The sequence below is a fragment of the Pelecanus crispus genome, chromosome 7 (assembly GCF_030463565.1).
Source record: "Pelecanus crispus isolate bPelCri1 chromosome 7, bPelCri1.pri, whole genome shotgun sequence".
NCBI lineage: Eukaryota > Metazoa > Chordata > Aves > Pelecaniformes > Pelecanidae > Pelecanus > Pelecanus crispus.
In genome coordinates, this window is record NC_134649.1 from 30,365,956 (window position 1) to 30,510,134 (window position 144,179).

At 38.8% G+C, this 144,179-nt stretch overlaps 1 protein-coding gene and 1 non-coding gene across 2 annotated transcripts; both read right to left on the reverse strand.

The window, feature by feature from the left end:
- Positions 1–1,697: 1,697 nt before the first annotated feature.
- IARS1 (isoleucyl-tRNA synthetase 1) lies at positions 1,698–110,547 on the reverse strand. Its single transcript, XM_075713572.1, has 35 exons — positions 110,441–110,547; positions 107,700–107,790; positions 104,766–104,885; positions 104,071–104,227; positions 103,473–103,592; positions 100,523–100,605; positions 90,538–90,655; positions 87,634–87,781; positions 85,696–85,783; positions 81,930–81,990; positions 80,240–80,335; positions 75,577–75,699; positions 74,033–74,124; positions 70,050–70,148; positions 58,565–58,691; positions 53,665–53,738; positions 53,115–53,309; positions 48,369–48,455; positions 47,572–47,655; positions 43,222–43,369; positions 40,184–40,304; positions 35,590–35,681; positions 35,157–35,234; positions 34,556–34,677; positions 30,744–30,846; positions 30,472–30,555; positions 22,767–22,941; positions 21,275–21,387; positions 20,870–20,965; positions 18,634–18,810; positions 14,863–14,974; positions 13,754–13,879; positions 8,389–8,532; positions 7,274–7,426; positions 1,698–2,206 (listed from the first exon to the last, which is right to left on the reverse strand). Exons 3-35 carry the CDS (start codon positions 104,882–104,884, stop codon positions 2,124–2,126), a joined length of 3,798 nt encoding a protein of 1,265 aa, XP_075569687.1. The 5' UTR covers position 104,885; positions 107,700–107,790; positions 110,441–110,547; the 3' UTR covers positions 1,698–2,123.
- Positions 106,997–107,131, reverse strand: LOC142594034 (small nucleolar RNA SNORA84). The gene has a single exon (XR_012831236.1). It is a non-coding gene; the product is annotated as a small nucleolar RNA SNORA84 (small nucleolar RNA).
- Positions 110,548–144,179: the final 33,632 nt, after the last annotated feature.

The following is a 144,179-nucleotide window of genomic DNA, read 5'->3' on the forward strand; positions in this document are numbered from 1 at the left end:
CTTTCCTGTGAGTAAATAATTTAAGCCCTTTACCTCTGACAGTAAGTTTTATCAGCATGCCTTCATCTATTTTAACAGTGCATCACAGGCAGTGTTATTCTTCAGAACACCTTCACAGAGAAAGGTCATGTATAAAGTCAAGGGAAAGGCCAGTTTTAACTTTCAGCGTAAAGTAGTCATTTACTTAAAGAAAATCCAGGAAACCCAATTCAACTATACCTGTGAAATATGAGATTATTGGACTAAGGTCACAAGAAATATTTCTTCTCTTAAGAACAGATTATTTTTTACATTAAACAGCTATAAATATATTTGAGAAAGAAAAAACGTTCTGTTGAAGATCATCTTTTTCTGTTTGTAACTCACTCAGAGTGAATTCATAAATCTTGGCTGGGCCTTTAATTCACTGGAAAGCATATACATACACATATCATCTAGTCCAGTCCTTCCACAGAACTTGGCCAGCCAACATCCTTAGAATGAAAAAGAATTACACATACAAAATGTTAAATCCCAAATAACTCTTTAAAAATGCAAGTAATGTTGTCCCCTTAGATTGTCTCATTAAGAATGAGGTTAGATTGCAATCATTTGCCATCTTCATTTATTCTCCATAAATAATAAAGTTACTCAGCTTAGGAACAGCAATCTTACCTTTGCAGAAGACATAATCTGGACATTTTTAATGTGACCCCCCCCCAAAAAAAATCAATACCAATTTGATTTCCATGTCACTACATCAATAAAAATATAAGCAAGCTGACTTACAGGGAAAGGTAGAGGGCATATATCCAATATTCATTAAACTGAACAGGCCAGTGATTCAGTAGGTTCTGGCACTGACATTTTTAATACTGATAAAAATAATTTTATGTGAACTGAATGCCAGAGACTTGATTTACTTCAAATGAGTCCTTACAGTTTTGGTATGGTCCACTAGAGCACAGTATTTACACAGAACATTTATTTATAGTTATTCCCACTAACATAGTGTTATCACAGAAAGCTTTGGTTTATATTCATAGTGTAAAGGTGAAAAACATAGAGCAATGGAAAAACATGCTAAGCAAGACTTTGTTATTCTTACAAAATGTTACTGTGTTAATACTCTTGTTCGCAGTGTAATGTACTCTTGTTCTCAGGAAGCTAATAAAGGCACAGCAGCGAGGGCAGCTGCATGCACGTATACCTTCTCACGTTCAGTATGCTGTACAATAGCAAGTTTCAACACTGATTAACAACTCTATTGAAATGCAGTGAAACTTAAGTGTGCTTCAGTTTCTAGTTTAAGTTAACTAGCCAAAAAACATCCTCAAACTGAAAACCAGTTGCCTGCTATTTCACTTGCCTACAGATATACAAGTTAACACTAAAACATTTGGTAAGTTGGATTGACTATTGTAAAAACTAGAAACCCAACACTAATTTCAATCTAAAACCGCTTTTAAATCTCAAACCCTCCCCAGAAACCCTAACCAAACCAAATCCCCCAAACCTGACAGTATCACAATCCATACAGTCATTAGCATTCATATACAAAAATGTATAGACATTTTTGGATTTCAATTTTCTCTACGTTTTCCTGATCTATATGGTGTGCTAAGCATTACCATCTTTGGAAAAATGTAAGGAAGCAAAGTACTTGAACTCAGGGAAACAAGAGTTTGGAGATGAAGCAAATTTATTGTTTAGGGAGTATTTTAAATCAACAGCCACACACTATTGTAACATGGTACAGATACCGTAGAGCCTTGTAGGTAACCCATGGTTTAGAAAATGAAAGATGCGCCCTGCATAAAGGACAGGCAGAGAACAGCATCACTGAGGTACTAGTCCCATTTCTTTCAGGCAAATTACTGCATAGATATCCAAGGTTAAGGAGTTCTGACATTTTTCTGAACAGCTTTTACAGTTTCATAACATAACATAATGAAAATACATTGTATTTGAAACCAAAGAGCAGCATATTAGACATGCACCAGTAGAAAACATCCTGTGTACAATTTGAGATGTTAAAAGTACCATACACAACTTGGATGTTAATCTAAAAGCATACTAATTTAATTTGACTTCATTTTTTGTGGAAAAGAGTCTACATGGTTTTATTCATAAAAATGGAATTCTCAACATTCAGCTGTGGTGGGTATAACATGAACGTACACAGTCTTCATGTTCAGGTTCTTCATGGAGATGTCCTTTGTGATCTCTGAACCAAAAAAACAAGAAACAGAACCCGGTTAGTGCTCTTGCTTACAAGTGAAACTATCAACACTTGGTGGTTTGGTTTTTTCCTTCTTTTTATTCAGACAGTTCTACTGGTTTGATCAAAACAGGACTTGGGCAGAAACTGCTCAGCTCAAAATTCCCTCCTGTTAAAGCCCCGTGCATTAAAGGAAGGGTCACCACGTCAGGATTGCCACTGCAGGAGTTGAAGATACTGTTCTAGGTTACAAAGCAGAATTTTTTGAAAGCCTGTGTCAGCCCACAGCTCCCAGCTTCACACCCACCCAAAACAATATCTAGTTCAGAAAGTTATTTTATAATGCAACGAAGTCAATATTAACAATACAACACAATGCACTGAAAACCAGAATCCCCTATAAACATTATATAAGAATGGCCATACAGAGATCCATCTCCTCTAGTATCCCATCTCTGACAGAAGATAAAGCAACATTTTACGGAGTACAAGAATAAGAACATGCATACATTAACTTGAGTTCTATACATAAAGCAAGGATTGTAGTAGTATCTGCTGAAAAACTAATGTTGCAATCTTGTCGAGTACGCCTGAAGAATTTCATACCATACCAGATCAATTCCTTAAGTCTTTTCATAGCTATATGCACATAGTTTGGAACAGTAATAGGATAAAGTCTCACCAACAAACCTCTTTTAAGGATATAGCATAGTTTCGACAAATCTGTATTTGATTCAGGGTTTATAATTATTTATGAAATTTTGTGGCTACAGAAAACGTCACCTGCAAAGCTGGCAGGAGCTAGAAATCTCTTTCACTATTCTTGCCACCTTACAGAGCATTTTTCCCAAGAAGCTAGCTCAATGCTTCCCAACACCCATCAGCTGTAGCAACCTACCCCAATAACAGAACAGATTGTTTTGAATACTGGGAGGTACAGCTTTGGAACAAAAGTAATCTGAATAACAAGTATATCAGAGGTCTCTTTACTAAGGAACTTCAAAGTAGTAAACACAAATACATCCACTGAAACCAAAGCAAAAGTGTTATCGGGGTTATGGTGTTACTCTGCACACTAGAATCCCTATAGACAACACAAGCAAATAAAAGATAATTTTAAATTTTTGGCACTAGTGTTAGCACAAATGGCAGATTGGTAACATTCAGAATGGCTGGGTGTTTATTCAGTAGAAACAATTTTGTAGTGTACTCCACTGTATCACGGGACTGACATCTGATATTCACACTGCTCTGACTTGAGCTCACCTCCAGCTGACAGCAACCAAGGCAGTGTGTGTGCTGGGGGGAGGCAAGTCTGTGAAGTGAATCCATGGAGATAAGGTAAAAGCTGTTTAGTTTTCAGTAACATGATGTCCAAGTGAAAACTGATTCTAGAAATGGCACCAAGGAGTTCTGTTTCTATGTAACAGTATGCATGCTCCTTCTAACTTTAAGGTCCCCATCTTTCTTTGAAAAATATTTCATTTTTAGACTGAGCAAATAGTCTGCATCGAAGTTTAAAAGCCATCTATTAATTAAAGAATTAAGGAGTCCTTATGGATCATGATGGTACTGTTTTTAAGGAGTTCTCTTCCAATGTAGCGCTCTGCTTTAAGCAGCAGAGTACCCATTTACAGAACTACAAGAGTGGAGGTATCCACTCTTGTATCCACTCATTGCTGAATCCAATTCAGCAATTAGGGCTTTATTCCCTCATTAACCTTCCTTCCCTCCCCATGAAAATGTTACATGAGTATGTAAAAAAGTTATTTTGGTCTGCAGAAGCAGCCAAACAAACTACAAAATTGGTCTCAAAGTATTTTTTTTTATTATTTTTTTAAAATCCTGACAAATTAGGAACTACACGAAGCTACTATTTTCAACAGCATTTAATACAATAATTACTTTTAGAAATTGGAAACTTGATTTATCAACAAAATGTAAGGACATCCTCCTTTCTGTGCCAACTCCTCCAAAGGTAGACTTTGAAGTTAGCACATTAACAAGTATTGCCTTCATCCCAAATGTGTCTCTGAATCAGCTACTTGTAGCACGTGTTTCAATCTCATGAATAAGCACTGCTCACCACTTTGACATTTATTTATAGAATGTTTTTCCAATATTCCGAAGGGAGGGAGGGCAAAAACCACATTTGTTTCTGAAAAGCTGGTAAGCTTTTGCGCAATGGACAGCAGATGCCCAACAGCCTGTACCTGACAACATTTATAAAAATAATGTTTTCAAAACTGATACTCATTTCCCACCAAGTGATTTTTTTTTTTTAATAAAACAGGCATCAACCTTCCAATTCATGGGTTATTTTCATCAAATGCTTCAAAAGGTTAACAGCAAATAATTGGTTATTTTTAGAATTGTCGTGGTTTAACCCTAGCCAGCAACTAAGCACCATGCAGCCGCTCGCTCACTCCCCCTGCCCCAGTGGGATAGGGAGAGAATCGGAAGACTAAGAATGAGAAAACTCGTGGATTGAGATAAAACAGTTTAATAATTGAAATAAAGTAAAATAGTAGTAGTAGTAGTAATAATAATAATAATATTAGTACTAATACTAATATACAAAGCAAGTGATGCACAATGCAATTGCTCACCACCCGCTGACTGATACCCAGCCAGTCCCCGAGCAGCAATTGCTGCCCCCCGGCCAACTCCCTGCAGCTTCTATACTGACCATGACGTCATATGGTATGGAATAGCCCTTTGGCCAGGTTGGGTCAGCTGTCCTGGCTGTGCCCCCTCCCAGTTTCTCGCTGGCAGGGCATGGGAAGCTGAAAAGTCCTTGACTAGTGTAAGCAGTACTTAGCAACAACTAAAACATCAGTGTGTTATCAACATTCTTCTCCTACTAAATCCAAAACACAGCACTATACCAGCTACTAGGAAGAAAATGAACTCTATCCCAGCCAAAACCAGGACAAGAATAAACCATAAAAAAAACCTAATGAAGAGACTGAACTTTTTTTGTTTTGAAGGTAGGACCCTTGAAATACATTGATAAAAGGATGAATAGCAGATTACAAAGTTGCAACAATACACATAACCATTAATTGAACTCATGTTTTCCAGAGGCATAAAAGTATTTTATATGCAGCACTTATCACGTAAAGAGATCAGAAGATAAAATACAGCCATTTCAGTGTTTACACCATAAAAAAAAGTTATTAATGTATGGTGAGAATTACATCTGAGATAGCAGAAGCATAGCTATATGGCATGAGCATGTGTTAGCTACATAAATAAACGTCCAGGACCAAGTGCTCTACATTCTGAGTCTCAAAAAGACCAAATTAATCGGTTTAGTCTTCCAGGAGTTATTAAATCTGATCTTTCACATCATCATGGATTGTCACTTCATACACTTTATTTAATACTTCTGGAGAATTCATACTACAAATATGTTATAGAAGCGTCCCTCTTACGTAAAGGCATTTTAAAAATCTTAAATTGAGACTTAGAGGCTATAAATTTTCCTGTTTTGTCAGTTACTTCCCTCTTTCAAAGCTCAAAAGTTTTCTGCAATACTTCTTTTAGTATCTCAACTAAGTCATATGCTGCTGTGAGCCCTTTTGCCCTGTAACAATGATAGAAGCCAAAAAAGAAAAATGTGCAACATAAATTGCTCCTGAATGGCTACATTCCTAGTCAGCAAGGTTTTGCACATAAATACATTTTTTGTTTATGCAAATGAAGTGCGGTTGATATACTTGGTTCTTACACCTTGTGCTGTTTCTAAACACTACAGTCTCTAGTTCTCTGTGTTTGTTAACACCATTCAGCACCTTATTTTTAGCATTAGCTCAAACTACCACTGGAAAGTCTCATCAACATTTGAGATCCATTTTACTTACAAAAATGGCTTTTGAATAAACAGGGTTCAGGTCACATGAAATTAAAAAAAAACCAAACAAACAAACCAAAAAACCCAAGCAAAAATCCACAACAAAACCACCCACACCTTACTTGCTTTGTTTCTAATCTATCTGACTTGAATCCTTTCAACCCAGGTAGATAGCTAGGTGATCCCAGTTTTAGACAGCTACACTAGAGAGCTACACTCCTCCTCCCATCATCAGCTGACAGGCAGCTCCCAAGGAAATTCATCGCATCTTAGGATTAGATAACTAATTTAAACAAGATGTCTAACTTCTGGACAGGTAACCTAACATGCGGTAAGTTAAGTGTCATGTACCCTTCCCAAAGTGCTTGTAAATCATGCCATTATGATAAACTGCAGTCAGGATCCTTTACATCATTTCATTCGAAGAGTTGAATTTTTCTGAATACACAGAAATATCTGGGTTTTTTACCACGTGGTTTCCAATCCATTCTTCCTGTCAAATAAAGTCCCAAATCTTTCTCAGGGACAACTTCTTAGCACTACAGGTGGCTACATCTTTAGTCCTATTTTTCTCATGAATCAGAAATTTTTGTTTCTAAGGCTCACCATCTGTCTATGGAAGATATATGTTGTTTTGGAAGATTCTTTAACATTTCAGACAAGCGACTATGTGATGAAGCTTCCTACTTCCCAGGTATTCTGAATGAACTGCAGCTGCTGTACCTTACCAAATCTGACCTACTCACACAACTCTAAAATAGATCTGATACTCTTTTCCACTCACTTCCATTCTCCAAGAAAAAATAGTATCTGCAACAATATGAATGTTACAGGAGTAATTTGAACAGGTTCTTAAAATAGTCACACTTTAGACTCACTCACTTCTAGGAGAAGATTCACTCTCTCTGCTTAGTCACAGCAGCATGTAACCACCATTTACATGGCTGGCTGACCGTTCTACTTCAAAACGAAGAAACTTTCACAGAACTTGTCTTGGCCATTTCATGAAGGGAATGCATTAGGGCTTTCAATTTCTAAATGTATATGTGCGCTTAAAGGATTTTATTAAATAAATATTGAATTACTGGGTAAAACTAGCAACCAATGTGTAAATAATGTGCATTTAGTAATTAAACTAAATCTCAGGCTATACTAGCTGCTCCTCAAAAAAAATTTCCAAGTATCCTTGGACAAGGAAACCAAAAGTTGGTGCTTACCCTGAGTTTGCGCTTCATCCAGGAACAATTTTAGCCTCCTGCTTCTGAGCCCGAAAACTTTTGCTGTTTCATGTAGAAGACCTTGGTATGTTAATCCATTCTGACCAACAGGGTTTTCCATTAGAAGAGTTCCCACTGTTCCTTTCTGACATTCTGAACAAGATAAACAGTTCAATCACTATTGGTGAGGAATGATATTTCTTCATTTCATCTCCGTTTCTTCATAGTGCTGAGTAATTGCCAATACCAACCTACTCACAGATATTCACTAAATAAGTTCATGAATTATAGTATCAGAAATATAGATGATTATTAACAGCTTGACAAACAAAAGAAAACTTCGCAGAATTCTTTACATGGGTCAACAGGATAACCTAGAGACTGGGAAACATGAAATATTTCAACAGGACACACAAACCACTAAGAACTACAGAAGCTCACAAAGCACCTTCTGATGATCAAATCCCCAGTTAAAAACACATTTTTGGCCCAAGTAGATTCCCAGCAATATCAGTAAGATTCCACATGGACAGTCCGGAAAGGACTCATACCAGGGCAGAGATTAAGAGCAAGTTACTAACAACACAGCTGTTCCAACATGAGGTTTCAGAGTAGAAGTTACAAGAGTGGAAGTTACAAGATTAGCAGCTGTGAAACAGAATTACATACACATATCAATACTCCAGATCAGGTTAATAATACAATTCATTTGGCTTTTAAATAGCACTAAGAAATGTTTCAAAGGCTGTTTATGATGTCTTGGTAAAGAGCTGGTTCCTCCTTCATTTTTGGTCAGTTTTAGACTCAGCCTTTTAAAAAAAAAGGCTGCACATTTCAGCTGATGGTCAGAAATAGGAAAACAATGCTGAAGGGCTCATGTTTAAATGCTGTCCCTTATCTCAAACTGGCTCTCCTTTTTCTTTTATGAAAAGAGGGAGAAAAGCTAAATATAAACATCGTGTTTATTAGAAAGCAAATACTAGGAAAAAATAAACCAAATCACCATCTACCAGTGAAAACATATGTACTTCTCTTCATCAGTAAGCGACGGTGTCCAAAACTTGTATCACAAAAAGCTCAGCCTGTAAATGAGGAGAGATCAGTATCCTACATACCTTGTGGTTTTGCGTTCATTAACTGCAAGTTGATATACTGGCAGAGCAGAGCATCAGGAGAGTTGATCAGAGCAGGTGCTGACCCTGTTGTCACATGAAGAGTCTTTCCGCTGAGACTAAGCAAGTCAGTTTTACTTATCAGTTCTGAAAAAGAAAATGAGACCAGTCAGGCCATTACAGGGAAGCAGAGGTCTAGTTCTCACTCGATTAGCTGACAATGAGTCTTTCTAACTACTGATTCCACTGTGGAAGTGTTTCCCTCTTCGCAATTCCTTCCTCAAGAAAGAGCATTTCTCCATTTTGAAAAATGACATATGTGCAGAAATATTTTGTTTTCTTAACAGAGTACTTCATCTGCTGTGGAAATTAGCTCCTATGTAACATTTTTTATGCACATAAATATGCAACGTGATTACTTATGTAATAGAAATAATTAAATAACTTAAAACAAGCAAGATATTATTCACTTAAGCCAACCATTTCCATCTCATTAAATTAAGACCTATGATCTTTGCCTCTACCCCGACTTCCCTAGCCGAAGCAGCACTGGATATGTGTTACTATGCAACATCAGGGCATTTCCCTCATCAAACTCCAGATGACAATAAATGTAAAAATCAGTGGCTGGTTAGCTCATGAATAATGCCCTCTGCATTAATATTTGTGTTTAATGTCAACAATAGCTGATGATTCAGCATGTGACTCCAGCCATGCATATTTAGAAAATGGTGGAAGATCAGACCCAAAATAGGACCCATGCCTCAAAGGATTTTAGAAGTAATCCCAGCGCCCTCAAAGCACTCAGACGAGAAACCGATGAGGTTTCTGTAATACAAATTAAGTATGTAAGGCTGCATTCTGCACTACCTACATAAGCAGTTGCCTGCCCATCACAGAGGCAAAAAAAGCTGCTGATAGCCACAACATTAAAGATACAGAAAAATAACATCACTCTGCTACAAAGCTTTTGCAGCTACAGAAGAACTCCAAAGACTAAATCCAGGAAGAATTAATAAATTTAATTTCTTGTAAGAATTGTGCATTGCCTGTACATACAGAACAGGCATATCTGTCATCTCTTTCCAACAGGTTTTCATTCCATATCCGCCCTATTCATGGAGCCTAAGCTTTACAAAGCTTATTTTCCATCAGTTTATCTGAATGAATTTCAAAAGGGCAGAAGTGGCACTCCTTTTCCAAACGATGTTTGTAAACTTAAAAATGAAAAAACAAGAAAAAACCCTGCAAACCAAACAAAACAAGAACACCCCCCAAAACCAAAAAACAAAACAAAACAAACCCCCCCAAAAGGTGAAAAGTAATCACAGGCTACAAGCTCTCAAAATTTTGCCAACTGCCAGAGAACATCAAAGCACGATGCGATGTGGAAGGCTTATGAGGCTTCCCTGAGGAAGGATGAAGACCTCAGACTACATCTAAGATTCTAAATTGCTATCTTTTAAAAATCAAATTTTATATATATGTGTGTGTGTATATATATATATACACACATGTATATATAAAACAAAATAAAATGAAGCTTTAAAGAAAAAGGCAAAACTTCATTGCTGCTTCTAAAATTCAGTTTTCAAGAATGAAGATTTTACAATGATGGTGGCCATCCACCAACTACCCAAACACTTCTTTGGTATGTTTGAGGTGCAAGGCACATGCTCAAGCACAGGAGGGGGCTTTGCTTTTGGTTTTACTTACAGGAAAGCAAGAAAACAACTGAATTAATAAGTGGAAAGGAATTAACAAGATTTCATCACAGGAAATTTCATCATATGAGTCAGCAGCAGGATTTTCCTAGCATAACCCTAAAGCAGCATTGCTTGCCATTTACATACAATTCACAGGTCATGGGTCGGAGACAGCACCAGTGAGCTTGGTGCTTTACGGAGCAAGAAACAACACAGAGCTCAAGCAACTTCAAGTTTGACATTACCCAGTTGCCAGGATCTGTGCAGATCTATGCAGGGCAACAGGGCATGAGCTCCAGCAATGGTGATTTGCGTATTTAACAAATCTAGCATTTTGCATTATAGGACTGCTGATACTTTCACAAGGAAGAGCTCATGTACAGTGCTGTCAATGGAGTCAGTTCATATAACCCACTAAAAAAGAGCAAGAAAGAGAAAAAAGTGGATAATTTTTTCCACATATAACAATACACTTGAAAATAAGCAGATATGACAAGTGCTCATCAATATTAAAATCACTTTTAAAGTCAGTTCTCCCTGCAACTGAGATTTAAGTGGTAATGCTCTCCTAAGGTGCCTTACAGCCTCATGGCCTTTTAAAAATTAAAGATTTAAAAAAAAATTTTTTGTACTACTGTTCAGAAAACAGTGCTAAGAAGAGAACTAAAAAAAATTAGCCATCTGATAATCATAAAGTTGAAATAAGACATGGACTAAGATGTTTGTAGGGGGATTTTTGCTTCACCTTCCCTTTCCCCCTTTTTTAAGCTCTACATGACTTACAGCCTCATTTATTCCCCTAAAACAAACAAATTGAAATTTTTTTAAATAGGTCTTTTTCAATATGGGCTACTTCCATGAAAGCTGAGAACGAGTCAAAAAGCATTCCCAATAAGTTTAGAACGTTTTCAGCTTTCCAGCAATCTAGAGCAAAAAGGAAGTCACGGACAACTGTTTTTACCATCTGACTTGAGCCCAGCCGCTTTCCTTTAAATGATTAATTTTTTTTTTTTTTTTTAATGTAAAAAGAGACAAATTCTATTCTTGGTTTCCAAAGGTCAGGACAAATCCCAGAGCCTTGTTCTGTGTTTGTGCAGTTACTCAAAAGACATTGATACACTATTGGGGAGGAAACGTTTATCCCATTATTTCAATGTTGCACTGAAAAACAGGGACATGACATATATTAGCCTGCCTTAATACAAGGAACTGCCTGGTTCTGTGCCATTATGCAACCCTAAGTAAATCTTCATTATAACTAGAAAACAAGATAATAAATTACTGCAAGTAAAGTGGACAGCCCTAAAAACCACAGGAAGGAAAATAAGGAGCCAGAAATATGTTTTTACTGGGTCACAATTTTATTAACACACATGGGAACAATTCAGCAACAATTTGTCCGGAGTGAGTGACCTTTCTTTGCAATTCCTCTCAGATAGAGTGGCTAATACCAACCCCCTGCCTTACCTGAAGAGGCTCTGGAATCACCATTAGGCCTCACCTAACATTACCTGTGTGAAGGCTGGGCAGATAAAGCAAAGGGATTGTATCCAAAGCAAACATCAGGAATTTCAGTTCTATTCTCTAACATCTTTAAGAGCTATTTTCTTTGTAGATGCTTTCAACCCTGACTCCTCAGGGAGCCATATTTTCTGCTGATCAAGACTTATTCAAGATCTCTGCCAAATTACAACAAAAGTGAATTTGATAATCTAATCTTTCCAAGGGAATTTTCATGTTGTTAATAAGCGGGCAGGGAAAAAAAAATGCGCTCTGCCCAGAGCACTTACAAAGAGTGGAAGTTTGAAATCAGCATGCCAAGATGGAAAGTCCCAAAATGATACCTACACAGCAAAAGCAACATGGAAAGGAAAGAAATAAAGCCTTTGTTACTCCTGCAGAAAAGAACCTTTGAGGAAGAGGGAAGGTTTAGATTTTCTTTACTGCTTCCTTTAGGAATTCAGCATTAGTAGATTGATGCTGCATCCTTTTGTCCTGTTAGTGGCAGAAAACAAACCAAATAAGGAATCAAACGGCTTATAATCTTAGTATGAGAGTTTCCCAACTCTTCTTGGCCTTTTGCAGGTCACCTCTTAATAACTGTACTGAATGAATTGTAATAATTCTACTGTAATGAATTGTACTAGTATATGCCCATCTCTGTATGCACATACCACACTGCTATGACATATATCACTAATATTTGGAAAATGATTTCAAGGAAAACTATTTCCGCCTTTAAAACATAACTGAAACTTGAGGAAGATACTGAGGGATCCAGAATTTCCTATATATCATCTACAACTGAAAGGTGAGAAGAATCATTTTGTATGATAGAACTATTCAGTTCAGCTGAACACAACTTGGAAAGAGGTTTTATCACAGTAAGGAGAGGTTTTATCACAGTAAGGTAAGTGCATTACATCTGATACAAAACCCCCCAAACATTCTTCTAGAAATACTTTCAGAAAAAGACAAGTAAGAAAACTAAAGATCAAGATGGTACCAGTGACATTACAGACTCAAGTTAAGACTATTCCCCTTCTGATGTCACAGGTAGACAGGAACTGGTGATCCTTAGCAGTCCTGTGGGCACCCCAAAACAGTCTTTCACAACCGCCAATTAAAGTATCTCCCTCTTAGATGTTGCTTCAGTAGTATTTCTATGAAAACACACTAGCAAAAGTTTCTGTAGCTGTCCAGTTATAATTTTGCAGTATTTTATCATGTGTCACTCATTTTAGACTTAATACAAATGGTGTGGAAACAGACAAAGTTTGAACTTCAAGATGTACCTGTAAACAACCCTAAGAACATATGAAGAGCTTACTATTACTGTTCAAACATCACGGCATGGCCACTACAATACTCTACTTTCTGTATTCATTCACTAAGTGTTTGGTTACTAGTGTAATCTTGTTCCCAGTGTGCCAATTTTTAAGTTGTAACTTTTCCTGATGTATTGAAATATTATACATAATGTAATAATAAAACAGCACCTTTATCTCAGGGGAGAGAATGCCAGTTTGCTGGTAGGGTCTCAGAGTCACTAATTCTAACATCTTTCATAGTTTTTTTCTTCTCTGTTGCAGCTATATTATCTTTGTAATGAATAAAACTATGATATAGCCTGTAACGTTACATATAATCCATAGACGATATTTTACATTCTTATGCCTTAACAGAGGCCAAGTTCAAGCTGCAAAAATATTCCATAGATTTTTCTAAAAAGAAGAAATGCAGAGATCCTCAAGTTTCTCTAGGGTGAAAAAACAACATCTTTTTCCTCTACAGACAGCAGTTTGCATTCAATTTAAATTCTCACCCTGCCTACTGAGGCATTAGGGAAAAAAAAAAAAGCATGCAAAAGCTGACGGCAGCCTGCCATCAACATGTAGCATTGCCTGGACCTGATGGAAACACTTTCTGAAATAAATCAGATTTTATCCTGATGAGAACTGCAATGGAAATAAGATAACAGAAGAGATGAGCATCATTTAGCAGTAGCTTTTGGAAACATTTTGATATGACTATAAATACAGTCTCATAAGCTAAGTACTATCAATTTTGTATATATATATATATATAAAAAAATTATACAGTAAATAACTCCTAGCTTCTGCTAGAAGGACTTTCAGTTTTCCTTGTCATACTCCATTTACCTGTTTTTCCATTAAAAACTGTCAGTTTTGAATTTTTAAGACCAAAAATGCAGGAGACAGCATCTACAAGTCCAGTGAAGTTCAACGTATTATCTCCTTTTGGATTTTCCAGCAGCAACACACCATCTAAAACCAAAATTAAGAAATTAAAATGCAGTTTGGAAGCAACATCCAAATTTCAATTATTTTGTAATGGCTTTTTCTAATTACTTCCAGGAGTTTCTAAGCTGAGTTCAACCTGGCAACACTGCATCTTCCAGAATTTTTTTTAGTAAGAAAGGGAAAGAGGAAAGAAAACAGGGAAACATACTCAAGTGCACTTCAGATTTAGAGTATGGAAGTTATATTTGTTTTTATTAGCAAAACAGTCAAATTTTTATGTCACTGAATTATAATCCAGTAGAATATTGATTAAAAACTGACAGACTGTGTGCCCTCTGACATGTTCACTAGCTTACATAGTTATGTTCATTATTATTCAGTAAGTAGCTTTGTAACCATGTTAAACAAGGCACGCTTACTTTGATGCATAAAGTGTAAACACATGTAGGAAAAAAAAAAATTCCAGAGAGTGCATTTAGTTTTCTCTCCTTTTGATACATAACTCAACCTTGTAATACTTCTAACAATACAACTGCACTCATCTTTTGATTATAGTTAAGACATAGTTATTGTATTCTCTAGTTTAAATACTCCTTTCAGTTCTATACTTAATATTTAAGTTTTTCAAAAACAGTATCTCCTCCACAGAAAGGCATCACCTATATTTACAGTACTACCATCAAGAATTAAAAATTCTGAAGGTACACACTCTGAGCATGGGTGAATGTACGCCTCCATATAGATATTCACATACAAACCCTTCTGAAGAATATAAGTAATTCATATGCACACCTGAGTATTTACTTCAGGTCCACATCAGAAGACATCATGGACAACATCTGGTTTTGCTTTTAATAAACTCACTTTCAAGAATTATTTAAAGCTACTATTGGAAGGGAGTTTGCACCATCTTTCAAACAAATTCAATGGCTCCAACTTTCATCACACTGTTTTCCAAACAATCTTTTAACATCACCATTGATAAATCAAACCCCGTACATTCCTACCTTGCTCTGTCCCATTAACACAAACTTTGAGGTTGACGTAGGCACAGGCTGGACCAACACACTGACACAAACCACCTCTGACGAGTGTAATTTCTAGCTCTGATCCCTTCAACTGAAGGAAGAAGAATATTATTATCTGAATATTGTTTTATTAAAGACAACAAAATATTTTCCTTAAATAAACAACATTAAGATCTTATCATCTTATACTAAACATGACTTAGAATAAAATAGCAACTTTTGCCACATCTTCCTTCAGAGACAGAGAGCTTCAAATATTAATTTGTCTTTTATAGTTGAAGATATAGCAGTATTTAGCACATAGGAAAAACAGAGTGGAATAAACAGCCTGATCTTCACAAGTGATGAGCAGTGATGACAGTCTCCCAAAAATATAATCCAAAAGTGAATACACATAAATGAGAAAGATTCTTCCAGAGGTAAATTCGGAGTATCTGAAGACAGGACGCTGCTCTCAGTTGCTGTCTGGAGAAGCCTTCATCTGTCTCCAAGGGGCTACGGAGAACAGCCAGGGGTAGTAGCTGCCTTGATATCAAGTCAGCCTTTGTGAATATCTCCCCATTAGCAACTAGTGAACCAATTAAAACTTCAAACACCCCAACAAGAAATGGAACAAGTATCTTCCTTTGCAAATGAGAGACCGGATGAAGAGGCTTGAGAATCTGTAGCAATACTACAGAAACAGACTTAGCTTTAAGACTGTGCTTTTTCAAGCACAAGTCTCTTCCTGAACTAAGTACAGGTTGGAGTTACTCCTGCACCTATACCAATTTTCATGAGAATCACACTTTAACAGATCTCTTAATTAAATTTTTTAATTAAACAAATATTATACAGAAATCACTTATATGAACAACTGGTACTAAGTAGCCATTTAAGCCAATTTTTTTGTAAATTCAGAGACGGTCTTTGGTAAGAGTCAGAGTCCAAAGGGTGAACAGACAAACTTGGAAGTGCCACTCTTTGCTGAGCTCCTATTACAAAGTAGGAAAAGACACTTATGGAGCAGCAAATCCTATTTTGTGTTTATCCTATTCTACCAGCAATTAAAAATTCATTTTTCAAGTAGCTGCTTTTCCTTCCCAGTATTTTCTGAGCAACTGCTGATTTTTTTTTTTTTGTTGTCTTCCTTTGGGAGAAGAGTTTAAAGCCTTGTATCAAAAACTGATCCAGGATAATTTCACAGAAATACTGATTCTGAATGTAATCAAAATACTTGTAGAACAGACAGACTGCATTTCATTTTTGTCCCAGTCTTCACATATATTCAACATCATGCATACCTGTTATTCCTTTTAATATCTTCCAGAAATTTGGTGCAATGGTACTGTCACAGTTGACTTAACTTATGAACTCATGTGTGGAATTGCACACTTCATTCTTTTAACTTGCACCTGCTTTTATATCTGAAAAATCTATATAATCGTCTATATAATCATCACTGTAAAGCATTTTCCATGTCAATGCTGCTTATCAACACCCCCAACAGATGACAGTTGATGTATAATTCAATTTGAATTCACATCTTCATAGTCTCTGTGCCTGAAACTGCTAGTACAAAATGCAATGCAGTTACGACTAATACAGATGACTAACCATAGCCATGTCTGCTGCAAACTACAAATTCACTGCACACAGCTGCAGCAATCCTCAACTCTCCACAAAGAGCCAAGCTTCTACACTGAAAGGATTTCTAAAGATGGGCTTTTCCATTTCAGATATTTTTATTCACTGTTCTTAATGTGACAAGCTAGTTGCAGCAGGACACAAAGTACAGAGTCAAACATCTGCCCTAAGCAATCCATCTCCACAGCCCCAGGAAGCGTGACTTCCAAGGAAGACTTAACATTTGCACTAAGATCTCAGTCACCTGTTTCTCTCTGCAATCTCTATTTTAAAGTCTGTGACTAACAGTTCAGAGGCACAGCAAGTCTGTAAGCACAGTAACCATTTAAACGTGCAGAAGGCAACCGACATGGCAAAGACCACAGATTAACTCTGTAGTGACTGGGACCCCTTAAAGTAAAATAATAACAAACAGCTCTGCATTTACTTACAAAGCTTTTCTTTGCCTCCCTTTACCATACATAAACTATATAGTTTCGGTACACAGAACTTGCAATAACTCCCTGCTAATGCTTTTGTTTGAAAAAACCTCCACGCCCCACATTATAAGCTGACAGGTAAGCACTCTCAGCTGTATGGCCATTACAAGATTATTACATTTCTATAAACTTAGTTATCAATTGCAATAGCAACACAGAACTGTCTATTGTATATAGTCTTATTTCAGCTATAATTTTTTAGATTTACACAGTCTGAAATCTGACATTTGTGCAAATGCATAGCCTGACCCACAAACATCCTATCTCCGGTGTACATACTAGCTCATAATTTCCCAAACTGAACAGATGTCTGTTTTTTGCTGACATCCAGACAACAGCTATGAATTGTATGCATAATAACCAGCACCTTCTGTCAGGGCAAGACTTCATCTTTACATAGACAGCATTATATAAAACTAATCCAATAGACTCATCTTTCAGCTTTCCACGACGTTTTTCTTTACTACAGTCTGCTAAATTAAGATCAGAAACCAGAAGACTAATAGTGGGGAGGAACCACACTTGCACAGGCATGAAAGCTTTCGTGGAAAAACACAGCGACCAACATTAAAGCTCATGTACTCGGCAATTTCAGAGGCCGGCATTCAGACAAGTGTTCCCCAGCACTATACATTTTTTCCAACTGCTTTTACATTCTAATTCAGATTTGATGTTTACTTAACATCAAACTGTCCATCAGCAGTATCCCAATCAAATAAGTACCTAGAAGAAGTAGCAAAATATTTTCACCGATTTCTTAACCATAAAACTCTCTATTTTCACATAGTGTTTTTCCCTGTTTGTCACTAGGTTAAACTAATAGTTTTGAAAAAGGCCGAACAAAGCTTTGTTTCAAATGTGTCCAACTTTAGAAGTGTAATTAATAAGCATAAAACATTTCCTTACGCACATTAAGATGGATAAAATACGCACTTTCCTTTCAGCTATTCGCAGACCCCCAAGCCATTCTGTAAATCAAATTTTAAGTCTGATATATCGTAAGTTCTTGTCTTTCTGGTCTAGCATGACATTTAGATTGAAGAATATTTAATCCAAAATTCTGCTAGGAATGCCTTTTGAATGCAAAAGCGTTCTCAAAACACATCAAAAGAAACAGTTAAAGAAAACAAAGGAAATAGTTCAAATCTGCTGCTGAAAGTATAAGCCAGCCTGCAAAACTGCATTGTTACAAACAACTGAACTTCAGCAATATGGGGGCGAAAAAACAAGCATCATCAAACATTAATAACTGAAGTTGGTCTGAGGCTAAATTTTGCCTTTTTGCTTAGAAGGAGAACATTTCTAATACAAAAGCATATTAACTTAATTAAATCAGAACAACAACATTCTTGCTGTCTAAGCAATGAACAAATAACTGTGTGTATTAAGCTTACACAAATGACTACCGAAGATATTTATTTTGGTAGCCAAGCAGCTTCATTTTCAAAAACACTACATGTACAGGGCCCAACTATTTTCTTTTTTAAACCAAAAAGACTAATTTGGAAATCTGTAAATATGAAACAATATCCACTATATCCCACAAATAAATATTGACATACAATTTCTCTGCAATTGAAGCACTTCATTCAGTTAAAAGCAGATAACAAAATGAACTATGCAGTCAATGCTTTTTCCTTCTTACTTGGGTTGTTTCCTGGATGAGAACTTCTTTTGAGGTAGGCACTGGGTAAGGCTTCAGGGCAGCCTTTATTGTTGCAAAAATGAAATCCATATGTTCCTTAATAACAGTATCCAGGTAGTCACCTTCTGGATGTGATCTGTAGTACACTGTAATCTCATCTGTAGGAACCAGATTTCGCTGTAGGATACACCAAAGATACTATTAATGACAGCAAGATGATTTTCACATATACAAATTAAAAGGATACTTGTTAAGTTAAAGAAAAAAAGTATCTTAGAAAGATACCAGACATTTGTTAGAAGTTTCCACAAAATATTTAGAATAAAACAATTATTTTGTCAGAAGGGCAAGAAAGAGACTTGAAACATGGTGAGTTTTCTTCAAAAGATAATGATCAAATACTGTACCTTACTCAAAATGTCTCACTTCCAAACTAGTTTACCAACTCTTCCCCTTAGTGAACTGAAAGCCTACCAAATTTATTAAAAAGCTTCTCTTGATGCATGAGAGAATTTTATTAGCAGTTACACATCCTGTTAGCCTGAAATTAAACCCTCAGCTCTTTATTGAACAACTGCTCAATCAGTGACATTTTCTCAAACCCAATAGTCTCCAAGACACTTGGGGATTATTTTGGAAGGTGGTGACCAGGCTTTTAAGTTTTCATGCTAGCTCTGCCACATCTCACATACTAACATATACTTCAGAAAAAGAGCAATTAATTTGAGTGGTACGCTTATTAAAGCTGAACTAGAGCAAAATTCTGATTCAGCAAGAAAATGGTTTCAAGGAAAAAAAAATAGCAGCACCAAGAAAACTTTATTTCTAAAATCTGCTAAAAATAATGACCATCCCAACACCAGTAATAGTTACTGTGGATCCAGAATCCATGTTTTTTATTACATGTACACTTTTATAACAGGAGTGGGAATGAAAGAATGACAGAATAAATGCACATTAGCATCATGTTAATTATTAGGCAAGATTCAGTGTTTGATATTCATTTAAGAGAAAATAAATTATGACCTTATGTCCTTACAGAAGTAAATTCAAATAATCCAATAACTTATGAGAGTTTTCTTTTCATGGCCACAATCCTTCCTGGTTTTATTTTATACAGATATAAATCCATATAGGGTTTTTTATATATATGTGTGTGTGTGTGCATAACTAACTACTTTGGTACAAATCTGCCATTTTTCAGTCTTATACTGAAGATTCATGCAGTCTTAACTGTACAGATATCTTTTCCCAAAAACATGTCCCATGAAATTTTTCTCTACACATCATTTAGAGCTCTTGCAGGATTTCTTCAGGCATAAGTCTGAAAAAGATAGAAATTCTAGCGCACTGCCACCAAGTTAGTCAAGTAGGAAAACCCTACATATATCATAGAACAACACATTCCACACCTGCAATGTCTATGTGCATGAAGGGACAGGGGATTGTTTTGGTTTGTGAGTTTTTTTTTTTTTTTTTAACTTGCAGGTTCTGAAACCTTTAGAATCCTTTATACCAAGCTAAATATTACTTAATGTCCTCTCCAGATTAAAGGCTTTTTTGACTTATCATCACCTCCATGGTGACCATGCTCTCTTGGCACAAAATGGAGATACTGAGTGCAGCTCTTTCTGAATTAGTACTGTAGAGAGAAGGAAGTTACATTGGTTCAAAGTGCTTTAACATAAGTTCAGACAGCATCATTTGTACCTACAGTAAGAACAATTTAGAACAGAATCATTAATGTAGGTATACAAATCGGTGCCAGAAACGCCTCCTGCAATTTGTTAAGACATGAGTTTGCTTCTTTTAGCAGTCCTAGGCTCAGATGTCTCGGCTCTCACCAGCCCAGCTGACGGGACCAGAACCGAGACAGAACAGAACGTAATACTCAGCAGGAGGCAGGCAGGCCTGAGAGCTGCTTAACCAGGACTGAACCACTGCTATGTGGCTGAAGATAGAAAACAAGAGGGGCTCAGTAAAATAAATAAATTAGTTAATTCACTATGGATGATGTACAGCAAGCTCATTGTTCAACTTTAGCTACGAAGTAGTATGAAATGCAAAATGAAAATAATTATTTGTAATCACTTACATCCAATCAGAAACCTATATATTAGGAGTAAATGATACAGGGCTTCATGTTTAATTACAAAGGCCAGTTTCTGCTGCATTTTGCCCAAAGATTGCTTAAAAGTAAATTAAAATGTCTTGTTCCAAACCATTGCTTCCTAACCTTTTTGCGAAGCTTCTGGACGCGATTAATCACTTCCCGGGCAACTCCTTCATCCACCATGGACTGGTCTGGGGTAACATCTAGCAGAACTAAAACCTGAGGTGATGCACAGAAGACAGTTGAATAGATAACAAACTTGAAACAAGCTAGTATTAACTCACTCAGGAGCTCAGGTACATTTTTATAGAGCTCCTCACTTACAAAATACCTTGCTGAATGGAGTACTTTAACATCTCCAAAATTCAGAAGATAGGCTCCTGGAATTTGTTGAACTAACTGACTGAACAAAACCACCCCAGCTTTCACCTCACCATTTTCATATTACTTCTGAAGGAACTCTTTCTTTAATAAAAAAAACCAACAACACCAAAAACAAAACCAAAAAAAACCCAACCAATAAAATACCTGAGCATCGGAATGTGCCTCAAACTGGACAGATCCTCCTGCAATCTGATCAAAGGTATACATGAGACGAAGATCTTCCCCATGGAGTTCATGTCCTTCTACAACAATGGTGCCTGCAGAATTGGCAGATGAAGAGCATCTCTTACAATCAGAGCAAAAAAAAATTTTTTTAATTCAAAAAGGTTAAGGCAAGTATCAATCTTCAAATATTTGAAATGCAATATATTTGCAATACATTTAAACAGCCGTTAAGCACCAGCAAGGAACACTGAACTCTCCCACATTCAAAGTTTTCATACAAGCACTTCTACAGGCAGCAGAACTCACTCAAGTGCAGATGCTTCAGCAACTGTTTGTGTACCATTTGAATGAAATGGAATAAAACTTAAAAATAACCTTTATACTCAACTACATCAAAATTTACATTCAAGCAGTTAACTAAACAGACAGAGCTGGAAACTTTACACCCACCAGTACATCTGGAATTGAAGCAATGCTTTTAGCATAGAAACTACTGCACATATACTCAGTTCAAATTTGATTCTGTCTTACAGAACAGTTTATTCTCTACTTCATTTTGGCCATACAATAGCACTTAAACAGGACAACAGTGTAAGATTAGTATACATGGCCTCTTCTAATCTACTGTCTGCAAAATAATACAAACAACTTTTCTCTTATTCTCATTATGTCCTGGTTTCCGCTGGGATAGAGTTAATTTTCTTCCTAGTAGCTGGCACAGTGTTGTGTTTTGGATTTAGCATGGGAATAATCCTGATAACACAGTTGTTGCTAAGTACTGCTTACACTAGTCAAGGACTTTTCAGCTTCCCATGCTCTGCCAGGTGCACAAGAAACTGGGAGGGGGCACAGCCAGAATAGTTGATCCAAACTGATTAGTTGATCCAAACTGACCAAAGGGCTATTCCATACCATATGACGTCATGCTCAGTATATAAACTGGGGGGAGTTGGCCAGGGGGCAGCGATCGCTGCTCGGGAACTGGCTGGGTATCGGTCGGTGGGTGGCGAGCAATTGCATTGTGCATCACTTGCTTTGTATATTAGTATTACTATTATTATTATTATATTGTTACTATTACTACTACTATTTTACTTTATTTTATTTCAATTAGTAAACTGTTCTTACCTCAATGCAGGAGTGTTTCTCACCCTTATTCTTCCGATTCTCTCCCCCATCCCACCAGGGCAGGGGGAGTGAGTGAGCATCTGCGTGGTGCTTAGCTGCTGGTTGGAGCTAAACCACGACACATTAACATAAAATTAAATACTAATAAAAACTGGGAAGTAGGCCTTAAGTTTCCCTAAGCCCACAGAAGGATACTTTTGCATCTGTTCCTGCAAATGCTTGATTAATATACGCAAATCAAGTGCAATTGCTTGATTTTTTTTTTTTCTGATGAGCCAAAGGATCTTGGATCTCTCTTTTTGGTTAACATTGCCATCGTTCAGTGGTTTGTGCCACTATGTACCTGTCTCCTGGAATTCCTCCAGCTGCTCACTCTTCAGCTCTTTGATTGCAGCCATGACAAGCTTAAATGCACCTTTCAAACGCTTCCCAAGCACCATGTGATCGGGTTCTGCTCTCAGCTGGACTCCGTATTTATCTTTATTAGTAGATAATGTCACTTGACGTACATTAAGCTCCTATATAAATACACCAAGAAGAAAAAATGAAGCTACAGAACAGCCATCTCTGACAACTGTGGAAAGAGTACAAAACCAGGGGCCACAGCACTAGGAAAGTCGTAAGTCTCAAGCTGCAAATTTGTTATATGGTTGTCTCTGTGAACTAAGTAATTTGCCAACACTGCAAGAGCAAATAAACCCAACCAATACCGAAACTATCCTTCAGCAGAAGAGCCCATCCTCCTCCTCAGCCTTTACATAGACATTTCTCTGTTATTAATAGACACCAGTCAGCTCTCAACTCAAGTCAGATCCCTATTCAACAACCTTTTTTACTTTACTCTTACAACTGCCTGAAAAGATAAAACTATTACCTATGTGTGCAATGCCCTGGCAAAATTCTGGAAGAAAAATTTTGCTGAAATACTCCTTTCAGTATGCATTTAGCCAGAAAACTATAACTGATAATTTTGTGTTTTAAGTTGTACAGATGCTACTGCCTCATTTTGTCTCTTTCCTTATCTGTTTGTTCTAGGTCCTTACTGTACAGAAAAACACATTGCTCAGAAACACTTCTATGCTTTGCAGCACAACGAGTCTGAAGATCAGTGTGCAGGGGCAGCCAAAAGCTTATAAAGGTTGCATGAAGTTCAGGAGGGGCCCTAGACCAAGGATGTTATTTTACCACTACAGAAACTGGGGTGTGCCCATGTTTTATGAGTAATGCATGCAGTTTTTGTCCTTGTATCTGAAGGGGAATAGAGTGGTGCTGTAGAAGGTTTCAGAGAACAACCGATTTAAGAGAACAATGTTACCACCATATGAGGAAAGATCAAGGCTGGAACTCTTTGGAAGGAAGAAAGTGGAAGAGGGGTATGATTGAAATTTAAAAGGTTATGAAGGAGGTGGGTAAGGAATGTAAAACTGTTATTGACCAAATCCCCAAATAACCCCTCTCAAGTAAGAGAGCACTCAGTGAAAATAGTAAGAGATTAGTTCAAGAGAGATAAACAAGTAGTTAGCCCTTGGAACTTAATGCCACCAGAGGAGGTAAGCAGGAGTGTACCACCAAGTTCAAAAAGGAATTAAGCTCATAATAGTAGGCACATGAAAAGATGTTAAAGGGAATAGGCAGGCATGTGCCCTTGAGTATCTTTAATAAAATAGCTGCAGATGGCTGACTATGACAGGAGTCTACTGCAAGAAGTGGCCAGATGCTCGTGCTTTCTCTAAATGGACTCTGCCATTGCAGAAGACAGCACAATGTGCTAGATGACCTATGAGTTTAAACCACTAAGTAATTTCTTACTTTCTTAATTACAAATATTTTCCTCATCACATAAGCACATTAAAAACCACCATTTAAAAAAAAAACTCCTTTGTTGCAAACCCTGACCACCATACAATGACAAACTTGAAAATACACAGCAAACCTCTCTGCTCTACCCTTAATTCTGTCCAACAAACAAATGCATTACACATGTTATTAATAACACCAAGAAATAATGGCCTGGTATACCTCCTGTAAATAAGAGAACTGTATCCCAGTGTTACTTTATGTCTTCAAGAGAGTCTAGTTTTTCCCTGCTTTGTAAAGCTAAGTAAGAAACACACACAAGGCAGGACTTGATACCTACCTAAATTTCCAGTTTTGCACAGTCTCTCTCTTTTTGGTGCAAAGTACCAGGGACAGATCTTGGAGAATTTTAATTGCCAACACACAACTCTTCTACAGGTACAAACCTGCACATATCTGGAGCACATTTCACTAGAATTTGGCAGGTTTTGTCCATCAGACTGCCCAATACTTGAGCATTTTGTGTTTAAATCTCCACTAGAAGGCTGTTAGAGTTCACATCAACGTCATACAGAATCACCAAGTGCATTTGGCAAGGGAGCTACTCCAAATCATTTAGGGAGCAGAAGTAAATAGTAGCATCAACGTGACAGGACTAGCAAGTAGCCAGACATTTAGACTGAGAAGTAGTGCTTAGATACAACCTCTGAGCTACAGTCTAATTCCCTGGGAAGTCCTACTGACATGAGAAGCCAAGAATACAGCTGAATCTAATTTTATTTAATACATCTTTTAGGATTTCTAATGAAAATTATGTGCTTCAGAAATTCAGTTTTAATGGGGTGCTGTTGGAAATGAGCCCACAAGTGGTAAATGACAACCTCATGGGGAAAAAGAAATTATAATCCAAAAAATAGCACAAATTGAAAGATGACTTTGGGCCTGATTAGATAAATTACATACAAGCCAACTGCATCAGGACAAGTTTTCTATACTAATTAGATTAGGAAACCATTCTTCTGTATACATTATCAATTAAAAAACCAGAATGAGTCTTCAAAAAAAGACAAGTCTGTATCTTAGATCTGTTTATATCTGCCTCAATATAGTGCTTTGACTTAAAATAGTTCTTAATTTTATCTTCCCAGTAAACCAAAATTAGGTCCTTAACCCATCTTTCAAGTCTGATACACATGAACTGAAGCAACCAGTCCTTCCCATCACCAGAAGGAAGACCTGTACATTCAGGCTTTTGTATGTACAAGGGCCTTTAGTTGGTACCATGTGCCAGACATGATCAGATTGACCGGTAACACAACTACATCCAATTCTCAGAACAGAGAAATGCCAGTGCTGTGCTTCAGCTGGGCTGGGCTCTCTAGGCGAACATCCTAAACCAGAAAATAAATATTGATTATGCAATACTGTAAGAAACAAAATACTGAAGGACCACATGCTGCCACAGTTCATGCATCAGCTAATTCAGCCCATTCATGTACTCAGTCTGCTACATTACTGTAACACCATTAGCATTATGAAATACTGGTAGACCTTGGGTTTGATGAAGAAGTCAATTTTCTCTGTTTTATTATAGCCATATATAGGGGTGGGGGTTGAAGGATATACAAAGTTGGATGCAGACAAGATTCTGATTGTACTTAGAGTAAAGCTTACTCAGATAAAACCTTTCACTTGAAGTAGTTAGAAAGAGAAGTCCTGAACTAGGCTTGTAAGAGGCCTCAAATTCTAATGAATAAAATGCAACTGTATTCAGCTGCTAAAAGCCTTCTGGATTTATTTCATTTTGTGAGCTTGGCCATTTTTGTATGACAACTCTAACATTAGAACTGTCCAGAGTATAAAATCCATTTATTAAAATGATGTGCTATGTTCTGATGAGGAGAAAATAAGACTGCAAATCAAAGACTACAGCCTTCTGAAAAAGTGATGAACGAAATTTTTGAAGAATTGACAAGTGTATTTTTCAAATTCTTTTGTCAGCAACTGCATGAAATCAAATGGTGTAATTTTTCTTACAGATTACCTCTGGCACCTGCAAATTTACTAGAAACACACTTCTGGCAATAACTAAAGGTTCTAAAGTTCTGAATATGTAGGAGGGTCATGAACAAAGATGCAAATACAGCCCAAGTAATACCACCCAGTCTGCCTGTATTCATTGACCTCTTTAGCTCTGAACCATCCTAGTAAACAACTAGATTGATTGCTATGCAATACAGTAAAACACATCAAGCATCAGCTTGTGGAATTTTAAGATACATAATAAAAATAGGACAATAGACAGTATTTTGTATTTGTGCTTCCATTAAGGTATTTGAGAGTTTGTTGAAACTCATCTCCCCATACAACATACCTTAACTTTGTTTGCAGTAGCCAATGAATATAAATTAAAGCATGCTTCTGTACAAACCAATTACGTAATAATTTATCAAATTGTTAGGTTCCTTTGTTACTTTTTGCTAGCTGTAGATGTTCACAGCAAATTTTGTCAGCTACCTTTTTGGAAGTAATTTGAGTAAGCAAACCTCAGCTCCCTTAAAATTGGATTCTGTAAAATCCACAAATCCAGTTTTCAGATCAAGAAAATGTGACAGACACTAACCTAAATTTCACAAAGTTCTGCTATTGAAAAGATCCAGGTATTGAAATGATTAATAATAGCAGCAATTCTGAAGTGAAGCATCCTAAATGCCAAGTCTAAGAGAAATAATCAATAAGCTAACATGACAGAAAAGCCTCACAATCCCACTTGTAAATCAATTAAGATTTTTAAATTAAAATTCCTTTAGTGCGCAATTCTTAAGAATTTAAGTCCCACGGTAACTAAAAGCAAGAAGCATACAACACTGATCTAGAAGTCTTGTGCATTGAGCCATGACTCCCTTAGCCAGTGCTCTTAAGTTGCCCCCGGCAGAATTTTTAGAAGCCTTCCTTAGATGTATATTTAGGCTTGGGGAGAGATGGTATTGCTGGAGTAATACATAATTAGAAGTTTAAGAGGTCCTCTGCTGCTTCAGCCATCTCTTGGATTCTTTGACTGACATGGTTGCTCTCACCAAGACAAGCGAGGTGAGTTGATCTTGCTTGGGTAGATGCAGATTTTTTTTCTCTTTGTCAAAGCAAAGCAGCTGATCTTGACAATGACAACTTGAACTAAAAAAGTTCCATCACATTTTAAGCATGTGACTAGATCTTCTGTTACAGAGCCCTCTGAAGATACCTTATTGAAAGGAAGAAAGAATCCTTAACCTACCAAGGACAGGCATATGATAAGAGCCATGCCATTTCTGGACGAGGGAAAAAATTCTTAGATACTGTACTGCCAGTGGTTATTATAACAGAAAAAGAACTTATCTCACTTATCTTTGAAGACCCATTTCACTGGCTTTAAAGAATGCAAAATGTTACAAGTACTTATGGAAGAAAAAAAATCCATTAAATGTAAAGCATCATAACCTTATGCTTCGTGTACTACCAGCATGCCTTAGTACAGCCATTGGAATTGACTCTGTCATGAACATATATAAACTGATCTGGAAAGTGACAGATCCTGACAAATGAAAGATGACAGGAAGGTCAAAGGTCAATTATTAGTAGAAATACATTTTACTTAATAATCCAGAGGACATTAAACAGAAACACAAACTGAAGACAGATTGCTGAACCCACCAGTCCTGTATTATATCAGGTCTAAGAAGTACAGAGGTCCTAAGGTGATACAACACAGTAAGAATTTCCTGAAGACAGAAATGAGACAAAGTTCCTCTGCAATGTCAGCTTCAAAGCTTCAGTGCTGTGGATGGAGCTGAAGGAACTGAACCACTCTGAACTGTGGAGAATCCCTACATTTCCCACCCAATTACTACACTTGGACACATAGAAGCCATACAGTAATATGACAGTAGCTTGGGAAGTACACTGGAGGTAAAATAGAACAAAGAATTAAGTTGTAACAGTAATCTGTTTTTAGTATATCCGCTACAAGCACTTTGAATACAGAAAGAAGGCAGACTTCAGAGGATAATGAAAAGTACACCCTATGGCTCACCTTTCCAGATGTGACGCTATCACAGGAGGGAAGGGAAGGAAGTCTTTCATAAACTGTGCAGTGTACAACTATAATGCTGTTCAAAATTTTTTTCTTCTGGTTTTTGCTCATTTAAACAGAGATTGTTTCAAACGCATAGATGTGAGAGGGCAAAACATGAGAAGGCTAAGCTTGCAGTTCACAGGCATTCAGAAACTGTATTAAGACTTCTATATGAAATCTCTTGTAATAGTAAAGGAATTCAACACTTTGGGGGGTTGTTAGTTTTTGTATTACATTGTACTTAACTTCCCTAACAAGGACCTTGCATTGAGGCTAGCATCCGTTCCTCAGAAACCTTTTTATCTGGAGGTCTTGAATGGGGAAGATCATCTGAACTACCTAGGTGATTTTGTTTTGCAAGACTACTCCCTCAGTTTTCATCTGAAAGAAAAGCTGGCGTGTTTTCTGCCTTGCTGAATCACAAGGAGTCAAGTGAAAATCCAGACAGATTAATACACAGGAATTATTGTCATGAAGTAACCCTCAATTTATATTCAAGTCTAATGCATGCATTCTGCCCAATATCAACACCAAATCAGTTCCTTTAGAATTCAGCTGTCTTAGAAAAGAGCTGCTATTCAAAATGCAATTCTTTCTCCTCAAAACATGCAGAGTTACAAAGATGAAGTTATGGCATATCTCCCCAGGCAACACAATGAAACATCTGGGTGAAAAGTGATCATCTATCCCAACAAGAGACTACTGCAGCAAAAGGAAATTAAAACTGTTCAGAAAGAACAGCATTGCTTAACAAGTCTTCCTTCTTCCCTCACTGCCTTCCAGAGTGGTTCTGAAAGGCCTCCAGTCTTACAACGGAGATATTATTACCCTAACAACCTGTTCAGCAAAGCAATTATAAAGGCTCTCGGCTGCTAACACTGAGAAATTACACATAGCATAGCTCACAATATCAAATGCATGATCACGACAGATTTAAGTATTAAGAACCACTGGTTTGCAAGATGTTTTGAAGGCTCCAGCACCTAGAAAACAGTTCAAAGGCATAATGGCATGGTAGCTTCCCCCCCCCCCCCCCCCTTTTCTTTTTGAATCAAAACACCATGGCTCATTGAAATTCATCACTGTAACTGAAACACTCTTCCTTCTCACTATTCCCTCTTACTGTTTGATTTCTCTTGTACATCACAGATGTAAAAAGAAGATGCATATAAAGTCTGTTGTAATGAACTTTAATTGAACATAAAGACTAAAAAAAGTCCACTCTACAAACAGTCTTTTAAGCAATCAAAAAGTAATATGCTTTGTGCCTTCACTAGAACTTCTGAAATGCATTACTGAAGTTTAAAAGATTTATTTATAGTATAAACAAATAAATAAATGATGTTTATTTATAAACAAACTCCTTTTTCATTTAACTTCTTAAAATACTATGGATTTTTACATGACTGACTAAAAGCAGAAAGTGCAGCCAATTTCAGGAAGTTACACTCAAAAAACCAAGAAGGGTTACTTTTCTTTTGAATGCTGGGGATTTTATCCAAACAAAGATTTAGAAGTAGGGCAGACTGCATTTCTCTAATAGACACACATTAAGAGAGTATTGCAGTGGCAAACAGGAGCAGATGAGTGTAAGAAATTGTACAGACTAACATCTTATTTATTTGACATTTTACATCCTAAACAACATCCTGCTAAAATCTTGACTGGTCCCCTACTCTCCCTTACATGGAACTCCTTCTCTCCATCAACCCTTCCACTTACTGTCAAACTGTTTTTAATGCCCTTTAACTGAAGGAGGTCACAAATTTTGCAGTCCATGTCTTTGACAACATGTAGTTGAATATTGTCTTATTTTCATTCAGAAAATGTTTTTTTCCTTTCACTGATCAAGAAAAAGAATAATTCTAATAGCTTCTTACTTATACATTAAAGAAGTCTTCTGTGGTCAGTTTGAGCAATTAAGTGTTTCTCAATACAACTGACTACCTAAGGATCATCACCCATTTACCTTCATTTCTGTATACAGTACCCAGTGATATCCTCTTTCATTACAATTCTCTTTTAGATTAGCTTTACCTAGTGAGTTATTAATATCGTCAACATGGAAGGTTAGGGTTTTGTTTATTTAGGTAACTGATATACACAATCCAGTTAAGTATCATGTTGATGATGTTCTTACCTCGAGTATGTACTTCTCTAAACTTCTGATGTTTTCCAGAGCCTCTGGATCCTGATGGATAACAACTACTTCTTTCAAAGGATACTGGGGAGAAGAAGAAAATAAGCTGAAAATAAAGAACTTCAGAAATTATTTATCATTTGAAGTATTTTATTGTTGAACTCTGTTTGCTATTCCAAACTTAATTATTCAATTTTCCCAGGCTCATCCCAAAGTTAGAAAGCTATTGCACATTCCTAGGGTATTGATAAGAGGTGTTAAAGATTTCTAACCTTTACTGGAATGGTTTTTCTGTCTCTGATCACTCGTCCAAGCTCAATAACAGACTGCAAACAAGAAACGGCACTTTCAATTTTTCTGTCGATGAGATCCTCCCTAGATTAAAAAGGAAACATTATATTGCTTCATTTTCATTGTATCTGTTTGAGCAGATTGAAAACATTTTACCCCCTTCTCTGAAATTTCCTATTAGAGACTCAATTATGCGCTATTTGGGGCAATTTGAAAAAAGAACAAACAGGTTTTTCTTCTCTCTTTTTGTACAGAAGATGACGAGGAAATAACTTGCTGAAAACAAAAAACAGAGCTATTTGTAAATCATCTTTTGTTAGCACCTATCACAAGATGAAGATGATGGATTGAGTCATACTACCTATTCTATTAATATACAATAAAAAGTAAAATTTACATTAGTATCATCATAAGAAGATGCAAAAAGTTATTATAAATAGGATACTTACAATGACAATGAAACACCTATAATGCAACCAACTCACTGGATCTCAATTTATAACCTTTTCCAGGAATTTTAGATATTTTAGCTCGATGTTTTAGACAGTCTTGTCATCTTTCCCAGCTTCATCATTTCTCCTGGCTTCATCATTTTAACACCCTTCCATTTTGAGGCAAGGCAGGGTTGGGGTTTGTGGGGTTTTTTTTGCCTTTTTTGGGGGGGAGGGGTGCTGTTTGATTTTTTTGAGTAAGCTGACATTCACATCTTGTTTCAAGTGTACTAGCAGCCAACAATTCTGAAAGTGTGGTTTTCTTGATTTCTTGAGTAGCTGCATAAATTGAGCAGCTCCTTTAAAACCGCACAAGTGACATATCAAGACCAGAGGTACTGGTTCAAAAGAGAGTAGTGAATAAAACGAACAATGTTGCTTGCTGTGATATATGTAGCAGAAGTACTGGGATGAAAACTATGCATCCAATAAGGATTGTCCAGAAAAACAGAACTGGTAAAGCAAAACTTAAAACTGAATTACCTCCACCTCCATCTTCTGCAATTAGGGCTTTGATTAAGATGTTAACTACCTATTTTGAAGCATTTTTTCTTCCAAAACCCAGTCATTCAGGATGGTCCTCCAAAAACTTAGAAATGTGTAAATTGTGAGATAGAAGATTTTGCTCCCAGAAAGATTCATATAGTATAATGTGGCAGTATTTCAGTGTTACTTGCCATTACTTAACAACATTGGGGAACCACAAAATGAGAATAGTCTTCACAGATTGCATGCACATCCACAAAATTTAATGCAACCAATCTGTTCAGACACTAAGCAACAAAGTAATAGCTCAGTGGGGTTTGTAACACAGGTATTGAGTCAAGTTCAGCTGTGAAAGTGGCCAAGTCCCTTAGCTTTATCTGTACATACCCATCATATTGCTAAAATAGTATTTTCTTTAACTGCATCAAAAAATTCTTCTTATTAACTGACAATATTGTCCTTATGCAGTCATCAGAAAAAGATTCAAAGAAAAATGTGATGATGTCCTTAGCAAGTGAAGGTGAAACTCTAAAACTTCAACAATAATTTAGTTCTGAAAACATGTCTTTTTATCTGACGAAGGGAACAATTGATATGTAGGGCATCCAGTAAGTTACATAAACTAGTAGCAGACAAAAATCCAAACAAAGTACAAGACAGGAAAGCCATGCAAGCCACTCAAATACATCATATGTTTGCATGATGCAGCAGCAAGTCAGTTAACACTAACAGGAATAAAAAGGGACTAAGCCACTTTTAAACGCTCATGCTAAGCCCATGCCTGAACTGCATTCCTGCAAATAGCTCACTATCCTTCCATTACTCCATTCTACAGGAGCTCAAAACCATTTCTGATAGCTCACTGATGAGTTTTGCATTCTTTGATTACATATTCTTTACAGCACTTTCCCAGGAAACAGAAAATCAGCACCATCATTATGTCAATCTCAAACTCCTTGTTGCAGTAACCCTCACTATTAAAGCTATCAGAAAGAACACGCACTTTCCTCAAAGGATATAGTATCCATAAAAGAAACACCATTACTAGAAGGTCTAGATTTTTAAACTGGCACATAAAGTATCAAGGTCAGCTCCCTTGTCCTTGAGGGTTTTCAAACTGAGCTGCAATGCAAAAGGAAAGTTTGCTTCTCTTACATTTAGTGACTAACAGCAGACTGCAATGCAGGCACTAAATTAATCCACTAAGGTAGCATCAAGGCACTGACGAGCAACTAATTACTGTAATACTAGTGTCTCCCTCAGCTCGATTAAAAAAAAAACAAAACAAAACAAAACAACAAAAACAACCCCAACCAAACCAGCTTCAGTTGTCAAGGTCTACATGGGTTGAGCTGATGCTATGGATAACCCAGAGCATATGTCCAGTGCAACTATCACGGACCCAAATCTTTTTGAGACACACTGGCACTTACAAAAAAACCTCACCCATCAGCATCCAAAGAAAGGATCTGTCTGGAAAGTGCTCGCTCTCATACGATTACAAGGAAGTAGCAATCTCTGAGCAATGGCCTAAATTCTTGATCTGAAGCCAAAAGAACTCACTCTGCTGGCTCCCTATGCGGTCCACACAAAGTAGTAACTCCAATCCACATGGGATCTGGCATCAGCGTTCACTAAGAAAGGCCCAGAGATGGGGGGATGCGCATGTTCTTGCAAGCGTAGGGCCCACAAGGAAGTTTTATAATCCTTTTGGGCCCTTCACAGATAGGCATTATAGCTTCTAGTCAGCACACATTTTGAAGGGTAAAAAGGATATTCCTTGCCCACCATAAGAAGAAAACATTATGAGTTAGGAACATGCATTCCTTCTAATTGTTTTCCTTCCTATCTACAATCCTTTAACCTAGCACAAGTCTACTGCCTAAATATGTGTCCTGGTTTCAGCTGGAATAGAGTTAATTTTCTTCCTAGTAGCTGGCATAGTGCTGTGTTTTGGATTTAGCATGAGAATATTGTTGATAACACACTGATGTTTTAGCTGTTGCTAAGTACTGCTGATGCTAGTCAAGGACTTTTCAGCTTCCCATGCTCTGCCAGCTGCACAAGAAACTGGGAGGGGGCACAGCCAGAATAGTTGATCCAAACTGGCCAAAGGGCTATTCCATACCATATGACGTCATGCTCAGTACATAAACTGGGGGTAGCTGGCTGAGGGGCAGAGATCACTGCTTGGGAACTGGCTGGGTATCGGTCAGCGGGCGGTGAGCAATTGCATTGTGTATCACTTATTTTGCATATTACTATTATTATTTTCCCTTCCTTTCCTGTCCTATTAAACTATCTTTATCTCAACCACGAATTTTACTTTTTTTTTTTTTGCTTTTTCTGATTCTCTCCCCCATCCCACTGGGGAGGGGGAGAGTGAGCAAACAGCCGTGTGGTGTTTAGTTGCCTGCCAGGTTAAACTGCAATAATGTGGAGGGAAAAGAAAATTCCCAGCTAACATTGAGAGTGGGGTGTGAAGTGTACTGCTAGTGAAATGTTTTCCTGCAGCAGAGACTAACATTAATCAGAGCTTAATCAAAACTTAAACAGTTTTTGCTTAGAGAAAAGAACATGTTAACTATCATTCTAAAATTCTGAGGCAAAAAAAATATTCACATTATTAAAGCAGCTTGTTTTCTTGTCACGCAAAACACTTTTAAACACAAGTAAGTGAAGGAGCACTGTTCTGTGAAAAGACAAAAAAAAACCAAACCAAACCCCAAACCCAAAACAAACCCAAAAAACCCAACAGCCAACCAAAACCTGACCAACCCAAATCCCCATTTTGCCACATAACAGCTGTCTCTTACCTCACTTGGGGAAGCATGAGGTAGTGGATGCTTTCAGTATTCTTTTCCTGAACCGAGGCCGGATCAATAAGTGTCTTCAGATTCTGGTACATCAGCTCAGTGATAAATGGAGTATATGGTGCCTGCAATGTTGCATTCAATCATCATCTTTTCTTTATTGTTTGTACGTTATGAGTCAGTAATACTTAGGAATTGCATAAGGACAGTTCAGCAAAAACAATGCTTACACAGTGTCTTCAGTGCAGAACTGTGATGTTATTCAAAATACAGACTGAAATAAATTATGAAATTGCTACTACTTATTCACCTCCTTCCTGATATTTACATGTTACTTTTGGGCATCACATAAGAAGTCATAATGTCTCTTGATCAGTCAGTTGATATTTGTCATCTTTATAGTACCATGGGGCAGATAAGCAAATAAAAGGGGGAGGTGGAAAATTAACTGTGCTGCACAAATCGGTAGCAATATGGTTTTCTCCCCATGTGTTCAGTCTCTGTACCCGTAGTTTCTATGGTCAACTTAGACACAAAGATGCATGCTTTTAGATTAACTACATAAAAAATGTCAAATAGTTATAGTGGGCTGTAATTCCCTTACCATAAGTCTGCACATGGAGAACAACACACTGAACAAGGTTTCCAAGGCCATAATGCAATCTTCAGTCCCATTCTCGCCCTATTTGAAGAATTCACCAAGAAAAAAAAACCAACAACTGCAATTTTAGGATCAGTAAGTGCACTTCAATAACCTTCAAAAATTTCCTATGTTAATGCAATAAACTGGTTTTCCAGACTGTATTAATTTTGCTCAACTGAAACAGAATTACTGGGCATTTTGTTTGTTTGGTTTTCCTCATAAAGCAAAGAGGAGGAAGAAAATGTTAACTTCTCATTCCCACTATCAGGTACAAACTGATATATAATTTAAAATGCAGTACAAAGATTTTGTGTAACACCATGAAGCTACTATCCATTAACATAGACTACTAGGATTTTGTTTACAGTACAAGAATGCAGAAGTAGATACCTACCTTTAGTCTTCTACGATTCATTCTAACATACCAGTTGGTCAGAATATCAACAAACTTCACTAATCGAGGGACTACGGTGTACAGCCTGTAAGCTAGAAGGAAAAATGTTTACTGTAGTTAATATTTGCCCTCTGCATCAAGCTCCTCACTTAAAGAAACACATTATCATTTGTAGCTCTGTTGTTAAAGATAAAACTTGAGCAGAAACACATGTGTTAGTATGATCAAAGAAGCGATTAGACATATTATTATGTTAAAACCATATTTTGAAATTGCACGTCATCAATTCTCATGCTTCAAGACAAACACATCTACCTCCAAATTGTTTCCCTAACCCTACACAAACACGCATTATGGAAGCCTTATGCTTTTATCTGACTCGTAAAGAGGATAGTGGATAAAAGACTATTAATCACAAAGGATTTGCCAAATCCTAGATTTGCACATGCTGTAAATATAGCCAAGTCACTAGAAGTTTAACAGAAATTATTGTAGAATCATACAATAAAATTTTATTAATTACTGCCAACATTTTCTGTTTGCCAGATTTAAAATGAGACACCTATTTCAATGAATTCTCCCTGAATTAATTGCAATTTTAAAATTATTTTTCTAAGTAACAGTAGGCTAAAAGAATGTAAAGTAGCAGCAAGCCTAACAAGGTAAGAAGATAAACATAGCTGTATTTTCAAGTTCTGTGTAACTTAAAAGCATGGAGGACTGCCAGCATGAAATAAAGGTCATCACAAGCATTACTATGCAACTGGGAAAACAAATTCAGCTGTTCACAAGAGAATTAGGGGGGTGGGGATGGACCTTAAATATGACTCAGTTTTCTAAGGAAAATCTTGTATATAACGTCTCTAAAAGCAAAGACCTTTTTGATCTCAATTCTGAATCAGTTTCATTAATCAAGCAGCTACTGAATAAAACAGATCTTAGCTTTAAAAGCTCCACCACACTTTTCATTGCATTTTCTAAAATAGGAGTGTTTTTAAAGGCAGAGTACTGGTATTTAAACCTAAAAAGGAAATGCTCAGAAGACTCATGCCATGGTGGGGAAGACATTATTTATGTGGGAATTTGTATTCCTAAAAAATTCCCAGTACTCTTCTAGCTATGCGTTATCTAGTTAGGAGACTGGTTAAAAACAAACACAAAAACTCAAAAAAACCCCACCCTTCAGGGATAGTGTATCTTTAACAAGAGATTCAAGTTAGCCTGGAAACATGCATTTCTGCCCTCAATAGCTCAACAACTCGCCCAGTTCATAAACCAAATCATGAAATCTTACTTTTTCATGACTCAAGAAAAAGGCATGCATATACATGGAAATACATGCACACACACATGCACAGACACACACACACTTCTTTCAATTTCAGTCATCAGGAGAAAAGTTGGTTTGTAAAATAATTTCTTGTATTGGGCACTTAAGTAAGAAAAAAAGAGCATAATAAGGCTTACTGGTTTTCAATATAAAATTTTAAACCCCCCTTAAGACACAAAGGATTGTTTGCTCTATCACTTTCAACAATATCTTCCCAATATCTTACTACTTGCCCTATTTATCAAAGGGCCCAAACCCAGAAGTTTCCATCATAAAAGATGAGGTTTAGTGGAGAAACTATACTACTATTCAATAGCTGATAATTAATTTGGATAAGCATGTTGTTATCAAAGTACAGCTAAGTCAGCTACACCAGCTGCTGCTAAAGAGGTTATGGGCACACATCTACCTAACTCACAGCACTTCTGAAGAGACCACGTCTACAGCTCCAGTTTTGGGCACCTATTAAACCAGAGATAACACACAACAGCAAATACCCTCTTACAAACACACGTGTATGGTTTCAACACATTTAACTTTTGCCAATTTTCCATGAACAATTGATATGATGCTGCTTTCTGACACGTGTTATCTTTTCTCCAATTGCACACGTTCTAGGAATTCAAAAGCTCTCCCCAAGCAGAAGGTTGTTAGACCCTTCCAAAGTTTTTCTAGGCTCTCCTAAAGCATCCCAAAGTTGGAGTGTGCACAGGTATGTTCCCCTTCCCACCCTCAATCCATTCAAGTGAGGTCATTACTAAGTTGACAGGGACTCCTTTTAGGCTGAAATACTGCAGGCTATTCAAGCTACTAGTAGAAACTGGGGCAGAATTAACAGAAGTTTTTACTTAATGTAAACATTTTTCTAGAGGCAGGCAATCGGTGTAAGATTTAGCTCCACTAAAAAATACACCTGATTAAATGGAAGAAGCTAAGCTCAATTGCAACATTTTTCTGGTTAGTGCTGCCTCCTTGCCGTTTAGAGTTTCAGGCCTGTATGTTCTTCACACAATCACACGCACAGTTGCAGGAACATGTTACAGTGCAGATTGGGCCATTTCTTTGACAGATAGTGCCCAAATATGATGTCAGCACCACTGCCTCAGCTATGTTTTAGACATGGCAGAGACAACAAATTTTTTTATGCATCTTGCAGGTAACAGAGTTGTATGGCATTAGTTGGTGAACACAATCATTTATTTTTGCTCACATCATGCCACATCTACAACAGCTTCTGCATTTGGGTTTTTTTTTTCCTTAGTATTATTTTCAAAATCTTGGGTTCTAAAATAAAGCTTGTGTAGTGTATTTATCTCCTTTATGTAGCATTTGAGGTTATCAGTCACCATTATAACCTTCCCTTGCCTCTTCCTGACATTCTTCCTACTTCAAGTCATATGAAGTAGAAAATCTTTTAAAAAAACCCCACCAAACTAGATTTTTAAAAAAGATTAGCACAAGAGTATTCTGTCACAGTACACAAATTTACTGCATCGCATTAATATCTGTCTGACTGAATTCAGAGTTTATGCAGAAAAATAAATTGGAAAAAAAAAATTGGTGTTCATTAATCACTTCCAGATGAGATGTGTCACTCGTGATGAGCACATCATGTTATCTTCATCTAACCCAAGACAATAGCATTTAATATCAACACTGCAGTCTTGAAAGTCTTTACATTGTCATTTTCCAACAGGAATTTTCTTCTCCTGCTTGGAAGGATCTTCTTGCTTCATAAAGATGTCAGTTGACACATCCCTTTTTCTTAGCTTCATCTTCCTCTTCGAAATCCAGAGCAGGGAATTCAAGTTTCTACCCCCACGCTCATCTTCCTGCAAATACTATATTTCTGTTTAAACCATGCACTAATCCTACATCCCAGGTACACATTCACAAATGAATTTTCCACTGTCCCTCAAAGTATTTTCCTCTTTACAAGCAGCACGTAAACTTGCATAGGCTCTGCATATTTCTGTTTGGCAACACACAAAACTCACACACCACCATCAAATTTCAAGGACAAAACTTCTAGGAAGAAGCCACATTTTTGTCAACAACAGACAGCTTTGATATTCCCAGTTTTGGTAGCTTGAGGATTCTTTCTTCCTTTAATGAAATGTTCTTAGATGATCTCACCTGAATTTTGTTATTACCAAAATGACCTGCATTATCTACTGTAGCAAGATAAACTCATCTTACTTGTTTTGGTGAGTGAACATCGTGCCAGTTTAAGAGGGGGGAATACAAGAGATGACTGAGGCAGAGGAGGACTGTCCTGTGTCCTCATAAACTCAGATCTGGCATTTAGCGGTTTCCTCATTATCTATTATCCCACTAATACCTTCCTTCCCCAAGCACACCCACGGAAGGCTTCTACAAATCTTCTGAGGGCAACTTAAGATCACGGGCATTGGATTGCTTGTTTATTCATAAACAGTAACTACAATGGCAAGCCACCTTCTTTCCGATATCTAGGTTTCTAGTGCCCTTAAAAGGCATCAAAAGATCTTCAAATCCCATTGTGACTTTATCTGCAAGTTTGTAAGCTTACTGGATCAGACCAACTACTTCAGGGGGCTCTTGCAGCACCTTCTCTTTGCAATTAATATTGTCTTAATAGAATGTGAGCATTGAGAGGTATGGGATGATGGAAAAGACAACATGCAGGAAGAAAAACCAAGAGAGTATCTTCTTACAGCTATGCAGTATCCTAATGCTATTCTGTCCTACTGCACACACTCCCAATATGATTACAAAGAAACCCTTTGTAATAGTAAGTAAGAAACCCTTTGTAAGTTCCATGGAACTATTCAGGGGAAAATTTATTCCCCATGCTCATGTACCTCTCAAAATTATTTTATTTAGCTAACTTGAGCACTGCTCATTTTATCCTTTTTTTAAAGCTTCCCCAAATTCTATTTGGCTTCCTTTTCACTGCTTTCAGTTACTATTATAATGTTATTAATTGCTCCAAGCACTGCAGAAGATCTTGTTGCAGCAACAATCTACATCACTGAGCTCATAGGATTAGCTGTGACAAAAAAAAGCCTCATCACTTCTTGAAATCTCATGAACAAGCATAGCAAAATCTGTATTAACACCCATGAAAGCAGCATTCCATGTATTATGGTAGCTGGTTAAAGATTTCCTTCCTTTTATCTGAACAGTAAGTCTCATGTGGAATCTGGAAATCTCTGGATGAAATGGTTAGTTCTCTAATCAAAAATTAAACACCCATACACACACCCGACCAAATGTGCATACCTGCCATTTCAGCTTTGAAGAACTGAATGAGTGATTGGGTGAAAGAAAGAATCCATTTATCCATGATGTTATTGCTCTCCTTAACTGTGTTCTCATTGTAAAGGAATTCTCTTCCCTCATCCTATCATCAACATAAAAACACACAACACATTTTCAAGACATAAGGGTATATATTCAAACCTCTATATCGAGTCACCTGTCAGCCACTAGTATTTTGTCACCTTCACTGTGTTACACTGGTTTCCTAAGAGAGGACATTAAATTCCAGAAACACGTATGTAAGAGAAATAGCTAAGGAAAACCTGACTCCCACTGCTACTGATTTCACCACACCATACCTTCAACTACAAAGGAGGCCAGTTATTTTGATCTGTTAAACCAGATAAAAAGTAGTACAGCACACAACAGTATGCAGTCATTCTTTCCCTGTTTGCAGCGTAAGTCATAGCTTCCAGACACAGGGTAGGACTCTTGAATTTATATAACTCCTTCATCTAGGAGGATCTGAAGCATTTATAAGAAACGTAGTATGAAGATGAATTCTATTTGGGGAAAGGGCATATCATATAAACAATATAATTATTTTTTCAGAGCATGTGACAATTTCAACAGATTAAAACATAGAAGAATGTAACAACCTGAAAAAACAGGTGGAATTTTTAGGCATCCAACATGCATATAGTGCATTTTGCTGCTTTCCAGAATACTGATATGTGCGCTCATCTGAGAAATTTCATAACAATTTACTGATTCTGTAGGGCATTGCAAGCAAGACCACAAGTAAGCACACTTGTCCATGCCTACAGTCTTCTTCCATGTGAACATTCTTATGACTGGTTGAGAACAGGGTTTGTTTCTTTTTTTTTTTTTCAGATTTCAAACAGTATTTAACATCTGGTTTTAAGAGTCTTTTGACTTTCCCTTCCCTCAGAGCCCAGACGAAAAAATCTGTTTAGATTATTCGACCCAGTAATTATGCATCCACTTATATAGTATAAAGGAGAAGATTCTTAGAAAAAAAAAATGCATCTGCACACCCAGAAGTGCAGCAATCCCAGTGTGAGGTCAGCAATCATTTAACCAACTACAATTACCGTGGTAACTACGGTAAGTATAAAATTATTATTAGACTTCATCCAGAACACTGGGATTGTAGTTCCTCTCTTGCAGGAGGCAGAATACAACGAAAAAGTTGTTTAAGCCTGTGCATGAAATCTAATTTAAGCACTATCACCTCCAATAGCACATTCTTTTGCCTAATATGGTGAATAGGAATGGTTTCACTATCTATTTAGAAAGAAAAATTACATCTGCTGAATTACCAAAACTATCTGCTTAAGCACCTGGATTTTCCACTGGGGTCTTCAATCCCCAATTTAGCTGATCTTGCAAGATTTATGTGATCACAGCAAAAAAACTGCAAAGCACACTTTAGATAACTCAAGGGTCAAACAGGAAAAGCTGAAGTATATTTTTGGGGCAACACGTTAGTTTGTCTGATGAATGCTGTCTAGGGATCCTAAGAAAAGATTTGTTAAATACTCGGATCTGAAGTTACCAGACTTTCTTCCCAAAAGGGGTTGTTAAAAAGACAAAACCGTTTATCTGTCTGCTATTTACTGTACTATTTATTGAAGTCAGCTGCCTTTATTGCTTCAAATGGCAGCTCTCCACAGTGATTAGGCTGCTACTGTAGTTTCACGCATAGTACAGGGTTTGAACTTTTTCGCTTAGTTCCCACTGTCCCATAAAAGTCCGCACTAACAAGTGGTAACCTTCTATCATTAATCGCAGCTGAAAGATTAAAATCTGTTTCAACAGAAACTATACAATATATACATAAAATCTTCAATTTAAATGAAAAATTACTGTAAGAAGTTTTAATTTTACTTTCATTCTGAAAGTGTAGAAACTCATGTCACTCATCCAGCATTTTTTAGTAGACTTCGAATGTAATCTACAAGTCTAAAGCATGCTTTTATGATGATATACCTTTCTTTCCAATCCATTTCTTCATTTTTTTTCTAAGTTGTATTTAAATTTAACTTCTAAAAAAAAGTTCACTGTCATGTTACAGAAGGCAATCTTCTTGCTACAGCTAATGTATTCAGTATTGAGTATTCCCGAGTTAAACATTTTTATGCAGATTCATAATTAAAGTTAGAGTAAATGAGTTAGCTCAAGAAACTGTCACAACAGCCACTACTGAAAATAACTTTTGTTTTCATTACTTACTTGCAGTTATATTTGTCTTAAATCTGTATGCTATTAAGCAATGTTCTCAGTGCAGAGAAACTTGCAGTCCAGATGCCATCCTCCAACAGCATCCTTCCTGCAATGTAGCCATGCCCGACTACATGACATGGGGTAACAGCAAAGAAAAAGCAGCAGCAGCACTCAAGGCAGTATTAGTGACACCTACTGACTCCAAGCTTCTACACAAACACGGATAAGACAATTACTAGAAAACCAGCAAGGCTTAGCATGGACATTTCAGAAGGATTTCTTCAACCACATGTGGTACCTGGCTTTTAACTGGTGTTCCCAGCAAGGTGGCTAGCAGCAGATAATTGCTTAGTATGTATTAACCCCACAAACTGAAAGTCACTATCTTGTTCTCTAATTTCAAGAGTATGAATGCAATAGTATCACATTTATCTCAAATAAAAGGGAATCAAGAGCACCATAATCTGAGAAATGATAGCTGTTATGTCTTGACAGTCCCCTACCTTCCACTCCTCCTTTCTATAATAATAATAGCCTTGGTCAAGAAGAGAAAGATGCAGGGTGATTGCAGCTTTATAAAACAGGGTAAAAACAGCAAATAACATACAAATTAACAGCAAGTATATACAAGTATATTCTAACTTTGAAGCCAGTCTTGCTTTGAACAAGGAGGTAAAGATCAGATGACCTCCAGAGTCAGAGCCCAGACCTCCCTTCCAATCCAAATATCTCTATGATGCTAATTCACTCTAACAGTGGAAAAAGCACAAAGCCCCTTCCACTTTGCTTTTCCATGCTTGATAGATCTGTACCTTATGTTGCAGGATCTGAACATTCTGAACAAGAAAGCGATATGCATTGTACCAGGGCAGGAAGACATCCTTCAGTATATCCCTTACTCCTTCCTCCTTAAATCTCAGATTTTCTGCTCTTACCACAGGAGAATTGATCAGGTATAACCTGCAAGATAAGAACACAATACTGAAAAGCTTAAAGCTGCATATACTGATAGAAATGCACTTAAATGTACAGTAAACCCCAGAGAGCTGCATAGCAAGAGAAAGGTACCCAAGGGAACAGATTCACACTAAGAACTCTAAGGAAGACAGCATTGTAAGCATGTAACATATTGAACATATGACAATTTACTTCCTAGTACTACAGGATTATTTTTATGATACTGCATATGGAATTTGAATTGGAATTTAAATTTTCTTTTTTACTCTAGAAGTTAATTGAAGTGATAACACATGCTCAGATGCTATCACGGTATAAAACAAGCAGTGGATGCATGGAATTAGTGTTCACCTTTAGAATGGCAGCTATTGTTTCACTAATCTTTTGAATTCCTTAACAATGACACCGTACCTTTCTACTCAGTCTAGTTAATTTCCTCAATTATAAACAGCTTTGGGCCCATTGCAAACACAGGACTGAGGAGCAAGGCAAAAGAGGCAAATCCAAGTAAAAGAGCAGAAATTAGTGTTTTCAAGAAAAACAGCCCCAAAAGAGGACACAAAGGATGTACCTCCTGCCAATACAAATGTGCCTCAGCTCCAGAAACAGCTCTGAAAGAGCAAAGCAGAGGATTCAGGTGACGCTGACTACTTATATCAGAAGCAGCCCCTCACAGAATCATGCCCACCTTGGCCAAGGAGGTCCATCTATATGTGAAGTCCACCCTGTCTAGGGAGATCCTCCTTGGATCAGTCTCTTTCAAGCTAACAGTTCCTCATTTCGGAGAGATAAACATGTGCCCCAGCTTCCTTGCTGACTGTGAGTTCACAAAAAATCATCTTTATACTTTATCCCATCTTCTTCCCTAAACAAATAGTCCATCTATGAAGACAAACTGGTATCTATCAAGTAAACTCAAAAGGAAACCAGGTCTTAACTCAGGTATCAAAAAAACCTGAATACAAACTTGATTTAGATATGCTTCATTTAATTTTCCAAATATGAAAAACAAACCAAACATTTTTTTATTTTAAAGATTGTGGCATTTCTCAATAGAAATTTATTAACTCATTTTCTCAACTTTAAAAACCATGATTCTAAACTAATATATCTTTATAGGCACTTCCTTTAGGAGTCTTTAAAATCTTAATGGGATTTGACACAGCACATTCAAGAATACCAGTCTTCAGGACAGGGCTTCTTGCATAAAAATGAATACATAAAAATAGAGCTGCCAGAGTAAACAGACAGTAATGCAGCACAGAAATGGGCATACATTGGCTTGTCAAGCACTGGAACAGGCTTCCCAGGGAAGTGGTTATGTCGCCATCCCTGGAGGTATTTAAAAGATGTATGGACGTGGCACTTAGGGACATGGTTTAGTGGTGGACTTGGCAGTGTTAGGTTGGACTTGATAATCTTAAAGGTCTTTTCCAACCTAAACAATTCTATGAGTGTATGATTTTCAGTACTGTATTGTGGGGGGAAGTATTTTTATACATGATATCTCAATTCAAATTAAAAATTTACAAAAGTACAGAACAATTAAGCATGATAATGAACTACTAAGTCCTTAAGTGAAACTAGAATTTATAAGCATGTATTTAAACCAAACCTCCCATCGCACTTATTTATGTGCTTATTACTCATTATTTGATTCAGAAGTCAAACATAACTTTTGCTCCAAATACGAGAGCTAGTCTGGCCCTAAGGTACACCAGGATACTCCAGGCCTTTTACCAGTTTGGGCCTTACCTAGAATAACGACCATTTCAAATTGCCTCCACTGCTTTCCTCCTGAGGAGGCAGCAATGCAAACTAAGCAGAACTATGAAGGATCCACTAAATTGCTCCTTTGCACCCACCTCAGCAGCACTCGCTGCAGAATCTATCTGAAGTCTTCTTAAAATAGCTCTTAGCATGAGAAAGTAAAGAAAATGTAGCTCTCTAAGGCTACAGGTTTGGTTTTGGTGGTTTTTGGTTTTGTTTTTTAACATAGCAGCCCTACACTGCCTTACAATATGTAAATGTTACTAATTTCCTAAATTATTCCAATGCAGAGATACTTACATCTATTATATGGAAAGAGATATAAGGCACCTGATAAAGGAAGAGTTCTATCAATTCAGTTACACCTAGTGATATTACCCATTGGGCAGAAAATCAAAATCAAACCAGTATTATCAAGTTTTCTAACAAGGTATGAGAAACAATAAAGTAACCTCCTTTTCACCTCTCTCAAACAGTAGTCTGTGGCATTATGTTATTTCTTCTGCATTTTAAGAAGAGATTTCTGAGAAGAGAATGCAACACATCACTTCTAACAGCAATACTTACCTCGGGATACATGAAAGCAAAGGGCTTGTAAATACTATGACCAGCAAATTCTCTTTCTGACGTACTTCAACTTTGGCAGCTATCCAACCCAAGTCATAGGTCTTAGGAATATTGAGATATAACTGATTTTTACAATTCCTACAGATTCACACAGGATTCAAGTTTCAGGAAGTCTAAAGTTGGGTTGTTAAATTTACTGTGCTGTTATTTCTTCTGTTTGCCATTTCTATTCAATTCCATATTTACTCAAACAACTTAATGTGTATTTTCTGCTGATCTATTTATCAAGCTACTGCTAGGAATACTTTGAAGCTGTAGTTAAAGAAAAATATATATATGTACTGCAAAAGCTAAAGTAACTCCGCGGGGAAACAGTGCCAAGGAAAAAAAAAAATCAGCTGTAGCTTTTTCTATAAACAGAACACATCAAGCGCTTCAGTGAATAAGCAGAGACAACTGAATTGCAGAGCTCCTTCCATAAATGAACCTAGTCTGCAATGCTTTGTACTCTCTATGTAGGTGTATGTATAAATAAATGTGACATTAAAGAATGAGTACACAGGCAGAAAAATGAATTAGCTTTTTAGAAATAAAAAAAAAAACCATGAATAATGGAGGTGTAACTTCTGGTGTTTGAGATTTTTGTTTTGTTTTATAAAAAAGGCAGATTTTTTCAACAGAAACTTCACCTGCGATTTAAAAAAACTCCAATATGAGTAACTCCAACCTTTTTCACTCATATTGTTCCAGCTACCTATTCACTGATATTCTGCTAATACACCCTGATTATTTGTAAAGAACAATCTTGATCAAATTTAAGAAATCCACCCAAGTCTCCGTTGTAAACACATACGAGAAGATAATTTACTAGGTCTTTTAAATGCTAAAGCTTGAAACAATAAGGAACTTCACATCTATGTGTATAAATTATCTAGAACAAGCAACAACCATCTTTCTCAAATAAACAAAAAACCATGGTACACTAAACTTTTCATTCAGCCCATTCATTACCATGTATAGTTGTAACATACAATTCAATGTGTGTGATAGTTTAATGTTTTCTTATATATGGCAAGAATTACAGGGCTCTTGAGAAATGTGTAAGTAGTGTACTCCCACAGTTATTAAAATGTCTGCATTGTACCTTTACCTCAAGGCACCACTTCATGCATGTAGTTAGTGCATCTAGCCAAAGTACCAGGTGACTGCATAATTATGTTTGTACATTAGTATAATTTTAATGAAACACTTGAACTGTGTTTCATCTCTGTTTGACCAGGACAATTTACATATACACATTAGGCTGCTCCACTTCTGCTTTTCTGGTTTCACTACTATTAGGTACATACTGTATATTTACATCAACAGAAAAGAAATGCTTTCTCTTTAGAAAATGTATAGTGTAAGCAGCAAACAAACATTTCTGTGCATTATACAGTAATCCTTCCCTAAAATAACGACTTAAAAGTAAACTAGTAGTATTGTTCTCAAAGATTTTATTCAAATTTTCCCTGGGTCAACTCAGACTATTAGCTGCAATAGCAGACAGTGCTGGCTTGAGTGGAAGGATTCTGTACAAACCGAACACACATTTTCTGAAAAAAGGCTTCCAGTCAGCATGTCACCTTTGGTTGTTACCAGCCTTGAGGGAGATAAGACAAGGGTATAGAAAGTCCAGGCACTGTAACTGTTCTTTTGAGTCATCCAGTCTTTCAGCTATTTGGCTGCCATAGTGCTCTAGAAGTTCCTAAAATTAACTTTCTTCCTACTGCTACTTGTCAAAAACCCATAAGTAGCCCTCCTGGTAGATGTCTGCTATGAACAGAAAGCTAACATATCAGATTGTACATATATTAAAGAAATCCTACCTTAGTGCATCGGCTCCATAACTATTTACAATACTCATTGGATCAGGATAATTCTTCTTCCTTTTGCTCATTTTTTGGCCATCACTAGAAAATATTAGAACGTAAGCATAAATTCCCAGAATTCTTGTAATACATTAATAAAGAAAAAAGGCCCTTCAAATCCAGCTTAATTTTTCTGTCCTATTATGTTCTTGGTAGCACAGACATAATTATATATTAACACATCATTTCAGTATGATGGCTGAACCCATGAGAACAACTGGGGAACAAACAAAACAACCAACAAACAAAACCCAAAAACACCCCCAAACAACCCAAGAGGCTCTCAAGTTACAAATCTAAGCAGAAAATCTCTCTTTCCTACCAAAGCTGAGGGAAGATGCACTTGTTTTGAATCAATCCCTCCAGCCCACTGGCAAAGCTTTATTTGAAAATAAAAAGGAAACAAATAGAATTAATTTATTTAAAATTGCATCTAAACTACATTTATAATCCCCTTTACTCTGCATAACAGGTACCATTTATTTCCTATTCTTTTCTATTCTGCCTTGTTACTCATTTTCTCTCTCTCTAGAAAGGACTAATCCTGCTGGAAAGAACCTAGCGCAACAGATAGCTGGGATGTGTAAACCTCACACTCTCAAGGTGCCTCTTACCTCCAGCAACACCGATATCTCCCTGACAAGCCTTAACAGCTCCAAAGCCCATTTCAGATTTAATTTACAATTCGCATGGACTTATCTGAAATATTCTTTGACTAAAAATCTGTTCAGGAAAGAACTGACTGACATACCAACCTGGCAAGAACAAGGCCATTCACAATTACATTCTTGAAAGGAGGCCTTCCAAAAAGAGCAGTAGACAGCACCAGCAAAGTGTAGAACCTGAAACAAGAGACAATGTAAGCGTGACTTTCTAAATATGCCAAGCTAAAATCTGCATGTCCTATATTACTAAAGAAATTTTTCATTACGTTGTTTTACTCTAGCAAAGTTAAAATTTAAGTATGTAGAATATTTATGTGACAAAGACTCAGAAGAGGAGGTTACTGTAAGCAGACCTTTTTCTTCTTTGCAGCATATCATGCTGTTTGCTCAGCTGTGACCTACTAGTCCAAGATGGCTTAAAAATTGTAATAGTAAGCATTAGGAAGGTCATGAAGAAGAAAGTTGTAGCATCTTCCCCTTTAATATAGAAAGGGGAACTCTGTCCCTGAACAAGTTCCCTGTTTTCTCACTGTAAACCTCTGAACACAGGATCAGCTAGGAACAAACACAGCAGACAGGACTGGTCCAGAGAGAGAGAGGGAGGGATAGAGTGAGGGGTTTTGTTTGAATGTGTGTATGCTTCAACCTAGCAGACAACAGAACAGTTACTGCTGGGAGCATAAAAGCAAGTTAGCAAAAGTGAGCAGAGCCTCCTTCCGATCAAACAAACCTAGCTGGTTAAATTAGCTATCACTAGAAAATACAAGAATGTAGGCATTCCCCACAAGAAAGGGCAGTAGGGGGTTCCCCCCCACACCATTTGATGTGTTTACAATGCCTGTATAAACTATCTAGGACACTTAAGAAATCAGCGTTGGAGCAAACAGAGGCACCTAACGTTCGATATGTCGATATATGATTATATCTGAGAAATGGAGGTGCAAGATGACGTGATAATTTCATACTCAGGAGTCAGAACCTTCACCAAAGGAGGTATCTATGAGCTTCTATAACTGCACTGCTGGTAATTACTTTTAAGAAAATAACTGGATGGTGGGCTACAGCTTTCCTGCTTAAAAAAGAGTATCACGCTGACGATTGCTTAGCAACCTTAAAACAGCCGATGATTATACAAAAGCTAATTAATTTAGAATAAGGCACAGGAGGTTATGCCTCACAACTATGCATTTGCATAAAGATTTAGTGGAGAAACACTTTTTTTTTTGGGGGGGGGGGGGGGAGTCTATCTGCCTATTCTAAAGTAGTTTTCATCAAAAAGCTGCCTAAAACTGCAAAAGCATTATTCTGACACTTCAGGGCCCAAAGCTCTGTAAAGGCTGCTGTGTGCGTTACTGCATTTACTAAGTGGCTTACATGACAATTCTGATGCTTATCTCTCAGACAGGTTTTTAACTCTCAAAATCACCTCAATTCACACTGCAGGAGACAAATTCTCTTTATTAAATTGCATTGTAATTTCATGAATTTTAACCAACACTCCTCCACCTGCACACAAATACATGCACTCAAAATCCCTGTTTTTAGTTTTAACCTTCTTAAGGAACCCCCTAAACACAAATGTCTGAGCTCTTACTCAGATGATCAACACCTCAAACCTACAAGACTGACAGTTCATTACAAACATAGCAGTACTTCTTTAGTATTTAGTATGAAGGTACCTCATTGACAAGCTCCCATAGCTTTCTGCAAACTGGTTGCAGACTCACATTAGAGCAGGTGCATTTGCAATTAAAAAGAACAAAGCAGAACCAACTAGAAGACATTTCAATACTGTTTGTATTAGGAAAATTGTACAGACTGACTGTGGGCTTTGCACAAATTTTGTTATTTGCATTGTCAAAGCCGGTGAGCCTCAGCAATGAGGTACCTTAGTTGATGACAGTTATAAGTGTCTTTGAGCTCCTGTGATCCACTGGTTTACACACCGTTCTGATATAATCTGAGAAAGAATGAGAAGAGTTATCCTTTTAAAAGAATTCACCTCATTAACTCTGAATATTTTAAAGGTGTGTCTCTCTGCACCTTATTTTTGAAATATCTTGGCCACAGACACATTTGTTTCTGATGACTTCCTCAACTTATCTCTGCTGGTTCATCTTCTATTCACCAAAGCTCAGACTGCTTCTAGTTATGTCCTTGCAGATATATAGCTATCAGCCAAAACAATAGCAGAAAACCCCTTAACACCACAGAGAGAGAGAGAGGTCCACTTCTTTGCTCTTCTTCGCTCCTCTTCCACTCCCCCAAAAAGGGAGAAGGTGCTCCCTCCCCATTTTCTCCTTTCTTGAATAATTGTGGGTACATTCATAATCCTGTGGTTCAAGCCAAAAACCTTCTGCTGTGAAATCCCCATAGGCCACCACATTCTGACCATGACTATAAATCTTCTTGCATCTGCCTATATACAGAGATAGAGCCTTTCCTACCAATCTGTCTGGACTGCCACTCTTCCAACCCAACTACTGTAAGATTTTTTTCCCCTCTCGCTTTAACAAATATGATTCAGCTCTTTCTCACATCCATGCAGAAAGTCATAAAAAAAAAATCACTAAGGCCTAACCATTTTAGAATGAGAACCATTCTTAAGAACAGCCTGAGACAGTTTTACCTTTTACCAAAAAACACCCCACCACCTCACACCTTAATTCCTTCTTTCTTTCACAAGACTATAAGGCTCTTTTGCAAATCACAGAACACTAGCTGTTATCAAAGCACCAGCTTATTAACAGACATGAGCACTGTGGGAAAGATATAAGCATCATCTATCAAGGCAAGTGTTTTGATATTCCACCCACAAACAGATGAGACAGACTTGGATATGGCGAAGACTTACAGTAACTCTTATGCTGTTTTTAAAACCAAAAAGTAATCTACTCCAGATTGCAGTGTGAAAGTCTCCATTTGCACACTGCCTACAGTACACCACACAAGTGTGTGGGCTCTAACTGAAGCACAGTGGGTGTATGTCTACAACCACAGAGTCACCGCTGGCATTACCACCAGCTTGGACTTCTTGTTATTTTTCCAGGGCCAATCAGTTGAATTAGCAAGATGATTCAGTTCAGCCTACTAAGGAAAGGGAAAGAAGCTGCTTATCCACAGGTTACATTTACTATTTAAAAAAGAAAAGAATGTTAGAAGCTGGAAACATGATAGTGGATCTGGATGTTGCACTGCACTCAAGTTTAGATTAATACCATACTATAAAAAGGCCAACTTGCGTAAAAATTACAAATGCATTCTTTAACGGCACTAGAGAGCTTTATCAGACACATATGAGATCAGACTTATCTTTTCATCTGTCATGTCTCCCACACGTGCTTCAAAGGATAGCACTAAAAGAAACACTGCAGTGTGTGTGACATACTAATCCACTGTGACATCCCAATCTCAAATAGCTAAACCCTGAAACCTAAAATTTATCATTCCTCCTATATTTTTACTGGAATTATAACTATCAGGAATAGATTTTGTATCCACATAAAAATCCCAAACCATTTTTTAATTCTGTTGAGCTTTTACAATTCAGTAGCTCCCTTGCACAGTGTAAGAACGATTACATGTTGTCGAATTTTTTTAATTTGTTTTCAGTTTTTGGCATCTAAATTACAATTAATGCACCCATTAAAAACATTATGCATAGCAGTCACTAGGTAAGGTGCAGTTATATTCTGAAAAGTATTTAATATGCCATGAGGAGTCCATGTTTCACTAAGTGAGACTTAAGTGGTCCCTCCCTAACTGCCAAACTTGCAAATGTAACTTCCATTTTGAGGACCTAGATAATTTTTTGCATCACAAGTAAGGGGTTGCAAAGTGAAGACACCTTTTGCTATATTCATGAACCTTATTTTTATTTAGCATCATGCCTCAAATGCTTCCTTGTTCGAGCCTCTTGGCTTTGAGAGTATTTATCAACCTTGCCCTCAACTTCACAAACATGCAAAAACCCAACTCTTACTGCTTTGTTTGGGTTGGTTGGTTGGGAGAGTAGAGGAGTGGGCAAAGGGAGGTACCAACCATGCTCCAGAGGAATTTAGTTTATTTAATTCTAATAACTCAAGTTACTGGAGTACTTGTTCTACTTGTACATAGTCAAATGTACTAATCTAGAAAACACAAAAATTCATCTTAAAAAAATCTGTCAGTTTTCACAGCCAACCTCAAGCTTCAAAAATAGAATAAACACTTAAAAATGCCAAAACTAAAACTGTATGTATGCATGCATGAATGTATGTATGAGAAACTACCCAGAGAAAATTGGAAATTAGAGAAAAATTTTCATCAATGATTGAACAGCATTTATCTAGAGAGGAATCAAATAAGCAGATGAAGTTTACAGTTAGAAAATTTGATTTTTGTACACTATAAGATCTTAACAACATAAGGTTTAACTTAATTTGTTTCTTCCCTACTCATATAAACCCAAAATTCAAATTTAATCTAGGGGGCAAAAATTACTAGCCTACACAGTGGCCTGAAATCCTCAAAACATTGACTTCCATTTCAACTGACTCAATTACTGTTCTGTTTCTAGTCAATAACTCAAGTTCTATGATAATTCAGCTGCTGAGATTCTTCCTTACCAGGCTAAAGATCTGCCCCATTACCTAATTATGTTTTCCACAAGAGCTGGGAAGATTGCTTGCTAACATGTCTTTCTGCAACATTTTTGTCACCAAGCGTTAGAATACCTTGCATTTTACTGAAAAAAAGAAATCATACGCTTCTCTATACAACATTAAAGGATCATCCAGATGTAATAGTGTTAGACACAGGGAAATAATATCACATAAGAAAGTGGCAGAAAATTACCATCCTCGGGTTTGGTCAATGCCTTCAGCAATGAAGTCAGCAGGGAAAGCATCTTCAAGTTCTTTTTTGTTTTCAAATGGATAATGGACTTGTGCATAAGGCATGCTTCCACTCTCAAACCAGCAATCAAAAACTTCAGGGACCCGGTGCAGTAAGCCCTTACCACAGCGTGAAGGGATAGTTAGGTGATCAATACTATGGGAAAGAAAGATTGACAAATTCTAAACAAAACCAAGAATTAGCACAAAAAGTTAACGTTATGCTTGCACACTAGGTATGACAGGAGTTTTGGTTTTAATTTTAATGATTCTTCAAAAAGGTCAGCACTTCCTTTGAAAATTTTTATAATTTAAAGCTATTTTAGAGACTTTTTTGCATGAACAGCATCCGAAACAGAAGAAAGGAAAATTTATTCATGTTATTCACAAAACCTCTTACTACTTTTCTATTTTCCCTGAATCTATTTCTGAGGGTTTGGGCAAAGAAAACCAGTATTTTTTATGTCTGTTCAACTGTTTTTAGTAACTAGTTAACAGTCTCTGTGACTGACCTTTCTCGATGGAGATCAGTGACTTTCACTCCAGATAGCTCTTCCAATTCTGCTATTGAACCAATACAAACTACCTGTAAGGAGACATGCAAGAAATTTAGTCAGTTATTTCCACAGAGTAGCAATTTTTTTAACATTAGACAGGAGCGTTGTAGGTCAGTCAGTATTGTCTGAAGTAGTTGATAGAGCTGAAACGCCAACAAAAATTTTGTATAAGGTCCCCTTCTTCAATCTAAGAAAGCAACAAATCGTATTAGAGACCACTACCCTGATTTAATACAATTATTGTCAGAATAATTGGAGACTTTTAAGAACAATCATGTCATCAGATACCAAAAAAGGTGGGTTTGTTTTTCGTTTCCACCCCCCCCCCCGCCCCCAAACAACCCACAACACAATCACCTCTGAAAATTCAATGATCCTGACTTTTATACAAATAGGAGTTTCAGATCCCAGGTTCCTCTTCCAAAGCTAAGGTAAAAGGCTAAATTGCTCATAATTGAGTATAAGTGTTCCATCACAGGCATACTAAACTGTTTGCATTAATTGCATCTTACTTAAAGTGAAAAAAAGTGTCACAGCTAACAAAGGGGTTGTTAAGAAAGGTACAGGCTTTTCTTGGTTTTATTGCATCAACACACTATCTAAGAAAAAAGCAAAAAGTTTCAGCAACAAACTTGCATCGACATCATGAAATGTTGATGAAACAAATGATTCTGAAAAACTGGATGTAGGAGAGAAGGAGAAAAGCAAAGCTTTCTTTGCTTTATGTTTTAACCCTCCCAGAGCCTTGTGGCACTCTCTCATCTGGCAGGATTCACAAGCCACTGGATTTTGGAAATCCAGTCCCACGTGCTATCAGTCCAATTTAGAATTGCCATGGAAAAAAAATGGTTTTTGACAGATCTGACAGGGAAGGAGTTAAATGTACCAACATAAAGAAGCTGTAACTAGGCTAGACATTTTTCACATAAGATAATTTTCTAAGTTGCTCTTAAGATACAATAAGTCAGAGTACTGCTCAATTCCTATAGCTAGTCTTAAATACATGCATATATGTACACACAGAAATTGTGACTAACAAAAAGGTTTTGGTGTATTTAATTCCAAAAAACTGTCATGAATTACAGGAGATAGAAACTCAGTCTGATTTGGTTTTTAAGCCATGATTTTCCTAGTCTGATTCAACTGCTGATCCACATTACTAATCACCATCTTTTATTGTTAAAGTACTTTTGAAATGTAATTTTTTCATTACTTATCTATTTGTCTTATTTTTCCATAAGAAGTGAAACATTACAATGATTACGATAATCAAGTACAACAGTCTGCAGTTTGCATAGCAAACCAGACCAGGGGATTGATCCCAGTTAAAAATACTACTTTATCAACAAACTATTTTTAACCCAGATCTGTTCTTCATTCTCTGTGTGGCCCCATAAGCAATTGTACAAGCTCAAGTGAGCAGGCAGCAGGTGCTTAGTTCAGCACTGCTGGCGGAAGAAAAGGTTTTAATAGCAGCATGGTTAAAAAAATACCCTTGAATACACCAATTACATCATCTTCACCAACCTTAATATTTGAACATACTTTCACACTATGCTCTGGGTTAAAAGCTGCCCACTAGTTGTTGCTTTTTGAACTTTGGTTCAATACTTAAGTAAAATTTCAATACTTAAGTAAAATTCTGAATATTGGATGCATCTGCAGAACTGCACCCAGCAGAACATATTCATAGAAGAAATAACCCCAAGTCCACATGAAAAATCCAACAACCACCAGAGGAACACAGATATCACCATAGTGAACAAGACTGCCTCTGTCTTATGGAAGGATGGATCTACTCTATCCCAAGGGTAGATCATTAGATACTTGAAGGCAAGAGAACAATACAGCAAGCAGATGCTAATCAAATCTGATTCCTCATTAGGCCATACCCACTCGTTTCTGCAAGGAACAAACTGCTTTATGCTCTCAAATTAAAGCTATTGCTTTGGATACATTTCTTCAACAGCAATGTCTACTTTAGTAGCCTGGCCCCTTTCCCTACCAGTCACTTGTTCCTCCTCTATTTTATTTTTTGGCCACATCAACTACAAAACCAGCTATATCAACATTTAATAGCAGACAGTAAAGACTGAAATAAATAGGCTGGGACTGGGGGCTGTTCAACCGTTTCAGCATTACTGCGACCTAACGTGAAATCAGAGATCAAGGTTAAATACTTCTAATGAAATGAACTTTAGCATTATATCCGGGATTATCCATGTAAATAGGAAGAATAAAGCCATCCGGCAGCATTTGTGGACCTCAATGTTCCTGTGACATAGTTCTGCATAGTTCCCTATTAAATAAAAATGTTTGCTTTTATTGGTTTGTCATTTCAGCTCTATTAAGACTTATAAATCGAAGAATAAGGAGTGTTCATGGGAAGAAAGAAGTCCATGTAGTGTATCAGTATATCAGCAAGACATTCTGGGATCTTTAGAAAGCATCTTCTGAATAGTAATTAGTAAAAGAAATAACAGCTAAGGTCAGCTAAAAGTGTCATTCTTAATGCAGCCTCAAAGCAGACCAGAAACAGACCTAAAGAAATTCCTTCACCCTTCAGGAGAGCATAGCCAGAGTCCTCTCATTCCAAATCCGTTATGCAAGACCAAGTGCACCAAAACTAGTTTACGTGAGTGACAACCAGTGAAAAAATCAGAGCATTTCCATAACATCACTGAATATTTAATACTATAATTCGTATGCAAATCCTATAAAATTAGCCTATGTCCGCTTTATCAACTTGGGTACCATATTAAAAAATTTTATTATCTAATCCAAATGAGATGTGTTCCACCACTGAGGAAATATTGAGATTTGAGAGCTTAAAATGATAAACTGTCTGCAAAAATGTGGTAATAAACACAAGCTTCAAAATTTAACTTCCATTATGTGTCTCTACATTATAATTATGCTAAAATAAAATGAACATAAAAGCTAAAATAAAACTGTGGGAAACCAGATACTGATTTGTAATAAAATTCACTTTAATACCAATTAATTCACCTTACTGTATATTAAATAAGGAATTGTTATTACTTCTCCAGGATTTAATATGCACAGCATAATTGCATGCGACAAAGTGTTCTTTTGAGAACAAGACATGAAGAGGCGGCTCTGCAATCTCACATGGCACTAGGCTGAAGCAAAACTGAAGTCAGGAAATTTTGAGTGAATATTATTTCTATATGAGAGCAGATGTCACTTAGGCCTTAAGATCCACATCAGTTCCAATGCTATTTAGTTTTTAAGCTATATCCTACATGCATAAAAAGAGAGTGAATATTAAAAAAACCCCTAACTTGAAATTTAGCATGGTCCAGAAGCCATACTCAACTATTGAAGCATGACATTCAGACTCTAGAGCAAACAGAAATGTATAGCATCTATGGATAAAAATAATAGATCTATTGGTATTTCTATCATTATTCCGAATGCTAAGCCCTGAGGAATATTTGCAGCTAATTTCAAAGGAAAGGTCAATCTTCTAAGGTAGACATTACATTGTTATGAAAACCAAACAAATCAAACCTAAAAAAGCAAAAAAAATCTGTACACACAGTAATACAGACATTGGGAGACTGTACAGAAAATGAAATATTATTAGAGGCAAGGAGTGGGAGTAATATATAACCTTTACACAATCTTTTTCAGCTGTAGAATGAAGTCTTGAATACTTTAGCATAAAACTGAAAGCCTCTTCTCTATCTAAAAAAATCCTGTTATACCAAACAAGGGACTTAAAGTTTAGTTTGAAGACTGACAGTTTATACCTGAAAATTTTGAATAAATGTTAAAAATTAACTGTTATATGAGACACAGAAGCACTTGGTTTACCAGTAATTTACAAACAAGCTCACAGCATAAATAGAATTCAAATGCCAAGCCTTTCTTAGATACATCGTAATTGCAAGAAGTAACTTCCTCCCTCCCCCAATATCTCCCTGATCAGCAAGATTTCCAATGAAGAGGAAATAAAATATGCTTTATGGTGCACATCTAAGCAATAGTGCAGTTTAAAACAACAAAAATACTTTTCCGGCATACGTTTTCCTATTTGAGGTCTTCCACGTCTAAAACTTTTTTAAATCAAGGGAGATAAAAACAAAGCCTTGGGATCATTAGTATTTACCTTCCATGGACATCCTGACATTGATCAGCATTTCCTATTTCCAGCATGAGGAATGACTTACACGCCTAACCCACACTTTATCTTCAGAAACATTTTCAAAACTTGGTGTTTTGACACTTAGAAAACAGCAATCATCAAAACTGTGTGAAGTATTTACTTGTGTAGTTATCTTTATGCTACCAACTGAGGGGTACCTTACAACTTCAAAAAACTCGTTTCTGGAATTCCCATTACACTCTTTCATCATTTCACTAGATTCACATTTTTATAGTCTGTTATATTCACATTTGTAGCACTACAAATACATATTTTCACTGGTCTACTATGGTGGACTTGCTTTTACACCTTCAGCAATTCATTTGGCTTAAAGTAACCAAGCATCACAATTTCAAAAAGAGACTGAAAGGACCGAGTGAAAAAAACCGCTTCCTTGACATTTTGTCACTGCATTTGTTATTTCCATTAGATTTACCATCACTGCAAATTCTTCCAGGAAAGATAAGATTAATTCTAATATAAAAAACAAGAAAAATTGCTTGCAGTTTTCAAGCAAAAGCAAACATGTATGGCCACACAAATGCATGCATACATATACTGTTAAGACACATTAATAGAACTTAAGACTGCAGCAGCTGAAGATGTAGCAGTCTATTAAAATAAGCAAACAACGTATACAGATAGGCTTTTCTGTCAACTGGAAACCTTTGTTTTCTTACTCACCTCTTCAAAATCGTCACTGACCCACAAAGGGATGGGTGTTCCCCAGTACCGGTTTCTAGATATAGCCCAATCTCGTGCATCTTTAAGCCAGTTCCCAAAACGCTTCTCCCTCACAAAATCCGGAACCCTGTTCCAAAAATAACAGAAGTTATCACTATGTTCCACTTAAAAGAAAGCTAATAAGAACGCTTATATTTGATTTCACCCACAAAACAAGTTAATTTCAGCATATCGCTCAAATTGGAGCACATTCATATTACTGCACTGGCTATTGCAAGGCCTATAGACTTGCTGCCAAAAAAGTAACACCATTTCTTCTGCCTTTCTTTGATCTTCAAGTAAGCTATATAAGTGAAAAATACCATGTTTATTTTACTGTCAAATAACTCAGTAAAAATGTGTGCAACATCCAATAGATTCATTAAGGATGAAACAATGACCAAAAATCCTCAAGATAGTCTAAAACTGGAGGATTATGGCTCAGGGTGGATAACAATACTACTGTGTTTTATTTTACATACAGAAAAAAATACCAGTTACTGATTTTGGTGGTGAACGAAATTATAAAGTTTCAAAAGCCTGGAGTAATAGCATCAAAAGGCACCTTGCATTATGCATGAGCATCCAGGTATCTGCACATTACTTTTAGACTTTGAGAATAAAGAAATCCCAGGTTGACATATCCCACAAAAAAGCCTTTTCACATTATTATCATCTCCACTTTTAATTCCCCAATTACAAACTAAAGCACCCTCCCCCAACCCAAAAAAACATATTGATGCTTGCTAAAAACTCATTTTGAGCACTAACGGGCTGAGGGATGTTAAAGACAAATTTGCATCATATGAAAGCATCTTGGAGCCCAAAGGTTAACATCAGAATCTGATGCCTAACCAGTTTCCTGGATATGCTAAATGGCCTGATGGTTTGATTAGGAACCAATTGTTTTCTCTTATGATGTCAAGAAATAATTAAATATTTATACAATTATTATATAGTAGATGAGGAAAAGCAATGAGTTTTGTAGTCAACAATATGCCTAAATGTGCATTTAAAAAGACCAACCTCAAATGAAACTCACAGGAAGAATAACCTTAAGACAGTGTCACAGATGCACAGAAGCTGTGAATGAACAGCTAACAATAATACAAATAACTCTAGAATTCAGTTATTGAGCAAAGCATGGTAAGTTTCTCTGGGTTTGTTTTTCCAGTGTAACTAGAAGGTCCCTTCCTGAAGTATGAGCTGGACTTAAGAGACCCAGAGTATCTAAAGAAAGAAGCAGCCAAACTACAGAAAACATACAGTCTCTTCTACCTTTTTTTTTTTTTGAAGCTCTTGGTCCTCTATGAATTTTTTTTTTTTAAGAAGAAGAATGATTTTTAATCACAAATCAGCCCCAAGAGTAACAAAAATGAAAGAATGAAAGAGGAAAAATTAAAAGAATGGATTCACATGATGCACTATGGTAGGATTTGGCCCAGCAGCAGATTTATGAAATAAGCATGAGCATCCCTCAAAAATCTACTAATGAAAATTAAAGCTACTGTCTTTTAAAAGTTTTACCCATGACGATGCCATGCAGAGATCTGAAGACTTCTTGGTGTTAATGTTGTCTTGGGTGGATAAAAACTACCGTTAAAAGACTCACTATGCATCAACCTGAAGTTCCACAGCTTCACTAGTCATTTCAAGATTTACCTTTGGCTGCAAAGCCAACAATTCTTAAACAAAAATGCAATATAAAAAAATTTTAAACAAACTCAGTGACTAATGTTTCACATGACATCTATATCCCTGCTTTGAAATTTAGAAATGTATACAGACTTTTGCAATTTGTTTTAGAGTGAGGGACTCATTACTATTAACTTTTTGTGGTGACCTTAAGAGACCCTCTCTCCAAACACAAGTGGAAACTGTACGAAGATCATTAGCATTTGCCCAACATTCCACTAATGTGGAAAACTTCTCTTTACATCACTCCTAAACTAGTTTCCATTTTTCAGAAGTTGTTAGACACTGATTAGCTGAAATTATTAGTCCCATTTAACATAGCTAGAGGCTGCAACAATCCCCTAATGACATTAAAATGCTAAGAGTTTCAACTCTGCCTCCTCAAAACGTGCATGAAAAATTAATTTTATCTCCAAAGTGGACATTAACCACAAAAATGTATGTGGTGTGATACCTCTCTCTCTCTCTGAGCCAAGAAAGCATATAATTTACCTCTTCTGGTAAAATTGTCTGACCCTGCTGCCAGTTTTTAGTGGAACATAAAACACAAACCACTTCATCTACTATGAACCACATTTGCAACAACGATTTGTGGCACTTCAGAGGTACAATACAGAAATATCACTGACACAGGCATCAAATAAAATAAAAAAGCCTGTATCTCAAAAGCATTTTGAGCCCATCACTCAAAGAAAGTGTTACTTAAAGCAATTGGTTCTTACCACCACACAGATGCTGCCCATGCATGCTACCCAGATACCGAACAGCAGATACAGCTTCCAGCTGGGAACAAGCTAGAGAAGGTATCTGTAGCAGAGAACAGCCTTGCCAGTCATGCAGTTCTTCAAGACTACAGCCTATTCCTTTTATTTAGTCTCACTAGATTCAGCTACAGATATCTCAGTCTGACCCTCTTGACTTACCTACATATCATAAGAATTTAAAAAAAAAAAAAAAAAATCAAAGTACCTTCTATTTAAATATTTCACCAGGCTGGGAAGACAGAACAGTATTCTCAGCAATGTTATTACTAACACCTGATTATTATGTTACACCAACTCTAGGTTAGTGTTTCTATAGGGTTTTTTCCATTCCTTTTTCATCCTCGTCTTAGATATTTTCTTGGTATATTTCTCTTGTTAAATTTTAATAAAGATAACTAATAATATATACCTGTGACAGGATGTTAAGGAAGCATTTTTTTATTCTTCCATCTACACAGAGCAATGATTTCTTAAATTTGCAAAAAGATTGATTGTTTTACTCAAGTAAGGAGACTGAGAGCAGCCTGAGGAATGCTGCCCTCTGGCGAATTCTGCTCCCTTTTCTCCCATGCAGTAACTGAAGAAACTTGGCCTCACCCTGAGACTACACTGTACTGTGTTTAATCTTTCAGTCCACAGTCTTCCTCATAATTCCCAGTTATTTTTTCCATCTGTATCCCAAGTACATTGCAAACAGAATTGTGACTTTGATAAGACCATGATAAAACCATAAATTGCTACTGACACTGGTCCTTAGCTTTCAGGAAATTTTGGGCTGTGCTAAACACTGCTTACCTAAATGCAAAAGCTGAAACGGTCCCCTGAAAGTTAACGGCTGCACAATTTGGAAAGTACAAACACTGATCCCTGTGCATCAAAACTTTCCTCATAGCATGGATATTCAGAAGCTTTAAAAAGAATAGACAGAAACAAAAGCAAGGCCACCCACATAAATATTCCTATTTTACAGCACAGATATATGAAAAACAGCCCTTTCCCATATGCTAACATGTATAGTTTTCATGTTTAACCAGGTATCTGTCACAAACCCCCTTCAGCTAGAAAGCACAAATTTCAGTTTTATGCTGGCGACTCCACTGAATTTACAGTTGGGTATGACAAGCAAGGTGACTAGTGCTACAGCGCGTTTAGAGCAACCCACTGCTAATGGCACTGCACTGATTCAGATCTCAGAAAAGGTCAAGCTCCAGCATCAAATAGTTCCACAAGTTTGCAACTGAAATCAAAGCAGCGACTTCTCTATGAACACACTCCTGCTGCAGCTCCTAAAACTGTGCTGGTAGAAACAGGGATTCCCCCCCCCCCCCAACTGGTCTACAATTTGTGTTGGTTTTGCCCTTCAAATTTCTCTGTAAAATGACACACATAGGATTTTGTACTTCTCTCTCAAACATTTAGCAAGGTTAAGGAGACTGCTGTCTCAGGGGGTCATGAAGTTCTTGATTCATGCCTGTAGAATAGTGTGGGATAATAGCTATTTCTACTTTCTTGGCACCCAGAATAGTGTGCTAAACTAACTTCAGGATGTAGACATTTCAGCAGTTGAAAAGTTCAGGGAACTGAACTCCACAACACAAAGGAGTAAATATTGATTTGTCAAATCATAAACTAGAAAGATTTTGAATCAAAGTACATCAGTTTCAACCTGTTGGAATGCTAATTTCTATCTTACTCTCCCAACATCAAAACCCCATCTTAACAAGTTAGAGATGATGAAAATTAATAATCTGCTCCAGATTTGTATGTCCATTTTTGACTGTTTGTTCCTATTTTTGAAGCAGATTTGGGGTTTTGCTAAATTCATACATTGCTAAGTCCTCTGCACAGTGAACTCCCACATCCTTTCTTGGTAACTACTCATTTTCTTAGTGCCTAAAAAAAACTCCATTTGACAAGCAAAAAAAACCCCATGAAGAACAAAACAAAATCTAGTCCTTTAGCAACATTTATTAGCTTATCACAACAGAAACCTTTTTCTTTGCCTTCAAAGTTTATGTACTACCCAGCATCCAAGTCACACAAGCAAAGTGGGCATGGATTTGAAAATAGCAAATTAGGGACCATCTTCAATCCCAGAGCATGAATGGGTGACTTCTCATCACCAATTAATACCTGAGGAACACCAATTAAAATTCTATTTGCTTTCAGACTCTTGTCTCCAGAAGAGAAATGTGCAGGATGTAAAAAAACAAAAGCAAAAACAAAAAAACCCCACTAAATTATTACAGAATCCAGAAGGAAACATATTAAAAAGATTAAGATATCTGTTCCTTTTCTGTACATATATTTTGAAGTATCTCTCTCATGCTCATAACACAACTGAATTCAACTTCTTATTCCATTTCAAAGCTCAGATGTGCTCTGCATGACTCCATGATTTGGCTCACCTTGACCTAAGTCACAGGATACAGGAACTCTGTCTCAAGGCAGTACTGTCCCTCTTTTCTGTAAATACAAATATCACTGCTAAAATAAACAGCTGTCAAGTATTGCCACAGCAGAAGCCTCAGATGTTTTATCATCAATTTACCATTAAAAGGTCTTTAAGACCTTACAAAAAGATAAACTAATCCTTTCTCACTCTTCATTCTTGTCATCAGCAAATTTTATTCATGACATTCTTTGAAAAACCACAGCAACTTTATGTATTGGATAAGATTTACTTCATAATTACTAACTGAAGGAAGCTCTTAGCTTATGAATTATTTGAAAAACAGTCCCGTAAGAGTTAGACTATAAAGTTGATAAACAAAACACGACCTTAAATAGTGTGAATTAGGAAATCTAATACCAGATTAGCACCCACCATCTGGTATGTTTGGTTCTGAGAAGATGGTCTCAGATCTACCCTTTCATTTGGCAAGCTGGTAACTTTTAAGCAACACCTGAAATCAGGGATCACTTATCTATCTGTCTGAAAAGGAGGAATTAATTTTTCCAGAAGATAGCTGAGTTGTAACAGCAAAAACAAACCTGATTAAGTAGTTATCCTATGTCATTTAACTAAATATGTACGGATTTATTTAAATTCATAGCAAAACAGCTGCTTTTTTGTTATAGGTGTAGAATCTGCTTTTCTCTTTAAACATTAACCAATCCTTAGAAGACAAAGTCTTAAATTCCATTATGTTAATTTACTCTAATAACAAGCCTTCTTCAACATGCCCTCAAATTGATTTTTAATGGTTTTTAATTCCAGGAGATAAATAAGCAACTATTCATGACCTTTTGACACTTTAATTAGCACCAATCTGTATCATGGACCTAATTAAACACTGGGGGAGGCAGGACAGAGGAAAGGGGAAGAGAGGAAAGGTCAGCTGTTTGCAAAGCACAGAATTTCCACTGCAGCAGACTCTCCTCCTCAGTTCATGAAAACTTATTAGAATGGTGCACAACCACACACCCCACACAAGTTCGGGTTGCCTCCACCGGTGCAAGAGAATTTTCTGCTTATATGCAGCTTACATTTGCTAAATGAAATGTGCTTTCAATCACTTTGATATAGCAATATTTTTCTTCACTCTTTTATCCTGGTTCCCATAGCAACAAACACTTTAGCATGAGACTGCAATGCTGCTGCAGACTGCATCATAACCCTGCTGTCAGCAGCGCACAGCTGCTTGACAAGTCAAGATTAAGTGAAGCTGTAACCTCCAATTTTTTTATATGCTCATATTCAAAAAATCCTGATATATTTTATTTGTATGACCCATACACCATGCTAATTGCTGTTAAAATTCTTAATCTTACCAACGACGGCAAAAATCCCTGCATCCTGAAGCCAGTGAGAAATGAAGCTTTCACTTTTCTCCTTTCTGCACAGTTTCCTTTGGAATATTCTAACATTTATAGTTACAAAATACTTTTATACCACATTACCACTTAGGATTCATTTCAATTTATATATATAAATATGTTTGCAATCCTATAACGATGGCAAACATTCAACATACTGCACATGCAGATAGATTTACCAGCTGCCTAAGAACATGGTACTATAACTGCTTAGTGAACTGGCATTTGGAATCTTTATTTAGTAAGCTATTACTTGAACCAAACAATAAGCTTTTGGTGACCATTTACTGGGACTGAAAAGATACCTGCTGTATTCATGACATTACTGGCAATCTCTGCTCGAGAGGCTTTGAAAGGAAACAGCAAAATTAGGACACAGCAGAACACAAGCCATCAAAATCAACTGGAACAAGCCTCAAAATTCACTTCTGATCCTCAACTATGTCTGATAACAGCCAGTAACAAAAATCTTCTGACTTACGCTGCTCTAAATTAGACAAACACAAGGCTAACCCTGCAGCAATTTTTTTCACCTCCTACTGTAGGCAATGACACTAGTTTGATTTGTTTTTTCCTCGGGAAATGCTGCCATCTACTGACTGCGTGTTGCTATACACTTCACAATCGCTGCTAGAGAGGAGACCTAATTGGTATTCACGTTTCCTAAGTAAGAAAAGCATGATCGATGATTCAAAGAGAAGAGTTACAATTGCATGGGCATATTAAAGAAAAAAAGGGGGGGGGGGGGGGGGGGAGAACCACTCCCCCCCGCCCAAAGACACATTTAAAACTGTTCCAATTAAATGTATTTATGAATGCTAACAAACTAGAAAAAAGAAAAAGGAGGACAAGGGTCTCGGTAACTGATTTTTCCTCCATTATGCTACAATTCTGTTATGACTTAAAATCCTGTTGCCCCTGCTACAGACTCAGATTTCTCATCTGCACAAAAATTGCAAGTTTAACAGAACAAACATTAACTTTCTATTGCAGATCGGCTGTACAGCTCATCTTCTGCACACCCTACCAGCCTCAAGGTTTATGATACAAGACAGGCATAATTTGTGATCAAATCACACCTTTCAAAAGGTGGGAGACAGTTTGCTGCTCAGCAAAGGCGGTGGCTGGTTGAAGATTAGAAAGACCAAGATCAAAAGCTTCTCAAAAGATTAATGTGTTTGACTGACGCAAATAAAAACACTTTGGTTTTAGAGTGCTCATACAGGAACAGCAGGAAATGTGTGCAAAATTCACACTTTGTAAACCAGGAAATTCACTTTGAGCAAAAAGGCCTGTCGGATGTGTTCTGTGTGGTATTTTCATTAAGAACTAACAGTTTAAATGATGAAAGTCAAAAAAAGAATACCTTCAACTAAGGACCTATACACCAAGCTCTTTATTACAATGCTTGAATTTTTCAATGCCAAGAAGATGCAAGAACAAAAGGCTTAGCTTCTTTTAAGTCCCTTACTATCTTCCATCACTGCTTTACTTCCACTGATGCTCATTTTTCCATTATACCATGTGCTGTACATCTTACATAAACAATGTCAGAACTGCACAATAGTCTCTAACACTAGAAACTTGTCAACGGTTAGAGGTAAATCAGGAGTTACTGAAGTAGAAGTGAGGGAGTTTTTTAAAAAAGAAAAAAAGAAGTTCAAAGCTGGTATTTAAATACAAACTACACAGACTACAGAACCTTTTCTATTGACCTGTAAGTATAAAAACATTACTTACACTGCCAGAAGTGTGAGCTACAACAGTTTAGAAATGTAAGTATAAATTGCACTAATTTACTCTTTAAAATAACTTGTAAATTTGTAATTCATACCAACTTTGAACTGATGACAGGATTAGTCCTATATTATACAATGGAATCTAAGGTGGCATCATTTAGTTGCTTGTCTACGGTTACATAGGAAATGCTCCTTCAACAAATCATTCTATAAGACAATAGTTACCACAAACAATTAAGGCTGAAATCAGACCACTTACACTGGGACCCAGCTTTCGTGCTGCACCTAACTCTCTGTATTGACATAACAGGAAACCAAGGTCTGACAGCCCTGAATGGTACAGGAGCCAAATTTGCCCCTCTTTACTCAAGTACCACCGTAGCAGGCTGTCTGAATATGAATACCCCCCCTTCTTTTTTTTTAAATTAGATTTTCTTAAAAAAAAAAATCTCTTCTGCCAGTTGTGTGGTAAAGAGAACATTCAGTAACAGACCTTGGATTAAAGACTGAAACAGTCTCTTAAATACTGTCCCAATTCTGCATTTTCAGCAACATCCAGCACAAGTTACTTCCCACTCTGATCAGAATAAGATTGGGAGAAAGAAGAGAGGTTGTTTTGGTTTCTGATTTTACAAAAATGCTGGCACATTACTCATGTAATCGTTCTTGAAAGCTATAGTTAAGTTCATTTTGAAAAATGAAGGCACAGTTGCTGGCTTTAAATTTTGAATAACTATGGCTTTATCAGTAGGCTAATTCATTAAAAAACTAATTAGAAATGCAATCAGGTTGCAAAGTCTGTCCAACTATGTTTAATCTATTTCATCAAAAAGGATATCTATAAAGAGTGCAGCTATTCTTAAGGGACAATATACCTATCAGTCATTTACAGGAATAAAAAAAGCAATGCAGTCAAACTCATTTTGCAAAGGTTAATATAGTCTGAAAAGCATTTATCCCCGATCTTCTCATTTTCAGGACATGCTGAAGCCCCAGAGAGTCCAAAAATAAATTTTTAAAAAGCTAGGTATTATTCCTGTGACACTTTCAGAGATCAAGTGTCTTCAAAAGCAAAAAGTAGGTTTTGGGAAGGATGGATTTCCCAAAATTCAAATAAACGAATATTCAAGAATGCTAGCATTCCCCATGCCAACTTAAGAAGTTACATCCCAAACGCAACTGACATCAGTGAAGAATATAGGAAGCAAACCTTAAAAGTAATGCCTTTTTCTTTTAAAAAGCTAGATTTTACAAGCTATCTTTACGTAACAAAAGCCATTGAGTATTCAAACTAGTAATTATGAAATCACATACTGGAAATATATATTAATATTATTTTATTAATCATTTAGTGATAATACAGCTCTACTTGTGGCCATATTATCTGCAAAAAGATTCTCAAAATCTCTAAGACCACACTGTTTTGAGAGGAATCTTGAGGAATCAGTTTTATGGCCAATTACAGAATTATGTTGAGACTCAAGAATTGCTTAAAGGACAAACAACTACTATAATTCCAAGCATGTTGAATATTGCCAATTAATACAATTGCCCAGTCCTCCCACCCAACCTTTGCAACGGCAGCTCTCGCATTTGGTTCTACTTGTATCCCCACTACTCAATGTTTACAGAAACTACCACTTAAAACCCAAACATGTAGATGAGGTAGGGTTCAAACTGTTTACTAATTCTTATTAATGTCTCCTGGATGAGTGGAGGTCACTTATCAGTTGCTTCTTGAAGCTTTGCTTCTGGAAAAGCAAAACTCTCTCAACCATTCAAACATTTTCTTAACAGGATCATTACATTTTTCTTATGTTCATGTGAAAATAAAGCATGCAGGTCTACTGTCAGTCATCAAAACAGTAAAAGCATCTCGAGAAAGCTAATTAAAGCTAAGAACAAACACTTTCACCCCCTCTCCAGCTTATTTTTCCCCAAAAGAAGGATCACAGTATGTTCCGTTACGGAAAACAGAAAGCAACACTTACTAATCCATAAATTCTTCTTACATATCCAGACTGGGCATGTGCTTATTAGCAAGCCAACACTGCAGCAGCATTTTTGGACAGTCTGTATCACGGATCACTAACTTTTCCCACGTATTTCAATATTTACAGTGCTTGTACCACATAAGCGGTTATGCAAAAGCTGCTCATGGAGAATTTAATTGCTAACTACTACCCATGATAAAACGCAGCATAAGCTGCAGTTGGTCACTGGAAGTTGGGTCACCTTCTTTAACACCATTTCAGTTGCTGAGCAGAAGCACACAGGGGTAGAATCCCAACTCTCCTACAGTCATCATACGGAAAGACTGAACCGCCAATAAATTGGCACATAGTACAAGTGAATGAGGCTGTAACATCCACATTTTCCCCACCTGGTCTCAACTTCCCAGGCACAAGTTATTTATGAGAGGAGAAGAAATAAAAATAAAGGCTACGGAGGTGGAGAAGACAGGGTCCTTTTGTTACTAACAAACCATAAACCCACAACTGACTCAAAATCACTACCATCACCAATAGTCCCCTCTTACTGCCTATTTAATAGCACATTTAAATTATCTAAAACTTACCTGTTGTTTTCTACATAAATTTCACACAAATATTTTCACATTCCCTATATACATATAAATATTTAATTTTTGCCACTAGTAGAAAGTTTTTATTTAAACCTCTGAAACTGAGGTTACTTACAACTATTACACAAGCAAGGGCAATTGAATTGGATTATTTGTGGGTGTTGTGGGGGGAAGGTGCGTTTGGGGGGAGAGGGTGCTGGTTTGTTCTTGGGTTGGGTCCCCCCCCCCCCCCCCCCAAAAAAAAATTAGTTTACTTCGGGACAATAAATACCCAGAGTTAGCTGCCTAAATTCTTCTCTTTAGTGGACCCTTTTGGGAGCCTTAACTGTGCACTTCCATGCTTCCACAGGTTGATTTTCCTTTGCAGTTTCTCTCATGCTGAATTTCTTAGGATTGTATAACATGATTTGAGGATACTTTTAATGATCCTGTAATGTATTTCACTGTAAATTCTTAGTATGTATTCAACCTTACTTTCACCCTAAAATATGTTTCTCATTGGAATTTTACACAAGTAAAGAATGCCTTCTCGACACAAGAAAGGAATAGTGCACAAACATATTCAAGCACTGGGCTGATATGCAATTAAGCAGGTTATATATGTTTATTCCAGGAAGACTATTCCATTGTTCTTCCAGTTTGAGGCATTATTTAAAACTGGTTACCAGCCCCATTCCAGTAACATTGGCTCAAAAAGACAGAATGTAAGCAGGAAGTTAAGTTAGCACACTAACAGTGAAACAGAGCTTTGTAGAGTGCTGGCACACACACACCCACCTGCCCACACACACCCAACGCCAGGCAAAGGGGAAAAAAAAAAAAAAAAAATATGCAGGAGACATTACCAGTAGCATTGGGCATTATTTTCCAGTAGCTTCTCCACCATGTGCTCCACTCTTACAAACCAGCTTGGCACAGCTTTGTATATCAATGGAGTATCTGACCTGTAGAGGGAAGGTAAGGGGAAGGGAGCAAAACAAACAAAAACATTTTCAGTGCCACATTATTTATAAAATACTCTTTAAAATGTATTTTTTTACATTACAGTCCCCTTTCTACAGACTGAATTCATTGTTGTTCCTGAAATACTATCACAGTTACAAAGGTTGCGTTTTGTTTTGTTTTTAAAATTACATAAACTGTTACACTTATGTGAGCTACTATTTTAAAATCAAATTCTAAAAAAAAATTTTTTAAAGCCTTCAAACACAGCAATTCAAGTAATTTGCATAGCAAGAGAAATCATGAGAACATTCAAACAATACTTAAATTTGAAATTTATGTTCCTACATAGTACAATAATATGAACTTCAGTAAGTATTAAAATGAGTCATATTCAAGTCTTCCACTTTAGCTCATTCTGTATCTGAAAAGCCAGAAATCATTATGCTATATTTTTACTATCTATCTAAGCTAGGAACTTCTGCTTCTCAAATTTAAGTCCTAACACCTAAAAAATGGAACAGTTCAGTTAACTCCTCACACAGCAGCAAAATCACAGTAAAAAAGAAAGTATTCTGCAAGCTACAAGGTACTCCAGAAGTACTCAGGATTCTATTTTAGTCTCAATGAGCATCTTGTTTCAGACGTGCTGAAGAACGATGAATTGCCATCACATGTAAGATCCTGAGTTACTGGAAACAAGAAGAATAAAACCCGATAATGACAGTTTCTCACAAGGCCGTAACATACTGCAAAAAGAATGCTGAGACAATAAACTGGTACCCAGCCTCTATCAGGAGTAAGCAGCTGACAGATGGGGTTGATGGAAGACAAGACAAGCTTTAATGCAAAAGTAGCCTCAGACACAAAGGATCTATGAAAGAGAAAGAAGCAGATGAAGCCGTGATCATTTCCCAGGCTTCCAAGCTAACACTGTAACTTTATAATACTTGATAACCATTCCAAAGCACCCACAGAGCACTGTTTCCACCTACATGAAGGTAGTAAGAAATGGCAAATGGCACAGTTTCCCTGAATATTTTCTTTCTTCTAGCTGTACTGCCAAGTAGTGTCTGCCCAACCAGTAACATCTTTACACATTTCTGTCCCTCATGACTGGTGAGAGGGTTGAGGAAACCAGATTCAATTCTTTGCTGTAAGAACCAAATGAGAAATAACTATTACTGGGTTGTGTTTTCCATCAATACAAGACAAGGAAAAACCACCCAGACAGACCTAAATCAGAGACTGATGCTTACAAAATTCCTGCCTAAACATTTGTCTCTGTCTCAACTGAACGATGTTTAGTTCCCCTTATAATTACATCCTTTAGAATTGTATCAGAGGAATCAAAGCACCTAAGCAAATTGTCTGCTCCTTAGCAGTGCCACAAAATTAGCATTCTCTGAAATACAATCTTTACACTTGAAAAGACGGAGATTGGAAAGACCATTCTCTGTGGACACTACACACTCCCCATAGTCTTCTCATACCTGTTTTGGACTGCACAGCTGCTGTAAACACATTATTGTGATCTTACTCCATTCCATTTTCTCCTAATATAGCAAACAAATGCTAAATAACTCACTATGTGCTATGAAAGATACTTCTTGGCTTTGCTTGAAAAAGACAAAGCTCTGTATCTGCCAATGGTACAGCTTCCCAATATTGCTTCCTAATAGAATGGCACACAGTAGCTGCAATGGACACTTCAGCTGTCATGCTAGTTACCTTTGCTATCTTTCAGAGTTGTTAAATTGCTACCTAGACCATACAGACTCTCAAGATCTCACATCTACATAGAATGTTTTTGACCAATGATCTCCATCTTCAGCAATTCCAACAAAGGGGAATTCTAACTGAAAACTATCTACTGTGTACTTACCAAGTTGTTACTGCTTTCCTCTCTCAGACTTTAAAGTTCGGTAGACAGAAAATTACTACATATCACAGTAACAAGAAAATTTAGAGAAGGACCCTAATTTGATGATATGTAAAAAGGGGAAAACATCTTAACATACTGAGGATTCAATAACTGCCTGGTTTCAGGAAAAAGCATGAACAAGTAGTACATTAAGTACAAAAGTCTGGTTTCAAAGTTTTCTTATATTAATCAAAATAACTTATAACTATGTTCAAAGTTATGAACTACTCTTCTACTTTTAGCAAATTCCAATTATGGTTTGATTTCTGATGGCAGTGAAATGAGCTTTTCAGGTAGAATCCATTATTCTGTTCTTCCCACCAGATAATTTGCTGCTAGGTGCTGCCTGCAACTTATCATCAATCAACAAAAATGTCAACAGAGTGGCAGGATTAAGTATGTTCTACAGAATCAGCATTTCTACATTACTGGTTTGCCTCAGAAGGCCATGACTGTACATTTGAATTGCTACATAAGAAAAACACAAGCATTGCTTGGTTTTGGGGCTGGCATTTTTCAAACACTGTCCCAAATCATCAAGGACATAACACTTAAAGAGTAATTCCCCTTCTTGCTCTAGGTAGCTGTCAGAAACAAACCAATCATGCTATTCAAGAGCAAGTAAAGGTTATTCTTGCTATAGATCAAAGATAAATACACACTTCACCTAGTCGCATTAAAGCCAGATGGAGAGAAAAGCTTTTATCACAGTTATTTCAGTACAGGTGCTGTATGCATCAGATATGACTTTAAATGTTCAAGTCATTTCAGATACGTAATCAGATATTTTATTTTTCTGAAGTGTGTTCTTCATGTGTAATAAAACAGTTTAATACAATATTCCTACTAAAAGATTACTTAATACAATATTCCTACTAAAAGATTACTGGTTTCTTTTTTTAAATTTGACGTTGTTCAGTGATCCCCCCCTCAATTTTGCAATAGCAATTGCATAAATTTTAAACCTGAGAGGACACTAATAAAAACATGCTTCACTTCTAGATTAAATTTGTCTAGCCTGTATTTCTCACAACTGAAACATCTTACGTTAGTTTACTATACTGAAGGCCCATGGAGACTTGAACATGGAGTCCCTCCTTCAACCTCTGCAAAATTCCCAATCTGAGAAGGAAGAATCTTGACAGGCCACTGTGCTGAACCACCCACCTGACATTTCAGAGCTAATCCTGAATTTCTAGTTGACAAAAACAAATATTTCTAAGTAGTCCCCACAGATATTATGAACATGACAACTGCTATTTCTGATCAGAGATGTAGCCATTGGTTGTGAACTCCATTCAGGAATGACCAAGCAGAAAAACATATTTATGTATTACACTCCACTACCCACTGCAGTGGATAAAAGCTAACGTTGATTAAAATCAACAATACAGATGTTTCCACATTATAAGCAACTGGGCTCTACCAAACTCCAAAGAAAGCAGTAATTTTATAAGTTTAAAAGGAAGTAACTATCTTAACAGGTATAATATAGCCATTTTATCCAAAACATGGAAAGTTTGAACATAAACATTTAAAGACATTCTGTGACATACTTATTTGGATACAATTCAAAGGGTACCAAAATATCCTTTTTCACCACTCAGTACTTAGCTGTTTAAAAAATAAGCTTTTTTAGACTTCTTATAGCTATCTTCAAAAGGTGGTTAGTAGTAGTACATGCAACACTGAAGAATGAGGAGTTCAAACTACAAAAACACACCTGTAAAATCATAATAGAAAAAAATTTTCAGCACTACACTTGAGTTCATCAGATTTATGGGAAAAAATTTTAATTTACTTGATTACTAAACCAAAACTGGAGCTCTCCTAATTCAGTATTCTTGATTCCTGTTACTTTTAGTCTTGTTAAAAAAATTAAGGGGGAAAAAGTGAGACAAACCTGAAGAACACCTCAGTGAGAACCCTCAATCTTAAAGCCATGTGCACTTCTCTTCTTACCTCCAGCAGAAAGGATAGCTGTGCTTAAAACTACTGCTGTGAACCAGTCTGCCTTTCTCTTTCAGTAATTTAATGATGTTCTTATCTGCATCCTAAAAAGACAGAACAAAAAAATTTTCCTTGGAATACAAATTTCACTATTTCAGTAAGCTACTACAGGATTTGTCTCCAATACCCAAATTAAGAAAGGCCCCACAAATAATCCAGTATTTACACACACAGAAAAAAAAAGCTTCTATACAATTTATGTATTTACTGCAGAGACACTGTAAAACACTAAATTTGGAAAGTCATTTGCTCTCGAAATCCTGGCATACACCATCAGTCCCTTTTTGCCCTTAACTCTGTTTCCACATACACACAACTGTGTACAAAATTCAGATTTTCTGTAGCACTAATACAAGCCAGAACTCATATTATTTAACATCTTAAATCTTTTAGTGAGTCTTCTGATTTTGTGGCAGAAAGCCACGTAGTGCTTCTTACCTAATATTTAGACTTCGCTACAACACATTCTTCTAATGTGACTACAGTTACAGAAGTTGAAGCATCTTTTACAATACCTTACTAACTAAACAGGATTTACATTCTAAGCTGGAAGTGAAAGATGTACATTAATAATAGAATACAATCCAACAATCTACTGAACAAACAAGTGTCAACATGACATTAAGAAAAAAATATACAAAGATTTATGGTACAGCAATATTCATAACCTAAGAATTCAGCATCATAAGAGTATTTTCCAAGAGCCTTAAGTTCAGATTCCTACCAGCAAGAAGATAAACATGTAGCATCCTGTGTTCTCTTACTTGCCTTAACATATAGCAGGAAGCAATGACAGTTGAGTTCAAATGCAATATCAGATTTTTTTAAGTCTTTTCAAGTAAATTGTGTTTACAGGAACATGCTTTGCTATCAAACTGTACCAGCAGGAAACCAACTAAAACCAATTTCTTTTCTTAGCACATAAAATTAAAGAGGCACTCCTTTCTACGGATTCGTATCTGTAGCAGTCTGGAGTTCCTGTGGGTTCCTTTTACATAGATTCTCTTTCATATATTGGCAAGTAAATTCACATTGCAACACATCCCACAGGTGGGGAAAATGACTGGATTTCTCTCCTCTAACAAGTCATGTTATACTAACTGGCTGGTATAAACTTAATGATGACACCTGTGAATTCAAAAGTCATCCAGAGGTAAAGGAGGCCTCTGCACACTTGCCTAGAAACCACATACATAACACTTCCATCAGAAACAAGGGAAAAGTGAGACTGTTTCTGCAGTAGATGCAAACGGGAGATATTCTTCTTCCCTTTCACTACTAGATATGCAGTATTACTTAGGTTTCAAATTCTTTATTTTTCAGATATTGTAATAAACAATTGCAACATTGTTGCAAATGTTAAAACACATTTTTTTTTTCCAGCTACCAAAGACACATTGAAGACAAAGCCACTTAGGGAAAGGAAAGAACACTTCTACCATATGTAAAATTTATCCTGAATGAAGTAGTAATTTACTTTCTCCAAGACCACTAACCTTCACATACTGTCCAGCAAAGTCAGTCACTTCTGCTGTGAAGCAGCCTGATGCATCAACTGGACAAACAGGCACAGAATCTTTCTGAATAATATTAAAATCCATGCAGACTCTGTAATCATCCTACAAAAGAGACAAATGCCAAGTTATAGAAATACAAAATACTGGTTAAAATATCCATCCCTTGAAAAAGAGATTAAATAGAAAATGTGATGACTGGACAAGAATAGCAAAATACTTAGCCTTCACTAATCCCAAATATGCATAGGAAAAGATGTATTTTACAGGATTGTACTTTCATTCATCACAGAAATGATGATTTCTTCAGAACATATATGTTTTCTCTCACCTAGTACAGGGGATATGTGCATGTGCTTCTGTGCATATATTTATGTACATATATATACACACATATTTTATGTGCATATGTACACACATACACACATGTAGGCAACAGCTTCAGGCTACTAATACATAGCAAAGGAACTGACAACCACTATGTCATGCTCTTGTACCAGACAGAGACTTGTGCCTGTTTAGCACACAAGCCTGCATGGCATTTTTCAGAAGGCAGGTTGTTTTAATCAATCTAATTCTGGAACTGCACATAAGAAATCCCATTTTCTGAATGTATTAATGATCCAAAGCCTTTAAATCTGTATTTCTCAATCTTTGTTGGCCCGTAGGCAATGCTACTGACCACGACCCACACATGGACAACATCACAGTTTATTTTCCTGGCGAGCCTCCATTTAAATTTTTAATTTCGGGGGGGGGGGGGGGGGGGGGGGGTTCCTGTATTGCTGCTCTGATGAAACAGGGGAAACCAGAGACTTCAGGAACAAAAACTGAAGTTTTGTGTAGTGTGAAACACAACCTGAAGTGACCCTGCCCACCAAAACTGGCAGCAGGTGAACTGTTAGCCTTCTCCATGCTTAGAGCTCATTTACCTTTCATAAAAGGCAGCAGCTATTTCATACGAGTTGCACTCTAAAGCAATTTGTCCACCTTGATCAAAGAGACCACACCAGAAGCAAGTGTGTAAATAAGCATTAAATAAGCAAGTGCTCCATAGCTAGCTGAATTCTCCTCTCCTAGATATAATCAACACAGGTGAGCCCACTTTGGAGTGACAGAGCAGTTTCCAGATCCTTTCTGCAGTCTTCATCCTGTACTTCCAAACCTACCCACTAGTCCCTGTAGTTACAGGCTCCCTCAAGCCAAATCTGGCAGATGTTGCCTGTTGATCCACAGTACGTTTTGCAATGACGAAACTCATCCATAGTGATATTGAAGTTGGCTACTTCATGTACCAAGGCATTACACGTAGAAATGAAAAACCACTTCAGCTACAGCACTTATTTTCTCTAGACCATGGTGTCTTTCCACTCTCTAGCAGCTGTGGATAGCCATCACAATTATTCAGCATCCACTTGGTCAGCCAGCTTCTTCAGTCAATAGATTAACCGAGACAAACCTATCCTCAGCTGACCTTTCACCAGCTATTATTGCTGAGATACAGCAAGCAGACTGCAGTATTTAAAATGTAGGCCAGATGACAGAACTAATGTCAACCCTGATTTGGCAGTAAATTGCAAAAGGCTTTGAAGAAGCAGCCAGCAAAAACTACAAAGCTTGGCACACTCACAACCTAGATAAAACATAATAACAAACCTTCCACTTTGCAGAACCTAGGTCAAGAGGTGGTTCAATTTGATTTGCATCACTGATGCAGCCAATGATATATAAAGGGCTTTGCTATTTTGGTTTTCTACAGTTAGTTCCTTTCTTTTGAAGAACTCAAACTTGAATGTAAAAGCTTTCCAGACTGACCTGCCATCTGATTTAATCAAGATTTGCTTCAGTAACCACAACCCAACAATATATTCAGACAGAAATCCACAAATGCTAAGCTCTACCAGAAAGCTATGACAAATTTCAATTCTTTCCAGGATAGAATTCATAGTGTTCACTTTTGTACCCCTGCCACGATTAGATCTCTCGAAAGATTACACACAAGTTAAAAACCATACACAAAATGAATGAAGCAGAAGGTATTAAAGAGCTCATTGATGAGAACTCAAAGCTTTTCTATCTGATATTTAAAAAAAAAAAATGAAGATAAAAGGTTCACTTTCAGTACCTCTTAACAAAAATCAAGTATACTTTTGTAATTTACTGAAAAGAAAGTGCAACAGTAACATATCTATGAAACTTCTGTGACTCAGCCTGAGCAGGCACTAGAATTATAGAGCTTGTATGCAAATTAAAATGTCATTAAAGTTTTTTAAGTTGAGTGTAGATACATCTTACATACGATGAAATGCCCAAGCAGCCGAATTTTAGTGTCACGTTAATCTGGAGGTACAATGAGTTTACAGAGTTTTTAATACAGGTTTGTATTGTTCTGTGAGCTTTAATTTTGATTTATTTTGAACTGAAATAATAGAGTGCTCTGATATTGTGTGGCAGCTTGTAGTTGGCAAAAGCATCACACAAGACAATGAAACTACATATCCTGGAGCTAAATGAAGGTGAATTTTCACTTTAAATTTTGTTGGAGAAAGATACATTTCTAAGCTATCAGCAATACAGAGTATGTATCAGTAAGCAGAATTAAGAAAACCCTTACTTTCTATCCCTGTTTATCAAAGGGACTTACTTATATTGAGGGGAAGGGATAGAGACAAGATATGACACTTTCTGTGAAGGACAGTGTTCTTTCTTCTCCTCTGACCCTTGCCTCCTGCTCCACTTACCCTTTTCCTCCTTCCTATTCACCTTCAACACAACAGTAAAGGAATTCACAGAGAAGCCAATTAATTAGGAAGACAGTCCTGTCTACAGTCATGAGTTATCTCCCTTCTTTCACCTAAACTTGTCTATTTAAAGGCTAACATTTAATGCCAATACACGTAACACTCAGTATTCTATACAGAGCCTACTGTACAATCATGAATTTCTGAACCTAAACCAGAACCCTTTGTGAGCCTTTATGAACAAAAATAATCAGTGAGCTGTCAAAAGTGAACTACATGTATCCCAAAAGAAAAAAGGTAGCAGCATTAAGTGCAACATATACTGTGCAATTTTCTTCTAAAGGTAGCATAACCGGTTGACTCAGGTCTATGCATCATGCATTATAAAGTCAAGCTGCTCCTTAGCTAAGAAGTGCAGTTTTGTTTGTGATGTTAGTGTTCTTTTTGCTCGCACAAATATTTTATATATTTTTTTCTTTCCAATGCATTTAACTGATACTCTCACTTTTTTTTAAAAAATGGTCTTAAAGATAATTGCTGACTTCCCAGAAGAGAGAAACAAAAGTTTTTTTCCCTTGTGTGTTTACTCAAATCTCTGTGGGCTTATAATAAAATCAAATGAAAGAGGGCAGATAATCTTTGCTCTAACTGGCCAGTCAGGCTTTCCAACAAGCTGTTTCTAACAACTAAACTGTATTGTGCAAATACACAACAAAACAATACAGCAGCCAAGGGAAAGTTTCTTTCAGAGCTCCTTCTCCATTAGCAGCCTATTCCCTTCCTTTATTCCATCTCCTACAGCAAGAGCTCATGCCTCAAAACCAAGCCTGCTCCCTCACCCCTCAGTCAAGTCCTTGCAAGATTAGCTATAGGGGAATATCTGAGGTGCAAGTAGTGTGATAGGCTTCAGACTTCTGAAGACACTTTACCAGTCACCGTAAATTTCTTTATTAACTAATAACATGCAGCCCAGTCTGATTTTCTGTATTCACAGCTGTATTAAGCTGGGTCATCTTTTCATATCAATGTTCATCTTGACAATGGAAACAACATCACAATGAATGCACCTTTCAGAAAAATGCAGAAAAAAAGACAGAAAAGGGTGGGATACTTCACATGAATACAGAGAGGCCTATTACTAATGCCAACAGTTTCTGGAAATTATGATAGAGCACGTGGTCCAGGGATTGATAATTGCTAGGCATTGGCAGCTCTACTGCAAGTTTTTTGAAGGCATCTTTGGGTGATGACTGAAGACAGGACACTATACAAAAAGGACAATGAGTCCAAACCAGTGCATTTAATTCATGTATCTAAAAATTGAAATTATGAAATCCATGAAAAATTATCCCTGTTAACCTTCAGAAGAATAGACTAAAGGAAAGGACAATAAAGACAGAAAAAAAGAATGGAGTGCAACAAAATCCTTTTACACCAAGAGATAAAGTCAAAGCATTTTTTCATTCTGTAGAAGCCCAATGAGTAATGAAATTGACACACTGAAGAGGGGCAATGTGTGCTGAGCAGAACTGCTGTTACCATCCAAAATTACCACTTAGCAAAGCCAGTTTTATCAGTGTAGCAGATGATTTCTTCTCAAAGCTGTAAATTTAGACTTTGAGAAAAGCTAAGACCAGTGACACTCAGAAGATACAATAGTGAGTTCACTTCACATACTACAACAATAACCACATCAAGGGACACCTAAAGTCTCCAGTCTAGCACACAAAAGGCACTAGTGAGTGCAAGAACTCATTAGAATACAATGCTACATTGTATTCTTATATTTTTAAGCAGCAAATGGGAGGATTATTTAATGTCACAGTCACCATGACAGACAATCCCCAGTAGCTGGAAAGCCAAGCAATGTGTGTTGGAACAAAAGATATGTAGTTCATACTCACAGCACCAAAATAGGGGGCCTGATGAACAACACCTGTGCCTTCCTCCTCCTTCACGTAACTGTCTACTACCACAGCAAAGGCACCTTTATCTTTGCACTGTAACACAAAAATACGTTTTTCATATATATGTGTATATATACATATAGCAAAACAGAATTCTTAAGAACGTGGAAGAGGCACTAGATACCCGCAAGAGTAAAGAACTGCATCAAAAATAAGTGACACAGTAAAATGTGACATTCCTAACATTATTTAATCATTTCCCATAGCTAAGATGCCCAGGCTGTACACTTCATTTAAACAGTGTCAAATGTGATTAAATCTAAGACCTCTCCAGAAGGCTTCATAGTCAATTACTCTTCAAGCCACAGATCTTCACACAGTTCTATGCTTAACAGACTACAAATCAATACACTCCTGTAAGTGAGGATACAATCAAGAAAACTACAGGGATTCTATATACAGAAGTCTCCTTGCATTTTTGTATGCCTACTGTACTTTCTAATTTTAAAAAATAAGCTTGCTTTTATAGTAATGTATTTTCTTTATTTCCTCCAGAGAATGAGAAGGTGGTATCAAGTAAAAAACAAAACAAAAAAAAACCCCAAAAACAACACAAAACATTGCCAAGAAAAGATCTGACAATTTTCAGTGTGTTCAGTATGTAGAGAATGAGAAAAGAGCTACTTTCTACTCCTTAATACAAAAGTAGTAAAAAAAATTACTGCAGTCACAGCTGAAGCAAATACGTTACAAAATATTAGTGCTGGCTTGTTCTAAAGAGGGATATTTTGAGATAAGGCATCCATTTAAAAAAAAAGGTAGATGCCCATCTGCTCCTTAGAAGTACAGCAGGACTCAAAAAATCCATTCCAAGCCTTTACACCTGCAGTCCCATTTTTCAGATTCAGCTGTGTTTGACCTTTCTCTAGAAATAACAGGTCCTGCTCCCTGCAGAGGTTTTCCCACCTTTGCCAACTTCAGCACATGCTTCAGAACAGATGGTAGTCACAAATGACCAAATCCCTTACACAAGTTAACAGCTGCTTGTCCAGCAGTACTGTAATCCACTTCAACTCTTCGAAAAATTTAATCCATTTTTAATTAGAAATTCTTTTTAAATATATAAATTCTCTACCCCCTCTCTTATTGCTACATATTCTATTATCATCTGCGGTGCTATGAATTACACTAGTTAGGCAGTGCTTAAATGCTGCACAGGAGGACATCCATAAAAACCAGATATATCAGTAATTATTTTAGCAAAGGCTTTTAACTTTTCAATGGAAAACACTACATGTCTGCAACTGTTTTCCACAGTCAAAGTCATTCTCTTGTGAATACAAAATTCATGGACTTAACAGACAGATGACAGAAGCTCACCAGATGAAAAGTTGAGAGAATACTGCCTATCTATTAATGTGAATTGGAAGCTTCTCTGCAATCTGAAGTCAAACTACTATTTATGACTGAGTTCCTACTCTGGGTGTACTTAAAACTTAAGGGAAAAAATATAGAAAAAAGTCAACCTTCTGTTTTTCAACCTTTCACTAGGATTTTGAACTACTTTAATACAACATGGGGTTTGTTATTAGGATGCAAGACTTTTATAATATAAACAAAGAATACCGAGAATTATTTTTACATTTGTCTTTGTATCCTGTATCAAACACCAAACTTGTTCACTTACCTGAATAAAATATTCAAAGAGTGGCTTATATTTCTTGCCTTTAAGAGCAATACCAGGAAACCTGAGGAGAAAGATTTACATGAACACAAATTAACAACTTGAAAATTTCTTAGTCAGCTATTTTTTCCTATTTCCTTTCTCCCCATCCCTAAATGAATTTGACTTCATAAGGTGAAGAAAAAAGTATTTTCTCTATAGTTTGCTTCCCATTTCTATACCTCTTTGGCAATTCAGACTTGGACAAAAACCGTAACATGTCTTAATGCATCTCTGCTAACAGTCAACAGATATGCTTGTATTTGATGGTCTTTCAATCAAGTAATCATTGTAAATTAATGTAGGAATTAAGCATTAATAACGATTTCTGGTAAAGCTGGGCAAGAAGCTTCTGGATAACACACAATTTCAATTTAATATTGGTAACAACAAAGCCCTATAGCTCAGCATGTTCAACAGAACTAAATAAGCACTGATCCAAACCACCTAAAAGTTATATGCACCGAAGATTGTGACACAGGGTATTGCACCATTTAAAGCTTGGATGCCTCTTTCTTGTCCTCAAACTAGGTATCCAAGCTCTCCACAGGCATCTCAGAGAAAGATCCAACACAGACAGGACTGACTGATGAACCAACTGAGCCAGATAAGACAGAGATAGAACCTGTAGATCTGGATGCCTTCGGGCTTCTGAAAATAGTCAACACAGTGATTAGGTTGGGATTCACTGCTCAGAACTCTCCTGAAAGTGCTTGACACTTCCATTTCAGGAAAAAGTCTAGTTAAAACACAACTCAATTTAATAGATGGGCTACCTCTCAATGTGTCACAGCTGTGGTCTTTCCCGATACTCTTCTTGATCCACGACTTCCAAAACAGTGGTCAAACCATAAAACATTTCACTACTTCAAAGTGGGGAGCCCTACAAAGCTGTTTCGTTGTACAAAAAGGAACTCAAGCAGTATTTAATGCCAAGTTAAAGAGCATGACTCCTCAGCTCAGCATACATAATATCCACTAGGAAAAGGGGAGATTTCTATTTTAAGCCACAGCTTTGTGGATGGTTTATATATACTACAAACAGCCTTAGGAATGTTTGAGATGCTTAATCGGGATCAGATGAGAGAAAAGCACCCCAGTGCTCAGCCACACAGATGTAGGAATGCTCAGACACAGAACATGAAGCACTAGAACTGGCTTAAAAAACAACAACAAGAAAAAGTAGTTAAATTCTTATTTAATGCAAGTAAGTGAAAGGTAAGGGTTGTGGATCACATTACCGATTTTCTCTTTTGATATCTGAAATACTTTGTTTATCAAAGTCCTGAACTTCAAACTGAAAATTTATACAGTGCTGCTTTCTTAAGACCTAAGTTTTAGTAATAACAGACTCATTTATAGTAATCCTTCATTCTCAAGAGATCAGAAATCAATTTGTGGGATTCTCCAGAATCCAAAAAAAGACAACAGAAAATAGTGTAAAGAAATGGAAGTGTTTAATATGCAAATAGATTGAAATGTAACACAAAGGGAAGAAAATGCTTATCAATCATTTTATATCTACCAGTGCTAAATAAAATAACAAGCCACTCAACAGCCAAAAGTGGAGTAATATACAGAGACATTTGTGCAAAGCTGCAGAAAGTATTTGATAAAGGTGGTAGCCATCTCATCTGTGAAAAAAAGAACTAGTATTCCCATTGCTCTCAAACAAAAACCTACCATCTGCATCTGGGAGGAAAAGGGAGAGAAGAGTCAGGTTTGGGACAGGAGGGGAAGGCTGAGAGTAGTCAGGAAGTTCAGATGACTTCAGATACAGAAAATTTTCAGTAAGATCATTCCTTGACTTCAGCCTGCCACCTGGTATACAGCAAGTGTAATGATTTTCTCCCTGGAGGGCCTAACTACCCGAGAATTTAAAAGTGAGCTAAAGAAAGAAAAAAGTTAGGAGTAGAAATGGGAAAGTTCATTTCCATGACCTTACATACTCACAGGTCTAAATCTTTAAAAGACCCATTCAACTACCAGCTACTTCTTAATCGTCTCACATTTGAGAGAACTAATTTATTACATAACATAAAAATTGGAGCATGACTAAAAAAAAGTCAGCTTCAGAAGGCTGTAGCACTAATACAGAAAGAAGAAAAATATACTGCTCTGCAATGAGAACAGGAATTGCTAGCAGCCTTATTTATAGTCACGGAGAGGTTAAAAAAAAAAAAAATCAAAGATTGGGGGGGTTAGGGGGAAAAAATTAGAAATACAACTAGCCAGGGACATAAGCAATGACAACTGAAACCTGCATGTGATTGTCTTAAAGAGCAGGTACTTCACAGTTCTGATGAAAACACCACACCAAGAAAGGCCATTCAGTGCATTCCTGGATACAGAATGACTGCAACCAGACCGAAATTAAATTTCTAGTATTCCATTAAAAGAAGAATTTGGAACCAAAAGACAATAGATCAACAAGTATTAACACAACTACCTTGCAGATATATTTTTTTAAGTCTAAAGGAAATTAATTCAAAAATATTTAAGAAAATAAGAGCAGCTTTCATAGAAGGCTTAGTTTTTAGACACTCTGAAGAAGTTTCAAAAGACTGGAAAGGAACACAGTGCCTATACTCCAAGAGAGAAATGGAGTACTGATGGACCTAAAAGCCACTCAGACTAGCATAACAACCTGATTCAACTTTAAGTGACTGAACAGTTTCTAAAAAGTGAAGTGCTAAAGAACATACAATATGAGTGTGTCAAGAATAAGTCACACCAAGCTAAATTACTTCTTTTTATGCAGACTACCTGGCTTAGATAGCAAGCAGATAGATTTAAGTCTTAATGTTAGTAAGACTTCTGACACTTTGACATGTCATTCTGACACACACAAATACTTTAACTGTGTGACTGTACATTTACATGGATGTATAACCATGTTGAGAAAAAAGTTGTTAATTCAGTATCAGACTGTAAGAACATTTCCAGTGGTATCCTGGCAGAGTCTGTCATAATACTGACACTATTCAATGGTTTTACTGATGAGTCTGAAGGGAAGAAAAAAATCTGGAGATCAGTTCTGCCGACCCTGAAGAATGACAGCACTGAAAATCATCTTTATAAATTGAGTACCAGCTTAAATTGCTACAGAGTAAGTTACAGATGAGGAGAATTCAGTTGGGGGGGGGGGGGGGGGGAAGAAATCAATACAGAAATACAAAATAAGAATTACTTAACTGTCACAGTATGAAGCATCAGAATAGACAACATCTTAAGCAAATGTTCCAGCTCTATATTCCCCTAATTCAATGACTACACGTAATTGCTTAGCTGAAATAAGATGTATCCTCCTTTTTTTAAATGTTTTTTACATGTTGTAAAGCTTTCAACTGCTTGGTTTAAAAAAAAGATAAAAAAAAATAACTGGTGCCAGTGAAAAAGGGTTGTTATTCTCAAATCTTTTTTGAGACTTTTAAATTAAAGTACTGTCTTTCTAGGAAAATGCACAGGAAAAGGAAGGACTAAGGAACCTTTTTATTTTCCCCACTGCAATATAATGATCCAGTGAAACTTTTATTCTATTTGTAGCTTCATGTACAAGACAAATTTGTTCTGGTAAATTTCAATCTCTTTTATAGATTTTTGCAAGATACACACACATGCAGGGAAACCCATCTTTAGATAACTGCAAAATCCAACTTCTTGAAACATTTCACTTCTGATCTATAAAAATACTGGAAGTTAACAAGTGTGTAATAATTTATGTACTTGCCTGTCAAGTATCTCATATTCACTGTCAGATTTGTACAGTGCTATCAGCCTGGATTCCATCAAAATGTAAATCTTTTCTGTGGCAGTATCTAGAATATAAAATAAAACAAAAAGTTACATAAATCTCAATTTAATACCCTCATTTGCACCATTACGAAACCTTTCAATTTATGCAAGATGGTATCATATTAGCTGTAAAACTGCCCAGAATAATCCTGCTGATCAATCACTAGTTTCCAGCTACTTCTTCCCCATACAGCCACTTCATGAACACTTTTCAAAAGTTAAGCTTAAACAGAAACCACAGGATGAAACCCAGTCCACTTTTCAGTGTGGCTTTTTGCTCGAGAGGCAGAAATACCCTACCTTGTCTATTATCATTGTGCCAAAGAAAAGCAATTGAAAAGTTTCAGTAGATGTAACTAAAACAGAGGGAAGCAATTGGGAAGTGGACAATTACTACATAAAAATCAATATTAAGTTGACATTAGGTCTGAGATTTACTATTCCAATCAATTTTATGCTTGGATTTATTTTTAAAGGAAGTAAACACAAATAAAAAGTGAAACATTGAAGGAAACCCATTTTCTACCCCCAAATAACCCTGATCTCTTAACTTCAATGACAAATTTTATTCAGACTACTACCCTACCAACTTAGGGTCACTATCCCACCAGCAGGCTGTAGGCCAAAGACATCCAAACCCAACAACTCAGCATCTCAGGCAGGTGTAGGTGTTATTTCCGAAAGTACTCAATACTCTTTCTGAGATGACCAAATTTATGTTAAAACCTTTGAAAACCAAAACATATTTAGTTCTCACTTAAAACAAAGAAAACCCAAACACCTGGAGTTCACTGTAAAGGCCTATGCAACTTTTAATGTTTAACATTAAGTATACATTAAGTTTATTTTTTTACTCCAGATTAAATGCCATCATTAACTTGATTATCTACCCCCCCCACACACCCTTTTTAAACATACACTGAAAAGCCAGAAAAGGTGAGCAGTTTGGGACAACCTGAAAACAGCAATGCAAAAAGTACTTTTATCCAAATTCCTGCTTACTTTTTTATTTAAATTAAAAAAGGGGTGGGGGTGTTGTAGATCAAGATATAATTAAAGACAACTGCATTTCAAGAACAAAATAAATTCCTTTCCTAAGTGAAGACACGTCATAACATACTCCATTGCCAACTAAAAAAAAAAAAAGGAACTGCAAACCCTGGAAAACTACTTGAAGCAGTAATGAAAAAAGCAACAGCCTATATTGTTTAGGCACCCTACATGGTCTGTTGCATATAATTCCTGAAGTACTGGGTGCTCTCATGAAAGAGATCACCTTATACACCTTGTTTAGTCAGGCACAACCAACCGGTCCATGAGTAAGCCAAGGCACTTGTTCAAATGTACTCTTACATTGGAAACCACAGTATGTACCTTGCCTTACATTTGTGCTAAAAGCCCCACTTCAGTCAGGTTGAGACTAGCATGTGAAATCTTGGGTCTGTTATGGGTTAAGAGCACAGAGACCTTCAGTTACTGCAACTTAGCTGTGACATAGCAGTAACCTGTTCATGAGTCTGAGCCCCAAGAAAGGAGGGAAGAAAAAAGGCTGGGGACACCCAGCCACTTCCCTGTCTCTCAAGTATCATATGACTTTAAGACGACAGACAAAACATTTGCTTTTCTTTATTTCATCTATCAATATTTTTTAGGGAACAGTCCTCAGAATGTATGTAAAATAAAAAAAGCACAGCAGCTGGAAATCATCAGTCACATAGGAAGTAAATCTCATCCTTCAAAATAACACTGATCCAACCTCAGCAAAGTACTACAAATTTAGCATAAGACAGTCTATCATACAAAATATAAGCTCATATTCACAGGCACCGAGGAAAGAAGCGTTCATTATATGTCACCTTCAGTTAACACTTGCCTCTCAATTTTACATATTGCAATTCTGGATTAACGCACAGGGCCAAATTACTAGGCAAGGTCCAAGGAGTAGTGGTCCAAGCAACAAGAGAAACACTTGCATCTTCATCCAGTGGGAAGGTCACAACCACTGAAGGATCTTGAACGTCCTTAAAAACAAGATAAAGTCAAAGAGGAAAAAGGGGGGGGGGGGGGGGGGGGGGGGGGGAGTGTTTACTGCACGTATTAGTGAGAAAATACAAATCTAAGAAGCAGTAACTATTACTGCCATCCACCAAAACCTATCTTGCAACTTGCCTAGTTCATCACTGTAGCAGTGGAAGGTGAAGTGGCAGCATAAGAAAGCTTGAAGAGAACACCGATTGCAATGTTCCTGCATCATACCAGTGCAAACTGTCAGTCTGACAAGGCCAGAAAGTTAAAAGTTCAGATTAGCAGTGAGATTTTGGGAATTAGCTGCCAAAACACCAAAGAGAGCTGAGTACCAGTTCGTTCTTACAATCCCATTTTAGAAGTTTATAATCAATCTCAACTGTCAAGAAAACCAGCAGTTTCTCAAATACTGCTACACAAAGCCTTTTCCCACCTTTTCCTCTAGAACCAAGGAGAAGGAAGAATAACTATCACTTAAGAACATGCAATCTCTTATTAAGAAGCTGTTGTTAACATGGGGAAAAAAAAAAAAGGTTTTGTACTTAAAAACAAGAGTACATCAATATTTAAGAGTAAAAAAAAAATCTCAATCAAGGAGACCTTTGTCAGCTACTCTATAAAACTTCGCCTCCAAATGAGTCAAAAGAATCCCCTGAAAACAAGTTTTTCTTTCAGACATGTACAATCCTACTCAGTCAATTCACATTTCACATATTATGAAAAGCAAATTGAAAAAGCAATTCTAATCTTGCAAATGTGAAATTTTCACTATTAATTTTAAATGCCAAACAAAAATGGGTGTCATGCACACAGACCCCAAGCACATGAATAGGTCCTATCCCCCCCATAATTTCTCGTGCAAGGCACTCTGGTTTCTGTCCAGCATCACGGAACATTTAACGGCGTCATGGGACAGGCAGCTATTTGTGTCTGAGCTAAGGGCTGCTCCAGAGGGAATTTTCTGTGAACATCTGGTGCAGTCAACAGTAAAACATGAATATTACATAACTCTCAAACCACGCTCAATACCAAGCAAAGATCGAGCTATCACTACAGTTCTGTCTCTACCAATTGTAAAACAACACTTAGGCTATTCACTTCATTTTCCGAAGCACTAAGTTGACCAGGTAGATAAAAACAACTGACAAGCCATAAAAAATAACATCCAGGCTGCCAAGTAATGGCATTGTATAATATTTTCTCTGTTTACAAAATTATGCCTGATTTAATCTGAAGACAATACTTCTTCAGTTAAATGTAATACAAGCTGCTGACATAGTTTACTCAAGTGTACATTAGACACCTAACTCAGTTTCTAAACATGCTTCTTGTGTCCTATTTCTCATGGTTTGTGTCCTGTTTCTCACGGGATCAATATACAGAAGCCAAAGCCTGCTTTCGACAGTGAGAAAGATAACAGCTGCCTTTCTGGGTCTAAGGACTGGTCTCGCCAAGAATAAATCATGTCAGCTTACAGACCCTCAACATTTCAGTCTTCAAAATACCACCTCTAGCAGACAAAAAAAAGATAATTTTTTCATGAAGTGGCAGAGCAGGACACCCCCCCACACACACTCTACTGGTTCTAGAGTAAGAAATAACATCTAAATATTTCAGTAAGAGTCAAGAAAAGAGCTTTGCTCTATGGAAAAGGGACACGCATGCACACACACAAAACCCCACCCAGTCTTTGTTCTAAAGAAAGCTCATTAATCTGAGCCTATATGAAATGTCAGTTAATAAGTATGAGCAAAGTAATTATTTCATTTGTCAGACAGTCACAAATATTGACGTATCTTTGCAGGTCTCACTTTCTTAAATCACAAAACCTTTATTCTACAGTATGGTCAATTACCCCTCAGCAATATTGAAAGCTCTAGTATCCGTGGACTACATTATAGTACAAGTCTATTTAAACACTTGTTTTAAAAACACTATTTTTGATGAGCAAATTGGCCTTTTTTAGGAAAGATGTAAAAAAGACCAGATGTTCAATTTGTGCTAGCTCTCTGCTGCAACAACATAAGTGAAAGTTATAAGGATATGGAGGCCTGGATGGGGATCAGAAAGGACACAAAACCTCTGTCCACAAACTAACATGAAATTTGGAAAACTGGGACACAAGTTCTGCCTTCACATATGTGAACACAAGTTTGTTGCAAATGAGAAGCTGCACCTACTATATCTAGTCATGCATTTTTAAAGGAACATCTTAGAAAACATAGTATAGCATGCATTATATTAGGTAAAACACTTCCTGGAATTTCTCAATTAGTGATTCTGAGAAGAGCTATTATCCTACTGCACTACAACCAAACACAGTCTTTGGAAGTTCTTATTAATCCCTTCACAGGACATTTCAACTCTGCCAAGGACCTTCCTCTTTTCAGATCTGCACAGACAGGGACAGCTGCACCTCTCCTCTAAGTATTTACCATAAAAACCCAACACAGTGCAATGCTCATCTTGAGAGCCCAGAGAGGAAGTGAAAGTAATTTACCAGAATAAAACAAAGTATGTACTTCATATATATGTAAGTAGTAACCAAGAAGAACAGGGAAGAAGGCTGAGATCAAGTGATCAAAACAAACACAGCAAAATATAATAAAAACTAACCCATTTACCTAGATTCTTCTTATCAATTTGAAGTGTAATAGTATGCTTATATACCATCAAGCAAAAAATACTAAAGCTTTCCAAATCCAAACTGAAGACAATAGAGAAATCTGATTGCAACTTATAGTGTACTTACCTTGTAATTCTGATGGGACTCAAAGTTTGACAGTGGGGTGTTGCATGCAGTTGAAAAAGGCATGACCTTAACACCTCTATACACCAGTCCTTTGTCATACAGCTGCTTGAAAACCCACCTGAAAGTAAACAAGGAACATGGAATAGCACTTGGTGTTTCAAATTTAGTAAATCAACTGCAAAATGGGGTTCTGTTCTAGCTAGAGTGCCATTCTGAATTAAACCCTTTTTAAACAATTAATCGTCAACTAAAGACAATATTTGCACTTCAAAAGGAAAGAGATAAATTGATTGCAAGTGTATTTCTGGCTGATTTTTAGCTTTAGCTGATTCTACCAGCTTGGTTTTCCATGCACTGACTGCACAGCACAGAGCATTTAGACAAAACACAAATCCATATTGCTGATTAATCTTTCTCAAATTTCCTGCATACAAAGAAGACCTGAAATTTGAACTATTGACAAGGCTGAAATCAGTCATAATTTAGAGACAAGACATGTAGTGACATGGCTGCTAACTTATCACATGATCTTGAGCACCTACTATAGCAACCGGTGCTACAGAAGAGAGACAGATACAGGTTAGCAATACCTGCAGCCTACCCCAAGTAAACCCTGATAATCTGAAGAGCATTTTTCACAAGAGAGCACAGCTAACTATGCAGAGTAATAAACTCAGTTTTATGGTCCCACAATTTACATTAATGTTCTTCTCTATTAGCTCATCTCGCTCTGGACTCAGTTCCTGTCCAAGATCACAGTCTCACATCAAGCTTTAACTCTTTATGAATCTTCAGTACAGCCTGTAGCATATTTGGATCCTTAGGTCTTCTTGAAATAATCAAGACAGTACATAATATTACAATATGACAAATTGAGTCAATGCTCAAGATGAGCGGAAGCTGGAAGAGAAACATACTTCACATAGCAAAGTAATTCATCAAGTGTCCCCATGATGGACAAAACCCTACATTTCTCTGTATCTGAATACTGCAGGGTTTGCTAAAGGATCAACATCTATCAGTTTATCAGGTCTCACTGACTTGCACACTTAGTGGTACAGGAAAAGTAAAGACAGGATAAATAATTAAATAATCATGCTAAATTCAACTCAAAAAAATCAGAGCTTCTGCAGAGTTTGGTCACTTCAAATTCCACATCCAAACTGTTAAACACTGCTGACTTTAAAAACTCCTTTACTCAAACTATGTTTTCAAACCATCCTGATCACTTTTTTGGGTCTCTTTCTAGATAATTAGCTCATTGCTAAGCAACCAACCCCATCCTGGCAAACAGCACTTTTTCCTGCAGGCTGTTGTTTTGTGCTTGAGAATCTGGACCTGTATTTAAGTCAGTGTCTTGCCTTCTATGTTTGAAATCATAATCTTCAAGACAAAATGCAAGTAGACTATTGCACTGATTTGTATCTGCAGCCTGGAAAAAGAACATCAAAAGATATGCACTGGCCTGTTGTTATGGAAGTCATATGGTATCTTAATCATAATAATTATTACCCTGCAGATCAGACAGTTGGAGAAAGTACAGACTTTCATATGGAGAAGACATGTAATCCACTCAGATTCATCCATGGGCCTCTAGTGAAAGTCCAAAATTTTCTATAAGCAGTCACTAACATCAGAAGAATTAAATAATCTGAACTCTAAGATGGATAAAGCCTAAGAGACCCTCAGCAGCATCAAGTTCTGCCACAGAGGAGCCAAACCCAGAAGTCTTTCAGAGCTGTGCAGTCCAACAAAGGTGGCTTACCTTACACACACAACTCAAAAGTAACTTTGTTAAATAAATGTCACCCACAGTCAAGTTAGGGCTGCCTGACCCCTAACCCCAATTAAAAACATAGCAGTGAGTGCATCTGTTTTACAACAGAGACTGTATCAATTTAAACTTGCATAAATATAAATCAGTCTTTTACAAAAATGATTTGTGAATATAGTTTGATCAGCTTTCAGTATATACATTTAAGCTGGCTAATTGCAGTTTTCGTGCAAGTTAAAAAAAAAACCAAACCCAAAACCATTTTAAATGTATGCTTACCATCTCAGAGCATAATTAATGCAGACTGTGACAAGTGACAGCATTTATACTGAACGTGTTCTACTTGCCTTTCAAAAACAGTTAACTAAAATATCTATAGAAAAAAGCTCCACTTTATCTCTACTTTCTAAAGAACACTGCCTACTAACAGCATAGAAGAAAACTACTCAGAGAAACACTGAATATTTAATTCAGCTGTAAATATAACTGTAAACTTCAGGAAAGGTGAACACTAGATGGAGCTGCCAAGTTAAAAATCCAAGCCAGCATCTCCCTCTTGTGGTAATTCTGCCCCATTGCAAACCAAATGCTCCCCAGCTGTTCCACTGCTGGGCACAAAGATGGGCTTTCAAACGATATCATTCTTCAGAGCTCTCATTACAGTTCATAACGACCACTCATTTGTAGTTCATCATAACCTCTCCTCTCAGACAACCATCCCAACATAATAAATAGAATTGTGATTGAGTCAAGACTGCTGCTTGATGCTATAGCCCTCATCATCACTACAAAAAACTGCTCTGTTATCTTGGAAAACGCCTAACTGGTTTCCTCAACTTCAAGGCTTCTGAGAACAGTTCTTGTGTGACCATCAGAAAGGCACAGGAGATGACTCCCAAAGAGCTTCTTGGTAGCAGCAGTACCCACCTAAACCAAAACAACTGCTAATGATGAACCTAGTTCTAACAGTAAGAGTCACTTACAGGTAGATACCATGTTTTGTTTAAAAAGTCAACACATGATGTTTTAGACAATAACCTATCAAACAGTGTTTTAACCCTTAAGTTTGAAAAATGTTGACAATTTGCAAGAAAGAGGCTCTGGGTTTGTAAGCCAAAGTTGAAACCGCAGTCCTTTCTGAAAGAAATAAGCTAACAAAATCACAGAGCTCCTTTCTACTGACAAACAGAAAAAAGTTTATTCACAGAAGTTAGAAATCAAACCCTATTCCCCTAATTCTGCTGTGTTTCTCCTCAAATGTAAATATAGTTGCACCCTCTTGGCTGTGGGAGCAGCACTTACATACTCGTTTACAGAAGAAAAATGAGGTTAGGGAAAAGGTCAACTCAAGATACATATTTCAGCCACTTGTTAACAGAGAATCTGGTCCCTAGAGATGCAAGGTAGCTTTAACTTCCAAAAAGCAAGACACAAACTGAAAACACATTTGTTGTTCCTAAAAGTGTCATGAAGGGATGATACAACTGGTTTGAGCCCAGTCAGTAACCAAGACTTGTGAGTAACTCTCTCCATAGGCATAACTTCAAGAAATTAGAACTTTGCTACAATACTCGTTGATCCAAGTCACATACACACCATGCAAACACCACATGGATATAACAAAACTCCTACAAAGGGAGTTTTTGCTTCCAAAAGATACTGAATCAGTCAATGCAATACTCAAAACACCCTTGGCATCCCACACAAAATCCAGCATCCTACAGTATCCCCTAGCAGATGCAAAATCAAGTTGCCCTCTTCAAACATGTACATTCACTTCACATCAAAGAGAAGGATTTTATCTTAGAGCTTCTCAAGTTCTTAATGCCATTGCTTTGGGGGTGTCGAGTGATTTTCAAGTGATCAAGTGATTCTGTTAGCAATGACTCAGTGTCTAAGGGTTTTCTAAGGGGTTGAAAACTCCTAGTTTTCCAGAAAATGAAAATACTCATTACTAATATTGAGAAATTATTTTCAAGCTCATATAAAGTGCTTTTCCTCCTCCTTTATTTTTAAAGAAAAGAAACCCTCAAGAATTGTAAACTCAGTTACCAACAAAGGCAAAAAGTAAGGTGGGCAAAATATTAGGACAGCAGGATGTAGAAGTGTATGATTTCAACATATCCATAGTAGTATAGACGAATGAACAAAATTACTGCTGTGTGACCTAGTATCAGTTCATGTCAAGACAAAATGACAATTTAACAGCCTCTGTAGATTTAAAAAAAAAAAAAAAAAAATCACAAACACCACACTAGGTAAGAAGCCCTGTCATCTACACAGTTCAACAAGACAACTGCATCCAAACAGCACCACAAGCAGCAGAGATTCTGAGAAAAAGGTTCTCCTGTGACTCATGAGCAACACTTGAAAGACAAGATGAAATCAGAAAGAAAGCAGCAATCAAAACCAGATGCATGAGGATGAAAACGCGGGGGGGGGGAGGGGTGGTGGTGGACATGAGTCAAGAAAGCATAAACATAAGAGAAACGTTAAGTCCAATAACAAACACAGACAGCCTGTCTTTAGAATAGCATCTTTGAAAGACACCTTCATAAGACACACAGGAAAAACATTTGTTCTGGGGCATAGAAACTCCCACCATACTGGGTGGGAGTGTTGGTCTGCTTGAGGGTAGGAAGGCCCTGCAGAGGGACCTGGACAGGCTGGATCAATGGGCCGAGGCCAACTGTATGAGGTTCAACAAGGCCAAGTGCTGGGTCCTGCTCTTCGGTCACAACAAGCCCATGCAACGCTACAGGCTTGGGGAAGAGTGGCTGGAAAGCTGCCTGGCCGAAAAGGACCTGGGGGTGTTGGTCAACAACCAGCTGAACATGAGCCAGCAGTGTGCCCAGGTGGCCAAGAAGGCCAACAGCATCCTGGCTTGTATCAGGAATAGTGTGGCCAGCAGGAGCAGGGAGGTGATTGTCCCACTGTACTCAGCATTGGTGAGGCCACACCTCAAATACTGTGTCCAGTTTTGGGTCCCTCAATACAAGAAAGACATTGAGGTGCTGGAGCATGTTCAGAGAAGGGCAACGAAGCTGGGGAAGGGTCTGGAGCACAGGTCTTATGAGGAGCAGCTGAGGGAACTGGGATTGTTTAGCCTAGAGAAGAGGAGGCTGAGGGGAGACCTTATTGCTCTCTACAACTACCTGAAAGGAGGTTGTAGTGAGGTGGGCGTTGGTCTCTTCTCCCAAGTAGCTAGCAATAGGACAAGAGGAAATGGCCTCAAGCTGTGCCAGGGGAGATTTAGATCGGATATTAGGAAAAACTTCTTCACAGAAAGAGTGGTCAAGCATTGGAACAGGCTGCCCAGAGAGGTGGTGAAGTCACCATCCCTGGAAGTGTTCAAAAAACAGGTAGATGTGGTACTCTGGGACATGTTTTAGTGAGCATGGTGGTGTTGGGTTGATGGTTGGACTGATGATCTTAGAGATCCTTTCCAACCTTAATGATTCCTAGTTTTTACTTTCATTACAAAATAATCCAGCCACCAAGCCAGGAAACATGAAATTGCTACTCTACCCTTAATTGGTTTAGTGGTAGGCTTGGTAGTATTAGGTTAATGGTTGGACTGGATGATCTTAAAGGTCTTTTCCAACCTAAACGATTCTATGATTCTGTGACAGGAATCGTACGTACAGAAGTTGTCAAGTCTTATGTTCCACTATCAGCGAAAGCTTTAAAATCCCAGCATATAAAGATCATTCTGCTCCAGGTCTATGCTCCAAGCTCTCAACTAGCAAAAGTGAGGGGATTTCCTGACGTAATCTTTGGATTAGTTTGTTGAATGATTCTGGATCAAGCCACAAGTGCAAAATACTTGTATAGCAGAAAATATAAATATTTAAAATTGATGCTAGACTTACCCCAAAGATCATCAAACTAAGTAGAAGTTCAGTGTGTTCCTCCTTTAAAATACAGGTGAGGAGATAAAACAACAAGGACTGGAATGATAAGAAGATAACAACAAGGGGACTAGAGCACTAAATGTTGAAAAGAAGTAAGAGTATGAGAAAAAAAATGCAGATAGCCAGTAGAGAAATGGACAAAACAGATTTCTTATGGACAGTATCTCTCTAGAGAATCATTAAAGAGTCATGGAATGTATAAAATGCAATAGTGATTCCTATTAGGACCCAGAGATCTGTTGTTCTGAAATCTTTCTGGTTTAGTGCTGGATAAACTCCACATGCAGAGAAAAATGAAGGCAGAAAACAACTTTTACTGCTTACACAGAAAATAAAAAACAACATAACAATCCAGTTGCTTTGATCTTTACAACAAACCAGGCCTCCTCTCAGTGGGGAGTCCCCATTCACCTTCTCACTGAGAAGGGCTAAGGCAGCTGGACACTGATATTTAGTGACAGAGCTCATCTTGAGAATATAGAGTACAAAAAAAATGTCATGCCAAAATGAAAACAAAGCTACACATAGGAAGTCAGGCAACCCAAGGCAAATGTTCCAGTTTCAGGAGCTACCTACAACCTCCTCAGCTGCAGCCTACAAGGAGTGTGGTGGCACTCCGAGCTTGATGCTACTACAGAACATCAAAGGGCAGGGCTGCAACGCCAAAGGCTGCACCTGGTAAGGAAAGAAAGAGAGATCCCCTCTTAATAACAAGCCTAAAAGGAAAACTGAAGCTGGAACAACTGAGATGGTCCAGTGGAGGGAAGGCAAGAATGGACAAAAAGCCCCAGCACCAAAAGGGAGCTCCATACTGTGTTTTCACAGTAAACAGAGCAGTTTTCAGCATACAGCCATGATCTCAAACGTGTCAAGTACCAATTTTCTACCATAACTAGGAATGTTTTTCTTTCTCTCCCCACCCATTATCTAGTGTTATCATGAAAGGACTCAAGAGTATCTTCTTAGGGTACAGAATTAGCTAAGAAGTGTTTCCACCACCTGTGGTTTCACACCATACAAGCAAGCCTTTCAAAACATACACAGAGCTTTCAACTGTTTCTAGAATTTAATTACACTCAGACTGCAATTTCTAAATTTAGCCACTAGATGGTGATAGAAAGCTGTTTAACTAACCCTAAAGTTGTGCACCGCAGGCAATTAAAACCCCTAGTCATCGGACCCAGAAACATTCCACTCTGACCGCAGAGCTATTCCCCTCCTCTCCTCAGCACTTCACAGACTGTTTCCTCAGCTGCCAGGGAGAACTCTTCTTGAAGTGCGCAGCTGGCCTGAGAACTATGTAATAAGCCAGTAGTGAAGACAATAATTTACTAGTTATTTTTTTCCCAAAGCTCATACACTTCTTTCAGACCAACTGTACATCAGTAAGTTTAAGATCACATCAAACTGCTCTCAATTTCACTGTATCCATCTCATGAGCTGTACAAAAAAAAAAGGCAAGAATATATTGCACGTTTGTTCCGTGCTAGCTTAAGAACATCATTCTCATTGTACTGTTTTCAGCAAACGACACATTTTTATTGAGATTCAAGCTAGCTGCAGGATCAATATACAAGTTCTACAGAATTACAACTTAAAAGTTCTATTTGAGTTATTTAAGACATGAAGAGTTGACTAGATCTTCACATGAGAAACCACTGCAGTATCACCACTTAATGACACCAACATTCAGTGTTCCCCTGAAAAATTCTGCTGGGATGCCACAATTTTATCATTGGATAAAGTTTTTTTCTAAGTCAAAATTCAACAGGCTGAAAATTCATTCTACTCTGTCAGCCACCACATGGCACAGCACCAAAATGCTTACAAAGCAGCCATTTCCAGCAAATCCATATGAAATATGAAAAAGAATGCTCTCTAGCATCCTGAGCTTGTACAATATCTCTACAAAAAAAGATAATATTAATAAAAGATATATTTGGTGTCCGAGTCCTAAACTATTTCACATCTAAATGATTTGGATAAAAATCAGCCACCACTGGAAACAACATTTATCACAAGTATTACATTAGCTCACTGAACGCAACATAAATATAATAGATGAAAACATCTCATTTCAGAGAAAGCTAGAAATCCCAGCTGAGACCACTCCAGAACTGCAAGCCTCAGGAAAAGCCAGAGACAAAAAAAACCCCAAAAACACCCAAACACTAAACAGATAGGTTTAACTGATTAAAAGACTAAAGACCAAATCCTTACCATATTTTAACCACAAAATCCATGGTTGCCATGCTCGCTACCATTATTATTATCACCGTTTTTTTCTCTGGGCCTAAGAGCAGCTTTCTACTCCCACAGGCAGAAAAGAAAACCCCAACACACCAAAAAAATTATAAACACACTGGACGGGCCAATATGGTCACCAGGTTACAGTCAATGCAGAAATTAATCTGCAGTTTCTCTTTCATACTTAGCTGAACACTAAAGTTTTAAAACTTCTTTTTTTTACATTTAAAAAGGAACTTGTATTAAATTAAAAAAACCCAAATCAATGGTAAGAGAAGCACACCAGAATCCACCATTCAAATAAACACTCCTAATGGACCTAAAATGTAACTTCAGTAACACAGATTTTCAATTGATGATTGCCTAGGTAATGATCTGATTTTTTTTTTTTTTTTTTAGAAAATTGTATATTATCCTGTCAAAAGCACTACTGTAATTACAGTTACAGCGCTCTCTAAGCATTATCTCCCTTAGCCTTCAAACAGGCATCCCATATTCCTTTCCTATTCCCCTTCTCCAACCACTCTATGCAAACACTGGTGGTTCCACCTCCTGTTCTACTGGAAAGCAAGCTGGCAATGGCATTGTAACAAGCCCCTCCAAGACTTAGAAGACTTTCCAGGAAACCCAATTTTTAAAAACAGACTTTTAAAAGTATATTTCATTACATAATTACACAGAAAATTGATAACATCAGGAAGAAAAAAAGTACAAAATTAAGAGGTTGTCTACCTACATACTTCCTGAAATCTCATACAGAGATTTCAGATCCAAAGTTTGTATTTTAGTGTCTGTATCCAAAGCAAGCGTTAGAGGAGGTAACCTCTGTAAGCCAGCTGAAAGACTAGAAATTTTGTTTCAAAGCAGGGATTAAAAAAAAACAACCAAAAAACAAAACCACAAAACCAACCCACAAGAAAAGGTTTAGGCTGCTGAGAGAGACCCTGCAGCTAGTTCAAGTCAAGCTTGTTTTTTAAATGGTCCTTGGAAGATGCTAGTTAAACAGGACTTAAGGTGCCACTAAGTATTTTTATAACTTACAAAAGGAAGGTTTCTTGTCAGTCTTAGCTTTATCATTATGCAGCGTTTCTTCAGCTAAGTTAAACATCTGCTCCCTTCCCACCATCTTTTCAATGCTCATTGAAAACTCACAGGCACTTCAGCCCTCTACAAAGGCTCCAGAGACATCTGGAAGTTCTGTCAGTCCTTTATCATGACTATATATAACTAACTATACAATTAAAGGTTATTAGTAAAATTAATATTAAAGAACATCAATAATACTTCAATATGCATATAATTTGCTTTCCAGTGGCTTTTTGTCAGCATATACTCTGCTAAACCTCTCCCTGCAATCCACCTTGTAATTTTATTACCCGAAGGACTCAGTGTTGCCATTTCTTCACTATGTTAGGTGCCATTTCTTCACTGTGTTAGGTCAATTTGATTATCCTTAACCTATAAGGTCATCTTGTCTTTTGGAATTCCAACAGTCACCCTGAATACATTGCCAAAATACCTGAACTTTACTTAGCTCTGCACCAGGAGTCCAAGACAGTTGTCAAACTATGCTGCCAAGAGAAAGATAAAAAGCAGATTCCCAGCCTCTAAACTCAGGCTTGAAGAAGAGGTTTAGAGCTAAACTGAGTTTGGATAGTTTGCCCATTTGCAGTTGACAGCGTGAAGAACATCAAGAATGTAGAAACATAAAGTAATTTCCTAAACCAAGCAAGGAACATATTAGTAGATCTTCAGAATTGCTTTTAAGTTGACATAGAGCAGTAAGATTTCGTGGCTCACCAAAAGCAGTACCATTGTACTTTATTTTGAAAAACCTTACTATCCTGAAGAAGAAAAAAGTAGGTCAATTAACTCCCTCACTTTGACATCAAGAGATTTCACCTTAAGTACTTTGCCCGCTGTTTATCTGAATTTGTCATGTTTCAAAACATTTCTAGTGATATATGGACCAACACGTTTACAATAATTGAAGCCTTCTTAACATTTCAAATTCACAAAGTATATATGCAATGTATGTAAGTTAACTTACCACACAGACTCCATGAACTCAGGATAAAGCGTTTTATAGTCATTTTCAAAATCAATCCAACGTCCTAATCTGGTAACACTGAACTGTTAAGAAACAGACAGGCAGATTGAAAGGCATCTTAACATTAAAGTTCATGATACATTTCCAATGTTTATTCTGTAAAACAGCTGGGGTTTTAAGTATAGTGTTTGTCCCATATCAATGAAACAAATCTATGAAATATTTTAGCCTGACAACAGTTCCAAACAGTGTATTTAAACAGGCAAAAATAAGCAAAGAATGAAGTCATGAACATAATTGTTTAGAACCAAGGTCACACAACAGGCAAATGTGTTCGACACTACTAAACAGAAATGGTGGCTCATTTGGATCATTCATCAAATAGAAATGGTGGATCATTCAAGATTCAGCTGAGGTCCAAATGCCTGAAAATTGCTTTTGATTACAGTGGTCTTGCTTCTATATTTAAAACTACTTGTTGCAGAGACAGTCAAAATCCAGAACACAGAGTCTATCAGCTTTCAGTCATATGAAAACATGATGTAATTTGAAGACAAAGAAATGCTGAAAGAAATTGATATGTCACAAGAAGTTATCAAAACTATTTCAGGGCCAGCTGCCTTCTTTGACTTCCCAAAGCTATGACAGGGCTGCCAAAGACCACAAGACTGACAGGTGTTAGTCCCTGTCTCAGGACAGATTATGGTCACATCCATTGGCACAGAATATGAAAACTAATAAGCTAGCTATGGGATTCACTTGGACAAGTGGTACTCTCTTGCTAATTTCACAGCTATCAGAACCCCTAGCTCTGCAAATAACCAAGCCCAGAGACACCTGTCCTCATACTGTTACACACAGACCATACCGCACTTCAAACATTAAGTGAAAACAAAGCAAATGAATTCTCTCACATAACACCTGAGCTCCTGAAACGTATCAGTTTTTATTCTGACCTTTAAGCCACTCTGACATTCCACTATTAAGATCCAAAGCCTAGGACTGATTAGTACAAGGATCCACAAAGTTGGAGTATTACATCTGGTCTCAGCACTGAAAGATCTTACACATACAATGAACCTTTTATATTTTTTCATAAGGTTCAAACATTTACTAGCCACTCCAGACAGAAAATAAATGCTATCTCCAATAGGAATTTTGCTAATTCCTCTCCTAACGCTATCCCAAAATATTTGAATTTATTACCAGCCAAATCACAAACAAGATATTTAAATGAATTTCATTATTAATAATCTAAAATGTATGTCTGTGTGTGGAAATACACACATGTACATGCACAAGTTTATGCACAAAAAAAATACAAAATCCATTTACTATCCAAAAGACTAAGTATTTGGACTAATCAGCACTGCAAAAATACCAGTTGCTGAAGTCACAGCAAGTTAAAAGGAACAACTATGGAAAATAAAACATGAACCAGAATGAATCCGTTTATTTTTATTTCTAAAAGCCACAAAGAATCATTGATGATGTTTTTGAAATACAAAATTTCAGAGTACAGATGAATGACTGTATATTTGAAAAAACAAACTGTGCTTTTCATCCAGCCACTCAGATTTAGGCCACAGCTATTCCAACAAAGGCAGCTGTAGTTTCTTCAGATACTGGCCATAACCTCAAAACGCTCCCAAGGGCAAGAGGCAAGTGATACTCAAAGAAGAAATTGCTATTTCAATCAAAAGGAATATAGCAGGACTAGAGAACATACAAAGGATTGTGATCAGGTAGAACAGCTTCTGCATGAGGAAAAACTAAAGAATTAGGACTGTTCTGACCAGAAAAAGAAAGAACTGATGGTGAAGATAAAGGTTCACTGGAAGCCGTATTATAGAAGAACTACAGGTTCTTCAAACTATGTATAGGAATGCCTTGACACAGACTGTTTAGAGGCCTAGATAGATAAAATCATGAAGGGGAAAAAAACCTGTTAGGGATTATAAACTAGGGAAAAAGAAATTTTAAATCCTTAGGCCTAGGAAGGCCTGTGCCACAAAGGCTGAAAAAATACGACCTGTTCTTCCATTCTTCCTTTGGCACTCGCTATTGCATACTGTCACTGTAATATAGTGGCACAGCTAGGAAAGAACCTGGCCACTTCTCAGCTCCAGAAAGCCATAGGAAAGAGTCATCACTTCACAGACATATCAGACTGACAGCAAATACAAAGTACGGTGCTAAATGTATTTTATTCTGGCCACACTGCTAAGGACAAAAATAAGAAGCATCAGGTTCTATGCACAGGATGAATATTATTCAGACTTAGAAAAAAAAAAGCTGTGCATCTCTTAAGACAATATCTAACCCATCTACTTGGAACAGCTCTCCAACCTCAAGAGCCTACACCGATCAATGCTCTCTCTATCACTATGTTCATGGGATGCAAATTTTAGGCCGATATTCTCTTGGAAGACTGAGGGTTTACCCATATTTATTCTGACACAACATCAGGTGTCAGATGAAATTTGAAGCTTGAAACACAAGCTATAGTCCTACACTCTGGCAATGAAAAGACTGAAAAGTGGGGGGGCAGAAAAGCAGGGAGTTTAATGTGTATTTCCTTTATTGGTTCCTTTTGAAAACCAAAGCTAGATCTTACTTTCAATTTTCTATACAAGAGAAGACACAAAGGAAGAGATAACTTGTTCAATGTATCTATTACCAACCTAAACAATTCTATGATTCTATTAAATGTTCAATTTATCTAGTTAGACAGTAACCTCCTCTTGACATTATAACAGTCTCCCTGTTCTGAGCCACAATGTTGTTCTTTTTGTTCCCCTTTCAGGATCACCAGTGAGAAACACAGTAGCTAAAGACATGGATTTATGCACGTAGTCAAATAGAAGGATGAAGTTCACCCCAGCTGAAAAACTTCTGCATGCATACAATTAGAAACATACAGCAGAATATGCACTGAGTCTTTACTTACCTCCCATTCCTTCGAGTATCTCATCACAATTCCTCTGCACTGGTTGTTGTATTCTTTAATCCCCATCTTCGCCACATCCTCTGGCCCTTTAATGCCTAAGGTCTTGTCAATCTCATATTCCTGGAAGCATTGAAAACAACCAGACAAATAGACCCCACACTGTCATCAAAAGCTTTCAGGATTTCTCTGGATAGTTTATTTATGTTCTATGCATTCTAATGAGGCTAAAGGGCCTCCTTTATCCTTCTGAGATTTCATGAGTATTGCACCTGAACTAAGCAGATATTTCAAAGAATAACCCTGGTATGACTGTTATTTTACTATCTTTAGGAAAAAAAACATTTTCTGGAATACATACCAAATAAATACATGTTTATAGTAATGAACAGAGCATCTGGAGAAGGGCAGGTGACCAGTAAGAAGCACCTGAAATCACCACACAAGCAAAAGCCAGAGCAACACACTGGACAAAGAACTTCCATTTCTCTTTTAGCAACAAAGCCAGGCATAAGAGTAGTAGAAACATGATTGACAAGCAGGTAACAACATGGAAAGAGGAACCAACAGAAATATCTGTAGGCAGATTTATTACACGTACCACAGGTAAGCCATGGCAATCCCAGCCAAACCTTCTGTCAACATGAAAACCACTCTGATGAGCAAATCTGGTTACTATGTCTTTAATGGTTCCTGCAAGAATATGGCCATAGTGTGGAAGCCCAGTAGCAAATGGAGGGCCATCATAGAAGTTAAACCTACAACACAAGACAACAATTCTTAATTAAATCAAAAACTGAACCTCAAATCTTCACACAGGATAAGTCTATCTGCATGTTTATGCTTCTTATGTCTTACTAGGACATCAACAATTTCTTCTTCTTCTGTTATCAGTCAGCACAGGTATCATGTTGGCAGTGGGACTAAAGAGAACATTTCAACTCATTCAGTTCCTGCTGATTGCCAGTTCTACCAAGATTACTATTGAAAATACCAGCATGCTGCTCCACAGCTGGCAGACATAGGAAAGAGTTGTCCTTGCTTACCTGCAGATTTCTTTTATAAGCCCACCAAGCAGGAAATTACAGGTTTATTACTACTGTTTGTATACTGTTGATTCTTCACAAAGTGAAATATAAATGGTAACTGCCATGACAGCAACATTAGCCATGACTGCTATCTGCAAAGGCAGCAGCTGCTGTTAACAGGACTAAGGCAAAAAAAAAAAAAGTAATTACAGCTAAGCCAACCTTGTATTGTCACACACGCTTGCTACAGCTTTTAGCACACTCTTACCTAGGTCTATTCTTTGATTGCTTTAGGCATTCCTGGAAACAATTGAGATTTTTCCAGAGCTCCAGTATCTTCTCTTCCTCATTTGGAAAAGTTATGTTTTCTGGAACTTGTTGAACCATTCTTTGCCAGCAACGACCAAGCAGAGAAAAGAAAATACATATTGAACAGAAGTGAGAAAAAATATTGCTTCACAAATACAATTTATTGTCTTACAAATCCATATCACCAAAACACATTTCAGTTTTTTGAAGAGCTTGATTCAGTGTAGGCACAGAAGCAAGCACTATGTTCTAAAAAAAGCCTAATAATATTGACAGACTAGCACCAAAATTTTGTAACAGGAAAAGGATCCTCCATTCACTCAGCTACGGTCATCCATTTTTTATGCTTTTATTTTTGTTTCCTGTACAAAGCAGTCAAAGGGCAAATTATTTTTTTGGTACAAGTTTGGGTTTGGTTTGGTTTGTTTTTAGGAAAAGTTTCCAAGTTCAAACTGACCTTTCAGCATCAGTTTGTGAACTAGTGAGACTTACTTTAAGTGCAGGAACTAAAACTAGTGAAGAAGAGGCTCCTTTTCACTATACCTCTATTCCTACCATTTAAAGGTTTAAACTAGCATTTTTCTATCTAGCTAGGCCGCCATTCTCAGATGCTCCTAAAAGCAGCTAGACTTCAGATAGCATAGTTGAAACACATTGCAATGAAAGATGAAGATGTGGGGAAGAATTCGAACAGATGAGGAAAAAGCTCAAAGACCTCAACTGTGCACCTTGAAAAGCCCTAACTTCCAGAGTACTGGCAAAAAAACTAGTCTCCTTCTAGTCTCTTTTTTTTTTCCTCTTCAGTTTTACAAGTATGTCAGAACTAAGCTATAAAGGGCTACTTCTTCTTGGCCATTTCCTGAGGGTCTTTTTTTATTTGGTGGGTTTTGGCCACAAGAGCCCAAAGCCATTCTCTAATTCTGGGTAAATCAATGAAAATCACTACAAGCAAAATTATGTACAAGCTTTCTTCACAACACAAGGAAGAGAATTCTCAACATCAATAGAAATGCACAATAGAGCTGACTGGTGTTCCAGACCTGCTACAAGATTCAAAGGGGTCAAATTTCAAGAACATGCTACAGCAAGCACTAAGCAAAAGCTCTGTGGAATAAGTATATTTAAGACAGGAGTTCCGTAACAGAAGAAAACTGGTTATGAATGTTATAATAGATGACTGCAGAGAACAAACAGGCTCTCCCACCTCTAACTTAGTGCTACTGCTCCTTAGCACTTACACCAGAATGAGCTGAGCACTACACATTAGCCTCGAGTTTCGCTTAGCATCGCAGAATTACAAGCAATGGCACAAGGACTGAGTCTTCTGATTTCATAGAATCATAGAATCGTTTAGGTTGGAAAAGACCCTTAAGATCATCCAGTCCAACCATTAACCTAACACTACCATGTCCACCACTAAGCCAATTAAGGGTAGAGTAATAATTTACTCAGGTTTGTCAAATAGCAAACTTAAGCAGCAACAAATGCAAATGCATAAAGACAATACTTCAAGTTGTAGCTGACATGATGCTTGGTAGTGCTAAAGTTCCAAAACTTTTATTTAAATGAAACCCAGAACACCACAGAACTTGCTAGCTCAATGCTTGAACCCATATGAAAAAGTGTGCCCCAAAATAAAACCTACAGACAAATTCTGCCATTCATACTTTTTGTATTAATGGCAGATCATTCTCCCCACTAATAAACCCAAATTATCAAATAAGACAAGAAAGTCATAGAGAAACCCACAACCTGGTACACAGGCAACACAGCAGCTGGAGGGGAAATCACGAGCTGATAAGGAACACATGGACATGACCTAGATGCATTCTTAAAAAGTAATAACCAGTCTTAGCACAGCAAGTTACGGTACATGCAACTTGTACAAGAGTTTTAACCATCATATCTCAAAGCACTCAAACAAAGCACTAATTGGGCCATGCCACTTCTCAGCAATTCGGTCACAGCCCCAAGATCACAGTGCCAAAGACAATGAAGATGATAAAAGAATTCAGCCTTAAAATTTATTTCCTACAAGCCAGCTGACTTGAGAAGAGGACTAAGGATCTGCACATTTTACTTAGATCAAGCTCAGCCTTCGCGATTTAGTGGTAACTGCAAAGGTTTTGGCAACTGGCCCAGCTGTCAAGTCCCTATAATCTAATAAATTAAATACATCTTTAAGGCTTAGTCTGTAACTGCGACCGGGCTATGGAAGCTGCTCATGTGTCACAGACTCCATGCATAAATCACAGTATCACTTTTGGCCCATTTCTACCAACTGAAGCACTGTATGCACAAACCAGTGTCCAGTAACCACAGGGCACAAATTCATACACACTCTTATCAATATTACAAGAGAAGTTTATTATGTCAGAATTAGGAAAAAAAAAAATTACTGATGACAATTAATATGTAACAGTCACTACAGGTCAGTTTTTTCAAGTTACAACAGATTGACTTAAAAGACAAACCACATTTAAAATCTATCTATGGTTCAATCTCATCTGAACAAAAAGCAAAGACTTCTGTGTTCAGGAAAAGTATAATCACTTTATAGACCAAGATATGAATAATTCTGTATACCTACAGCAAAAAAAGTTCATTACTATAAGCAACCTAGGTATTTTAAATCAGAAAAAAAATCAAGGACAACTCATTACTTTGAACAGAGATCGAGTGAAAATGTCACAGAAGATGTTACAGAAATTATTATACAAATGCATCTAATAAAACAACACTTTTGGACAAGACTCCAAATTTACATACAGATTAGTAAACACAAGGAGGGGTTTGTTTTCTTGTTTCTCTATTCATTTTCTGCTGACAATAAGTGTTAAAGTTTAAGACAACGCACCACTGTGGAAATTTTTTTTTGTTTAAGTACACTCACTTTTTCTAAAAGATAATAACATTCAATAGGAAAGGTGTCAAAGTTTGTAGATTGTACTACAGCAGTCTCAAACTTATGCTGGGCTTCTTATCTAGAAGAAAAACATAAACAAGCATTAAAACTATAAAAGCAAGTTAGAATGTGGGGGTTTTGCATATTAAGATTAAAAATCAGTATTTAATTTTTCAACAAAAATTCAATAAAAATGCCACTATGAATGAACTGAACCAGTATTTCAGAAATGCATTGGACTTGACATACATCACGTTTAGATAGATGATTAAAACAAAGCAGATTTCAAGATATTACTCATTTTGTTGACTGAGAAACTGAAAAGATAAAGAACCAGCATGAACTCAAAGTGCACAAAAGGTCTCCTAATTTCAAGTGGTTTATGATCAGTCCTTGTTATGATCCTTGTTCCAGTCACCTTCTCCCACAAACAATTCTGTATAAGAGACCTATGCACAAACTTCCCTCCAGAGATGAGGATAAGCCTCCTTTCTCTCTCTACAGATGTCTTCCCCAAAGTTAAACAATGCGCTATTTTACATACACAGAGAACTAGGCTTCCCATTTCTGCCTTTTTAGGTACTGAGCTTTGAGGCAAGACAATTTCAGGGGGAACAATATTCGAAACTGTTCATCTGATAATCAAAAGCATCCATTTCTAGAACAGACGGAAACAACCAAGTTTAAAATATAAGGAAGGACGGATGGGAACAGAATGCTAAGCTACAGAACAAACGCTTCTGAAAATCTTGTGCTATTGCCTATCACACACACCTATCTTTAAAACCTCTTTCTAAACTGAACAATCTCGTCCTTCTCTAACTAGCATTTTATATAAACTACCAAATAGTTGGAAATGCAAGAATAAACTTGAGCAACTAGTTTTCTTCTCCAAAAGGACATAAAGCTGCCACCCTCGTGCCCAGTCAGCCTAACCACAATTTATAAGTGCAATTACTTCAGGAAAGAATTTAAAACATGGTTTTCTTCACAAAAGTTTTTGTTTGGATGGTAACATAGAAAATTTATATTTATACCTTATTCATAGCAGACTGATAATGGCCTGATTATTCCACTGTTCTATTTGATGGGTCACAGAACTGAGGAGTTACAGACTTTCCTTACTGACAAATATGCCCCAAAGTGAGCAGATCAGAAAATGAAACTGGGAAACTAAGAAATGACAGCTTCTAACTTCTAAACAGGTAAATGAAGTCTACTCAAGCTGAGCCTGGTACTTGAGGATGAGTTAGGGAAAGCGTATTAAGGTTAATTCATCTCAACATATCACTCAAGATGAAACACCACCCGAGGTGGACTATAGCTCATCTATCCCCCAGCAAGGAGTGTTTCTTTTTATGTTGAAAAGCCAATTAAAAGACTGCTAAAACAGTAAGCGGATTTACAAATTAATACTATGTTTAGACACAAATATATTTCATTCTATGCAAGAACTGAGTTTTACCCTATATCTTGTAATCTCTTAAGCAGATTTTTCTGTTGTCTTCATATTACCTTGCTTAAAAGTGTAAAATTTGTCATTGTGCAAAAAACCCTTGGTTATTTTGAAATAACTTTGAAATATGTATTTTAAAAAAAAATCAGAAACTACTGTCAGTTGAGTTAGCAAACGCTGCTATGTGCCAACTAAATTCTGCTATTACCTGACAGTCGCTTCCTAAGCATGTCACCAACAAAACTGAAAAAATATGCTTTCTTCAGTTTCCAGAAGGCTCCAGGAGGGGTGGGGTGGGGCATGTGGAACCAACATTTGCTGAAGATAGAAACATCAAATCCATCACAGCTACAGTAATCAAAAGTGTGCCTTCCTCAAAAATTTCCCCTCTATTAGAAGGATGCTGAAGTGGAACGCTTAAGACATATTACACATTGCAAGGCATCTTAGGTTCCTCATTCAACTAATTAATGAGATTAAGCTTTGATGGGTACTAAATTCTGCAGTAAGAAAATTGGTTAATCTTTAATAAGTACCTGTTTTAAGTAATCACTAAATTCCAGGAAAAGGAAAGAATCTGTATAGCACCCAGTAAAATCTAAGTGTGTGGGTTTTGGCTGGGGTAGAGTTAATTTTCTTCACAATAGCTACTATGGGGCTGCATTTCAGATTTGTGCTGAAAACAGTGTTGATAACACAGGGATGTTTTTGTTATTGCTGAGCAGTGCTTACATAGAGTCAAGGCCTTTTCTGCTCCTCACACCACCCCACCAGCAAGTGGGCTGGGGGTGCACAACAAGTTGGGAAGGAACACAGCTGGGACAGCTGATCCCAACTGACCAAAGGGATATTCCATACCATATGACATCATGCTCAGCCTATAAAGCTGGGGGAAGAAGAAGGACGGGGAGGACATTCGATGTCATGGCATTTCATCTTCCCTAACCGTTACACATGATGAAGCCCTGCTTTCCTGGAAATAGCTAAACACCTGCCTGCCAATGGAAAGGAGTGAATGAATTCCTTGTTTTGCTTTGCTTGCGTGCATAGCTTTTGCTTTAGTTATTAAACTGTCTTTATCTCAACCCACGAGTTTTCTCACTGTTACTCTTCTGATTCTCTCCCCCATCCCACCGGCGGCGGGGGGTGGGGGGGGAGGGGGAGGAGTGAGTGAGCGAGCCGCTGCACGGTGCTTAGCTGCCTGTAGAGTTAAACCACAACATTAACAGCAAAACATCTTGCACATAAGCATAACGTTATACATAGAAAATACCTTAGCTCTAACGCCTGAAAAGGCACTAATAACGTCAAAACCCAGCAGTGGAGCAGCCAGCCCGGCCGCTTCCCGGTTAACACGCTCCAGAGCTGCGGGCGGTGACAGCACAGGCACCAGCCGGGCCACAAACCGCGCCGGGCGGCGCACGGGCAAGGCAGCCAGCGGGACCGGCACCCAGTGTACGAGCCGCGGGTTTTCTGTAACACCCTAAAAAGCACCGCCCAGCACCGACACCGAAAGCGCCGCCGAAAATCCCACAACGTCCCCGGGGTCCCAGCGCCGCCCCTCCCTCAGGCCTCTGAGCCGACCCCCGCCTCACTGACGCTCCCCTTCGGCCGGCGGGGGACGGAGGGGGCATGCGGGGTACTCCGGAGAGCAGGCCCGAGGGCCGGGCCGGGTGCCACCGCCGCTCACCTCAGCGCTGCCCGTCCCGCAATGATGCAACCGCGCCCGGGAAAGCATGACAGGAAGCACCGGCGGCCACACCCGTCAGCGGCGGCCAGTCAGCGCGCAGCACACTTAGGGTGTAATAAGGCGGCTGCCCATTGGGTACGCTGCTCTCCTGGAAACGCCAGGTCACGGCGGCGCGGGGCAGACCGGGAAACCCTTCTCGCCCTGCACTTCTCATTGGCCAGGACAGGCGGAGGGCGGGACCTGCCGGAGGGAGGGGCGGCGGGGTGCGTGGGTCGCGTTTAACTGGGGAGGCTACGTCCTGATCCGGTTTTAATGGGTTACATTTCGTTCACAAACTAAAGTGGCGTTTTAAAATGTGCGGTGGCTGCCATCGCTGCCTTTGCGCGCAGGGAGCGCAGCGCCGCCGGCTGAGGGAAACCTCCATTTTGAGACCCACAGCCACGACCCGCTGTGGTATTTCTGGGTTTGGAACACAGTGAAAACATTTTCCTTCGGCCACAGGATTTCCCCTCGCATACACGGGGGGAGGGAGGAACCACCAAAAAACCCTCTGAAATCCTAAAAGTGAAATAAACTTGAACTTTGAGTTCAGGAGGGACTTGCAGCAGTGAGCCCCAAGCCTAAACCCTCTGCTTAGAGCGACATCACGGGTAGGAGTTTTCCTGGGCTTCTTTCAATAACTGGATAACAAGTGTGTCTCCAGGGACGCTAGCAAACACACATCTCGGAAGCTTGAACCTGCCTCCATTAAAGGAATACTCTTAAATACGTTGCGGTACCAATTTTTAAGACTGTAAATACAACAGAAGTCCCCTCTTCTACTGCTGCACGCCAACTAGAATAAAACTTGTAAATGGGTTCCCATATGTCAAAGGAACCTTCAGGATTTGAAAGAGTATTATTACTGGCTGCCAACCATAGCATTGTGAAATTGCAAAACACTTCCTTCCACCTATAGAAAGTGCTGACAACAGCTGTGGAAAGGCTCTGGACAGTGAAAAATGGAACAGAGTCCAGGAAAAGTATGAACAGAGAAAGATACTCTTTGTAGACCGACATCTGCACACCTGAACCCCCAACCAGAACAGATCCTGGGGAATGAAGTTCAGATCAATAATTGCCTGCACAGTCCAACTGCCTCAGCTGCCTCCATGTAATGATTTTCAATTCCTCCTTAAAACTTTTATACTAATACAAATGTAGGTAATCAATAAAAGCTAGCTTTTGATTTTGATTTTCAGAACTAAGCACAAGATCAGCTCACTGGTCTGTACAGGTCAGTGTCTCAGTGTGCAGACGAGGGAGACATCCAGATGTGAAGCATGTCACATTAAACAGAATTCTCACCTGTACAAAGAAGCACAAAACTATTTTCTACACTTAATTTCGTGCATCGTTCTAGAATAGCTAAAAGGGGAACTCAATCTGCATCAAACTCAGAGAAACAACACAGAAAATGTGAACTGAGGCCAGAGTAAGCAGGATTGACCAACAGGACAGGGAGAAACTGTGTGTGTGTGCTTGCCAGGAGAGCCTCCAGTATAAATATGATGCAGAGATTCCTGCCTGTGTGGATCCAGGATGTTCTGTATCCAGGAGGGAAATTTGAAGTGGCAGAAATCTGTTTAACCCATATTGCTTTCTAATGCATCCAAAAGCTATGAAAAGGCCTGTGACAACTTAGAACTAAAAGGAGGAAGACTTGGATTCTACCACCTGATGCAGCATTCCTTCAACTGAGCACTTTGTCATGCTTTGGAGTTTCTGTTGTTTTTTTAAAAGAAAATCTAGTAAGCATGAATCAAGATTGAAAACAGGTAGGTAGGAGAGGAATAAAATGCAGAAAAAAAATAACTAACCCAGAGATTTTACTCATCTTACCTTTATGGACCTTTTCCATACCCAGAAAGCTTTCTTTGCTATGCAGACAGGTATTACTGTCAGTAAGCCTTTAAATTAATTTAACAGTGGCTTCTGTTAATTTAGCTTGAACTTTTTTCCCCCCAAGTAGTGTCAGCTTACTTAAAAAAAATCCCAAACAGGTTCAGACCACTTCATGAGCTATTTCTTTAATAACATACACTTTATCAAATCTGAAAGCACTGCAGCCTCCCCCTGCTTTCACATTCCTTCAGATTACAGAGGTTGCATTTTTTTTTTAGACAACTATAACTTGCACTTCCTCCTTCAATTTTGGACTTTAGTTTGTAAAACATATAGGTGATAAGGCCAGCTGACTTTAAAATGGAATACCGTATGATTGCTGAATGGAATTTAGAACAAACACTGCTTAAAAATATGTATTAAGCAATGAAATACAGATGAATGTTGACAATTTCTTGTTGACAATGTTGACTCTGCAGGTACCACACTTCCACATTTCCACCTTGTTACCCCCTGTATATTTTGTACTTTTTTACCCCTCACTAGTAAATAATAATAAAACATTATCTACAGGAAAGTCTACTGTCCTTATTCATGCGTGACCTTCAATTGAAACCATTTGGGCCACAACACTGAGCTCATTTTTCGTAAACAAATTGACCATTATGAAGGGGCAAATAGGGAAGTCATCGTCATACTTAATAGTGCAACAGTTACACACAGAGCCAAAATAAAAAAAAAAATTTGGAAACCCAGGAAAATTTGTAGCAGAGGGATCAAGGCCCAGCACAAATAACTGGCAGAGTCCCCAAACTGTAAGAATAAATGTCTCTGCTCTCATTTTTCACAAAATACTGTTTAAAAAGTACCAATTCATCTGGAAAGGCTAAAAGGAAGAAACAAAACCTCAGAAGGCCTCAAAAGGGGAATGACCTCCTTCTCCCGCCTCTCCTCTAGCCTAAACCCAAACCTCCTCACACCCCGACTCCCCTCTCCGCTACAGGCCGGGCCTGGGCCTCGGCCAGGCCTCAGCGCCGCCCGCCCCGCCCCGCGCCTCCATGGCGGCGGATGCGGTGGGGTGGGGACCGGGCTTCGTCGCCCTTCCGTCGGGTTTGTGCCGGTTGTCGTCGCCCCTCAAAGCTATGGGCACCCTCCCCCCTCGCCGCCGGAGCGGGGCAGACCGGAGAGAAACCCCACCGGAGCGTGTGTCCCTTCTCCGCCCCCGAGGCGTGAGGCGGCCCGGCGGGCCCCCCTCGCCGTCACGGCGGTGGAGGCCTCCCCTCCCCACGCGTTGAGGGGGGAAGGCGCGGTCACCCCTCGCTTAAGCACGGGCACCATTTTGTGGGCTACAAGCGGGAAGATCGCCGTTCCCCGCGGGTGGCGGCGGCCCCAGTCAAGAGTTACGGGGGAAGGGGGGAGGAGGCGCTGGCACAGAGCGCCGCGGCTTTCAGCGCTTCCTCCCGGCGGCGCCAGGCGCTCGTCGCTGACCGGTCGGGGTGCCCCTTTCTCCCGAGCACCCTCGCCGAGCACCGGCTCTCCCCGGAGCCATTAGGCCCGCCCAACTCCAGCGCCGCTCCGTGCCTCACGGGCGACTTAAGCAGTTTACGTACTGACACTGCAAGGGGGAGGAAGGCGACAGCGCTTGCGCTGGGACCTGAGCGCAAATGGTGTTTGTGAATAGGAGATGAACAAAATAATACTCCCGGAGCGCTGAGCCAAACCAAAACGCGCAGGGCGGGGGGAAAGATCCCGGGATTAACCCGGGAGACACGAGCGCGCGGCGCGGCTCGTCGTGGCGCAGTGCGGCCGCGCTCACTGGGCACGGAGGGCGAGCTTTGCCGGGGACAGGCTTGCTCAGGAGCGGCTGCGGTCCCCCCCCCGCGGCGCGGCGGCAGTTGGACTGCGCCGGGCGCTATAAGTAGGGGGGGGTGTGTGGGTGCGGGCACCCAGTCGGCGTGGGGCGGCGGTGTGGAGTGCTGGTGGCTCCGCGCCTTCCCCGCACCCTCCCCTCACTCGCTCCTGTCCTGGGCCTTTCCCCGGCCCGCCCTCCCCTGGCGGAGCGCTGACAGCCCGGTAGCGGCCGGCGGGGGAGTAGGCGAGACCATCTCTCCGAGGCGGCGGCTTGGAGCCTGTCAAGCTGCCCCCCAGCCCGCAGCCCTTCAGCCAGGCTATGCGCTGTAAAGGGGCTCCGCTCAAGAAAAAAACAGAGCGGATCGTGAAAAGGTAGAGGCGCCCGGGGAGGCCCCCGCGAGCGGGGACGCCGCAGGGCTCTTAGGAACCAGCAGCTCAGCCCAGGGGAAAAGGGGAGAAGGCGCAGCGGGGAGGCGACGGCGCTGGACTTGCTCGGCGGGGGTGTCCCGGCAGCTCTCCCGGCGGCGAGGAGCATGTGAGAGCGACGGGCCGCGATGCTGCGACGCGCGGAGCTGATCGTGTGCGGCGGCGGAGCGAGGCGGCCGCCCTGGGAGCCCGCCCGCGGCGAAGGGGTGCCGGGAGGCGCTTTCCCGCCGCCGCTGAAGGGTGAGCCGCGGCGGGGCGGCAGTCGGTCGCGCTGGCCCCCCGGGCGGCGCGGGAGGCACCCCGGCGTCTCGCGGAAGCTGCTGGGCAGCCGCACGCACAGCCACTACCAGCACTCCCAGCAGCAGCAGCAGCAGCAGCAGCACTGCCGCGCCTTCGGCCGCTGCCACCGGCCCGGGCGGCCGCGGGTGCTGCTCTCTCTGCGGCCCGTCAATGTCCTGGGCCGACGGGCGCCGGGCATGCGGGCGCCCCGCAATACCAACCAGTTCCTTATGCGGGAGAAGTACCAGCTCATGCACCTGCGCTCGGACTCGGTGGGCACCGAGAGCGGTGGGTCGGACTGCGAGATGGACCCGCTGGATATGGACTCCTACCTGGGGGTGCTGGAGAACGCCCGCGGGGCGCTGATGGAGTGCGCCGGGGAGGCCGGCCCCGCCGCCCGCTCGCCGCCTGCCCCGCGGGGCGCCGGGGGCGAGGCGGCCGCCGACCCCCCGCAGGAGGAGAGCCAGCAGTACTTCCCCTCCGAGGACGATGTGATCGAGAGCGAGCTCTTCATGGAGCGGGACTTCGACGAGTTCTGCAGCAGGATCGCCTGAGCCCCCGCGGACGGGCGCTGTCACGGACGCGCTGCTCCGGCTTTCCCTGGCCGGTAGCGGGGGGGGGAGAAAAAGTCTGCTGGCCGCGAAGCCTTTCCGCCTCGGGGGGGTGGGAGAGGTTTATTTATTTCTCGGCCACCCCTTTGCGTTTTTGTCAGGGGGGGGTTTGGCTAATTTTATAAACGTGTGTGTGCGTGTGTAAACGGGGGGGGGGATCCCCCCGCACCTCCCTTGTAAATAAAGCGAACTTTTCTGAAGGCGAGCTCCGAGCGGACTGCGCTTTGTTTGGGGTACCTCGGGCGCGGGAGGGTGGCCGGGGCAACCGCTGCCCCCCCCCCCCTCCCCGGGGGCGCCGGGGAGAGCGGGGAGGAGGGAGGGGACAACGAGTGACCGGGGGCGGTGGGGGCCGGGGCAGCGCGCCCGGGGCGGGGGCGACGGCCTGGGCCTGCGCCAGCCCCACCCCCGCCATCGGGCATGGGGGGGGGGGGGGCACGGGGGTGGCTTCTGACGGGCTGTTCCCGGCCTGTTCGCCTCCAAAACGAGCGCGGAAAAGTTTCACGCGTCCCTGGCTCTCGCCCCTGTTTCCAGTTTCCTACGGAAAAGTCGTTTAATTCTCGCTGCAAGTGGAGGCCGGCCAAGGAGGAGAGCCAGCTGCGGGAAAAGGGGCCTTTATAGGCCAGCACGGAGGGGAGCGGCGGCTGCCAGCGTTGTCAAGGGCGTGGGGAGGGGGCGGGAAGGTGCTGGGGAGCAAACGGCAGCACGAACCCAAACAAGCCGGAGGGGTCCCGGCGGCCGGGCCCCGCGCGCTGGGAAAGGCCGGCCCGGCGCAGCGCGCGCCGAGCCCCGCGGCGGGGGGCAGCTGACGGCGCGCGCGGCCGGGAAAGTAAACACCGGAGCCATTGATTCTGCAGCTATTTCCCATTCCCCTCCTTTTAAGGAATGCAATCAAAGCCGAGTGGCACTTCGGCCATGAGCTCCTGATTGCACCGCTGTGCCGTTTTTCTACTGTAATTGGAGCGTTTTCATGGCTGCCTTGTATTTATGACAGCAGGGTTTTATTCCTATTTTACCAACTACAGCACAGGGAGAAATGTCTAGAAAGAGATTTAAAGGGCCTTTGCACACTGAGAAATGCAGATGCCTACCAGCTGAACCACGTTCTCCAGAGATACTTAGGGTTAAGTTTTCTGTTTTATACTTACCATGAAGGGAGTAGATAAGGTAAACATGAAACTCGCCCAATCCCTAAATAGGGAACCAGGAGAAATCAATTCAAGCTAGTAGGAGCTTGGCTTTAAACAGTTAAAAGTTTCTTTACACAACAGGTAATGCATTCCTGGAACTTGTTGCCACAGGAGAGGATAGGGGCAAATTGTATCAACTCCTCTGAAACAGGATTAGGCAAATTAGTGATGACATGTCCACAAACAGAGCACTGATAGTACATGTTGGGGGAGTAAGAATATAGAGGGGCGACTGTGGAAGTGGCTGCTCACTGGTGGTGTCCCCACACAGCCCAGCCTGTGCCTGCCAGCACTGCTGGAGACAGAACCCAGGTCTCATCTAGGGCCTTTCTTACCCTCTTAACCCCAATTACAGTATAACTGTAGCACCCTTAGAGCTGCACGATCATCTTTGAATCATTTTCCAATATGCCTCCCTTCAGCTCTCCGAGGACTGTTGCATGCCTTGTGCTTCACCACCACATAAAGATGTGGCGTGTGCTGTTTGTAGTGTTGGGGAAGTTAGCTACCCCCTCCTCTTGTGCATGCCTGGGAAATCAGAATACATCTGCACTCGTATGTCGGAAGAACAAATGTAAGGTGTGATGTTGATTTGCAGATAATGCCCTTTACAGATACAGACACAGAGACAGGAGTTAATCGTCATCCTTACAAAGGAAGCCGTATTTTAAGGCAAAATATTTGAGATTTCTAGTACCTCGGTTGCAATCCTATGAAATACAATGTCCAAAGACACCATTTTCTTCACCTTCCCTAAGAAACAAAGCTGCTGAACACATTACAAAGACTAACATAATGTTTATTTTACTTGGAAATAGCCATATGGTCTATACATATAAACCTCAGGCAATACAGTCAATTTGTTAGATGCAAAACATAGCTCTTAGCAGCAACAGCAGGTTTGTATTAGAACCATGCCTATACTGGGGATTTTACTCAATGGGAAGCAATTCTAGAAGAGAGGTACAGGGCTAAACTTCTCATACAGGTAAATGAAACCTATGTCTGCACCCAGAAAAACTGCAAAGATTTGGTCTTCAGCAAGCTTGTATTTTATTAATGAATCTAGATCTGTAGTAACATGTTAAATTAATGGTTTGAATGCATGTTTTCTTTTTTCTCCCCTGACTTGCTATTCAAACAAGTATGACAAAAGCTCACTTATGAACACTTACTTTAAACTTGGTCTTCATTCTGTAGTACTGCTGGTCAATTTGCATCGTAATATGGATCTGCTTGAACACAAGCAAAGTAAAGCAGGAGTGTAAATTAATAGAACAGCATAGGGACATAATTACAGGTCACATAATGCCTGACAGAATTATAGAGATACCTGGCATTTTGAAAGTGAGCCCTATGTTCTCACCACTAGACACAGAGATTTGCCATGAACGCTCCATTTGCATTGAAGCCCTAGATGTACATTATGGCACCTAGACTCCCCCTGCCTCCCAGAGTGTCCTTCCCCATTGACTTCTTGAAGTACCCACCACCAATTCAGACTGCAGTGCCCTGTCCTGGACAAGAGTGTCAGACACCACTTCAGTCTGTTCATCAGTCATGGGGGAAGGAGGGAAAGACAGATGACACAAATGGGATTCCCCTTTCTCCTTTGAGTCAGTACAGAGCTGAAACATAGATGGTTTGGCCACGCACTAAGCAAAGCTGATACCAACACTGTCAGTGAGGAATCCTCATGTATTGCCCTTCATCTCCATGTTCACATATTCACTTTCTCACTGTACACTTACGGAGTTACTCTTGTCTTATCAGCAAGCCCCTATTCTCTTAAAGACCTTTTCTTGGTGTGTTACTTGTATTACTTAGATCTGGCTTATTCATACATTTTTTTCTGTTTCCTTCCTTTATCACTTGAATTACGAATATGTTTGGAAAGTACCTGCCTTGTAATGGATGCAACCACAAATAACACCTTAGTATTAAGTTTGAAAGCACTTTACAAAGCTGAAATTCAAAACATAACAAAGTTAGTCAACATCAAAGCTGTGAAACGAAACCAAAAGCTCTTACTTCAGAAGATCACTGATCAACCCACTGGCCAGCAAACTCACTCATCTTCTCAAGCTTTACAATGGCAAATTTTACACGTGCACCCTCTGCTTCTAAATATTTCTTCTGCCGCCGTCTCAAATCTTGAAGCAGATCACAAAGCTACAGCAACAGTTCTCAAACTGATCAAGCATATCTTTGGACCCAATCTATTTCATATTTTGAATCCTTAGGGCCTACAGTTTGCTTTGATAAGTTATTGGTTTGATTGCCACTGTAATCTATTGGATTGTATTACAATGACACATTGAACACTGGCATTTGCAGAAGGAATACAAAGGATAAAAAGGAATTTATTTGTAACTATCTGCTGTAATATGAGTGACCATTTTGCTGTCATATGTTTCAATTACATTCAAATGTCTGGTTAATTTTTCTTAGCTCTTGTATTCTTTTCAAGACAAAAACTGATGGCTAATAAAATTCACATTTGGCCTATTTTATTTTTGCTGGATCAGGAGATCCTTTTTCACCATGCAGAAAAAAAGCCTACAAACTTGTCTTGAAAACACGTACACAGTTCTGTAAAGACTGCAGTAGTTTCACATCACCCAACAGGTGACATTTTGTGAGAGGAGGCAATTTTCCTTCAATAGCCAATATAATATCTTAGTAATTTATTGAGCTATTTCTGTGACTTTCTGATCTTTGAGTTGTTTTCACACACATACCAGAATAAATACAAGTTAGAGAAGCATTAATTTACAAGCAAAATGGTTACATATACAGTGCTACTTTGACAGATTTACCAATTCCTACCATCTTTATCTTCAAGTCAGCTGCTTTCTCTTTCCCTTTGTACTTCCCCTATCACATTCCACATGCATATAGTTACGCTAGTGTGCATGAGATGATTACACTATATTCTACCTTTCTACACAGCCTCTGAAAATATTTTTTCTTATTCAGGCTCAATATCTACAGTAAAAATGAAATATAAAGTTTTTGCCTAAGAAATCTAAGCAGATTCTCAAGAAGGAAAATAATAAAGAATCCCAACTGCAAATGACATCTTAGACTCACCAGTCATCCAGCCCTAAAGAAAGTCACTTTCTAGTGTCTCAAAGACTGTAAGAAAAGGATTATACTGAATAATGGTCTCAGCTGAGTTAAGAACATGGTGTTTAAGAAATTAAGATAGACTTTCAGAAAAATAAGGAGAGAAGTCCAGAACCTAGACACAAATGCTAATAGGATTTTGGGATCTATGCTTATTTCACATTCTGGGTAGGACTAGAAATACTAGTATAAACTGTAGTGTTTCTTTAGTGAAAAAAAATCAGGATGTACTGCACCATAAGCACCTTCCTAGCTCTTGAAGGAAGTGGAGACATGGCAGTCTCCCTTCCTGCAGACTTTGGTAATTTACTTCTTTTGTACAAATGGTCATACATTGTTTTAAGGGAATGGAGAGTTTTGTAGCTTGTAGGAAACTATATACAAGTGCAAGTCCTGGGGAACCCTCCTTGACAGTTTCTCCTACAGAGGAGCCTGTGGTTTCAAGGGACTACTTCAGGCAGTTCCTTCCAAGGCTGCATACAGGCTTTCCATCCTGAGAAGCAAACAGAGCTAGGCTGAAGTGAAAAGGCCTGTGGAAATTCCAAGTAAATTAAAGAACAGATATGAGTAACATTTATTTGAGATGGTGGGACTGAAGCTACCTTAATTCTCTATTTCTTCAACCAAACTGGGGTGCAACTTACCATCACTTATGGCCATATTGCTGCTACATCATATCCAGCTACGACATGCTAATTTTAGCTGTGAAACAAGAAAAGTAAAATATCATGCAAAGAGAAGCTTCCATCTAGAGTGCAACAAATACTTTTGCATTTCTTATTATCTTTAATATTAAAGATCTTTCTATCATGAAATTTTGTAGTGAAAAAGATCATGTTTTATGCAATTCAGAACAAGGCAATTAGTTCGGAACAAAACTTTTATTTCTGTTATTCTTCTGTTTCTACCCCTCCTCCTACTGTTTCTTCAGGAAAAGAAACCCAAAGCCTGGCAGCAACAGATTTAAACTGAAATAAATAAATACACTTTCTAGCGGGATTATCCCCAGACAGTTAAATGTCTTTTCCAGAAGATGAATACTTTATTTAATAACAACAATTTAACCCAAAGTCGATTCAAAATAATTAAAATTCCAAGCTCCAGAACAGTTCTTTTAAACATAAGCCAGCAACTTCTGCCAGGAAAAAAAAAAAGCCTCCTTCTGACGTGCCCAAGCATATCAGTCCAGTTATGAAGTTTCAAACAGGGAAGTACTGCAGAAGTACTGTCCTACCAGTATCCCTATGCACTCCACTTGAGAGCCCAGTCCAGGTGGAAACTGAATCAGTAATCTTTGCTTCAACAAGAGTAGAAGGCCCCACAATGTCATGGTCATATGCTAATTTTGCTATTTCAAGGGTTCTTGCAAGAGTCAAGTCAGTGGTAAAAAATTTAATAGTCATCTATCCTTAACAAATGAGTCTGTGCAGCAGTGCTATCTGCTGCCAAGTTAAGGGCACAAAGTAGAGTTTTTCCTCTTTGTTACTATCACAGAGACCTGTCTAGGCCAGCATTTCCTAATTATCTTACTCAGTCCCTTTTCCCTCCACAAATGAACTCTGTCATTCAGTTCCTGTCCGTAATTAGCCTGAAAAGCAGCAACCATGCAGACAAAGCTGTGCTGCTTCCAAATCTAGACCTGCTTCCATGCCCTTTCTGAATACCTCTTGTGCCATTTCTAGAGTAGTATGCTCACTTCCCATTTTGGGAAACACTGGAGAGAAAATTCTTTGCCTCCTGCATTTATACAATTTGTTTCCACAGGATTCTCAATACAGACTTGGATGGAGCGGATCACTTCTACAAAGAAGGTGACTTAAGTCCATTACTTAAGTCCATTTACCACATCAGTGAAAGATACTGCCATATACCTGCCACGCACAATGAAGTTATCCTCTGCCTATCCACAGTGCACACATTCTTGATCATGGAATCTGTCAGTAGAAGCATGAAGACAGATGGTTACAGCCTAGCTATGTGACACCTACTTTAGGTCTTACTGTGTTTACTGTGATTCAAATGTCCAGCAGTCTTTCTGCATGGCAAAACCAACAAAACCATATTCAAGATCTACTTCAAGGTCACATCCTTTCTTATTGACCAAATCAGGACATAACATACAAAACTGAGATCAGTTCAATCAAGTCAGACCAAAAGCTGTACCAGCACACCATCTTCAACATTGTCATATAAGACTGTAAGAAAGAGGAAGGGCAAGGCACAGATTACAACTGTACAACACTTTCCCCAAATGCTCTTCCAAACTGTAACTATTTTAATCCCAGGGAACTTTCTGAGTCAGATGTGGCTTCCTACATTTAGCAGTCCTCAGCATATTTCCATTCTGTATACCACTTTACTCTCGCAACACAAGTAGACCTTTAATATCCTTTGAAAATAAGCTTCACAAGTCTACCATGTATTGCATCAAGTACATGTCCTGACTCTGATAGGCTTATGCGATGTCTCCAAAGTTCTTGTATTAGAAGAGGTGCTGAACAGCTAGTCTTTATCTAATCTCACTAATGGTTTTGTAACCTCTGTCACATCCCAAGTTGTCTCTTTTCTGAACTGAAGACTTCTAGCCTAATCATCTCTTTCTCACACTGATCAACCCTGTGATCCGCACTGACTTATTGCAAGGATTGCATCTCCTCTTGCAAACTTTCTAATCAGTTACTCTGTATGAGTCACTGATACTATCTAAAAATTTATTATCTAAATATCTAGTCTTTGCATTTTGTCTTGTAAAATTACAGGTGACTCGTACTTGAAAATGTCTTGCACCTAGGAAGGTAATTTTATATAACTGAGATTACTTCATTGAAACCAAAAGTTATTTGGTTTGTAAATTAATTTTGTCATAGATCAATTGCAATGAATTCAATGTTTCCCCTTTTTAATGTAACCGCTGCCAACAAGATGTCTCCAAAGAAAATGCAACTAAATGTATTTTTAAATGGAGAAAATTTTGGTTCAGTATCAGGAAGGAAGGAATATTTCAAATGCTGTAATGTTTGCCAGGTGAAAAACTTCCTGTGGTTAACTGAATGTAGGTGTCAAGTAAGATTTACCAATTTTTATGTAAAAATGTAAAACTAAATTCAGCAAATTGTAAACAAAAAAAAGTACTTGCTTCCAAATGTGAAAAAAGCAGAAAGAAAAATTAGATCACAACTACTCTCTAGTACTCCTTATTAATACACACTATAGACAGAAAAACTGTTTTATAATGATTTTACAAGCCTTGAGGGTGAAAAAAAAAAAAAGAGGGAAGGTGATATTTTCCTATCATATTACAGTCATATCACTATAATCTCACCTTGTGGAAGAAATGCAGTGCATATCATAGTTCCAGCTAAAATTCATCATTTTAAACAGCAAGACTATTGAAGCCTGTTTTCCAGTAGGCTTATGCCTGGTTGTTGACTGGATTATTTTCAACATTTTTATCAGAATTCTGCATCATGAGTTCATCCCTTACTGATCATTGTCTGAAAACTGACACAGAAGAGAAACTTTAACTGAGAGCTAAATCTGGGGCTTTCTTTTGTGAATTCTTTGATCCACAGGTTGAGTTCATATTGCATTCTTTAATACAGCATTACTCTTTCTGTGTATTTTTCCCTCCTCAGAACAGAAATGACTGGTGTGACCTACGTTTGAGATCTCTACATCTCTCTTGGCTCTAGAAATTATTACAAGGGACGGATAACAGGACATGTGCAACAACATGATCCTTAAGAGACAAAGCTAGAAAAGAAAAAAAATCAATAATATGTATTTCAAAACATTTCAACAAATGCTATTATTCTGTAGCTTGTATCAAAGTACCTCCAGTGTTTAAGCTTTACAAGCACACACAAAAATGTCCTATCCTTACTGAAAACCATATGTTAATCCAATGTTAGTATTCATGCAATTTTATAAATAGATTATGGAAGAATTTAGCTTATTCACTCTTTTCAGAAAAGTAGGGTGGTATGCATCTATGACTGATATTAAAACATATTTGAATAGCTTTAACGTTTTGACTGAAAATGTTACCATCTGATTATGTGTAAGATTAAGTAGAGCACGATGATTATTATGATTACAAACAGCATTGTGATGATCATAAACATTGAATTTGGGATCCTACCTGAGTTTATGTTGCTCCCTCAAACATTTTCCAATAACCCCAAACGCACACATCCCAACAAGCTGTTTATTCTTAACCATTAACATTGACTGCTACCAGTTACTAAGTTTTAGAGGTAGGAACTTTCTCACTTTCCTCTCAGTATAACATATATACACATTGCATCAACGTGAGTTGCTAACCTGCTTATTACCTGGTTCATGTTGTTGTTTAGTCCTGATCCATCTATACCAGCACTCAGTACCAGAGAAGCTGCAGATGCATGAGTAAAGAAAAATTTTAGTAGGTCTCACAAATACCAAGGGAATACTGGATTAAAAGAGATCCTTTTATTCTGATTGCTCCTTAGTTCAGTTTTTCTGTATCCCTATTTAACTAACCCATGTTATAAGGCAAATCTTCTCATGTTTCAAGACCTGCTTTAATCCATCTTACAGATAAGAGCCCCGTTACACATTTCAGACCATCAAGAAATTCTCTGTATGCACAAGAGAACACATTTTTTCCCCTCCTGTAACCAATTACTGCAAAAATTGGAAAGTATTGGATATCTAAGGATATCTACATAAGAGATGCAGTGGTAAAGGTATTAGCATTCCAGAACATTAGACATCCTCACATATAGGTCTGATACTTCCCCTTTTTATTCAGAGAGGAGAAATAAGTCAGGCACACTAAGACATGTACTGTTTAACTACCATTAAAAAGCACACAAGCATGGAAGAAGCAATGAGCACGCACAGGTTATTTCTTTGCTAAAACTTTCGTGAGGAAAGTTGCTCCTAAAGGGCTAGGAAAAGGCAAGGCCACAGATCTACTCTACCCCTGCCAGTCAAACAATGCAAGTGTTGGTGCATATGCTGACTCTTTTATAGGCTAGTATCCAGTATGTCAACGCAAACTTCTATTAAAAAAAAAAAAAAAAAGCTTGAGTTGGACACTCCCAAAATGGTAAGACTTGCTTTTATTACTGATTTTATACTCATTGATTATTTTGGGTTTCTTCTGCGGAGGAAGCTTAGGAGGATAAACTCCCCCCCACCCCCCCCACCCCCCCCCCACCCCCCCCGGAGTTTATAGCTTTCAAGGAAAAACTGCCAGGCTTCTAAACATGTGGCATTTTAGGGATACAAATCCAGTCTTAAAAAGTGCAAGCAAGCCTTCTCACTAGTGATCAGAAGGGATTCCTCATATCTCTATTTTCTGGAAATCATTTCTTGTGTTCATATTACTGGGTTTGCTTTAGTATCCTCCTGCTCCAACTTCTTTCTTTCACCCCCATTCCTCTTCTGTTCCTAAAGATCACCTGTTTCTTCCCTTTCCTCCACATCTTTCATTGTCTTGTTCTCCTTACAGTTCCTACACACCAAAACTTGGTCTCAGTAGTACTGTAAGAGATGGTGATCATCATAACAAGGAACTGCTTCACTTTCACATTGTTTGGATAGGATGATCAACTTGCTGACTTCAGCACTAACAGGAACTTGCCATTTTCAATTAAAAAAAAAATCACAAGGTAGCAAAGATTAAAAACACTAGAAATACATTATTGGTCAGATTGGTGGTCCATCCAGCTCGGTATTTGATCTCCAAGAGCAGCAAGAGAAGTCATCCAGAGGAAAGCACACATCTGCCTGCTTTCCACTGTTTGTTTCCTTCATACTCCCCCAACATCTACTATTGTTATGCTAACCATTCCCATTAGTTTATGGATATGTCATCACAAATTTGCCTAATGCCTGATTAGACCAAGTGATACAATCTGCTCTTTCACTCTCCTACTGGGGCAAGGAATAGAGTCTGTTGTGTAAAGTACTTTCTTTTAACTAGTTTAAATTTATTCCCCCTCTTTGTTCTACTGTTTTGTGATTTAATACACCAGATATTTCATACAGGAAGCACTATGAACACTTAACAATTGCCAAAAATATGGAACTCTTCTAAGGCCACATAACTATTACCCATTTTCCCACAGTTATTTAAGACAGAAAAGCTTTAGCACTGTCTTATAGCCTCACCTTATGCAAGGCAGGTCTATACTAGTGCTACTGCAGCCTTACACCAACACTTTGGACCTAATTCAGCTTTGACTTGAACGCAGCTCCTAGCAAAGCCAGCAGGAGCTGTGTCTACACTTGTCAGGACTGAGTTTGTCCCTGTATGCTTACAGTTTTCCATCTTCTGCATTTAGTCCTCCAAAATTCTCTGGGTTTTTGAAGAGGATCAGGAAGTATGTACTGACTAGGTGAGACCTTGCACAGCCTTCGTCTGCCCTGTCATTGGGTCCATCAGTCACGGCCTGTTAACTTTTGAAAGCTGTGGAAACAGGAGTGCAGGGTACTAGTTTCTCAAAGAATAGACAACTAACTTCTGCCAGATGATTTTTTTTTTTCTTTTTAAAATAAATCCATACTACATTACAATCCCAACCCCTCAGTCTCTATTTCAACATATTTTTCATCATTTAATATTATTGTTCCCATATTCAGGAAATATCAAAACTGACAAAAGAAAGAGCTAAATTGTGAAGTAGCGTAACAGGAAAGGAAAGAAGAGTTAGATATCTATATTTGACTACTTTCAGTGACTCAGTAAACCTGTGAGCCAATACTATGCTCCTCTGAAAAACTTCTTTAAACCAAAATCCTTGCATAAACCAGCTTCTTCATTTACAATAAAACCTGTTAGATTAGCAAATTTGTATTCATATTAGTACAATAGTACATAGTAGTACTAGTTAGAATTACAGAAAAGATCTCTGCAAATCAATTTTTGGAGTAGAGACAATTCATCTCTAATCCTATTTAATGTTAAACTATTGCTCTCCTTTGTTTTCATAAATAAAGTGGCCAAAACCAAGATAAGCTAAAGGTTTCACACATCAAAATATAACCTCTCCAAAACATACTTTAAATGTGTAAGAGTCTCCATTATCTGGGAAAGAGAAGGAGAGAGTGGAACAAAAACTGTTACACACACTTCTCCAGTTCTAGGTCTGTATGATGCCCATGCTGAATGCGGAGAAGTAAAGCATTAGGAAACTGATGGCAACGTTTGCCTTCTGCAAGCTTTGTTCATCTGTAAATGCCAGCCACACAAAGTAAATATGTGCCTAGTCACAGTGGTGACTGCATGTATTATAACTCAATTTCAGGTTAGAATCAATTCTTAGGGAAACAACACCTCTGTAACACAAATAAAAGACTAACATAGCCTCTAATTTTAGAAAATGGCTTGCATTGGATTTGCACATGATTCTGAATGGTGACCTGCTTTTATTTACTGGATCAGTGTTTCCTCACCTGTTGGATGTTATTTTGAAGAGCTCTAAGAGCCACTAAACTGAGGTGAGAAAACATGGGCAGCAGTGAGGCACCAGGACCCAGCACAGCTACGGAGTGGAAAGGGTGAGCAGTTTGCTTCCCCATGATGCCTGCAACTCTGTCCCCATGCTGACTGACATCCTCAAGCCTTTACTACTAGGAAAAAGGAAAAGGGGGAAAAAAATATCAACAGTACTTTAACTTATGTTACAGTACATAAAGTACAACTTTAACTTAATCTAGTTAAACACAATCAAGAAAAAATTAAGTTCCCATACAGGGGGGAAAAAAAAAACCAAACAAACAAACCAAGAAACTGGCTTCTAATCAAACTAGGAGGAGGTTTGGCTTTCAGTGATTTTTGAATGAGAAGTTAATACAGGCTACAGTGTAAGTGGGCTGCCCTAGCCTGGCCACCTTGGAGATCGCCTCCGAGCAGTCTCAGGCTGGGTCCCCAGCACCCTCTCTCTAACAGCCAGTACCCTTTCTTTTCATGCCCAGGGCGGAAACACTGAGCCACAGTGAGCCAGCAGTCCTCCCGCTAGCTCAAGCAGAGTTACATTTTTAAGTCATTACGTTTTTGATTACTAATTTGACTTGTGTAAATTGTGAATGAATTGTCTGTGCTGTAAAAGGTGGATGGGGGAGCCAGCATACAGCATAGCAGCCCTGAGTTTCCTAAAACCATGCTCCCAAGATTTCATTTTGTGAGATATGTAAAGACAACACTTTTTGAAGAGTCCCTTCAGTACAACAGCTCCCCAAGAAGCATTTAACCTCAGCATTTAACCACTGAAGATACAAACCCAATGAAGTTCAGTTACATAAGTAGGGTCATGAGCCTTGAAACTGGGATGAGCAGCATCAGGGATTAGAAACGGCTGCTCTTGCTGGTACAGCTGAATTAAAATCATAGCAGTAGGGATTCATGCCAAGATGCACTGTTTTACATACAAAATGTAAGAAGTGGTATACAAACAGTTAACCTCCTGACTCACTGCCTCTGCCCTCACATGAATGTGACTAGATTTGTTAATATTTGGTAGGTTTTTTTTTTTTTATAAATAACTCCTATTACTGCTGACCAGTGTTGCCCTTTGAACACCTTCCTTCACAGTCTCCTCCTGAAGTAACCTGCATGTTTTCCACCTTCTCATCTTCACTTCTTTTCCCTTTTCGATTTTTCAGCCATTAGCCTCTCCACTGGGTTGTTAGGGGGTTTTTTGGTTTTTCTTTTTCTTTTTTTTTCTTCTGTGATTTTATGAGAAAATTATAGCCAATGCATCAGAGGTTTACAGTAGAAATGGCTTAACAAATTGGACCTGATTTTCCTTCTCTGATTTGGTGGTGAAAAAGGGAAGACAAGACACAGACCCAGGAAGGCTAGAGGGAGGATACCCATCAGCTGAGGCACAACAGAGAACAGTTATACTTATTCAGACTTATTCTTCACCTGAGCTGTTTAACTTTCCTGAAGCATTGGGAAGTGCTCTCCAGCACTAACTTTCTACTGCCTGTTTATTTCTGAATCAGACTCCCACTGTGTCTTAGATTATTTCAACTTCCCCATTATTCAAAATCCACAGTTCCTGTTCTTGCATTAGTCTGGATTCTACTTTGAAAAAATACTTCTGGATATCAGAAAAAAGTTGCCTGGAAAGAAGTGTTAAAATTTAGGTTGGGCTAATGTTTGAATGCTTCAGGAAGTGTTTTCTTTCTGGGAGAGGAAAAAAAAAAACACACAAAGACAAAGGTTTTCTGCTTGCTTCTCTGGATGGGCTTAAGGTTTATTTTCTATTTCTCCCAGATTTGTAGGATTCCAATAGCCCTGAAGGGTTCAGCAGTACAGCTCTGTCCAACTCTGTCTCACTTGCACTTTCTGTGCAAGTGAGATGCAAAGTCCACATTCAATATACGCTGGCTGTGAAGAGATGCCAGTAAACCTTGCCAGTTCTGAAAGTACTGGCCTTAGTCATGCTTGCACAGCACAACACATTCACAGGTTTTGTTCAAGAACACTACAGTACACTACACTAGCAACCCTTCTTTAACTGCACAGTGTTTGCACAGCAACTGGTATTTTTTATGTGTATCAGAGTTGCTGCACATCTGTCACCACTGCTGTGTCCCTAATGCAGGTGTTCAGTGCTCCCCAGACAGATTGGTTGTAACTGCTGCACATGTTGCATGCATTAAAGTACTGCTCTGGGATGTACAGTGCAGCCAACTCCTTTCAGAGACACCAGTCTCGCTGCTCATTCATTGCACAGCTCTTTTGCACACCCTCCTAGAAATTCAGGGCAAGAGTACAAAAGGGCTGTGTTTAGAAAGCATCAAAAGAAAGATTTTGCCATTGACACTACAAATGGTTAGCTAATAAATGGCATAAAATTCAGTGTATTAGAAGAAATCAGAATCCCCCATTTTCAGGTATTCGGGCCTGCACAGTAAAGTAGGAAGCATTGCCTCTCATCTAGACCATGTTCAAAAACCCATAGTCGGACAACTACTTCCATCTTTTCTCTGCACCCTGTTTTCATACATACTGTCTACAGTTAAGAGTCACAAAAATCTTACTTGGATGTCTGTCTCTTTTCACTAAGGAAGAGATATGTGTGTCTGAACACGGCCCCAGGAATCTGGAATTAATGAATATTTTATAGTTACATTTAAAAAAATGTACATAAATAAGAGTCCTGCTTAACTGATATTTATCCACAGCTGCTACCATAATAGGAAACCAAGTTAATTAAAAACATCAGCAACTATAGCCAATAGGGGAAGTGGAATAGATAAATACAAAATGCACACAGCTGTTACTGTAGACTTTTACTATGACAAAGAGAAGCACTAGTTTTCCAGAGTTGTCAGCCTAGAACATTTTTATGCGGATTAATTTACCCACCACTAAAAATAAAATGAATTTACTATATCATGCACTACTCAGTTGCTATCTCATTTTGATCAAAAACCAAACCAAAATCCTGTTAACAGTTCAAATCAGGACGGCACTGTAGCTCACTGGTAGAGGAATGAAGGCTATTATTGCAATTTGGTTAGAAACCAGAGTTGTATGAACCAATTTATATTACTAGCATTGCTTCAGATGATATTTGTGACCCTTAAACAGCTCCCTTAACCTCTCCATGCCTCAGATGGAAGGCATGGAGGAGGTTATTTCTGAGGAAGTAACACTTAGCTGTTTCCGAAGCTGGAATCTCTGCATGATTATCTGTGAAATGCTTTGGTTTTACTGATAGGTTTTGATAAAAGCTACTCTAACAGTACAATATTTTTTAGTCATATATATACCACTACAATGCACCTATGAAACAAGCTTGAAAAATGCACTCTGTATTTTACAGTGTTGTAGAGAGAAGCGCATATTGTGGTTTCAGCTGGGGTAGAGTTAATTTTCTTCCTAGTAGCTGGTATAGTGCTGTGGTTTGGATTTAGTATGAGAATACTATTGATAACACACTGATGTTTTAGGTGTTGCTAAGTAGTATTTACACTAGGTCAAGGACTTTTCAGCTTCCCATGCTCTGCCAGGTGCACAGGAAGATGGGAGGGTGCAGAGCCAGGACAGCTGACCCAAACTGGCCAAAGGGCTGTTCTATACCATATAGAATCACAGAATCGTTTAGGTTGGAAAAGACCTTTAAGATCATCCAGTCCAACCATTAACCTAACATTACCAAGCCTACCACTAAACCAATTAAGGGTAGAGTAGCAATTTCATGTTTCCTGGCTTGGTGGCTGGATTATTTTGTAATGAAAGTAAAAACTAGGAATCATTAAGGTTGGAAAGGATCTCTAAGATCATCAGTCCAACCATCAACCCAACACCACCATGCCCACTAAAACATGTCCCAGAGTACCACATCTACCTGTTTTTTGAACACTTCCAGGGATGGTGACTCCACCACCTCTCTGGGCAGCCTGTTCCAATGCTTGACCACTCTTTCTGTGAAGAAGTTTTTCCTAATATCCGATCTAAATCTCCCCTGGCACAGCTTGAGGCCATTTCCTCTTGTCCTATTGCTAGCTGCTTGGGAGAAGAGACCAACACCCACCTCACTAGAACCTCCTTTCAGGTAGTTGTAGAGAGCGATAAGGTCTCCCCTCAGCCTCCTCTTCTCCAGGCTAAACAATCCCAGTTCCCTCAGCTGCTCCTCATAAGACTTGTGCTCCAGACCCTTCCCCAGCTTTGTTGCCCTTCTCTGGACGCACTCCAGCAACTCAATGCCTTTCTTGTACTGAGGGGCCCAAAACTGGACACAGTATTTGAGGTGTGGCCTCACCAGTGCCGAGTACAGGGGGACAATCATTTCCCTGCTCCTGCTGGCCACACTATTCCTGATACAAGCCAGGACGCTGTTGGCCTTCTTGGCCACCTGGGCACACTGCTGGCTCATGTTCAGCCGGCTGTCAACCAGCACCCCCAGGTCCTTTTCGGCCAGGCAGCTTTCCAGCCACTCTTCCCCAAGCCTGTAGCGTTGCATGGGTTTGTTGTGACCGAAGAGCAGGACCCAGCACTTGGCCTTGTTGAACCTCATACAGTTGGCCTCGGCCCATCGACCCATCCTGTCCAGGTCCCTCTGCAGGGCCTTCCTACCCTTGAGCAGACCAACACTCCCACCCAGTTTGGTGTCATCTGCAGACTTACTGAGGACACACTCAATCCCCTCATCCAGATTGTTGATAAAGGAGTTAAATAAGACTGGCCCCAAAACAGAGCCCTGGTGAACACCGCTCGTGACCGGCTGCCAACTGGACTTAACTCCATTCACCACAACTCTCTGAGCTCCGCCACCCAGCCAGTTTTTTATCCAGTGAAGAGTATGCCCATCCAAGCCATGAGCCGCCAGCTTCCTAAGGAGAATGCTGTGGGAGACGGTGTCAAAGGCTTTACTGAAGTCCAGGTAGATGACATCCACAGCCTTTCCCTCATCCACCAGGAGGGTCACCAGGTCATAGAAGGAGATCAGGTTGGTCAAGCAGGACCTGCCTTTCATGAACCCATGCTGGCTGTGCCCAATCCCCAGGTTGACCTGCACATGCCTGTTGAGCGCACTCAAGGTGAACCGCTCCATAATCTTTCCTGGCACCGAGGTCAGGCTGACAGACCTGTAGTTCCCCGGATCCTCCTTCCGCCCCTTCTTGTAGATGGGCATCATATTGGCAAGCCTCCAGTCATCAGGGACCTCCCCTGTTAACCAGAACTGCTGATAAATGATGGAGCGTGGCTTGGCAAGCTCCTCCACCAGCTCCCTCTGTACTCTTGGGTGGATCCCATCTGGCCCCATAGACTTGTGAGCATCCAGGTGGTGTAGCACTGCTTCCTCCTGGATTATTGGGGCTTCATTCTGCCCTCTGTTGCTATCTTCCAGCTCAGGGGGCTCAATACCCTGGGAATAACTGGTCTGGCTATTAAAGACAGAGGCAAAGAACGCATTAAGTACCTCAGCCTTTTCCTCATCCTTGGTGACAAGATTCCCCCCTGCATCCAACAAAGGATGGAGATTCTCCTTGGCTCTCTTTTTGTTGTTAATGTATTTGTAGAAACATTTTTTATTATCTCTTACAACAGTGGCCAGACTGAGTTCTAGCTGGGCTTTTGCTTTTCTAATTTTCTCTCTGCATGACCTAACAAGATCCCTGTACTCTTCTTCAGTTGCCTGCCCCTTCTTCCACAGGTGGTAAACTCTTTTTTTCCCCCGAGTCCCAGCAAAAGCTCCCTGTTCAGCCAGGTTGGTCATCTTCCCCACCAGTTCGTCTTATAGCATATGGGGACAGCCCACTCCTGTGCCTTTAAGAGCTCCTTCATGAAGAACGCCTAGCCTTTCTGGACCCCTGTTTTGCCTTTTAGGACTGCCTCCCAAGGGACTTTCCCAACCATGTCCTGAACAGGCCAAAGTCTGCCCTCCGGAAGTCCATGGTAGCGGTTTTGCTGGCCCTCCTTCTTACTTCAATAAGCATTGAAAACTCTATCATATCATGGTCACTAAGCCCAAGACCCCCTCTGACCACAACATCTCCCACCAGTCCTTCTCTCTTTGTAAACAGTATGTCAAGCCTCCCCTGGTAGGCTCACTTACCAGCTGTGTCAGGAAGTTACCTTCCACACACTCTAGGAACTTCCTAGACTGTTTCCTCTCTGCTGTGGAGACTGACGTCATGCTCAGTATATGAACTGGGGGGAGTTGGCTGGGGGGCAGCAATCACTGCTCAGGGACTGGCTGGGCATTGGTCAGCGGGTGGTGAGCAATTGCATCGTGCTTCACTTGCTTTGCATATTATTATTACTACTACTACTACTACTATTTTACTTTATTTTATTTCAACTATTAAACTGTTCTTATCTCAACCCATGAGTTTTCTCACTCTTACTCTTCCGATTCTCTCCCCCATCTCACTGCGGGGGAGTGAGCGAGTGGCTGTGTTGTGCTTAGTTGCTGGCTAGGGTTAAACCATGACAACCCAATACAGTAATTTGTAACAGAGCTAAAAAAGATTCTCAGATGGCAAAACAAGGGGAAAATAGGGAAAACTCAACCTCTCTGTTATAGCATCCACCCTCAGCTTCTCCCAGAGAACTATGTCTTAAGATATTTTCCATATTTTCCCTCACTGACCACGACAGACCTTGCTACTACAGACCGAGACTACTTCCTAGAACAGCCACTATAAATATGACATCACATTAATTAACTTTTCTTTTATTCCACTGTATGAGTAATATTACAATGGAAAGTCTAGATAATATGCTCATTAACTTTTCTGTTCTTTGAAGCAGTAAGCTGTTGAATCCAAACAAAAGTATTTCAAATAAGCTTAATTTGTCTAATTTTTTACTCTGCATAAAAGAGAACCTGTTTCTGATACATGAAGCAATAATTCTATAACAAGTACTAACCTGCAATATTCTCTTTTGTACCTATTTCACCATAAAGTGGCTCATTCAATCAAGGAAGGCTTTTAAGCAGATAGCGGAGCTGCAGCCATGACTAAGTGACAAAAATTAGACTAGACAGCTTAAAACCTTGATATTGTTTCTGTTTCATACCCAAGCTGACACCCCACTGGGATCCTTCCACATTTGCCTCCCTTTGTGGTACTGCGAAAGGCACAGCTCATCACAAATAACAACATTAATGAGATTTCTATAGGGATTGCAATACATTTTTCTATTGGGACCATTTGGACACTACTATTTGCCTAATTATTCCTCTCCTAATTAATTCTACTGGCAGTTGCAGATCTCCAGTTACATAAATACTCTCCTGTGTTTGCTCAATTAAGTGGAAATATTCCTGTAACCTAGTATGTTAACACTAGGATAAAAACAGCTGCATAGTCTCCACCCAATACAGAAAATATTGGAGCTCTCTAAAGGAAAAGCATATCAAAGTTCCTTAGACCTCTATTTTTTCCCCAATATAAGTAGATCCTTATAATTTTCAAAAGTATACTACAATTCTTTTTTCCATCTTTCAGACCTGGTAAAAGGTATCAGATTACCAGTGAGTACAAAATAGTATCTCTTTGCATAGCTACATGACAAGGAGCTTTAATACAACCTTACTACACCGAATGATACCACTAACGTCTTTAAAGGTTTAGTCAATAAAAGAGTTCAGCACTCTGCTACATTATTCAGCACTCACACATATAGCTAGGAGTGACAAAAAAAGTATTTGTGTATAAGCACATGTATTTTGTCTTCATGGCTTCCATGCCAGTGGAGAGACAGGTAACTCATTTACCTAACTCTTTAGAGGAGTCTGCAGCACTGTCAATGTTGGCCTTGTCTCATGAAGTCTAGCCAAAATCCACTTTTAGGAGATCCACAGAAAAATGGATTTCTCCCAGCAGGAAAAAGAACTTCATTCTGCAAAAGGACAAACTCTGTACAACTGACCACATGGCACACTTCAAGTAAGAGTTAACTGACTATTCAAGCTGCTGTACTGACAGACCATTTATCATCCCAAGCACTCCTCCCCACACTACCCATTCCACGTAATATATTAGGCTCAATGCATGCTGCAGACATGCACCTTTTTTTTGAACAGTTATAAACAACTTAGATGAATGTCTTCAGTAACTCCATGTCACCAGTTTCCGTACTTTCCAATGTGTGCACAACAACCTTGTTTAGTTTGGCTCATGACTAGTAATTTACATAAAAATTCACCTTTTGAGGCCAGAATTATATGCCAGCAGGTAAATATTTTAGCACTACAGACAGAATTAGCTTTTATGAAATGACAATCTAAAATTTGTGGACATGTTTATGACTAGTAACTCCTTCAAATTCCATCCTGAGTTACACAGAGTGTCTCAGGATGCCTGGTTGTGACTATCATTCAGTTACATCATGGATTTGATAATTCTAAATATTCATATCAAGAAAGATTGCCATTATGGCAAAGTAAAAGTAGAACAAGTGTTTTAACAACTCCGTTGCATTTTGACAGTTCTCAGGATTACTGTACTTCTAAAACAAACACCTTATGACACTGCTCACAATATCTCTGTTGACTCTCCCTTATCACAGTCTTATTTAAGTTTCCAGTTGGAAGCCATCAGCTTTGAAAGAGCTGGTTAAGTATTTTAATGAGGTGCCGGGTTAGAGCTCCAATTTTAATACTTAAAAGGAATAATAGTTGATAACTATCAGCCTCCAATGCTACCTGACACACATTACTTTTTAAGAACATAAACAGGATTATTTAATGTTACAAAATAGAATTAGACTTTTCATTCTCTGGGACTGTAGAATTATTTCAATATGGATTGGCTCTGGTTTTCCAAATATGATCAACTTTATCAATTCTATTAAATGCAAAAACTTCCATCTGTGTCAGTTAAGACTGCAATTAAGAAAAAATCACGCCAATTAACCAATGAACCTCACAAGACAAAGGTGATACTAAGTTCTTTCTGAAGGACACATCCCAGTTAATACAAGGCTCCTGTTTAATTGTCCAGCAATGAAGTGCATTCTATTACTTGGCATTCCTGCTTACTTGGAATTGTACAAACAGAACTACTTCTCAGTAGGTTAGGCATGGATTTTACATTAGTCATCACAACATAAATAACGTATCTTAAATCCCAACTATGGATGCAGCAGATTATCCACATAACCAAATAAATAATGCTTTGAATTTTTATCTCAACAGTTATGAAGCAGGAGAAAATCTTGATAGGATAACCTTCCATAAAGATCAGGTTCCTTACAACCAGATAGATTCCTCTTTCAGTGAAAATAGGTGGTTCAGAATGTCCTTGTCCTGTCTTCACCACAAAGATGTAGTCTTGGCTCCTAAAGCGAGGTGTAGACGACACTTCTTTCCTCCAAATCTAATCAAATCCTTGGTATTCAGGACACCAAAAGAACTTCTTTGCATAGATCTTTTCCACACCTATTAAATTCTACAACCACATTTTTTTCTTTTAGTTCCTCATATATATGTGTTTAGAATACAGCATGTTTGATTTAAGCCTGCTTAATTTGGTATTTTGTTTCAAACACAATACAGAGAACAGGCTTATTGCCCTGCTACAAGCTGACTTTGGCCTCTCTCCCAGAACACATACACCCTCTTGAACCCCCCCCTTCACTCAGATCAGCACATAAACCTCCAAACACATTTCAGCAGGAAAGACAAAACTCAAACCCAGCTATAACTTTTGAAATAGATGGCTTCTTGCAAATACCTGTACACTGCATTAAAAGATGCACTTTTTTCCCCCCTAAACTATCTAGTCCATATTCCACAGGCTATGCTTTCATCTGACCACCTGCAGATGTGGTTATCTTGCTACCTTTTTTGCCAGCCTGATCTATCTTCCCAAGATGGTCTGACTGTTATACATCTAATTAAACTCTGAACGCAGCTTGGATTTGATCTCAACTTTTATTTAACTTTGAAGTACAGTGCTTTTATTTAAGACTTGAAGGGTTGAGGGAGTTAGAGGTGGGGAGACACTAGTATGTTTTTCTAATTACATCAGCTGTTTTTTTTAAAAAAAATTATATTTTTTTAAAAATTGTGGTATCTCTCCAATATATGGATTGGACATGCAGTCAGTGAATAGATAAGTACCTGAGCTTGCTTCATTCATTTCTGAGGCAGAAGAGGCAAGAATCTTCTGCTGCACTGTAAAATCTCAAGCTGAAAACTCCAATTCAGGTACAGTTCTCCTTCCTTACAGGGAAAAAAGGAAAAAAGAAAAAACATTCATCTGACAATGACCAGGAAAGAGACTAGCCAGTTACGGTGAGCTAAAGTCAGTACAGAATCATAGAATCATTTAGGTTGGAAAAGACCTTTAAGATCATCCAGTCCAACCATTAACCTAACATTACCAAGCCTACCACTAAACCAATTAAGGGTAGAGTAGCAATTTCATGTTTCCTGGCTTGGTGGCTGGATTATTTTGTAATGAAAGTAAAAACTAGGAATCATTAAGGTTGGAAAGGATCTCTAAGATCATCAGTCCAACCATCAACCCAACACCACCATGCCCACTAAAACATGTCCCAGAGTACCACATCTACCTGTTTTTTGAACACTTCCAGGGATGGTGACTCCACCACCTCTCTGGGCAGCCTGTTCCAATGCTTGACCACTCTTTCTGTGAAGAAGTTTTTCCTAATATCCAGTCTAAATCTCCCCTGGCACAGCTTGAGGCCATTTCCTCTTGTCCTATTGCTAGCTGCTTGGGAGAAGAGACCAACACCCACCTCACTAGAACCTCCTTTCAGGTAGTTGTAGAGAGCGATAAGGTCTCCCCTCAGCCTCCTCTTCTCCAGGCTAAACAATCCCAGTTCCCTCAGCTGCTCCTCATAAGACTTGTGCTCCAGACCCTTCCCCAGCTTTGTTGCCCTTCTCTGGACGCACTCCAGCAACTCAATGCCTTTCTTGTACTGAGGGGCCCAAAACTGGACACAGTATTTGAGGTGTGGCCTCACCAGTGCCGAGTACAGGGGGACAATCATTTCCCTGCTCCTGCTGGCCACACTATTCCTGATACAAGCCAGGACGCTGTTGGCCTTCTTGGCCACCTGGGCACACTGCTGGCTCATGTTCAGCCGGCTGTCAACCAGCACCCCCAGGTCCTTTTCGGCCAGGCAGCTTTCCAGCCACTCTTCCCCAAGCCTGTAGCGTTGCATGGGTTTGTTGTGACCGAAGAGCAGGACCCAGCACTTGGCCTTGTTGAACCTCATACAGTTGGCCTCGGCCCATCGACCCATCCTGTCCAGGTCCCTCTGCAGGGCCTTCCTACCCTTGAGCAGACCAACACTCCCACCCAGTTTGGTGTCATCTGCAGACTTACTGAGGACACACTCAATCCCCTCATCCAGATTGTTGATAAAGGAGTTAAATAAGACTGGCCCCAAAACAGAGCCCTGGTGAACACCGCTCGTGACCGGCTGCCAACTGGACTTAACTCCATTCACCACAACTCTCTGAGCTCCGCCACCCAGCCAGTTTTTTATCCAGTGAAGAGTATGCCCATCCAAGCCATGAGCCGCCAGCTTCCTAAGGAGAATGCTGTGGGAGACGGTGTCAAAGGCTTTACTGAAGTCCAGGTAGATGACATCCACAGCCTTTCCCTCATCCACCAGGAGGGTCACCAGGTCATAGAAGGAGATCAGGTTGGTCAAGCAGGACCTGCCTTTCATGAACCCATGCTGGCTGGGCCCGATCCCCTGGTTGACCTGCACATGCCTGTTGAGCGCACTCAAGGTGAACCGCTCCATAATCTTTCCTGGCACCGAGGTCAGGCTGACAGACCTGTAGTTCCCCGGATCCTCCTTCCGCCCCTTCTTGTAGATGGGCATCGTATTGGCAGGCCTCCAGTCATCAGGGACCTCCCCTGTTAACCAGGACTGCTGATAAATGATGGAGAGTGGCTTGGCAAGCTCCTCTGCCAGCTCCCTCAGTACTCTCGGGTGGATTCCATCCGTCCCCATAGACTTGTGAGCGTCCAGGTGGCGTAGCAGGTCATTAACTGCTTCTTCCTGGATTATGGGGGCTTCATTCTGCTCTCCGTCCCTGTCTTCCAGCAGGGAAAAACATTCAGATATAGATCATCCTCCTGAATTGTACTTCCTACTGTCCCAATTATCAAAATGAAAATCTACATTTTCCCAGAAGTACAGTTCTTCACAAAACCTGAAATATGTCCTGTCCACCTCCAATGAACAGAGGCTAATCAATGGTTAAAACAAGCATTGGTAAGAATGTAGTCTGGTTTAGACTACCATAAAACACTCTTTAGCCACAAATACAAGCCTGGTAATAAATTTACTGTAAAACAAGGTGTAAGAATAGCCCTTGTCATAAAAACACTAAAGCAATTGGATGTATATCTTGTACAAAGTTAAGCTGAACTAGAAGACAGCAGTAACCACCTGAACTTGCCATCTGCCTGTCTGCCAGGGTGTTACCACCTTCACCACAGAGTCAGCAGACTACTTCATGCAAGCACTATTTTATCATTCAGGCAAAAATTCAGACAAGTTAGCTCAGATCACCAATTTAAATTACTAAGCTTATCTAGCTCATTTTGCCTCAAGCAGGTTACAGGACACTCACATCATCCTTCTGGATGCCTTGCAAAAGGCAGCAGTTACCAATGGTGAGAGGATTAGGACAAGCTGCAAGTCAGGGGGAAACAAACATTCAATTACAGCTTTATGTATCAAATGAACATCTCCATAGCAACCACTGACTCAATCATCCCAATTTTCAGGGTTAAAGATTAATTTAATTAAAAAAAAAAGCATAAAATATTAATTTGAGCCTGTTACAAAAGGTAATTAATCTGCCTGTTTGAAAAAACTGATAGGCCATAAGTGAAATAAACAACTATAGTAGATTAAACTGTTAGGTTTTATGCATATCTGTTGATATTTTGGGGCTATACATTTACTCATTTCTGCAGGTAAGAAATGAAGGTGAATTCTACCTGATCTGTTCAAAAACCTCTGCACTCAAAAAAAAAGTTGAATTTTAACTAAAAATAGTAATAATAATGCAAAAGTAATAGTGAATTGCCTAAAAAAAAAAAACAAACCAAAAACCAATAAAGTTTGCAAGCATCTATTCTCCCTAGTTTTTCAAGGGTGGTTGTTATTATTATGCATCAGGAATGAATGTGCTCCATATAGGTTAAAGACATGTGATCCCCTTCCCTTTTATCATATAAACAAGATCATTTACAAGAGGTGGTTCAAATTCAAGATCACAGTTATTTATCAACAACTAATCCAGGCTGTGAGTTAACCACGCCACAAAGAGAATGACTTGCCAGCTTAGACACAGACAGCTCACACAGCTCTATTGCTTCCATGAGTAACCTGTGCTCAGAAACCCTGCATAACACAGCCAGGAGATCCAAGCTGCTCGAAGCAGAAGCCAACTCAAGTGTTACTTCACTGTCGCCTTAAAACTGGAAGCATACGGTACAGATGCAACAAACTGCCCCTGAGCAGAGTCAGCTTGAGCACAGAGCAGCTCTTTAGCTTGAGCTCAGCGCTGGTTCTGCTGTAGGTGATCTGGCCCTTACAGAGCCACCCGGCTGTGCCCACACTGTGCTGCTCAGCATTCGTCACTCTAGGAATGAGGAATCCACACAGCACAAACACAGGCAGGCTGTTAGGCCTATTGCTATGTATTGCAATACACAGGACATATACTATCCAGATTCATAGAATGCTTTGGGTTGGAAAGGACCTTTAGAGGTCATCCAGCCCAACCACCCTGCAGTGAGAAGGGACAGCTTTCACTAGATCAGGTTGCTCAGAGCCCCAGCCAACCTGACCTTGAATGTTGCCAGGGATGGGGCCTCCACTACCTCTCTGGGCAACCCGGTCCAGTGCTTCATGACCCTCATGGTAAAAAATTTCTTCCTTATATCCAGTCTAAATCTACCCTCCTTTAGTTTAAAACCATTATTCTTTGTCCCGTCACAACAGGCCTTGCTAAACAGATTGCCCCCATCCTTCCTATAGGCCCCCTTTCAGTACTGAAAGGCCACAATAAGGTCTCCCTGCAGCCTTTTTTTCTCCAGGCTGAACAACCCCAACTCTCTCAGCCTGGCCTCATAGGAGAGGTGCTCCAGCCCTCTGATCATTTTGGTGGCCCGCTCCAACAGGTCCATGTCCTTCTTGTGCTGAGGGCCCCAGAGCTGGACGCAGTACTCCCAGATGAGGTCTCACCAGAGCAGAGTAGAGGGGCAGAATCACCTCCCTCGACGTGCTGGCTACGCTTCTTTGATGCAGCCCAGGATACGGTTGGCTTTCTGGGCTGCAAGCGCACATTGTTGGCTCATGTCCAGCTTTTCATCTACCAGTACCCCCAAGTCCTTCTCTGCAGGGCTGCTCTCAATCCCTTCATCCCCCAGATGTATGGATATTGGGGGTGGCCCCGACCCAGGTGCAGGACCTTGCATTTGGCCTTGTTGAATCTCATGAGGTTCACAGAGGCCCACCTCTCCAGCTTGTCCATGTCCCTTTGGATGACATCTCGTCCTTCTGGCGTGTCAACTGCACCACTCAGCTTGGTGGTGTCTGCAAAGTGGCTGAGGGTGCACTCGATCCCACTGTCTATGTCATTGATGAAGATATTAAACAGCACTGGTCCCAGTACAGACCCCTGAGGGACTCCACTTGTCACCAGTCTCCATGTGGACATCGAGCCATTGACCACGACCCTCTGGATGTGACTATCCAACCAATTCCTTATCCATCAAACAGTCCACCCATCAAATCCATATCTCCCCAATTTAGAGAGAAGGATGTTGTGGGGGACTGTGTCGAAGGCTTTACAGAAATCCAAGTAGATGACATCCATTGCTTTTCCCTTGCCCACTCATGCAGTCACTCCTTCATAGAAAGCCACTAGGTTGGTCAGGCAGGACTTGCCCTTGGTGAATCCGTGCTGGCTGTCTCGAATCACCTCCCTGTCTTCCATGTGCTTAAGCATAGTTTCTAGGAGGATCTGCTCCATGATCTTCCCAGGCACAGAGGTGAGGCTGACAGGTCGGTAGTTCCCAGGGTCCTCCTTTCTTCCCTTTTTAAAAATTCTTATCTAGATTCTTCCATAATCTGGAATTCCAGCCTCACATATATCCCTGGCAATGGTGAATTCACTGTATATAAATCATTAATCAGTCTACATTCTCTCCTAACAAGAACGTAAATTTAGTAACATTAGAGGTAAAGTTTCCAAGATGCAGCACTTCAATCAATTTCTAATTACATAAACTAAGTTACACTTCTGAATAAAGCACACTGATTTAGCACACCAGAGTAGCTCCTAAATTTTGTGTGTGTGTGTGTGTGTTGTTTCTTGCCATTTTCTCTCCAGCTAACAGACAGAATTCACTGGTTTCTGTTTTGTCCAACAATGTGTTAACTAAAAGCATTTTCTCTTACAAGCTTAACATATAAACCAAACTTCTATCATCATATACTTCAGTAAACATCATTAAAAGGAGTATTTTACACACACATTTAACTTTTAAACACTGCAATGTCATAGAATTTACAGGCAACCCAAGTATTACCAAAATGTACATTCAAAGAAATACAAATGATGAGATGAGAGCAAAGCAAACTGTAAAGACCAGAAGCCATGCTAGGACAATCAGATGAAGGCAGGTAATTGAAACAAACTCACTGTCACACCTTGGAACACTTAAGGTACCAGTTTATTAACTGTAAATTTCCTAATACAAATGATTTAATATAGATTTCTAAATATTTGAAAGAAAAATACAAGACATACCACAAAGACAATGTGACAAAGTGAACTGAAAATTCTTGGAATATCACACTGAAGAACATAGTCACACTATACACAGATATGTGACATATAAAGCCCTCTTTAAAGACAAAACCCTAGTTTTCTCAGTAGTAACACTGTGCATCTCCACAAGAAGTTGCCTCTGAGTAAGTATGAGCATGTAGCTTCAGCTTACTACCCTTCAGGGAACAACGCAAAGCAAATCTACTTTCATGCAGTGGTAGTGGGCCTTAGGGAAGGAAGTACGGAAGATGCCAGAGAAACACTGATAATTTTGCACAGCTCTTTCTACTTACATACTATTCCAGGTATATAGTACAACAAATATAATCAAAAAACACTTGCAAATATCTGGAAGCTTTCTGTTAAGTGCTAAAAACTGCAAACCAGCCTGCCTTCTTTCTCTTCTTTCCCACTTGTCTTAAGCCCCCCTCACTCCCAGCCACATGATCCTCCTACATCTCGAGTTGACTGTGGCACCTGACTACAATATGACCCAAATCAACTGTCACAGAGCAAGAATTAACCAAAAAGACATTTGCTGCTGGATTAGGAGATTGGGACTGGCTTGCCGGTCATGTGGTCAGATGAGCACTAGGCCTAGCACAAGCAATGTGAAAGGAGCACACACTCCCTTTTTGGCATTGACAAGTCTTCAGTT

Excerpts from the sequence above, each read along its gene's own strand:
- IARS1 (XM_075713572.1), bottom strand. The coding sequence starts at position 104,884 with ATGGTTCAACAAGTTCCAGAAAACATAACTTTTCCAAATGAGGAAGAG. Across the intron at positions 90,656-100,522 it reads GAGTTCATGGAGTCTGTGTG|GTGGGTTTTCAAGCAGCTGT; the intron begins GTAAGTTAACTT and ends GTTTACTTTCAG. Across the intron at positions 70,149-74,032 it reads AGCTATCCTTTCTGCTGGAG|GTCAGATACTCCATTGATAT; the intron begins GTAAGAAGAGAA and ends TTCCCTCTACAG.